Here is a 141,929-nt window from a genome sequence, read left to right on the forward strand (position 1 = left end):
ATCTTGGTTTAATTAAAACCATCTGGACGTGCTCCCAGTCCAAACACCGGCGGACCCCACAGTCCTGTTTCACAGCACTGGAAGAAGTGTACACGATAAATGACCACATACAAAGAGAGAATAACTCAACGTAATGAGGGAACTTAGCAATAATAATAACTAGCACACGGTGTCAAAATGCTAAGAAATAGGTGCATTCTACAAATAGGCAAAGAAAATTAGCAAAATAAAGGAGATAATTCAATCGAAAAAGCCACCTTCAAAAAAATAACGACAATACTCAAATCTAGACCTCCAAATGTGCCCTTGACTTTCATAAACACATCTTCTTAAAGTGTCACTGTTTTCATTTGCTTAAGTAACGCTTTTCCCTCAGCTGGACCCAGAGTAATGGCGTTGTTTACACGACAATATGAAACACTGTAGTAGGCTCATAAACGGATATTACAAATTCAACAAAACATCACACAAAGGATAAATCAAAATGTTGATCATTTGGCCTCGTAATCTCACTCTCATCGATGTCGCCGGTCCATTCAGACTACTCGACTGTACAACAAACAGAATTTCAATTTCAGTCTTACTGTACCGTATGTGTGAGTCTCCACGTGTCACGTAACCACAAAGTGTGTGGTTTTGTTGAGCCACAGAGGCATGAGGAGTAATGCCAAAGTGAAGACAGTTAGTTGTTCTGTTTGTGTTGTTTTATCTTTCTGAATTAAATCAATCGTAGGACGTACCTCGGCCAAACAGACCATAATGCCAACCTGAACCGGTTTGCAATGGTGAAACGATGGCGACTCTCCCCCCATATTAAGACGTTGAGAGGTCATCACAAAGAGAAGTAGGCCTAATCATGTCGTCTCAGTGATGGGTAAGGGCACACACTTAGAGAAAGCAGCAGCAGCCTGAGTGTCTGAGCATTCTGACCCACATGACCAGACTACCATAGTGCATCGTGGCAGCACCCCCCCCCCTCAACTCTCCGGGACGGTCCACACATCTAAACCTTCCTCGGCCATTAGTCAGTCACTCCACACACACAACCTCAGACACACACACACACACACACAGAGACACATAATACACCCTGAACGAGCATAGAGCTCTGCCTGTACTCCAATTAAACTCCCATTAAAGTTTGGGCTGAAAGGGGGACGGACCGGAGGAAGCAGAGAAGGGCATTTATTGATGGCGCCCTCACTTCTCATTCCTACATTAAGCTGATTTTAAAAGCAATTAATACACATGGTCAAGGAAGAGTAATGGAGCGCCCTCTATTCTTAACCTGCCAGACATTCCCCAGTCATAGACCTGACCAGCCGAACCCTGAGTTGCATTATAAATGACAAGATAAATCTTAATGGATTGAGGATAATCAGCTCACCATGTAGGCTGACACATACACACACAAGTTACACACACACACACACACACACACACACACACACACACACACACACACACACACACACACACACAAGGGAAATGAAGTGCTTTGAATACGCCTGCATTGATTATTTTACATTATTAGCCCACCTCTCTTTGGGTCTCCAATGCTTTTAGCCAAAGCTTTAACACATTTACAGAGACTTATTGACTATAATTACAAACGAGTCTCGGTAATGGACACATCAATTATGAGTCGCACATGTCTTTGACCAGGCGGTGCACAGGGAATCCCAATCCGCGGTCCATTAGCATCTCCGGCAGCTCAGTCTTTGCCTTCTCCTTTCCTCCAATGCATGGCTTAAGCTCACACCACTGCGTGAACCACGCCTCTCCTCTGATACCCGGCCTGGCCCTGATACCCAATATATAGGCTCGACTACAGTCTCTCAAAACCTGATGTCCAACACATGTAATGATTGACAACGCCCGGCCAATTCTAAGTGGTATACACTGTATAATAACACCTAGAAATATTAGTGATGCAGCTATCAATGACTTTAAAATAACCTTTAAACCTTAAACCTTTTTTTTTTAAATTATGTATCACAAAAAAAAAAAACGCAGTGAAGGTTTTCAAATAAATGTTTTGGGAGACGACGTACCTGTGTGTGTGCGGATGTGAGCCAGGAAGGCCATGGAGTTGCTGCTCTTGCACACCTTGCCGCAGTGCTTGCACACGCTGCCCTGGTTCTCCTCGCGCTCGCGGTTGATCTGCTCCGTGTCCTCCAGGACGTACTTGTTGACCTCGCGCAACAGCTCCTCGTGCTTCTCCTTGATGTGCACGAAGAGCTCCTGCTCCGTCTCGAACGGGTCCGTGCACTTCACGCACTTGAAGGTGGCGCCGCCCTCCGGAAGCTCCTCGATGCTGGCCTGCTCGTTGCGCAGGTGGGCGGCGCTGGTCAGGTGCTGGTGCAGGTTGCTCTCCGTGTAGAAGGACTTGCCGCACAGCATGCAGTGGAAGTGCTTCTCCTTGGACGGGTGCTTCATGGAGATGTGCACATTGAGGCCGCTCATGCCGTCCGCCACGAAGCCACAGTCCTCGCAGCGGATGCGGGGGTTGGGAGTTAACCCCTTGGACAGACCTGAAGACCCTACAGGTTTGGTTCTTTTGATCTTCTGAAAACTGCCCGCCCCGGCCAGGCCACTTACAGCCAGGCCAGAGTGGCCCTCAACAGAGTGAGCCATGCGTTCTTCATGCAAAGCCAGCTCGGCTTCAGTCAAGGACTTGAGAGGTATGATGCAAGCGTCGAACGGCAGCGCCCTGGTGAGCTGTTTCTCTGGGGAAGAGATGTCAGGTTTCTCATCAGCCATCTCAACGTCGTCGTCTGAACAGAATAGCTCTGGTTCCGCCTCGGGTTCGGCCCCTTCCTTCTGGCCTTCCTCAGGCGGTGTTATGGTGATTTCTGCTGGTGCTTCCTGAGGCTCCATCGTACCTGGAGCTTCGTTGCTGGTTTGTTCTGAGCCACCACCGGACGCCTCACCAGCCACCTGGATCTCTGTGTTTTCCTCAACAACAGTGCCACTAACTTCCACTATTGTGGCTGCATGCTCATTGCTCCAAACGTCAGAAGTCTGTGTGGGGTTAGTGGTAATATGCTCTGTGTCTGTGGGCTGGTCTGTAGCTGTGTCTGTGGGCGGGTCTGTAGCTGTGGGCTGGTCTGTAGCTGTGTCTGTGGGCTGGTCTGTGGGCTGGTCTGTAGCTGTGCCTGTGGGCTGGTCTGTAGCTGTGTCTGTGGGCTGGTCTGTAGCTGTGTCTGTGGGCTGGTCTGTAGCTGTGGGCTGGTCTGTAGCTGTGTCTGTGGGTTGGTCTGTAGCTGTGTCTGTGGGTTGCTCTGTAGCTGTGTCTGTGGGTTGCTCTGTATCAGTGATAGGGGGCTGGTCTGTGTCTGTGTTGTTGGGCTGCTCTGTCTCTGTGGGTTGGTCTGTATCTGTGTAAGTGGGTTGTTCTGTATCGATGATAGGGGGCTGGTCTGTGTCTGTGTTGTTGGGCTGCTCTGTCTCTGTGGGTTGGTCTGTATCTGTGTCTGTGGGTTGGTCTGTGTCTATAATGTTAGGCTGGTCTGTAGTTGTGCCTGTGGGCTGGTCTATGTCTGTGTCAGGGGGCACTGAGGGGGAGGGATCCTCAGAGTGAGCATTGTTGTCAGCATCAGGGTCAGCTCTGTTCCCCAGCTCCATGGCCTCCTCCTCCGGCTGTGCCAGGTCTTCCACCACAAAGCTCTCCAGGTTCTCTAGGTAGACCTCACTCTTCTGCTTATGCTTGTCCGTGGCGGCGTGGCGAGACATCTCTCGACGCGTGACCGCGTAGTAGCTGCACGCCAGGCACACAAACTCAAAGTCCCGGGTGTGTCTCCTCTTCACGTGGAGGTCGAGGGAGGGAATCGAATGAGCTACGAAGCTGCAATGGCTGCAGGAGTTGACCAAGTCGTACTTGCTCTTTTTCGGGCTGCTCACTTGTGCTTTGACGCCGTCTTGTGACAGCTCCCCTGTTTTGTCCGTGGCCCCCTCCTCTCCTATGGACCCTGCTCTGACTGGACTATTCTGATGTATAGCCTCACCCTCGCTGGCCTGAGAGCCTGACTCCTTACTCACGACCTGCACTGATGTATCCAGGTCCACTTGGCCATCGCTGCTAGCATCCTCCACGCGTTTAAGGTGCTTCTTTGTGACACAGTGTCGGTCCATGTCGCCTTTCGTCACACAGTTGTAAGAACAAAGCCTGCAGGTGAAGCTGTACTGTCGGCTGTGCTTACGACGAATATGCACGTTTAGATTGGTACTATTGGAGGCGAGAAGGCCACAGTATTCACATGTAGTTGTAGCGGGCCCCTTTGGCCTGCCTCTCCTCCTCTTGGGGGGGCTTTTCTCGTCCATGTGCTCTTCCATGTTCTCCAACACGACTTTCGCAGCCTCAACAGCTTCCTCATTAACATCAGGGTGCAGCTCTCCATCGTGTCCGGTGACCCCTACTGCCACGTCATCTGTCAGCATGTCGTCACCGATCGAATCTCTGCTCACCTTCTCAACGCACTCCTCAAAGGAGGACCCTGTGTTTTTCTCCTCAGCCACACGCTGGTGGCTCTCCGAGGACACGTGCGTGTCCATCCACTCGGAGGTAGCGGTGTAGTAGTGGCAGACGTTACAGAGGAAGCGATGCTTGCCATGGTGCTTTAGCCGAGCGTGGCTCTCCAGCAAAGCAGAGTTGCTGACCCTGAATTCACAACTCCCGCACTGCAGCTGGAACCTGGCACCGAGCGCACGCTTGGACGCCCGGGTCTGAGTCGTCGTGGAGGCAAAGATTTGAGCCTGTTCGGCTGTCTTCTTGTCCATGGGTGACGCGAGGCCAGAGGATTCCCTGCTTTCCGCGACTCGTTTGTTGTGCTTGTTACTAAGGCAGTGCTTTTCGTAGTCGCACTTTGCCACACAGGCGTACAAGCAGAACTCACAGAAGTAATTCATCTCCTTGGTGTGGCGTCTCTTGATGTGTGTATCTAGGCTTGGCTTGTCCCTAAACTCATGACCACAGTAGCTGCAAGCATGTATAGTCTTGGGCTTGGGGCCCCGTTTACCTACCATCTTCTTACCGGGGGTCTTTTCTTGCTCCTCTTCTGCAGCTATTGTAGTCACCTTCATATCAAAAGTATCTCTCCCTGTCCCTTGTTTCTCAGCAATTTCCTCTTGGGCTATTATTGTAGTCACCTCCCCCTCAGAAACCCCTGGGTCTGTGCCCTGGCTCTGACTCTCTGTGGCATCCTGCTGTCCTTCACTGCTGCTCACTTTCTCCTCAGTGTCTCCACCTGTCTTGTAATTCGAAGTCGGTGCTGTTGGTCCGGTTGTGGAGCCATCTATTTCAACAAGTACCTCAGCTGAGCTCACACCTCTGGTCTTTCCTCGACCGGTGTGCTTCCTCTTGGAGTGAATCTTCAAGGCAGTTGGAGTTTTGGCCACAAAGCCACAGATGGGACAGGCACAGCCGTAACCTGTCTCCGGGGTAATGTTCACCTCAACCCGAGGGGGCTGGTCTGACTCCTTCCCATCAGCCACCTTACCGCCGGTGTCCTCCTCAATCTCTCCCGTGCTGTCATCTGTGACATCATCAGGCCTGGGTCTCTTTGCTAGGGGAGGAATTCCTCCACTTTCCATTTCCTCTGTGGAGACACGTCCTGTGTCCCCATGATGAGGCACCGTGTCCTCATTAATCTCCTTCCCTGACCTTAATTCTCTGTCCATGTTAGACAATTCCTGATGCCTTTACATGAGAAGAGGAAATTGGACTCTGTTCCAGCAATCAATTAAGTTATGATCCTGTTCCTGTAAAGTAAAATTTAAGATGGGCAATACTCATATAATTGACTGTGAAATTAGCTGAACAAAATAAATATAACATAAACAATACTGTGTTTCATATAACACAACTGTGTTTCAAATTGTATAGCTGGAGTAGGCTACTCAGAGATCATTCTGCGTGTTCAAAAACCAAGTCGGCCAAATGTAGGTATCGGTCGCCATCTAGTGATTTTAGAATCAAACTGTTCAATGATAAGGTGGTTGACGTTGCATGCATATGATGTTACATTTGATTAAAAAATATATATTTTTAAAACAGGGAAAGGCAGTGGTCAGTAGCATAAATTGAAGTAGGTTACAATTAATTAGGCCTAGATTCTATTTACCTCTCCCCTTTAAATCTATTTAACTTCAAAGACACCTAATTTATAAACATTATACAATAGACTTAGTACAGCTGATGGTTGACACAGATGAGTCTCCTAAGAACTTAGCCGGCTTAGATATTTCACTCTCCCTTCTTGTGACCTGTCTACTGTAGTCTACATTTAGGCACCATCTGTCTGGATGGGGTGCCAATTTTGGTCAAAATCTCATTACTATGCAATATCTTTTTCAACCTTATGCCAAAAATATAATCCCCACTGTGACATTACATGAACTCATTTTGTTCCCCATCGAATTTTATGACTACTCTCCTCAAACATTTAGATAATATGTCAAATGAATTATATGCGTAGTCAAGTTTGCTTTAAAAGCAGGCAATGATGTATTTATTTTTAAATCTAAATTAACTAAACCTCACCTGAACCTCTTCCCACCTGCTCCAGTAACCAGTCTAGCCACCCTCTCACATGCCTTGCCAGGACATGTCTTCAAAGTATTGATTTATTTCAAGATAGTGTCCAAATTGATGAGAGATTACACGGTAATAACAAAAATATAAACGCAACATGCAACAATTTCAAAGATTTTACTGAGTTACAGTTCATATCAGCAAATTAGGCCCTAATCTATGGATATCACATGACTGGGCGGGGGGCCTGCCATGGTTGGGCATAGGCCCACCCTCTTGGGAGCCAGGCCCAGCAAATCAGAATTCGTTTTTCCCACAAAAGAGCTATATTACAGACATAAATACTCCTCTGCACCCACCCCTCCCACAGGTGAAGAAGCCGGATGTGGAGGTCCTGGGCTGGCGTGGTTACACGTGGTCTGCGATTGGGAATCCGGTTGGACATGCTACCAAATTCTCTAAAACTACATTGGAGGTGGCTTATGGTAGAGATTAACATGTAATTATCTGGCAACAGCTATGGTGGACATTCCTGCAGTCAGCATGCCAATTGCACACTCCCTTAAAACTTGAGACATCTGTGGCATTGTGTTGTGACAAAACTGCTCATTTTAGTGGCCTTTTATTGTCCCGCACAAGGTGCACCTGTGTAATGAGCATGCTGTTTAATCAGCTTATGATGTGCCACACCTGTCAGATGGATGGATTATCTTGACTAAGGATGAAATGCTCACTAACAGGGATGTAAACACATGTGTGCAGATTTTTGAGAAATAAGCTTTTTGTGTGTATAGAACATTTCTGGTATCTCTTATGTCAGCTCATGAAACCAGCACTTAACATGTTGCGTTTATGTTTTTGTTCAGTGTAATTTAAAGACTTGGAAGAAAGTCAGGTGGTTACTGGATTGAGAAAATACAGTGTGTGACTAAAGTAAAATAATTAGGGAGTACAATTATCTGACGAAGTGTGCTAATCACTTGACAATCGGATACATTTCACATATAATTGCACGAATTCAAACTTTATTTTCCTGCTTAAGACTCGTTTTTCAGTCCGTCTCCACGTTGCCCTGGACTGAGCGGAGTGTTAAACAGAGCTAGGCTCTTGCAACTGGGAGTGGAGGCTTTCTTACCTAGTAACTCCTTAGCTAACTAGCTTAGCTTTAGCTCGCGTTAGCCAGTTACAGCCACGAGGGTCTAACTAGCTTGCTAGCATGGTTGGTCCGGTGGTTATGAATGTACGAGATATTTAAGGTCAATGTTCTGCATATAAATTGGCAGCAAAATTACTAACGTCATCTAATTTGACGACACTGTTGGTCGGCTATCACACTGCCACTGGCTAGTTGCTACCAGAGTGCTGCCAAAAGTAGCTAAAGTAACCGTAGGTACGGCGCGCTGCAAAACTTCTCAATGTATGGGTCTTCCTTCCAAACGTATTTCTTATCATTTGAGAACAAGGGTGTCAAGTAATGTTCGACTGTTGGGAAATTAGCGTCAAGGTCGGTTTGGATGTAGCTATTTCATTCCAACTGGTTCATGTTTGTGTCAACCATCATTCCGATACCAATATGTTCAAAATATTCATGAAAATACACAAGAGACAGACATTTGAGTTACGTGAAGCCAGTCCTATCAGTTAAGAGTATTTTCACTGTCGTCCAATGAGTGCGGCATAGAGGTGGGACTTGTTTGCTCTTATGCCCTAAAAACGACGGCAGCACAGAGGCCCAAAAAGGAAGCTAATGTCGACCTTTGAAATACATGTGTTTATAAGCTAAACAGTTGCTGTACATAAATTGTAAATGTCCATAATGCTTTAGGAATTATAGACCCGTATTTAAGTAATCAATATGATGGTAGTTTTAACAGCTTACCTACAATTTCCCCAGTATTCTCAATGTCCGCGCTTTTCCCCCTTGGTCACAAGTGGCGTACCGTAGCACGTACCATACGTCACTCTAGCAAGCTAATGCGGTGTTCAGGACAACTCGGAAAGTTCCGATTTAGATGGATGATGGACAGTTCAAATTGAAATTTCATCCGTCGTTATATCTTCTCCCGTTTTGGTGGCTTCAATTTTATGTTACTTCGTAACAATAACTTCGTAGGAATCTCATAAATGTTATCTGCTGTTCATAGACAATAATTCTTAGCGTGGTCGTTAATATATAAACAATTTCCCCCCGCATAGGTATTTCATTTGGAACAATATGGATATTTTGTATAGAAACACGTCTTTATTTTTTAAGAAATGGTTTACTAATCATATCCTGCTGGTGAGTCAACTTTGTAATGCAGGAGGATTGTTACTCAATTATGATGAATTTTTATCTCGTTACAGTATCCCCGTTACACCTAGAGAGTTTGCCATGGTTTTTTGATGCTATTCCATCTGGAACTCTCATGTTGTTTAGAGGTGTAAACCAGACCTTCTTGAACTACCCTTGCTTAATCCAGTTGACTCTCCAATAGGAATAATGTGTTTATCCTTGCTCCCTCAGAACAACAGATCTATACGTGCTTTATTTCAAAGGGATATTGTATCCATTCCTTGTGTCACAACTTACTGGAATACATTTGTCAATAATATCTGTTGGGAAAAAGTATGGTTATTACCAAACAAATACCTGCTTATTAACAAGGTCAAAGAGGTCTCTTTCAGAATGATCAATAAGTATTATCCTGAAAATCATTACCTGAAGAAACTCAAAAAGACATCAATATTAACTGTACTTTTTGTGTTGAGCATCCAGAAAGAGTTTTGCAATTATTTTGGCATTGTCTACATGTAAAATAAATTATGGCAAGATATTCATAGTTTTATAATTGTTAATATTCTTGATGACTTTTGTTTTTTTTATGGGATAATGTGCTGCTCGGTTTCCTTAACTATAATAAGGATTTTTTAAAAACAATTTTACCTCATGAATCTAATTGTGCTACATATTTTTTTAAACACTTCCTTTTTTTCTATAAGGAATTCGAGCAGTACATTGAGACCATTCTACGTTCTTCTAATAAGAAAGCTGTTAAAACAATCAATACGTGTGTATATTTTAACCTTTGTATAATCTGTAATTTGTTGTACCCCCTAGCCTAGCATATGTTATCATTGTCTGTTTGTATACGTCTTGTATGTATACTGGTTTTTCTGAGATTTAAAAAAAATTTTTTTAAAGCATGATGGATTTGTGTTTAATGCCGCGTTCGATGCTAGTCGGAACTATGAAACTCAGAATGTCCGATTTGCTGATTCGTTGAACGCAGCACGAATATAACTACAACCGGTTAGCAAGTCGGACATTTCAGAGTTTCCTAGTTCCGACTAGCACATGAACGCGCCATTATGGTGGGGACATCCGAAGTATCACAGATAGCACTGACCAAGACTCAAAACAACTGGGAACCCGAAAATCTGCCCCCCAAGACATGATAGCCTGGGTAAAATATGGAGGTTGATTACCAGGCTTTCACTTGTAGACCTACATTCTTACACATCATTAGAGATGGAAGAAATGAGATGGCAGAAAGGAAACTTGCCTACTTTTTAGACAATTGAGATGCTCAACAACAGGCATCAAATGAGCACACCTGTGAGCAAAGGCTCAGTTCCAGCAAGGCGAGGGAGGCAGAATCATAATCTAATAGTGTGTAGATTTGGGATGCAAGGTGATTTGTAGATCAGTGTTCTGCACAGTCTGACTGCGATGTAGTTGATCTCAAACATGCACTGCTTACTTACATGCACTGATATTTGTTTTTGCACTGTCCCTGTATTCCACTGCTCTATTTCAATGGAAATTGTATACAGCCCACAAGTGGGAGCATCACTCCAGACAGACACACAATGTGTCAGTTAACATTGGTCAGTGATTAATCACAGTAGCCATGTCACATCCCTGTTCGTTGGTGAAGTTTGAAAATGGATTAATGCATGTGCCTTAATTGATACGGTAGTCTATCAGGTCAGGAGATGATAAATGATACCCATGCATTGAGTACACTGTTTACTTTCCCAGTCATTTTGCTTAATTCATCACAGTCAAAATTATATGACATGGATGGTTAGAAACGCAGCCCCCGTCTCCAATTTTTCATTAGGTTCATTAGTCATTTGTACCTAGCTGTCTACTGAGAGAGGAAGGGCTGACTATGTTGGACACTTGCTGAAACTCTGCCCGATTTCCTTACAGGATGCCTCGTCATCATCAATAAATAGATTTCACGCAACAAACCAACATTTGCTCTTTGGTCATTTGATTAGTTATTATATAATTGCAAGTAGAAATGCAAATGGTTATTGATTTTTAACTGCGACGGCTTGATGTACATTTTGATGTAAACCCATTGCAAGGTAATCGTTTAAAAAAAACACTGCATGAAAGCCTGACCAAGCTTCTCCTAGAAGAACACTAGAGGGTGCTAAAATGCTGTTCCCATAGTTAGTAATACTGGTAATAACACATAACCAATAATACCTGCATTTACAGTGCCTTGCAAAAGTATTCATCCCCCTTTGCATTTTTCCTATTTTTTTGTATTACAAACTGCAATTTAAATGTATTTTTATTTGGATTTCATGTAATGGATATACACAAAATAGTCCAAACTGGTGAAGTGAAATCAGGGTTGGGTTATAAAAAAATATAAAAACTTTGAACATCCCACAGAGCACCATTAAATCCATTATTAAAAAATGAAAAGAATATGGCACCACAACAAACTTGCCAAGAGAGGGCCACCCACCAAAACTCACAGACCAGGCAAGGAGGAGATTAATCAAAGAGGCAACAAAGAGATCAAAGATAACCCTGAAGGAGCAGCAAAAGCTCCATAGTGGAGGTTGGAGTATCAGTCCATAGGACCACTTTAAGCCGTACACTCCACAGAGCTGGGCTTTCAAATCAAATCAAAGTTTATTTGTCACGTCTGACAAATACAACATGTATAGACCTTACAGTGAAATGCTTACTTACAGGCTCTAACCAATAGTGAGGAGAAGAAGAAAAATGTGTATGTGTAGGTAAGTAAAGAAATAAAACAACAGTAAAAAGACATTTGAAAATAAGAGTAGCAAGGCTATATACAGACACTGGTTAGTCGGGCTTATTGAGGTAGAATGTACATGTAGGTATGGTTAAAGTGACTATGCATATATGATGAACAGAGAGTAGCAGTAGCGTAAAAAGAGGGCTTTACGGAAGAGTGGATAGAAAAAAGCCATTGCTTAAAGAACAAAATAATCAAACACGTTTGGTGTTCGCCAAAAGTGTCACGACTTCCTCCGAAGTTGGTCCCTCTCCTTGTTTCGGGCGGCATTCAGCGGTCGACATCACTGGTTTTCTAGTCGCCACCGATCCATTTTTCATTCTCCATTTGTTTTGTCTTTTGGTTTCCATTCACATAATTATATGTTCCTTATTTAACCCACTGGTTCCCCCATGGATTTGTGCGTGTTTGTTCGTTGTAAATTGGTCTGTATTTGTGAGCTTGATTATTTTCCTTCTTGGAATATTTGTTGTTTTGTGTAAAGTTACGTGAATTACACATCTCTGTGTCCTGCGCCTGACTCCGCCTTACATGCTACACTGCTTACAAAAAGGCATGTGGGAGACTCCTCGAACATATGGAAGAATGTACTCTGGTCAAATGAGACTAAAATTGAGCTTTTTGGCCATCAAGGATAATGCCATGTCTGGCGCAAACCCAACACCTCCCCACAGTGAGGCATGGTGGTGGCAGCGTCATGCTGTGGGGATGTTTTTCATCGGCAGGGACTGGGAAACTGGTCGGAATTGAAGGAATGATGGACGACGCTAAATACAGGGAAATTCTTGAGGGAAACCTGTTTCAGTCTTCCAGAGATTTGAGACTGGGACGGAGGTTCACCTTCCAGCAGGACAATGCCCCAAGCATACTGCTAAAGAAACACTCGAGTGGTTTTAAGGGGAAACATTTCAATGTCTTGGAATGGCCTAGTCAAAGCCCAGACCTCAATCCATTTGAGAATCTGTGGTATGACTTAAAGATTGCTGTACACCAGCGGAACCCGTCCAACTTGAAGGAGCTAGAGCAGTTTTGCTTTGAAGAATGGGCAAAAATCCCAGTGGCTAGATGTGCCAAGCTTATAGAGACATACCTCAAGAGACTTGCAGCTGTAATTGCTGCCAAAGGTGACTCTACAAAGTATTGACTTTGGGGGGGTTGAATAGTTATGCATGCTCAATTTTTCTGTTTTATTTTTGTCTTATCTCTTGTTTGTTTCACAATAAAACATATTTTGCATCTTCAAAGTGGTTAGGCATGTTGTGTAAATCAAATGGTACAAACCCTCCAAGAATCCATTTTAATTCTTGAATGAGATGGTTATATTTTACAGGATTTGTCCCTCCAACGTAGACTTTGAAACAATAGGTTGCTTACTGTATAATAAAACATCTATTACAGATTGGCATATTACTAATAATCCATAAAGTTATTTGAATCCATGAATCCTAACCTTATTTTCCATAAGGACGCTCTGTGTAAAACATAACAACATATGTCATGCAATGCAGTGAAAATCCATTTTAATTGTGACTAAGTCATAAACTATCAAATGCTTTCTGAGTTCCTTGTTACTACTGTCTTGCCCTAGACACGACTATTGTAGAATACCTGTAGGTTATCACAGTTCAGCAACCTGGAGACAACAAAGAGGAAGGCCTCTCCTTGGCCTTGAACTCTGCTTTTATGGTAGTATTTTTGAATTGGAGACAATAAAACGAGAAATATAGGTGGCTTCTGGGTGCTGACACCAAGTGACACAAAATCCACTTCAGTCTGAAAAGTATAGATAATTGGGCTGATGAAATGTGCTTTTCACAAGGGTCACTCAACTTGGAATTCAACTTCAGAAAGAGTTTTAGAATACAGATCATATTCAAATAGAGTTGGAGAAATAAAATGGTGGCAACATATGTCTCCACAACTGCAGCAAACTCGTGAGGAATTGAAACAAATACGTGTATTTTCCCATAAAACTGAATTTAATAGGGAAATAAGAAAAAGCAAAAAAGAGTAAGTCATCCAATCAGTAAAGCAATGAACATCACATCATTTAGGCAAGTGTCATGATATACGAATAAACATACTGACATTTTTTATTTTACTTTAGTTTATTTAGTAAATCTTTTCTTAACTATATTTTCTCAAAACTGTATTGTTAGTTAAAAGGGCTTGTAAGTAAGCATTTCACAGTAAGGTCTACACCTGTTGTATTCGGCGCAGATGACAAATCAAATGTGATTTGATTTGATATTGGCTTACTGTAAGTGATACTGTACACGTTTGAGGGAGCTCCAAGTCCATGGACAAGATCCTTCAGATAACTAGAGAACGTGCCGTTTTGGGAGCTCGACATGCTGTCACGAGGCGGCGATGTCACCGACCGGGTCTGGTGCCCATATGAATGTTGACTCATGTGAACCTTTGTGACATGCACAGTAGATCAAGGCCAATAAGAGTGTGCCCGTCACACACAGAGTCAGAGAGGATGGTATATCCCACTCTAGAGTTCAATGACCCTGGTAGCAGAGAGGAGAGATGTTGCTGGTTAATATCTATCATTGTGCTTAATAAGTGATATTGTTCAGGGGGAAATGAATATGACAAAGAAATATACCACGATAATTACAGTTGTATAGTAAGTTCATGACAATAATTTGATTCTTGGTTGAACTGTGCAATTAACATCCTCACTAGAAAATGTTCCAGTAGTGATTGCTGTTACTATCAACTGTTTCTGTTTTTCCAACACAGTATAAACAGTATAAGAAGCTGAAAGTAGAGGCATTAGACATTGGCTGGGGTGTATTAAAAGCCATGTGAAAGCAATAAAGGATGTCAACAACTTGTTGCAAGGACATTCCTCAGGTGACAGCGATGTGTCACACGTCTCAGAGCAAATGTAGCACCTTCGGGGTCTTGTTCTCCAAAAAGACCAAAGAATGCAGCCCTTACGACATTCTACCAGTGTTTGATTTTTACTATCTCTGCGGTGATAAGCGTCTGTCCTCCGTGCCAGTCTCAGGCTGCTCCTCGCCGCAATAAAAAAACAAGTCTTATCAAAGGCATTTACAACTGCCAGCATGCCTCAGGAGTTACAATGCCTGGATGCCTGGCCTGGGAAGTGGAGACCTGCATGTCTGACTATTTCCCTGTAGAGAATGTATCTGACAAAATATCCCCATGTTTTTGTTAAACTAGCTAGTTAGGCCCATGAGCATACAGATACATTCCAAAAGCCCTAGAAGACACCACAATACCAATCTCACACCTCCCTGTGCAGACTGTAACAGGTTGTTGCCAGAGAAATGTTGTCTATCTTAAATTCAGTTTGCTTTTTAGCCAATTTGTCTCATCATCCTTACTCAATAAGGACTATGTCTGAAATTATGAATTTCAAGTTAGATGCACACCAATTATGCACACCATTATGCACACCACTTCACCAATGTATTTCTGCAACCACATCTTGCATCAACCACATCTTGCATCAACCACATATTGCATCAACCACATCTTGCATCAACCACATCTTGCATCAACCACATCTTGCATCAACCACATCTTGCATCAACCACATCTTGCATCAACCACATCTTGCATCAACCACATCTTGCATCAATCACATCTTGCATCAATCACATCTTGCATCAACCACATCTTGCATCAACCACATCTTGCATCAACCACATCTTGCATCAACCACATCTTGCATCAACCACATCTTGCATCAACCACATCTTGCATCAACCACATCTTGCATCAACCACATCTTGCATCAACCACATCTTGCATCAACCACATCTTGCATCAACCACATATTGCATCAACCACATCTTGCATCAACCACATCTTGCATCAACCACATCTTGCATCAACCACATATTGCATCAACCACATATTGCATCAACCACATATTGCATCAACCACATATTGCATCAACCACATCTTGCATCAACCACATCTTGCATCAACCACATCTTGCATCAACCACATCTTGCATCAACCACATATTCCATCAACCACATATTGCATCAACCACATATTGCATCAACCACATCTTGCATCAACCACATCTTGCATCAACCACATATTGCGTGAGCGCTGGCCTCCTGCGGAGAGGTTGAGGTGTTTGGCCTAGTGCGAGTGGTGGAACCAGGGTGGATCCTCTTTGGTAAGGTGGATCCTCTTTCCACACCCTCCTCTAAAATCCTCCCAGCCACGTCCAAGGGCCAAATCCCCTCCCCTTCTGAAATTCAGGTCTAGGTATACCCCCACAAAATCGTGATTCGTCCAGATATTCATTGATGCAAAAACCAGCACACCGGTAGAATAGTTCTTCATAACCTTCATATCCCACGTCACATGTTGATGTTTTTTCGTCTGTTTGGGTAGACTACTCAAAATACACCAATGGGCCCCGTCTCAGGTCAGAATTATGTGACTAAAAGTGGAAGTCATGCAAGCATTCAGGTGACTGGCGATACCATCGGCGGCCTGCACCTGCAATCTCTTTATTGCAGTCGCTCAGCTCATGACCTTGACCTTGACTACTTTCAGCAGGAAATCTATAATTTAGACATTTTGATAGCTATGAAACACTATTTGATAGTTGAAACAGTGTATCAGAAATATTTTGATAAAATATTATAAAAAGTCTAAAAGATATTGAAGTGTTGTGGTAACCAGGGTCCCCCTACTACGCCTCCTTACCCAAACACATGCAGTGCATTCGGAAAGTATTCAAACCCCTTGACTTTCTTTTTTTTTACATTACAGCCTTATTCTAAAATGGATTAAATTGTTGACCTACACACAATACTCCATAATGACAAAGCGAAAACAGTTTTTTAAAAATGTTTGCTTATTTATTAAAAATTAAAAACAGAAATACCTTATTTACATAAGTATTCAGACCCTTTGGTATGAGACTCGAAATTGAGCTCTTGTGCATCCTGTTTTCGTTTATCATACTTGTTTCTACAACTTGATTGGAGTCTACCTGTGGTAAATTCAATTGATTGGACATGATTTAGAAAGGAACACACCTGTCTATATAAGGTCCCACAGTTGACAGTGCATGTCTGAGCAAAAACCAAGCCTGGTTGTCAAAGGAATTGTCCATAGAGCTCTGAGACAGGATTGTGTCAAGGCACAGATCTGGGGAAGGGTACCAAGAAATGTCTGCCACATTGAAGGTCACAACAACACAATGTCCTCCATCATTCTTACATGGAAGAAGTTTGGAACCACCAAGACTCTTCCTAGAGTTGGCCGCCCAGCAAAACTGAGCAATCGGGGGAGAAAGGCCTTGGTCAGGGAGGTGACCAAGAACCCAGCCGTCTAAGGCGGTCTAAAGCGCTGCGTCATGTCGGGAGGAAACCTGGCACCATCCTTACGGTGAATCATGGTGGTGGCAGCATCATGCCGTGGAGATGTTTTTCAGCGGCAGGGACTGGGAGACTAGTCAGGAACGAGGGAAAGAGGGAAATTACAGAGAGATCCTTGATGAAAACCTGCTCCAAAGCGCTCAAGACCTGAGACTGGGACGAAGGTTCACCTTCCAATTGGACAACAACCCTAAGCACACAGCCAAGACAACACAGGAGGGCTTCGGGACAAGTCTCTGAATGTACTTGAGTGGCCCAGCCAAAGCCCGGACTTGAACCCGATCGAACATCTCTGGAGAGACCTGAAAATAGCTGTGCAGCGATGCTCTCCATCCAACCTGACAGAGCTTGAGAGGATCTGCAGACAAGAATGGGAAAAACTGTCATGCAGGTGAATGAGGACCCAAAAGCGACTTGGCGAAAACAGAGTCTTTAATCCAGTAAAGCAAATCTACAATCATAAGACATAATTCCACTCGTAATGACGAGAACAGACTGGAGACTCGATCAAGAACTGCAGGTTGCCTCGGGAAGGCACTTGAACGTAGCAGACTCAGACACCTGCTCACCACGCAGCATCTGAGGGAAACACGACACGACAGGGCGATACACAGACACAGCACGGTGAACAATAGACAAGGATCCGACAGGGCAGAAACGGAAAACAAGGGGAGAAATAGGGACTCTAATCAGGGAAAAGGATAGGGAACAGGTGTGGGAAGACTAAATGATTGATTAGGGGAATAGGAACAGCTGGGAGCAGGAACGGAACGATAGAGAGAAGAGAGAGAGGAAGAGCGAGAGAAAAAGGGGAATGAACCTAAAAAGACCAGCAGGGGGAAAACGAACAGAGGGAAAAGCAAAATGACAAGACAATCTAAGACAAAACATGACAGTACCCCCCCACTCACCGAGCGCCTCCTGGCGCACTCGAGGAGGAATCCTGGCGGCAACGGAGGAAATCATCAATAAGTGAACGGTCCAGCACGTCCCGAGACGGAACCCAACTCCTCTCCTCAGGACCGTAACCCTCCCAATCCACTAAGTATTGGTGACCCCGTCCCCGAGAACGCATGTCCATGATCCTACGTACCTTGTAAATAGGTGCGCTCTCGACAAGGACGGGAGGGGGAGGGAAGACGAACGGGGGTGCGAAGAAAGGGCTTGACACAGGAGACATGGAAGACAGGATGGACGCGACGAAGATGTCGCGGAAGAAGCAGTCGCACAGCGACAGGATTGACGACCTGGGAGACACGGAACGGACCAATGAACCGCGGAGTCAACTTACGAGAAGCTGTCGTAAGAGGAAGGTTGCGAGTGGAAAGCCACACTCTCTGGCCGCAACAATACCTAGGACTCTTAATCCTACGTTTATTGGCGGCTCTCACAGTCTGTGCCCTGTAACGGCAAAGTGCAGACCTCACCCTCCTCCAGGTGCGCTCACAACGTTGGACAAACGCTTGAGCGGAGGGAACGCTGGACTCGGCAAGCTGGGATGAGAACAGAGGAGGCTGGTAACCCAGACTACTCTGAAACGGAGATAACCCGGTAGCAGACGAAGGAAGCGAGTTGTGAGCGTATTCTGCCCAGGGGAGCTGTTCTGCCCAAGACGCAGGGTTTCTGAAAGAAAGGCTGCGTAGTATGCGACCAATCGTCTGATTGGCCCTCTCTGCTTGACCGTTAGACTGGGGATGAAACCCGGAAGAGAGACTGACGGACGCACCAATCAAACGACAGAACTCCCTCCAAAACTGTGACGTGAATTGCGGGCCTCTGTCTGAAACGGCGTCTAACGGGAGGCCATGAATTCTGAACACATTCTCGATGATGATTTGTGCCGTCTCCTTAGCGGAAGGAAGTTTAGCGAGGGGAATGAAATGTGCCGCCTTAGAGAACCTATCGACAACCGTAAGAATCACAGTCTTCCCCGCAGACAAAGGCAGACCGGTAATGAAGTCTAGGGCGATGTGAGACCATGGTCGAGAAGGAATGGGGAGCGGTCTGAGACGACCGGCAGGAGGAGAGTTACCCGACTTAGTCTGCGCGCAGTCCGAACAAGCAGCCACGAAACGGCGCGTGTCACGCTCCTGAGTCGGCCACCAAAAGCGCTGGCGAATAGACGCAAGAGTGCCTCGAACACCGGGATGACCAGCTAACTTGGCAGAGTGAGCCCACTGAAGAACAGCCAGACGAGTGGAAACAGGAACGAAAAGGAGGTTACTAGGACAAGCGCGCGGCGACGCAGTGTGCGTGAGTGCTTGCTTAACCTGTCTTTCAATTCCCCAGACTGTCAACCCGACAACACGCCCATAAGGAAGAATCCCCTCGGGATCAGTAGAAGCCACAGAAGAACTAAACAGACGGGATAAGGCATCAGGCTTGGTGTTTTTGCTACCCGGACGGTAAGAAATCACAAACTCGAAACGAGCGAAAAACAACGCCCAACGAGCTTGACGGGCATTAAGTCGTTTGGCAGAACGGATGTACTCAAGGTTCTTATGGTCTGTCCAAACGACAAAAGGAACGGTCGCCCCCTCCAACCACTGTCGCCATTCGCCTAGGGCTAAGCGGATGGCGAGCAGTTCGCGGTTACCCACATCATAGTTGCGTTCAGATGGCGACAGGCGATGAGAAAAATAAGCGCAAGGATGAACCTTATCGTCAGACTGGAAGCGCTGGGATAGAATGGCTCCCACGCCTACCTCTGAAGCGTCAACCTCGACAATGAATTGTCTAGTAACGTCAGGAGTAACGAGGATAGGAGCGGACGTAAAACGTTCTTTTAGAAGATCAAAAGCTCCCTGGGCGGAACCGGACCACTTAAAACACGTCTTGACAGAAGTAAGAGCTGTGAGAGGGGCAGCAACTTGACCGAAATTACGAATGAAACGCCGATAGAAATTAGCGAAACCTAGAAAGCGCTGCAACTCGACACGTGACCTTGGAACGGGCCAATCACTGACAGCTTGGACCTTAGCGGAATCCATCTGAATGCCTTCAGCGGAAATAACGGAACCGAGAAAAGTAACGGAGGAGACATGAAAAGAGCACTTCTCAGCCTTCACGTAGAGACAATTCTCTAAAAGGCGCTGTAGAACACGTCGAACGTGCTGAACATGAATCTCGAGTGACGGTGAAAAAATCAGGATATCGTCAAGATAGACAAAAACAAAGATGTTCAGCATGTCTCTCAGAACATCATTAACTAATGCCTGAAAAACAGCTGGCGCATTGGCGAGACCAAACGGCAGAACCCGGTACTCAAAATGCCCTAACGGAGTGTTAAACGCCGTTTTCCACTCGTCCCCCTCTCTGATGCGCACGAGATGATAAGCGTTACGAAGGTCCAACTTAGTAAAGCACCTGGCTCCCTGCAGAATCTCGAAGGCTGATGACATAAGGGGAAGCGGATAACGATTCTTAACCGTTATGTCATTCAGCCCTCGATAATCCACGCAGGGGCGCAGAGTACCATCCTTTTTCTTAACAAAAAAAAACCCCGCCCCGGCCGGAGAGGAAGAAGGCACTATGGTACCGGCGTCAAGAGACACAGATAAATAATCCTCGAGAGCCTTACGTTCGGGAGCCGACAGAGAGTATAGTCTACCCCAAGGAGGAGTGGTCCCCGGAAGGAGATCAATACTACAATCATACGACCGGTGAGGAGGAAGGGAGTTGGCTCGGGACCGACTGAAGACCGTGCGCAGATCATGATATTCCTCCGGCACTCCTGTCAAATCGCCAGGTTCCTCCTGAGAAGTGGGGACAGAAGAAATGGGAGGGATGGCAGACATTAAACACTTCACATGACAAGAAACGTTCCAGGATAGGATAGAATTACTAGACCAATTAATAGAAGGATTATGACATACTAGCCAGGGATGACCCAAAACAACAGGTGTAAAAGGTGAACGAAAAATCAAAAAAGAAATAGTCTCACTGTGGTTACCAGATACTGTGAGAGTTAAAGGTAGTGTCTCAAATCTGATACTGGGAAGATGACTACCATCTAAGGCAAACATGGGCGTAGGCTTGTCTAACTGTCTGAAAGGAATGTCATGTTTCCGAGCCCATGCTTCGTCCATGAAACAACCCTCAGCCCCAGAGTCAATCAAGGCACTGCATGTAGCACCCGAACCGGTCCAGCGTAGATGGACCGACATAGTAGTACAGGATCTAGATGAAGAGACCTGAGTAGTAGCGCTCACCAGTAGCCCTCCGCTTACTGATGAGCTCTGGCCTTTTACTGGACATGAATTGACAAAATGTCCATCAAATCCGCAATAGAGGCACAGGCGGTTGGTGATCCTCCGTTCCCTCTCCTTAGTCGAGATGCGAATACCTCCCAGCTGCATGGGCTCAGTCTCTGAGCCAGAGGAGGGAGATGGTTGCGATGCGGAGCAGGGAAACACCGTTGACGCGAGCTCTCTTCCACGAGCTTGGTGACGAAGATCTACCCGTCGTTCTATGCGGATGGCGAGAGCAATCAAAGAGTCCACACTGGAAGGAACCTCCCGAGAGAGAATCTCATCTTTGACCACTGCGTGGAGTCCCTCCAGAAAACGAGCGAGCAGCGCCGGCTCGTTCCAGTCACTAGAGGCAGCAAGAGTGCGAAACTCTATAGAGTAATCCGTTATGGATCGATCACCTTGGCATAGGGAAGCCAGGGCCCTAGAAGCCTCCCTACCAAAAACTGAACGGTCAAAAACCCGAATCATCTCCTCTTTAAAGTTCTGGTAATTGTTTGAACAATCAGCCCTTGCCTCCCAGATAGCTGTGCCCCACTCTCGAGCCCGGCCAGTAAGGAGTGAAATGACGTAAGCAACCCGAGCTCTCTCTCTAGAGTATGTGTTGGGTTGGAGAGAGAACACAATATCACACTGGGTGAGAAAGGAGCGGCACTCCGTGGGCTGCCCGGAGTAGCAAGGTGGGTTATTAACCCTAGGTTCCGGGGCTCGGCAGGCCAGGAAGTAACAGGTGGCACGAGACGAAGACTCTGGAACTGTCCAGAGAGGTCGGAAACCTGAGCGGCCAGGTTCTCCACGGCATGGCGAGCAGCAGACAATTCCTGCTCGTGTCTGCCGAGCATGGCTCCTTGGATCTCGACGGCAGTGTTACGAGCGTCTGTAGTCGCTGGGTCCATTCTTTGGTCGGATCCTTCTGTCATGCAGGTGAATGAGGACCCAAAAGCGACTTGGCGAAAACAGAGTCTTTAATCCAGTAAAGCAAATCTACAATCATAAGACATAATTCCACTCGTAATGACGAGAACAGACTGGAGACTCGATCAAGAACTGCAGGTTGCCTCGGGAAGGCACTTGAACGTAGCAGACTCAGACACCTGCTCACCACGCAGCATCTGAGGGAAACACGACACGACAGGGCGATACACAGACACAGCACGGTGAACAATAGACAAGGATCCGACAGGGCAGAAACGGAAAACAAGGGGAGAAATAGGGACTCTAATCAGGGAAAAGGATAGGGAACAGGTGTGGGAAGACTAAATGATTGATTAGGGGAATAGGAACAGCTGGGAGCAGGAACGGAACGATAGAGAGAAGAGAGAGAGGAAGAGAGAGAGAAAAAGGGGAACGAACCTAAAAAGACCAGCAGGGGGAAAACGAACAGAGGGAAAAGCAAAATGACAAGACAATCTAAGACAAAACATGACAAAAACTCCCCAAATACAGGAGTGCCAAGCTTGTAGCGTCATACCCAAAAAGACTTGTGGCTGTAATCACTACGAAAGATGTTTCAACAAAGTGCTGAGTAAAGTGTCTGAATACTTATGTAAATGTGATATTTCAGTTAGACTTTTTTAGTACATATGCAAATATTTTTTTTTCATCAGTTTTTGCTTTGTCATTGTGGGGTATTGTGTGTAGATTGAGGAGCAAAAATACAATTGAATCACTTTTAGAACGAGGCTGTAACGTAACAAAATGTAGAAAAATTCAAGGGGTCTGAATACTTTCCAAACGCACAGTATGACACATGCTCACATCCTGTTAATTTATCAGACTAATAAAGTAATCAGCTTATCTGGTTCAAACCTCTGTACTAGGCACTGCAAAGATAACAAATCACATCCAGCAATATTTCACGTTTGTGTTTTTTCACTATCTAATCAATGGCATAGGGTTGTTCAATGACAGACATGTTTAAAATCTATCAATTGATTATTTAAGTTCAGAGAGGCAAATAATCATATATTATTCAAATATATTTACATACTTTAAATGGTTGAGTTGGTTGAAACCAGAGATGGAATCTTGATCTTGTGGTTTTGGGATCACACAATGCCACATACGGTGGTAAATGTGGTCTTGGTCTTGGTCACTGAGTCTGGGTCCCAGCATCAATGTTCAGGTCTAGGTCGTGACCTCAGCTCATGGTCCCAGATCATAGTTAGTCTCTCAACTCGTGTGGTCAAGATATCTCTTGTCAGAGTTATGTGACTAAAAGTAGTGACACAACACAAAAGTGTCAGGGCACCTTGCTTTTTGTGGAAACCGGATGGGACTCCTTCAGATTGGTCTTACTCTTGGTCTCGTTCTGGATCTTGTTTATTCCACATTTGAACTGGTTTTGGGCTTGTCAGGCTCTCGATACACTTGGTCTGGATTTCAGTCTCAAGAGTTTGGATCTTGGTGTGGGTCTCAAAAGGTTGTGTATTGGTTTGGTCGGGGTCTGCTATTAGTTTGGGTCTGCTGGCCAGATTTTCCCAGAAAACACATTATTGGTGAGACAGGCTTCTGAGTCAGTGTGGAATATACGGTGGGGACACATGACTGGGATCAGAGTTTAGGGCAGAATGGCTGTAGCTTCCAAATCCACACTAAATTCCACTCTGTTTCACTATTATTCCGTCTGTCATTCCTGGCATTGTATAAAACAAATTTGTAAGCTTTTGTTCAATGTAAGATGTAATGTAACGTCCTTTTTAGTCAAGAAATCCATTCGGTTATGCAGGCCAACTGTTTTTGGTATATTTAGCCCTATGTAAGTCTGAACTAAACTAAAGGTTGGGTACATCTCTCAAGGACTCAGCTGACAGGTCAGTGCTCCCTTACCTGCTTATATTGGCCCGTGTCCAACTTAGGTGTGAGCTGGTTTTGAGCAGAAAGCTATATACAGTGTGCTTGAGTACTCCCACAGTCCTTGGTAGCTTGGTACAGCCTGGGGTAATGACAGTCTCACAGATTAGGTTTACCCCGCCCAATATGGATATGCTCTATCCTTTGGTTTTCAATAAGAATACCTTATCTGCTCTTTAGGGGACGCCGTCAGTCGAGTTGTCTGCTCTTTAGGGGCTCTTTGTTTTTTTCGCCGAGGGAGTATTGACAGGTCAAGGTGCACAAGTTTAGCTCAGTGGGTTGGCCTTATAAGTAGAAGCATGGTGTAAGGCATCCGCACAACCACACACCACCTCAACAAGAGCCTGTCTTGGTAGGACAAGAGCATTTGAATGTATTTCAGCTTTTCATTTTGTTTTTGAGAGTTTGTTCTGTATCTCATCAAAATGGATAACGTATGTCAATGTACAGATTACCATGTTAGGCAGTCAAATGCTATCCTTTACAACATCCTCAATCGAGAAAATGACAAGTCAAGCCACAACAACCCGAACTACAACTTGATGCCTCATAGATGCAGCTGTGAGATGCGACGGACAGTGTGCTTGAAAAGTCCAGCAGACATTTGCCAAGAGGCGTCGGGAGTGCTGGTGAAAACAATTCACTTTATGAAGAACTTACCTGCTTTCAACCAACTCCCGACAAGCGATCAACTATCGCTCCTCCAAAGTGGCTGGGCGCCACTCTTTATTTTGGGTCTGGCCCAGGAAGGCATGAACTTTGAGGTCGTCGACACCCCTGCCGATAGCATGCTGAAAAGAATCCTCTTGAATTCTCAAGAGAGCTCAGGGACGGAAAGAGAGCAGCCCACCTTGGCCGGTGTGAACAAACTCAAGGCATGCCTCAGAAAGTTCTGGAGTCTGGATTTGAGTCCAAAGGAGTACGCATACCTCAAGGGCACCATGATATTTAACCCAGGTGAGGTTTGCCTTGAAGCTTCATTACTTCAACCAGTCAATGGAAGTGTTTGTTCAGCAGGGATTTTACCTCACCACAGCTGCTTGATGATCTAATAAACCTCCCTACATACAGAATTCAAGCATGAAATAAGACTTGTTAAGGCTGAACACACGCAACAAGAAATAAAATACTTTCAATGACTCCAGCTGACCACTAGGTTTACAAAAATCAATTGCAATGTCATATATAACGGAACAGTACTGCACTGTACCACTGTGTATAAAACGTAGCTTGTCCACTCATGATACATTTCTGTCCTCCTCAACAGATGTGAAAGACCTGATGGCAGCTCTATTCGTGGAGGACTTACAGCAGGAGGCCCAGCATGCTCTGAGGGAGGTGGTCCAACCGCTCCACCCCGCGGACCGAAGCCGCTTCGCTCGTATCCTGCTCGCGGCCTCCATGCTCAAGACCATCACACCCAACCTCATCACCGAGCTCTTCTTCCGTCCTGTCATTGGCCAAGCAGATCTACTGGACTTCCTGGTCGATATGCTCTTCTGCAGGTAGCTACTGTAAGGCTGATATACAGAGACCTGATATAATTTCCCGCTGGGACAATAAAGTTGAAGCTTAAGCTTGAGGGGTTTGGGCTCCCACTGTGAGGGATATTGAGCCCCCGGGACTGAGTTGGGGGTGTCTGGTCATGTGGTGAAGAGATTGACAAATAAGAGCTCGTTATAAGGGGAAACCAAATAAATGTGTATTCTTTATTCCCAGTAATAAATGTCTGACCAAATAGGAAAATGTTTTTTTTTTCTCTGGAAAATATGAGAACCGTTTGCTATTGTTTACATCCAACTATGAATTAGCAACATTTACTGTATATTAGCAACATTTTTGGTAGAAAATTGAAGTCACAATGGTTGGTAGTTATAACAGACATTTTACTGGTTATATCAGACTACAATACGGTCTACAATACACATTCCTTACAATAATGTATATTTTGCAGAATACCATTTAGATACATTGTTTGTTTTGTGTATGTTTGCATGAATAATGTAATAATTTTTATAAATATATTTTTATTACAATTATTGGGTTATGTCTTTACAATTTGGAATATGGTTAGCGAGACAAGAATACAAACACCATTAGCCAAGCCACAGTAGATTAAACGACTCCTGTTCAAGAGGTCTATATTACAGCTGGCATTGCCATTCAAGGAGCTCTTCAAGCTCAATTTAAACATATCTCTTCTAAAGTAACTACTAATAAGCAGGTCACTGGAATAATATGTGCAGACTTCGAAGCCCACATTCGTCCCCCTAATCATTGGGTTAGAGGGAATCTGTGTTGGGAATTGGGAATGAGTGGTGTGGAGCATCAGTGATGTTTTCATACCTAGACAAGGCTATCACAGTAGTGTGAGAGTGCTCCGCAAGTCTCCATCTTCCTGCTCCAGTTCCTGTCGATTCATATTGTGTTTGACCCCAAGCTACAGCAAGCTTTATCTGTATTACCTCACTGGTACAGAGGGCACTTTGGAAGGTGGTTTACCAGCTGGGTGCCCTGTTCCGTCATCTTGCTGCCTCTCTCCTCTGACGAGTGGCTCAACGCAGCAACGACAGACAGCCTCAACGGAACCGCATAGTGACTGTCTCAACAGTCAATAACAGTCACTCTCCTTATCATACCAATCCGATATGAGGAGGAATAATATTTTCAGCCTAACGAAGCCAAGGTCGGGCTTGAACGAAAAATGTCACGGTGTTCTGTATATCTTAAATAAAGAATACAATCTCAACATGTGTCGAGCGTCACACCGTCTAACATTAGGTTGTAATTTAGTTTTCCTAGACTGGACATTTGAACAACTTTTCACAAAAAAAGATATATAAGTGAAAATATTACAAGTACAGTGTTACCGAAAAAATAAGTTTCTTACTGCTCTTTGAATACACAGTACAGAGTGTTTATTTACGCTGCAATAAAGACAGATCTATCAGATCTCAAAGATATATTACACATCATTTTATTCCTTTGTATTCATAAATGACTATGGACATTTTTACAGAGCAATTCACAAATAGCAAAACCCTATGTCGAAACCAAGAAAAAGGCTTTGGAGCCGAGGGTTGTGTCTCCAGAAAACATCTCAAATATATGTATAATAAATGCATGTTCAAATCTTCCAAACATCATTTAATGTAGCTAACAGTAAAAGTAACAACATCAGTAAAGGACTTAACACAATCAATACATTGACAGTAGAGAATACGGCATCTTTAAGAGAGAACTGAGAGTGAGGAGGAGCAGGACATCAGCCCAAGACCTGGTGCTCTGTCGCCTCCATGCCTGAAAAAAAACTCTGCTTTTTGGAGGTCCCTCATTTTGGTGTAAACACCGACTATGACAACCATTAAGGGCAGTGCCACACAGAGCCCTATGCAACCGATTGACATCACAGAGAGAGGACTTTGGTCTGAGAATGTTGGGGTGAAGTCAAGGAAGGTTCGGGAGAGGCTTTAGATCTGCGCTGGTGTCGATGAAGAGATCAAAAGGACAGAGAGATCAACCAGACCACCCCCATATTCTGTAGCATAATGTTGACCGGTGTAGCGTCCAGCATCCTCAGCTTTGATATTACGAACAACCAGAGCACATCCAAGCCCCACACTCAGCATCTCTACTCTTTCTGTATTCTCAACACTGATCTTCCAATATGAGTCTACTTCAATAACGCTCTGAGATCCAGCTCTGTGGAACAGCCACTTAGTTGAGGAACGATCACCTTTAGGATGCAAAGTGACACATTGCAGGCTGACTTTACCTCCCACACTGGAGAGGAAGGGAGCGATATTGGGTGCTCCACTATATCCAAAGCCCCTCAGTAGCTCCTTCGGAAATACAGTACGTGACGTTTATCTCCGCCCATGACCTTTCTGTGCACTTTGAGTGTAGTTGTACCACAAGTCTCTCTCTACAGCCCCCTGATGTCTTCTAATTAGAGGTTGGTACATGAACTTACTCTTTTGCTTTGACCAATGTGAACTAAACTGACTAAACACAAACCACATAAATGCATTGTGCTCTATGGACTTATCACAGCTGTAATTCCAGCAGCTCTTGGAAGGTGGGCAGTGGCATATTTCAAACCTTACTTATTTGAGTCTGATGTTCATGCCATCCATTGTGTGGATCCTGCTCAATGCGTTTTGAGGATTTAGGCTTGCAGATTTTTCCTAATGCAAGAGAGGGATCTATTAAACAAATGATATGGACTCAAGGCAACTTTTGACTATTAAAACCTGAGCACGACAAGATTGAGGTACTACAAGGTTTTCCACAATATACACTGAACACATAAATGCAACATGCAACAATTTCAAAGAGTTACAGTTCTTTTTAGGAAATCAGTCAATTGAAATAATTTAATTAAGCCCTAATGTATGGGTCCTTCTGTAGCTCAGTTGGTAGAGCATGGCGCTTGTAACGCCAGGGTAGTGGGTTCGTTCCCCAGGACCACCCATACGTAGAATGTATGCACACATGACTGTAAGTCGCTTTGGATAAAAGCGTCTGCTAAATGGCATATATTATTATATATTATTATGGATTTCACATGACTGGGAATACAGATATACATCTGTTGGTCACAGATACCTTAAAAAAGAAGTTCACAACATTGACATCAGCAAACCCCTTGCCCACACGATGCTATACACACTGTCTGCCATCTGCCAGGTACAGTTCAAACCGGGATTCATCCAGGAAGAGCACAACTCTCCAGCGTGCCATTGAAAGGTGAGCATTTTCCCACTGAAGTCGGTTACGAAGCCAAACTGTAGTCAGGTCAAAACCCTGGTGAGGACGACGAACGAGCTTCCCTGAGAAGGTTTTTGACCGTTTGTGCAGAAATTCTTCAGCTGTGCAAAGACACAATTTCATCAGGTGTCCGGGTGGCTGGTCTCAGACCATGTGGAGGTCCTGGACTGGCGTGGTTACATGTGGTCTGTGGTTGTGAAGTCTGTTGGACTTACTGCCAGATTCTATAAAATGACGTTTGGTAGATAAATTAGCATTAGTTTCTCTGGCAACAGCTCTGGTGGACCTTCCTGCAGTCAGCATGCCAATTGCACGCTCCCTCAAAACTTGAGACATCTGTGACATCATGTTGTCTGACAAAACGGCACATTTTAGGGTGGCCTTTTATTGTCCCCAGCACAAGGTGCACCTGTGTAATGATCATGCAGTTTAATCAGCTTCTTGATATGCCACACCTGTCAGGTGGATGGATTATCTTGGCAAAGGAGAAATGCTCACTAACAGGGATGTAAACAAATTTCTGCACACAATTTGAGATAAGCTTTTTGTCCGTATGGAACATTTCTAGGATCTTTTATTTCAGCTCATGAAACATGGGCCCAACACTTTACATGTTGCGTTTATATTTTTGTTCAGTGTAATTTTACACACTGAGGTCCAAATCCTATGATACAAAAGCAAATATTTCATTGACATCAATGTATGATTTTATACAGAGTTAAGTTCATGTAGCTTCCTGAGCCCTAGGCGTAAAATCACTCCAGGCTTTCATTGGGGTTCAAGTCTAGGGGCTGAGATGGCTATTGCCAAATGTTGATTTTGTGGTCAATTCATCTTTGTGGATTTTGATATGTGCTTGGGGTTATTTTCTTGCTGGGAGATCCACTTGCTGCCAAGTTCCAGCCTCCTGCAGAGGCAGAGGCAACCAGATATTAGCAGAAATGTCCTGGTACTAAGTAAAGTTCATGATGCCGTTGACCATAAAAGGGCCCCAGGAGCAGTGGAAACAAAATAGCAACAAAAAAACATTGAAGATCCACCGCCATATTTTACAGTAGTTATGGGGTCATTTTCTGCATATGCATCTTTCCCTCAATGCCAAATCCACTACTGGTGTGCGTGGCCACGGAGCTCTATTTTCATGTCATCTGAGCATAGCACAGGTTCCAATCCAAGTGGCAATGTCGTTTAGCAAACTCCAGGCGTTAACATTTATTGTTTAACCTGAAAATATAGCTCTTTGGCCACACACACCAGCAATGGGTTTGGCGTCATAAGAAAGGACGTCATGCAGCCTGCTTAGCGAGTACCACTTCCTCCTGATTCGGCTCATACCGAAGCTCGAACCCAGGACCTCTAACAAAGACCTCACCTCCAGCCTCACTTCTTTTATTTATTTAGATGTGAAGCATTTTCTAGTCACATGTAATTGCAACAGTGCAGGTCAAAAATAAGTGAATGAAACAATAATAATATAGACACTAAGTATACAGTACCAAACATTAGGAACCTTCCTAATATTGAGTTATGTCAGATATTACCTAACTGCCATTTGTACTTATTATGGATCTCCATTCAACGAATGATGCACACTTACATCAGCAGAACACTGCTTCTGTGGAATTATGTCGTTTATTCAACATGAACCTGTTAATACATATGAAAGTTATCAAAACACTTAGTTTAGAATATGTCGACATATATTCAGCAATTGCATTCTTCTCATATTACTCTGTATGCTATTGACCTATCCAAAGCCTCCTCCAGTGTCTCACCATACATCTGCCTGTGTTTTGTTGGTGATTGCGTGAGGAGAAACAGCTGCGGGCAAGGTTCTGACAGATAGGTGTGTCTTGGTGTAGCAAGGGCAGACCCAAGAAACACCCATATCCAACCACACACCCATATCCAAACACACACTCGAGAAACACCCATATCCAACCACACAACCAAGAAACACCCATATCCAACCACACAACCAAGAAACACCCATATCCAACCACACATCATAACCAACTCGCGTTTGGCTTCAGTCACGTCCGCCACCATTTCTTGAGGAGCAAGCCAAAAAACAAGGCCGGATTCAGCAGGTGCATTACCCCTTTAAGCTGGAGCAGGGCAACAATGTTCAGTTATTGTGGTATGCTGCTCCCTCCTGTGGTGGTCATTTAAACTGACACCAGGACAAGCAGGATTCGGATGTAACCTTCATTAGGTTAATGTTTCTAACACAATTAAATTCTTCCAAACATAATCAGGCAGCCATGAGTCAAGATGATAAACTCAATGACACAAATCTGTTATCCACGGACAACTTGGGAATTTTGTATGCTTATTGAAATGTGTCAACGTCCAAGAAAAGATACATTCTCTGTGCCAATCGGTTTAGAGAAGGTATGTATACGGTCATGTGACCTTGCATGAGGTGTTAGTTGTGAAATAACTATAATTTCATGACACCTCACACAGGTAGAACTGGAATGCAGAGGGGGGCAGAGCCAGGGAAAACAGGAACTAAACCCCACAGAGCTTTGCGACTGATTCATTCTCAAAAGCAGGTTCATTTTCCTGATAATGCTCCCCTCTGCGATGAACTACTCAGGACAGACGGCAGGATTCTATATCCTTTTGTCAAAACCAGTCAAACGAGTTCCTCCTTTTTCTCTGAGGGCGGAAATAGGCTGACAACACACTGACCGGGAGGGGGGGGGGGGGGGGGAATAGGCTGACAACACACTGACCGGGAGGGGGGGGGGGGGGAAATAGGCTAACAACACACTGACCGGGAGGGGGGAATAGGCTGACAACACACTGACCGGGAGGGAGGGGGGAAATAGGCTGACAACACACTGACCGGGAGGGGGGGGGGGGGCTGACAACACACTGACCGGGAGGGGGGAGGGAATAGGCTGACAACACACTGACCGGAGGGGGGAGAAGGATGACAACAGTAATTTGAGAGACGGGGAGAAATACAGAGGTACTGATAAGGTAGCCCGACAACGTTGCACAGGCATGTTGCTGTGACAGGGTGAGCAGGCAAAACAAGTGTGCAGGAGTAGTTAGTGCTGAAATAATAAGTTAACACATTACATGGGATGGAATGATTGAAAGCGTGACAATAAACAACCAGTACAGGCCTCTTCCAAACGTAAAGCCTACACTAGCTCTTTTTGCCCCTTCTCCTGCATAGCTGACCATTAACAGAAATCTGATCAAATGACAGAGAGAGACTAGCCCAACAGCAAAAACACAAAATCCCAAGTCTTCCTCAATAATAGACATATGTGCATAAACATGAGCAGCACAGAGCAATTTTCAAGACTCAATGGCCCGAATCCAATACTTGACTTGAGTTAAACACAGGTGTCAATGGAGCTCGATCTCAAGTTTGGATGCAATCCAATGTACATCCCGAAACAATAAGCATACTGTATTATATTTAAATTAATATAGTTATATATTAGATAAACAGTTTAATTAAACAGTAGCAAGTTGGCATAAACAGGCAAGAGGATTCATTCCTTTTATTATTTTTATAAAAATGTACCTATAGCTTGACTTTTTTTTTGTTTTTGTTTAAAAAGTGACCAAATGCCCCATTTACATTTTCAAAGGAGATGTTTACACAAACCACGAAGCAACATTAACTTAGAAAAAAAAAAGACGTTTTGTACAAAGTAACTCCTTTGACACCGAAAGTAAAGTATGAAGCGAAACCTGCTACTGGGTCCAAATGGTAGGGTGTCAATTTGCCCTAACGCACTGTCACATGCACACTTAAACAGGGACGGTTATGCATCAGGATCAGTCACTTTACTGAGAACGGAGTTAAAATGGCATGGGGTGATTTTAGTGTCTCTGCTTGGAGTGGTAAGGCAACAACATAAGTGGCATAAAAACTTACCACATAGCATGCAAATACAAAAAAGTCCATAGTTTTCCAGTTAAAAAAAAATATTTTTAAAAATCCCCTTGTTTTTCAGATGTTCAGATATGTGCCAATTGTGCACCCGTAGAGTGGTGCCACCATCTCTCCCTTCCCCATTGCAAGCAGGCCTCACTCAAGGTTCCATGGTTTGGAAGGACATGCTGATTCCACACCAGAGTGAAGAGATGGCTTCAATAGTCCCACACGTAAGATCCTCTCTGTCTCTATAGATGGCCTTCTACTACAGTTCCAGGGAAGCATGACAGTGTTGGAGGAACAATAGGCTGATCAACAAACATTTCCCACCATCACACAACAGCCGGCCCCACTTCGGTTGAGGCCCGTGAGAATGTTGTGCCCTGGACGTTGTGTTGACCTTGTCATGACGTTCAGAGGACGTGCAGCAATGGGGCCCCTGACGAGTCAGTCTCTGTGTCATGCTGGTAGTGAGAGTAGGCTGCAGCTGAGCTGGAGGAGTCATCTAGGAGGGCAAGATTAGAGAGAAACATTTACCAGCAAGCATTGGAACGGACAGAGACTACAAGGTATAGCAATAGTTGAAGTTACCACTTTAAATGGTTTCTGAACCACACGATACCTTACGGGACCGGTTTCCTGGACACTGATTAAGCCTAGTCCTGGATCTAAAAGCTACATATTCTCCATTGAGCATTTTTATTTCCAGGACGAGCCATAAAATCTGTGTCCAGCAAACTGGCCCTTCATCAAATAGAAATAGAAAATGACATTCTGACAGATGATATCCTGGCACACTCCCAAGATGCATATGGTGTGAAAACACCACAATGTCCCTCCATTCAAAAGGTGCTGTAACAAGACTCCCGCCCCTCACCTTCTATTCTCACTACCGTATAACAAAAAAAGCTGTAATCAGGGTTACTCCCCAAATTCCATAATAAACCGTTGACCATTATGTGGCAGGCATTTAATGTCACCTGATACGCTGCCTGAGGGGACGACATACACTACCTTCCCTGAGCAAATGGGGGAACTGAGATTGGATGCAAGGGGTGTATAAGGTGGCAGAGAGGGGGAGGTGGTATAATAGCCAGGAGAAAACAGCACATGGAAAAAGGAGGAATGCGAAGGCTTTTATTCTCCAGGAGTCACATCAAAGCACGGTATGCCACTGGTGATCAGAGAGGTTAGAAAACGCCTGCCGCTGCACTGGGCACTAAGTTGGCCATAGACTTACCGGAAACAGTCAACCCAGAGGTTAGGCCTACTTCCTCTGCTGCCTGCCGCATAGAACCCAGGGTTAGGTTCATTAGGGCACGCAGCTAGAAACGTTTTAAAACCTTTTGCAATGGAAAATGAGCGTTTGTAACAAGTCGAGCTAGGCCTTCCCTGTTCCAGTCAGTTCTCTTCCGTTTGGCACCTAAATGAACACTGCCCAGAACAAGTAAAGATAACCATTCCATGAACCCCAACAAGGAAACAATGTGTTATTGTTCTGAAAACATGTATTGGATCAGATATGGGAGATTATTTCCAGTTTAGAACAATTACATTGAAATGCTACAGAACCCACCACACTGTAAATAGATGCTGGCTCAGATTCGAGATATACAGTGCATTCGGAAAGTACTCAGACCCCTTGAATTTTTCCACTTTGTTACATTACAGCCTTATTCAAAAACTGATGAAATTGTTTTTTTCCTCCCCTCAAATCTACACACAATACTCCATAATGACAAAACAAACAGGTTTTTAGAAATGTTTGCTAATACATAAAGAGAAATATCACATTTACAATAAGTATTCAGACCCTTTACTCAGTACTGTGTTGATGCATCTTTGGTAGCAATTACAGCCTCAAGTCTTTTAGGGTATGACACTGCAAGATTGGGAGAAAATCTCAAAATACAAATGTGCCATTCTTCTCTGCAGATCCTCTCAAGCTCTGTCAGGTTGGATGGGGAGCGTAGCTGCACAGCTATTTTCAGGTCACTCCAGAGATGTTCGATCGGGTTCAAGTCTGGACTCTGGCTGAACCACTCAAGGACATTGAGACTTGTCCCGAAGCCACTCCTGCGTTGTCTTTGGCTGTGTGCTTAGGGTTGTTGTCCTGTTGGAAGGTGAACCGTTTCCCCAGTTCCTGAGTCCTCTGGAGCAGGTTTTCATTAAGGATCTCTCTGTACTTTGCTCCCTTCATCTTTCCCTCGATCCTGACTAGTCTCCCAGTCCCTGCGCTGAAAAACATACCCACAGCATGATGCTGCCACCACCATGCTTCACCGTATGGGACTCTTGGCATTCAGGCCAAAGAGTTCATTCTTGGTTTCATCAGACCAGAGAATCTTGTTTCTCATGGTCAGTCCTTTAGGTGCCTTTTGGCAAACGCCAAAAAGGGCTGTCATGTGCCTTTTACTGAGGACTGGCCACTCTACCATAAAAGGCCTGATAGGTGGAGTATTGAAGAGATGGTTGTCCCTCTGGAGCTCTGTCAGAGTGACCATCGTCTTTCTGGTCACCTTCCTGACCATGGCCCTTCTCCCGATTACTCAGTTTAGCCGGGCGGCAAGCTCTAGGGAGAGTCCTTCCAACTCATGCAGTGGTTTTTGCTCTCACATTTCAACTGTGGGACCTTATATAGAGGTGTGTGCCTTTCCAAATCATATCCACAGGTGGACTACAATCAAGTTGTAGAAACATCTCAGGAATGATCCATGGAAACAGGATGCACCTCAGCTCAATTTAGAGTCAAATAGCAAACGGTCGGAATACTTGTGTCAATAAGGTATCTGTTTTTTTGTTTTAATAAATTTCTAAAAACACGTTTCTGCTTTGTCATTATGGGGTATTGTGTGTAGATTGATGAGGAAAAACATTGTATTTATTCCATAATTGATTAAGGCTGTAACGTAACAAAATGTGGAAAAAGGGAAGGGGTCTGAATACTTTCCGAATGCACTGTATCTTATACAGTACACCATCTATGGTATAGGGAAGTACAGGGTCTTGATATAGTAGTAATCTAAGTACTGTAAAATAAGTGGCAAACAATGTTACCGTACGAGCAGGTTTGGCCTAGACTACGGCACGTTTTCTAAAAGCATCTCAGAGGAGTGCTGATCTAGAATCAGGTACCCCATGTCCTAGAAATCGCATTCATTATGATGTAAAGAAATACTAAACTGACCCTATATCAGCCCTCTTACTGTGAGACTTTGAGAATTCATATTCAGAAGTACTTACTTATTCCACTGTAGTGCCTCATCTTCCTGGCTAGTTCGTCCGACCGTGTCAGCTCCGACACTTTCACCTCAGGCTCCACTGTGGTAAAAATACAATGTAGAGTTACACAAACATAGATGTATATGAATGAATAGAAAACGGAGACTCAATGATACCGAAGAGATGAGACAACAAACGCTAGCGCACCAAAAGCATTTCAGCAGAGTCATCTATGGAGACTATGATTATAGTTTTGGTTTGCAACAAACATGTGAAGTAAGAATAGGGGAAAAGTGGGTGGTTAAATGGGAAAGTAATTCGTTGTTGTAATTCAAAGACTTCATTATCGGATTTTCTGACTTAAATTGAAAGACAAAACTTTATCACCCTTATTCTCTCAAGACTCTCAATACCTGAAATGCACTAGTTATTTTGAATGTATAGATGAATGTGGTAACCCTCTTACTCTCACTGCTGTTAAAGGTGTACGTCATGGTTTCATTGCCACTGTCAGGAAGGAGGGTCCCTCGGTCGTTCCTCCCGTTTGCTCGCGGCTGCTGGTGCACTGGCTCCTGGGCCTGGGAATTGGAGTTTTTGTTCTTCTTGCCTTTGCGCGTGCTGATGCGGATGACGCCGTGCACCAGCCTGCACTCTGCCTCCCGCTGCTCCAGGTTGTAGTCCTGAGCAATGTTGCAGATCAGCTCGCTGATCTCATTGGTCTTCCTTGAGAACGACGAGTCCGACGTGCACTTGGCCAGTTGGTCGATCTGGTGCAGCGCGTAGAGCTCTAGAAGTTTCTTAGTGATGAGCGAGTCAATGTCCGTGCCGCTGTCGCTCAGGTCGTCCAGATCCAGGTCCTCCCGGGAGTAGATGGTGCTGGTGTTGCTGACGGGACGCTGGCTGTCGCCCTTGCCGCCAGGACGCGTCCGCTTGGGGCCCGACGACGTGGGATAGACCACCGTCTGGCCCCCGATGCGGACATCCTTGTAGCGGAAGCTGTCACTGGGAGGCAGCTTGGAGGACTGCTTGGCTGGCTTCATGCTGGGCTCCAGAGGGATGCCGCAGGTGGGTTTGGACACGGCCACGCCGTTGGGGGGGTGGGGCTGCTCAGAGTCAGCCTTGCCGGGGTGGTCTGTGGAGCTCTCGTTGTTGACAGGCAGACAGAGATCCCGGCTGCCACAGAAGCCACAGGTGAGGACACAGCAGAGGAGAGCCTTGCAGCCACTCCAGCCCATAGAGGCACAGGAGCCACATGCATTTGTGCTCTGGGGTGAGTCCGCTGAGCCAGGGATGAACCCCAGTGTCACTGACCCCCGCCCGCTGACGCGTCGTGTTGGGGGGGTTCCCCTGCGGCCTTGCTGGCCCTCAGAGTGACGGGTGTGGTCACCATTATACTGTTCCCGTGTATTGTGGTCGACATGGGGGTCCTTGTAGGGCTCTTGGCTGGCAGTACTGTCTCTAGAGATGGTGCGGCCCTGCTTGTAGCCGTCAGCCCTGGTTCTGTGTCCCCTGTGCTGTTTGTCGTGGCGGGACTTCTGAGGAGCCCCTGTGCTGTGGCCAGGCATGGCTCAAAGCACCCGGGACCTTTCAATATGATGGGAACAATGAAATATAAACACTTTACAGTCATATCTGGGGCAGCAGGGTAGCCTAGTGGTTAGTGTTGGACTAGTAACCGGAAGGTCTCAAGTCCAAACCCCCGAGCTGACAAGGTACAAATCTGTCGTTCTGCCCCTGAACAAGGCAGTTAACCCACGGTTCCTAGGCTGTCATTGAAAATAAGAATGTGTTCTTAACTGACTTGGAGAGTTAAATAAATATCTAAACACAGTAATTATTATGCTTACTAATCATCTCTTTTGCCAGTCACATGAATCATTTCCTGTTGCAACAAGTAGACTATTGACGCCAAACATTGAACTAATACTGTATTTTGAGATACAGCCCATAGTTAGTTGTTGTAGGCTACTTTGCTGATACATGCTTTAATCGTGCAATTGGAGAGCAATGCCATAGGAAAAAGTCCAATTCTGATATATTTCAAGTCAATCTACATCGCGTATCAATTCGGCTTGTGGAATTGTCACAACGGCTTTGTTTTGGATATATTTTCCGTGCGTGCACTCGGTCTGTTTTGATCGCGTAGGCTAACCAGGTATGCTACCGTTGTAGGTTAATTAATAAAGAAATTGGAAAGTTTGTTAAATATGACTTTTCAAAAAACAAACACCTCATCTATAAAGGTCACTATGTCGGGCTAGAGTTAAGCTTGTTCGAAATTAGAGATAAGCTTCTTCGTACGGTAAACATTTGAAAAGTCAACTTACCGCATAAATCGCTTGGGTTACTTTTGGCAACTCTTGACGCCGATAAAATTACGGAAGTCCGTAAGGAAAACGTTCTTCCTTTGAGTCGAGTTTGTGTGTGTCGGTTTCTCAACTCTCCACCTGTGTTTTCTTCACAACAAAGGCAGCCGATTCCAAGACATATAACAACCTACCAACCCTAAGCTTCTTTTGGTAAATTCCACAGTGTTCTGTTCCTTCGTCTGCCCGTGTAGGTTATTACCTGCGGCTACAGGTAAATCCAAATTCTACAACACCCACCCAGAGGGAAGACATGACGATCTGAAATGTTCAAAATAAAAGTCCCCCGCGTAATAGTAGAACATGTCAATAAACTAATAATTTCCTTCACATGAACAATATAAATATTTAAGTGACATTTGCAACACGCCAAATACCCCCAATGCAAATCACTGTATATGGAATATTATTGGCGTGTAAAACAAACTATTCTAGGTACCACAGTAAAAAAAAATATTGTAGAGAATACTCTGTAGGGTCTGTGGAATGTAGGCTATATATGCTGTCTTTTCATGGCGCTCTGAATAATAGAGTGTTGCTGGCCTTTTACTCCACCCATTCCATTGCCCACAATAAGAATCACTCCGCCCTCAAACTCAACTCTGGACCTGGAAGCTAGCTCCACCGTTTGTTTTCATTGTCAGGGACCGATTTAGACCTGGCACATCGGGTGGGAGCAATTAGTTATCAAGTAGAACAGAAAACCAGAGCAAAATCTATTTCTAGGTGTCGCAATAAAAAAAATATTGTAGGGAATACTCAGTAGGGTCTGTAGAATCCATATATGGTGTAATTTCATGGGGCTCTGAATAATACGGGGTGTTGCTGGACTTTTATTACGGCCAATACATTGGCCACAATGCAAATCACTGTATATGCATTACATAAGGGCTCATAGAGAAAAAAGTATAATTTGTGCTGATGTAAAAGTGGAGTGGGGAGTACTCAGTAGAGTCTGTGCAATCTATATGTTGGATCATTTCATGGTGTACTGAATAATATTCCGTTTTGATCTACTTTTACTGTGGGCAAACATTTTAAAATGGGTTGCCTGAACACTATACGGCACAAATGTGGCACTGTACTGGAAAAACGATGATTTGTGCCGATGTTTCATTTTTAAGTTTTTCTTTCAGTAATTGTAGTGACTTGATTTTAGTAGAATCCCAAAAGTTATTTGTGCGTTGTTCAGATGTTATGTTCCTCAACACACGCAGCCAAACAATGGAGGTTGGCATTGGCTGTTAATTCCTTGTACACCTTATATGCGGCAGTATTATGAAATTACAATGCAAGTTTCTCCCTCTATGGAGCTATAAAAAAATATAATATATATATATATATATATATATGTCTGAAAATGTATGATGTTGAAAATGTACTACACAGTAAGGATTCTACTCTTTAATCTTTCCTGCAAATAGGTCTACCCATGAGAACGTTTTGAAATACCTACCACTTCACTCCGAAAGGACCCTCTCCCATTCTTCACGGGTCAATGTAACATACCATTATTTGGAGTGGTATGCCTGAATTTGTAGTGGTATGCCTGAATTTGGAGTGGTATGCCTGAATTTGGAGTGGTATGCCTGAATTTGGAGTGGTATGCCTGAATCAAAAAATTTGCCTCATCTGAAAAAACACATTTCAGTGTATCCTCTTATTTCGACGTCAACCTCTCCAGTTACATGCTGCTCATGTAATTACATTTTGTCATAGAGCTTCATATTTCCTCATCTGATAAACCTTTACCACAACTTTCTGGGTGGGTTGCACCAATATGGATTAACTCTTAAACTGGGTTAAATCAAGGTTGATCTATTCATCTTGTTGCACCAAATGTTAAAGCTAGTTTTAAATGAATCCTAGTTAAGTTAAATCCTAATCTAATCTAAGTTTAGTTTTCACTTTAAACCTATATATATTCTAAGCCTGTTGCTCAATGAATTAAAAATAATATATCAACTTAGATTGGAGATTAATTCTAAACAGCTACTTGAGGTGTTTAACCTGCTAAAATGGCAGCATATCTACGGTGGAAAGTTACTCAGAGAATAATTAGAGACAGGTTTAATCCTGTTGAGTTTTATGACAATTAACTCATTATTAGTAGGCTATTTACATGCCCATTTGTACACCAATTGAATTGGAGTTCATGATATGCTCAGACTTGGTACGAATGATGATTTTATGCAACATGCTGTAACGGGCCTGATAACGGTAAGATTGTAGTGAAGTAGCATTAACATTAGTTTTAACATGCATTATACACAGTAAATTTGAAAGTGTTAAATCAACACTTTAAGTGTTAAATTTAACACTGTCAGCGAATACATATGGCCCCACTCTACACAGAGTACAAAGTACACTGATCAAAGTGTTACATTTCTAGTGTTGATTTAACACTGAGGAGTGCAAAAAGTTAACACTCTATACTGGCCGGTGTTGATAAACATTTAACACTAAGAGGTAATCAACACTTTGAGTGTTATAGTGACACTCGCTAGTGTTGATCTACGATGACTCCTATTAGAGTAAAAATGTGTTCATGTATTTACTCTTCCCCTAAGTAAATGGAAATTACATTTTGTAAAACACTTGGAATTTCACAATAAACTCAAGCAAAGCTGTTTCAACATTCAAATATGTTTATTATGACCAAACCATAAGTCTCAGCCCTGGCTAAACTGTCATAAAGTGACAGTAGAATGTAGTCAAAAGAATCCCCTGCTCCATTTGACATGAGAAAATCAATAGGTTTGTTGGAAAATGCTGACGTTTACATTAAAAACAAATATGTTTCTCACAACCTAACCATAAGTATCAGCTCTGGTTTAAACTGTTATCAAGTGACAGTAGGGGGCAATGTAGTCAAAACAAAATCCCTTGCTCCATATGACATGACATGATGTCATTTACATGAAATACCACGCATGGTGGACTTTGCTTCAAAACAACTTTAAATGCGTGCAAATGATCATCAAAACATAACGTTTCAAGAGCTGACCCAACCAAAAAAAACATTTTCCTCTTTCTGAACAATTAGCCTTCATTTTGTCAAATACTGGCATTTCAATGACTACTTCACCATATCTGACCATATATGTACCATTGTGCTTTACCCATTTAACTGACAAAACATTTGTGTGCACTGAGACATTCAACTTGGCAGCAATCTCATGGCTTTCTTTCAGGTCATTGAGCCTTAACACCTTTCCCAGACCTATAGGTAGGTAGTCTATCCTGACTGAAAGTTTCCCAATTATATGCCATATCATTTTGGTGTTTCTTGGCTTAGCTCATAATCACATTCTCAAAACTCTTCGGTTGCTTTTTAAAGAAATGATGTTTAGCCTCGTAAGCGCATACTGAAGAATGGGCCCAATATTCCTTATACAACGAGGATAATGTATCATGAAGTGGTGTTTCGGTAACAGATTTCTATCCGGAAACAAACACTTGAAAAGCCTATGATGTCCAGCATTTAAGTGCTTCAGATAGATTGTCATGCCCTCTGTTAGTATAGGAGAAAACACAATATTTACCATTTGTAGTAGTAACAGAAGCAGCTGCCAGTATTTATCATCTTTCTGTACCAGATCACCAAATATCAATGGCAAATTACAGAGCAGACAGACACCAAGACTGAATAGCCTTTAGACCCAATTCATTGCTCCCATCATCCAATTTGAGTGCAGGTGGATGATTCCTCCTCTCTGTGTAGCCATAGTTAAACGAACGAACTCTACCTTACACATCTTTAGCAGTCACGAAGTTGACTTGTATATACTGTAACACAAGTTTTGACCTCAAATGGTGCACCTCCTTCTAAAATATAATGCATTATATCGACATAAAAAATTGTCTGTAATATTGAAGTACTTTAATTTTAGATCCGTAAATCTAAGATGAACGGTTTTAAACTATGATCAGTGACATGTTGCACCAATATAAGAGGTATTTCGTGAGTTGAAACGGAGTAGCTGGACGATTTGACAAATGAGGCCACACAGTTGCTGTTCCTTGATCAAATATTAACAATGTAAGGTTAGAACCTCTCCAACTCCATCGTGAAATGTTCTCATGGGTTGGCTGATTTGAAATCAAATCTGTTATTTGCCAGAACTAGACAGAAACCTCATTCGTTAGCTAACGTTAGCTACTGTAGCAAGCTAGTTTAAAAACCAAACTAGACAGTGTAACATTCGTCGTTGGGAGAAAGAGAGGAGGACCAATGCTCAGCGTGGTAAGTGTTCATAGCTTTTAATGACGTACTAGAACACTGAACAAAACAATAAATAACAAACCAACAGTCCCGTAAGGACAAAGACAAAAACACTAAACAGGAAATAACTATCCACAACTCAAAAGTGAAACCAGGCTACCTAAGTATGGTTCTCAATCAGGGACAACAAATGGCATCTGCCTCTAATTGAGAACCATACTAGGCCAAACACAGAAATCCCAAATCATAGAAAAAAGAACATAGACAACCCACCCAACTCACGCCCTGACCATACTAAAACAAAGACATAACAAAAGAACTAAGGTCAGAACGTGACAGATAGCATAAAATATTATTTATTATTGTCATTACTTAACGTTATTTATTCATTTATTTTTGTCCGTTAGCCACCTGATCATGGCCCTTAAAAAAAAAAACGTCACCGTTTCTCAAATCGGATGAAAGCGTGCTGGGAAAAAAAGAAAGGGAAAGCCAAAAAGGATGCAATAGACCGGAACCGGAGGGGGGCCTCCGTCCAAGTGAATTGATCCTATCACCCATAAGATATCCGAGACTCATCCCCAGCAGTTTGCCCCTCTTCATAACCCCTATGATAACGATGGACAACTCGACCCAACAATATTTATTTAGTAAGCATAACTAACTGGTAAAGATCAATGGCTATAATAATGCACGTTAAAACTAACGTTAATGCAACTTCACTACAATGTTACTGTTATCAGGCCCGTTACAGCATGTTGCATAACATCATCACTCGTATCAAGGCTGGGCATATCATAAACCCCAATTTATTTGTTGTACAAAATGGGCACGTAAATAGCCTACTAATATTGAGTTAATTATCATTAAACTCAACAGGATTCAACCTGTCTCTAATTGTTCTCTGAGGAACTCTGTCGTTTTGGTCTCTCCACAGTAGATATGCTGCCATTTGGTGCAACAAGATTAATAGATAAACCTTGATTTAACCCAGTTTAAGAGTTGGTTGGTGCAACCCACCATTAATCATAGATTTACTGATCCAGATTTAAAATGAATTGGTGCAAACACATCTCTGATTAATTATAAACCGAGATTTACAAAACCTAGATTAGATCTAATCCTAGATTCGTTTAAATCGTGATGGTGCAACCCACCCTCTGTCTCTAAGTGGTACTATTCATTCCCAATATCTTGCGTGTCTGAGATTTGATTGAGCTGCACCACTGACACTTCCTCATACGAACTCTTGGCTACATCCGGATGAAAATCCGAAGCAAGTTCTTTATCCTCAAAAGTCTGAACACTTTGCTTATTTAGTTGGCAGCCTGAGCAGTTGACATTCCCTCATTTAAACGCTCCACTGGCAATATGTTTTGAACCTGAGCCTCGTTTACATTCTCTGTTTGTACTATTTTGTTCAATCTCACCTTGTTGTCACTAGCAACAGAATGTATAAATGTGTCACAGTTATACAGGTATGACAGCCCATCAGTGTTGCAGTCTTTGAAGCAGTTGGCTTCTTAACAAATCCCCTGCTAATAATCCATATTTGGCACTACCATTAGTGCAAGGCAAGAGGACATGAAAGTTGTGTATGGAATGGCAATTCATTTCACGCTAGGGTAAGCAACAAAAAAAGTGTTACGGGTTTTGTTTTTCCAACGGATATTCACAACACAAAAAAGTCCATTCATTTAGTATTTTGGAATTAATTTCACATGCAGGACTCAATGTAGGCATTACAAGAAAGACAGAGTAATAACCAGCATGCTATTTGACACAGCCCCCTGAAAACGGAACATATTTGGTTAGTAGAACCCCAACTGAGTATTTTCCACCCAAGTTTATTTGAGACAGTGGTCTAGCAATGACTAAAATATGAAATCACATACATATGGTTTTGGGCCACATATTTGGCTGACGGCGACAACATAACATGCTAAAATGGTAGCTGTCCGTGGTGCTGATATGTGTCTCACTGTTCAAATGTCAACATAAAGCCTCCTATGACCTGGCTTTTTGTTCAAACTCACCTGTTTTGTATTTTAGGGACTGTAGTGAGTAGACTGGACCCTGGTTTTATGGACACACAATCAATCATTGTACAGTGCTATATTTGTACTGTACAGTGTCCAGGCAAACCACTTTAAGCTGTTTGACCACAGTAAAAGTCCAGCAACACTCCATATTATTCAGAGCCCCATGAAATTACACCCTATAGATTCTATTGACTCTGCTGAGTATTCCCTACAGTACTTTTACTGTGGCACCTAGAATAGTTTTTGCTCTATAAGCCAATATGTATTCCATACACAGTGATTCGCATTGTGGTCAATGGAATGGGTAGAGGAAAAGTCCAGCAACACTTTCATATTATTCAGTGCCCCATGAAATTACTTCATATATATTTTCTACAGAGCCTACTGATTATTTCTTACAGTACTTTTACTGCGGAATCTAGAATAGTTTTTGCTCTAAAAGCCAATATGTATTCCATATACAGTGATTCACATTGTGGCCAATGGAATGGGTGGAGCAAAAGTCCAGCAACACTCTGTATTTTTCAGAGCCTCATGAAATAACACCATATATAGATTCTGACCTAGGGGAATAACAAGGCTAACAGAAATCCTTGAACAAGAGCAGACTGCAGGTGGCTTCAGGTAGCGCAGGCCGTAGTTGACACACCTGCTCACACGCAGCATCTGATGAAAGGCAGACCCTACTGAGTACTCCTGACCCCACTTTTACATAAGGCACAAATAATTGTTTTTCCTGTACAGTACTATATATGTACCATATAGTTTCCAGGCACCCCATTTTAAGCTGACCACAGTTCAAACTCATCTGATTTGTATTCTAGGGACTCTGGTTAGTAAGTAGACTGGACCAATCAATAGTTTGTTCTGTACAGTGCCATTTGTTTTTTCAATACAAAAAAAATACAGTTACTTTTCTTAAACAACATTGCATTCTTCAACAATAGTACCAGTAAATAAACTAGAATCCTACTATCAAAATAATTATATATTTTTAAAAAATGTAATTGTTGATTTTTTTTTACAAATAGGCTATTATTATGTTCTTGATATTGATTTACTTAAGCTCCAACCATTTCTCAATGTGCTCCACCTTATAGTTTCTTTATCTTATATAAAGTAGTAATTATCTTTAGTTTTCCCCCGTGTAATTATAATTTTAACATTATGCAAAAAGCTGCAAATAAATATTGATTTCGTATCATACACATAGCGTTTTACCATGGACTTGTATTTTGAAGGCAACATTTGATAACCGGAGGTCTAAATGCTAAATGCCATGATGCCAATCACAGAGTTTCTAAATCCAGAGGAACAACATCGCGATACTTCCGGGAACGCCCCAGAAACAGACCAAACAGACCAGGCCGGGGTTTGGGGTTTATAAAGTCAATGAGAGAAGTGGAACATTCTTCTTAGTTGTCAATTTTCTTGAAATGTAATGGCACAAACTATATTCGAGCCAACGTCTGTAGTAGTTGGGCATGTTATTACTCCAACCTCGTGAAAGTGGAAAACTAAGACGTTGTCATTTTTGGCAAAAACGACTTTATATCAAAGGAGTGTCTTTGATTTGACGGCCTGCACATGCGCAGTTTGATGCCAGACGACCGTTAGACCTGATGATGTGTATCGACACTACCGGTCAAACGTTTTAGAACACCGAATCATTCAAGGGTTTTTCTTTATTTTGACTGTTTTTTACATTGTAAAATAATAGTGAAGACATCAAAAATCAAGGCAACGGTAAGAATCTCTGGTTTAACTATCTAAGTGTAGTAATGAATAAATTGGCAAATTTCTTAAAAAATGTACAATTCTGTGAACTGTCTTGTGCAAGTTATAAATGAACACAATACCTGTTAGCAAAGGTGTCAGTTAGACTTGCAGGAGCTAGCAGGGATTTGTAGTTTTGCATGATGTGTACTTTGATGCTGATTAGAATTTTAGAGTCTGAGAGTAAAGAAAGCTGAAAATATTGATATGTCACCTTGTCCAAGAGAGACTTGCATGGTTATCAAAATATCATGCCAGGGTAAGCCTACACGAAACACACCCTCATTGTAAGCCTTTCTAAATTATTATGTTCTTGTGGTCAAATTGCAGTCTCAATCAAATCTTATTTGTCACATGCATCGAACACAATAGTGAAATGCTTACTTACAGGACCTTAACCAACAATGCAGTTTTAAGAAAAATAAGTGTTAAGTAAAAAAATAGATAAGTAAAGTGACTATGCATAGATAATAAACAGAGAGTAGCAGCAGCGTAAAATATGGGGGTGGGGGCAATGCAAATAGGCTGGGTAGCCATTTGATTAGCTGTTCAGGAGTCTTGTGGCATGAGGATAGAAGCTGTTAAGAAGCCTTTTGGACGTAGACTTGGAGCTCCGGTACTGCTTGCCGTGTGGTAGTTATAAACATATTTGTAATTATATTACAAATCCCTGACCTACAATATTATGTTTTTTCTAAGTAGTGAGAACAGTAGGGAGCAGGCAATGTAGCAAAGTAATCTTTACATGTTCTACTTTTCTTAAATGTATACTGAACAAAAATATAAATGCAACATATAACAATCTCAAAGATTTGAATAAATTCATTAGGACCTAATCTTTGGATTTCACATGGCTGGGCAGGGGCGCAGCCATGGTTGGGCCTGGGAGGGCATAGGTCCATACACTGGGGAGCCAGGCCCAGCCAATCATAATGAGTTTTTCCCCACGAAAGGGCTTTATTACAGACAAAAAATACTCATCAGCACCCCCCTCCGCACTAACAGGAATGTAAACAAATGTGTGTACAACATTTTAGATAAATAAGCTTTTTGTGTGTATGGAACATTTCTGGGATCTTTTATTTCAGCTCATGAAACATGGGACCAACACTTTACATGTTGTGTTTATATTTTTGATCAGTATAGTTTTGTAATGGACTAAAACAAGCAGACAACAAGAACATTTCGTTTGAAAGAGGTCAAGTTTTTGCTGTGAACCAATGGGGTAACCTAGGTGACCACAGGTTGTTTCCCCCACAGGCGGGAAGGGTCACGATGTTCTATCTAATACCGACTGAGTCTATCCCAGCTGCACTTGGATAGGGAGAAACTCATCAAAAAACACAAGAACAGATAAACTCTTCTCCTTCCTGCCATTGACCACGCAATGAATTGTAGGTGCATCGACCACTCCATGAATCTAATTCCATAGAGCAAAGTCAAATTCTTCCGCTACTCCATAAATGGCAGGTGCCCTGCTTCGAAGATCAAAGCACGACACATCATATTCATCAGTTCCAGTGAGATCCAACAGACGTTTCAACTGAGCAATAGATACACATCAAAACAAGCCCACTTCTCATGATTTTACTTTACCCCATTGCTTTCTTCACCAGTTTTGATATTTTTTATATTTGAGTCATTTAGCAGACACTCTTATCCAAAGCAACTTACAGTAGTGGGTGGGTACGTTTTTGTCATTTTACCCCACACTCGTCCCCCATGGGAATCTAACCAACAATCCTGGCGTTGCAAGGGCCATGCTCTACCAACTGTGCCGCACGGGATTACTAAATTGGGGTCCACACGGATCCACTAAGTTGGGGATATCTTGTTAACCCCCAAAACACATTCCTACTAGATACGATGGGGTATCTGAAGCACTAGACACATTTACCAAAACAACTTTCCTCCCCTTTCCATTCTTTTGTACAAAAGTCCACTCATCCTTTTTTCCACGCCCTCATATTCAAGCTCCTCATCCGTTTCCGCTATTTCGCAGTGTGTCGGCCACCAGGCGGATATCTATTCATATGACATGTTTATCATCCAGTAGTCGGCGCAATTTGCGAAGTATCTGACCAGAGATCTACTGATATGTGTAGCATCAGAGATATGGAACGCCCAGTGTCACTTGAAATAAATACATTTCAGTCAAGAAATAATTAAACGTGGAAATTAAATAGAGAAATTGAAAATGCAACACAAAAATAAATAAATAGCCTCAATTGGAAAATAAATTCTGAAATGGAAAATAAAATACACAAATAAATAAATACATAAATTGAGGATTATACATGGCGTATGAACAGAGGCCTAAAATACACATCTTTCAGCCTCCTATTGATTTCTCCAACTTTCCTCATCCAGACAGGTCTGCTCGATCCTGCTCTCTCCCCACTCCCAAGCTCAGTTAGTCGGGTAAGAGGTTCTCCAAACATGGGTCCATACCTGGGTGTATTAGCATCTCTGATGGTATGGTGAGATCTTTGTCCGGTGGTGGACTGTGTCATTGTCCAGTGTTCAAAGATATTTCTCAGAACTAGCTGCGTGTCTATGTTGATGGGAGGGGTGCTGGCCCATTGCTTCAGGATCAAGGGAGGCATCAGGGTTTTAAACTGCCTAAACATCTGTAAAGCAAAAACACCCACCCAGATAACAATACTAACAAACTTCATTTCGGAGTCAAACTTCAAAGTAATATGTCTATAACGAAGTACAAATTGAAAAAGCAACCTTCCCTCGGGCGATTTGTGATGTTAATTTCGTTTGATTGGACTCTTGGAATTGGGTTGTTGTGTCACTGCAATACAGTGTCACAGAAGGGTACATGCCATCCCTTTGTTAGATATGACAATAGAATTAGTGGCCTAATTATATGGTCATTTTTAACAGAGACATAGTATAGACTCATGCCAGTAGAGGGCACCCTCATACATTTGACTGAGTTAACCCAAACGGGTTGGATTCCTGAAGAGTCCATTTTTTTAACCCTGGCCTAAATCCACTTTAGGAGCTAGTCACACAATAATAGCCATGCCTCAGCCTAAAAGTGGCAGAACTTCTGTATATTTTTCACTTGACTGCATTAAATAACTGATGTGAGTGGAGCTTGCTGGTGTAAAACAGCTGCCTGGCAAATGTAGCTGGTGTGGTGAGATGATCTTATTCCTTGACAAAAGGGTGAAAAGAAACTGTTTAAACACATTCAATGTCTATATCATAGATTTCTGTTTCCAATTCAAATAAGGGTGCAATGCACCTCCAGTAGCTGAAAAAGCATAGAGCAAAACATGGGCTCATCAGTCACGTAAAACCATTGAAACGCTTCCAGGTCATGTTTGCTTTGAGTTTACGAACCTTTTATCTCCTCTCCTTTATTGTGCAGACTTTCTGTAGGTTATGACCCTCTCTTCCAACAAATAATGAGTGAGCCGGGAGGAATGGGCTGCCTCTTCTACTCCAAGTGCATGTAATTAGAGGACTGGCTTTGACCTTACTCAGTGCACGGTTAATCTCAACCCATTTACTGTCTTCAGTAGAGTGCATGTAGACCCTGCTGGGATTATTGATGATAGCCAGCGTTTCCAGGTGTTTTAGAAATCCTGCCAGTGTGGAACCACGTCCTCCTTACACCGCCATCATTTTGACTGCAACCGAGGCTGTCACTAGTGTATCAGTGCAATACGTCACTTGCCTTGGGATGACTGAGCAGATGTCCATTTAGCTGAAGATACCACTTAATAAATTACACATTTAAAAGGTGGACATGACATCCTTGAAAACATGATCATACTTTACAGGTGTGTAAGCAAGCAATCAATCTGTAAAACGATTTGCACTTTACATTACTGCAACCACGCATCAGACATCATTGCGTGCTATGTCATATAATAAGATCACTAAAATATGCTTACTGAATAGATAAACTCACACACAACAGAGCCAGTAGCATTGAGGTGGAGATGAATATATACTGTCAGTGTTGCTTTGGTCAATAGCGATCATTAGTTATGAAAGTCCCTGCAACTAAACTCACACGCAGGATAGAGAGATGCGCCGATACCTGCAGAGCCAGCAGGTGCAACTCTGACTAGCATCCTTCATCTTGTCCCACTTTCCCCCTACAGACACACTTAATCATCTCCCTTTCCCCATCTGCGCTAAGCAGGAGAGTCACACTAGCCCTGCACATTGTAACAGAATGGGGCAATGTAGCAGTGGTCATTCCAACAGCTCCCTGTAGAGTTGTAAAATTCCTTTAAGACTAAATGGAAACTTACTACAAATGTGATTTGGATAACATCTTGAAAACATGTTTTTATTCAGCACCACAAAGGGGTTTTTACAATTGTTTCATTTCAATGATCTTTACATAACACTGGTAAGTTATGCACGTGAGTTTATACACCACACTAGATCCTGCTTCATCACTTCAATACCACATCACTTCTGCACTCTGGAAATATGTGCCCATTCTTTCTGTCTTGCCCTGTCACGTCTGGTTACAAAGTCAGTTAAGGACGAAGATATGAATTAGTGCAGTGTACAATCATTCAATCTTCCCAAAAGAGTAGACATTCAAGGTTAGTTTTGCAGTCAAGACCCTTCAGATAGGCTATATTGCTTTGGTTCCATCTAGATATGTCAATAAGACCCACAAAGTACGGTGCCTTGCGAAAGTATTCGGCCCCCTTGAACTTTGCGGCCTTTTGCCACATTTCAGGCTTCAAACATAAAGATATAAAACTGTATTTTTTTGTGAAGAATCAAGAACAAGTGGGACACAATCATGAAGTTGAACGACATTTATTGGATATTTCAAACCTTTTTAACAAATCAAAAACTGAAAAATTGGGCGTGCAAAATTATTCAGCCCCTTTACTTTCAGTGCAGCAAACTCTCTCCAGAAGTTCAGTGAGGAACTCTGAATGATCCAATGTTGACCTAAATGACTAATGATGATAAATATACAATCCACCTGTGTGTAATCAAGTCTCCGTATAAATGCACCTGCACTGTGATAGTCTCAGAGGTCCGTTAAAAGCGCAGAGAGCATCATGAAGAACAAGGAACACACCAGGCAGGTCCGAGATACTGTTGTGAAGAAGTTTAAAGCCGGATTTGGATACAAAAAGATTTCCCAAGCTTTAAACATCCCAAGGAGCACTGTGCACGCGATAATATTGAAATGGAAGGAGTATCAGACCACTGCAAATCTACCAAGACCTGGCCGTCCCTCTAAACTTTCAGCTCATACAAGGAGAAGACTGATCAGAGATGCAGCCAAGAGGCCCATGATCACTCTGGATGAACTGCAGAGATCTACAGCTGAGGTGGGAGACTCTGTCCATAGGACAACAATCAGTCGTATATTGCACAAATCTGGCCTTTATGGAAGAGTAGCAAGAAGAAAGCCATTTCTTAAAGATATCCATAAAAAGTGTCGTTTAAAGTTTGCCACAAGCCACCTGGGAGACACACCAAACATGTGGAAGAAGGTGCTCTGGTCAGATGAAACCAAAATTGAACTTTTTGGCAACACAGCTCATCACCCTGGCAGCATCATGGTTTGGGCCTGCTTTTCTTCAGCAGGGACAGGGAATATGGTTAAAATTGATGGGAAGATGGATGGAGCCAAATACAGGACCATTCTGGAAGAAAACCTGATGGAGTCTGCAAAAGACCTGAGACTGGGACGGAGATTTGTCTTCCAACAAGACAATGATCCAAAACATAAAGCAAAATCTATAATGGAATGGTTCAAAAATAAACATATCCAGGTGTTAGAAAGTCCAGACCTGAATCCAATCGAGAATCTGTGGAAAGAACTGAAAACTGCTGTTAACAAATGCTCTCCATCCAACCTCACTGAGCTCGAGCTGTTTTGCAAGGAGGAATGGGAAAAAATGTCAGTCTCTCGATGTGCAAAACTGATAGAGACATACCCCAAGCGACTTACAGCTGTAATCGCAGCAAAAGGTGGCGCGACAAAGTATTAACTTAAGGGGGCTGAATAATTTTGCACGCCCAATTTTTCAGTTTTTGATTTGTTAAAAAAGTTTGAAATATCCAATAAATGTCGTTTCACTTCATGATTGTGTCCCACTTGTTGTTGATTCTTCACAAAAGAATACAGTTTTATATCTTTATGTTTGAAGCCTGAAATGTGGCAAAAGGTTGCAAAGTTCAAGGGGGCCGAATACTTTCGCAAGGCACTGTATAATATAATACATACATACAATAATACATACAACACCAAAGACGGATAGCAACTTGGTTAAATCTATGCAAGTTAGTAAAAATGTGGCCACAGCAAGAGAGGCATCAAGGATATGCAGGTACCACGAGCCCGGCTGTTCACACTTAAAATAGTCTCTCCATTAAATAGTGTAATTACATCACTTATGTAAGGATAAACTGTAGAACTGTTATACATTGTTATTCTTACATAGGTTATGTAATTATTTTCAACATATTGTACAGAAATGTATGATACAGGTAAGTCCCTCACACATGTGTGCATGGTTGGGCAGAAACTGATGATATGTAATCTGATTACAAAAGAAAAAAAATGTACTTTTAATCAGTTATGTTACCAGCCCAAAATATCAGATTACAGATGCTTTTGAAAAACTAGAAGATTACTTTCAAATTCATAAAGGATGTCTGCTGTTTTCTCAATGACATTTAATTCAGCATTGATAAAATAACAGGTTTAAATTAGTTCCACCAGAGCAAGTCTGACCACAAGTCAGAGACCACTATGATGACACACCAAATGTGTGTGTATGGATAATTTTGATCTACTTCCAATAAGGGGAAAGTAAACCAATTTACATTACTGAGTTTGGCTAATTCAAAAGTTACGTTACTGATTACCATTTTGGACAGGTAACTAGTAACTGTAACATATTACATTGAGAAAGTAACCTACCCAAACCTGAATGCAAGTCCACTCCAGTCCAGTTCCATTCCAGGGAATGAGGAATCACAAATCCACCGAGATGGAGCCTGGTTTGAGCTGTGTGTCTGAGGGGATCTGTACTAAACAGGTGTCAGTGGGTAGCTGTGATAAGCGGTTATCTGAGTGAGCCTGTCCAAAACTACCGTTTGTCGGTGGCTTCTCTTCGACTCTGACGTCTTTTGAGAGGTATTCCCGGCGTGGGTCAGTGTCGATCTCATAGCGGTGGTGATACCCCTCCAACACTTCATGGCAGGCATCTCGTGTCTCCACCACCCACTTTTTAATACCTTGCCGGTTGAGGTAGAGCACAAAGAGGAAGACCATGCCCACAAAGCCCAGCACCAGACCCAGGAGGACGTAGGAGGTCTGCAGGGAGAGGTCGCCCACCTCGTCTCTGATTCCGACCAGAGGTGGTGAAGTAGCATGGCATCCGACAACTTGGACCCCGAGCGCCCGCAGGGGCCTGTCCTGAAACTCCCAGGGTGAGGCGCAGGTCAGAGCTTCTGCATCCCCCACCTGAGCCTGGGAATTCTTAAGCCACACAGCAAAGTCTTGGATCTCACATGTGCAGACATAGGGGTTGTGGCTCAGCAGGATGCGGGGGGCTTGCCCCAGCCTTTCCAGCTCCCCCAGAGCATCACCTTGGAACGCCCTGAAAGAGTTGCGGGTCAAGTCAAGCAGCTCCAGGCGGCGCAGGCCAAAGAAGGTGCCGTTGTTGACCGATGCTAGGGAGTTGTTACCAAGGAAGAGGTGCTGCAGGCTTGGGAGGTGGGAGAACATCCCTGGGGGTAGGAAGACCAGGCGGTTCCCGGAGAGGTCTAGGCTGAGCAACCCTCCTAGGCCTCCCCAGCGCAGTGCGGTGGTGAGATCTGTCAGTGAGGTGTAGTTATAGAGGGAGCGGCTAAGGTTGAGCTCCTTTAGAGGACTCCCTGGGATGTTGAGGGCTTCAGGGTGGATGAGAGTCAGATGGTTGCAGCTCATGTCCAGGGAGCGCAGGTAGGAAAGGGTAGAGAAGCTGTGGGATGCAACCTCTGTGATCCTGGGAAGACAGATGGACCATGTTTACAGTCCCCAAACCGCATATTGGACTCAGAATTCATGTTTGCTGAATTATTGTCATGCTAAAATAGGGTATCTAAACATTTCATAAGTTGGTGTGATGGCATTCAGGAGAACATGAAATAATAATTGTATTGTTTTCCTGCTATTTCTCCCCAATTCTGTGAATTCCAATTGGTAGTTATAGTCTTGTCCCATTGCTGAAACTCCCGTATGGACTAGGGAGAGGCAAAGGTCAAGAGCCATGCATGCTCCAAAACACAACCCTGCCAAGCCGCACTGCTTCTTGACACACTGCTTGCTTAACCAGGAAGCCAGCCGCACCAATGTGTCCGAGGAAACATTGTACAACTGGCAACCAGGGTCAGCTTGCAGACGCCCGGACCCCCACAAGGAGTCACTAGAGCGCGTTGGGACAAGGACATCCCGGCCGGCCAAACCCTCCCCTAACCCGGACAACACTGGGCCAATTGTGTGACACCTCATGGATCTCCCGGGCACGGCTGGCTGTGACACAGCCAGAGATTGGACCCTGGTCTGTAGTGAAACATCAGAACACAATTCTCTTTGATGAGACTATCTACTCACCTATTGTTGCTCAAAATGATGGTGGTGACATTTTTCAGTTCATGAAATGTCTCTGATCCAATTCTGAATATATTGTGTCCTGTGATGATCACATTCCTTGTGTATCCTGGAATATCTCGTGGTATGGAGCGAAGGTCCTTGGAAACGCATTTCACTGTGCGCGTGCCAGCAAAGCATTGGCAGCCTGATGGGCACTCCAAGCACTGGTGGGGCGCACAGAGTAGCGCACCAAAAAGTACAAGGATTACCAAATGATGCATAACTCAACAGAAACGTTATAAACTGATAAATACCAGAATATGCAGAAGGAGCAGTTAACGGTGAGTCATATTACGCCGTGTCACGCACATCAAGGAGAAAAAAAACCTCAAGACTTCGGCATAACGGTATAATGAGGTGTTAGCCTTTCTTTAGATGGTGCCAAATGATAGCCCGATGGTTTGTGTCTGCATTGAGTGAGAAGGATGTTTCGTCTGCTGAGTAACAGGACCGGCAAGTTGTTAGCTTGACTTGAAATACCGGCGCAGAATCAAGGAGAGGAACAGTGAACGTTTTTTAAAGGCACAGACACGAAACATATTATACCACACGGAAGAGTCTCTGTGGTGTCTTTGTGTGATATGATTTAACAGTATATAAACAATGAACAAGTAGGCTATGCATATTATGTACATGTATTTATATTTGTTCCAATAAATAACAACACTAAACAGAGGGTAGTGCCCAGGACCCAGTACATATAATAATTTCGCCGGTGCTTATATTTGTCCAGTTACACACAAGTGTGTAATGGGAAATGTTTTTTGCGTGGCCAACTCCCCTGAGGCACCCGCAGGGTTCCAGTATTGTGGTTCCGGTATTCGAACCCAACGTTCTAAACTCGAGGCGACGTGACGCCCTCTGTCGGGCCGAGCTCCCTGTCACCCAGGACCTCAACAACAGGCAGTTAATGACTCCAGCCATCCAATTCATAGACTGTTCTCTCTGCTACCATACGGCAAGCGGTGCCGATGTACCAAGTCTGGAACCAACAGGACCCTGAACAGTTTCTACCAGCAAGCCCTAAGACTGTTAAATATTTGAGTTAAATAAATAACTACCCAGACTATCTGCATTGACCCATTTTTTACACTAACATTTTTGACTCATCACATACGCTGTTGCAACTGTTTATTATCTATCCTATTGCCTAGTCACTTTATCCCTAGTTATATGTACATATCTACCTCAATTACCTCGTACCCCTGCAGATCGACTCTGTACTGCTACCCCATAGCAAGGTTAGCGTTACTCTGTATTTATTATTACTTTTCTATATTTTCTGTCTCTCTGCATTAATGGGAAGCATTTCGCTGTTAGTCTACACCTGTTGTTTACGAAGCATGACAAATACAATTTGATTTGACTTTACTAGCCTATGGTATAGCTTATTGCCCATCATTTCTGTAATTCTATCGAATGAGTGGTCATGCATATGGACTACTTTAGAGTATATTAACATTTCCAAGCATGTTGCTTCAGAGAACTTACTGCATGAAAAACGAACACTGTCTGATAAAATATAGTAAACAATTACAAAGTAAAATTATGTTGAGCTGGTATAAGCTGGGGGCATTTAAGAGTGACGGGTGGCCCACACTGGTTAAATGGGGGTTAGGAGTCAGCAAGAGAGACCAATTTGAATTTATGACCATAGACAATTTAGACATTTAAATTATCGTCATTTAGCAGATGCTATATCAGTTCTATATACAGTGCCTTGCGAAAGTATTCGGCCCCCTTGAACTTTGCGACCTTTTGCCACATTTCAGGCTTCAAACATAAAGATATAAAACTGTATTTTTTTGTGAAGAATCAACAACAAGTGGGACACAATCATTAAGTGGAACGACATTTATTGGATATTTCAAACTTGTTTAACAAATCAAACACTGAAAGATTGGGCGTGCAAAATTATTCAGCCCCTTTACTTTCAGTGCAGTAAACTCTCTCCAGAAGTTCAGTGAGGATCTCTGAATGATCCAATGTTGACCTAAATAACTAATGATGATAAATACAATCCACCTGTGTGTAATCAAGTCTCCGTATAAATGCACCTGCACTGTGATAGTCTCAGAGGTCCGTTAAAAGCGCAGAGAGCATCATGAAGAACAGGGAACACACCAGGCAGGTCCGAGATACTGTTGTGAAGAAGTTTAAAGCCGGATTTGGATACAAAAAGATTTCCCAAGCTTGAAACATCCCAAGGAGCACTGTGCAAGCGATAATATTGAAATGGAAGGAGTATCAGACCACTGCAAATCTACCAAGACCTGGCCGTCCCTCTAAACTTTCAGCTCACACAAGGAGAAGACTGATCAGAGATGCATTCAAGAGGCCCATGATCACTCTGGATGAACTGCAGAGATCTACAGCTGAGGTGGGAGACTCTGTCCATAGGACAACAATCAGTCGTATATTGCACAAATCTGGCCTTTATGGAAGAGTGGCAAGAAGAAATCCATTTCTTAAAGATATCCATAAAAAGTGTCGTTTAAAGTTTGCCACAAGCCACCTGGGAGACACACCAAACATGTGGAAGAAGGTGCTCTGGTCAGATGAAACCAAAATTGAACTTTTTGGCAACACTGCTCATCACCCTGGCAGCATCATGGTTTGGGCCTGCTTTTCTTCAGCAGGGACAGGGAAGATGGTTAAAATTGATGGGAAGATGGATGGAGCCAAATACAGGACCATTCTGGAAGAAAACCTGATGGAGTCTGCAAAAGACCTGAGACTGGGACGGAGATTTGTCTTCCAACAAGACAATGATCCAAAACATAAAGCAAAATCTACAATGGAATGGTTAAAAAATAAACATATCCAGGTGTTAGAATGTCCAGACCTGAATCCAATCGAGAATCTGTGGAAAGAACTGAAAACTGCTGTTCACAAATGCTCTCCATCCAACCTCACTGAGCTCGAGCTGTTTTGCAAGGAGGAATGGGAAAAAATTTCATTCTCTCGATGTGCAAAACTGATAGAGACATACCCCAAGCGACTTACAGCTGTAATCGCAGCAAAAGGTGGCGCTACAAAGTATTAACTTAAGGGGGCTGAATAATTTTGCACGCCCAATTTTTCAGTTTTTTATTTGTTAAAAAAGTTTGAAATATCCAATAAATGTCGTTCCACTTCATGATTGTGTCCCACTTGTTGTTGATTCTTCACAAAAAAATACAGTTTTATATCTTTATGTTTGAAGCCTGAAATGTGGCAAAAGGTCGCAAAGTTCAAGGGGGCCGAATACTTTCGCAAGGCACTGTATATAGTTATGACTATCCCAAGCCAAACATTCATTTATATGACATTCCTTTCTGAATCTAGTAAAATGTACATCAAAACAAGCCAGAACAGCTGGACATAACTGCCCTCGTGAGAGTGTGAATGTTAGCACTGCACAAAGAAGTGTCCCATCAAAACGTTTATTCTTCTTCTTTCACTTTTTATGATTACAACAGAGCAGGAAAATCCCTTGTATTATCTCTCCCCTCCGTTTCCCACTTCGTGTCCCTTGTGTGGTCAGTGCAGGTTGAGCGTTAGGATGAAGGTGACGAGGGCTCCAGTCAACATAAGGAAGGGCAGCCAGGTCTTGAGGAAAGACACACAGCTGTGGAAGGACAGAGGGAGAGAGAGAGAGAGAACAGTGAGAGTAGTAATGACAGTCATTAAATCCTCACATTTTGGCTGTTGGTCAAAAACACAATACATTTGTCGTCTATACTGCCCTACAAGGGCAAAACTCAGTAACTACACTTTTTTTTGGTCAAAATTGTGTTAAGACTGAAATCATGCGTTGTAGTATCTGTTTTGTCTTGTGACATAATCAACTGTTTCAATTATGTTCCATTTCAGAGAAAGTTTGAGTTTGAAATTTGCAGTTACTACAAACTCCAAGTACAAAACAAGGAAAACCGCAGTAACTGAAGTTACTGCACTTTGGCTTTGTTCCACCATACAAAGACCAGTAACTACGCAACAGTGAAACTGAGAAAAATTGCTTTAAAGTTGATTTGCTTTTCCAGACAAATATGTTGTAGGTAGATGATAAGTGATAATGTACTGATGTATCATCTTATTCTGAATTGTTTATGCATATCAACCATGACCACTGATTTGACCTAAGTCAAATATTTTCTTTAGATATAAACATTCTATGTGATGAAACAGTCCTTACCTTATGGCAAAAAAATTTTGAGGATTGCCTTTGGCTATTGTAGGGCAGTATATAGAGACAGGTAAGGAAGTGCAGTCGGTTAAATTTCCCAGAAGCCAGGGTAATTTACACAGGCCACTGAGGGCAGACCAAGTCTCTAATCTCCCAGAGGTTTACCCCACTCCCTTCACCTCACTCTTTCCCCGTTCTCCACCCTAATACCCCCCCCCCTTCCCCTCCTCCTGATCCAGCAGTGGGAGCCCCGGCAGAGAGTTGATGTGGTGATGAGGGGGCCACATCTGGCAATGATGAATTACACGGCGCCCCACTGTTTAAGGACGTGGTGCCCTCGGACGATAATGTGGAGGCTGCACAAAGCAGTGACACTAGCTCCCTATGTGGGTCGGGGGAGAATAATGAGGGGGTTTCTCAACAGCATATGTTTCCCCGTGTCTGGAGCTCCTCTCCCTCCTGCAGAGCGTTGCCTGCTGGCAGGTGCATGCTTGCTTGTTCAGACTCTGTGCTGTTGCTGCTTTGCATAGTTTGCTTCTGCCCATTTCATCAGCATGTCTGATTCTACTTCCACACCAGTTAGTCAAATGATCCAGAGGGAACGCACATACACATAGAGTGATTGGTCAGTCAGAATGATGCTTTGTGAGTGGCAAGTATTGTTGTACAGAAGGTTCAGTGTTCACGCCTAGGTTAGGACAGGAATGAGCATACTCTGTTACATACAGTAGAGTACCTCTTCATTGCATGATTGCATGGTATCTCACCTGACATGCTTGCCGTGGATAAGGGACCGCAGGCATAGGTTGACCATGTTCCAGGACGTTCTGTTGTCGTAGCGCATGAGGTTAAGGGCCAGGGCCACGTGGGAGTGGCAGTTATCACAGCAGAGGTTGTGCTACAAGAGACAGAGGAAGAAGTCTAGTCAGGTCTAACTCTAGGCGTTTTTTGTCAATATCGCTACAATGGGCCTTTACAATCATTGTACAAAACATGTACATATAAATACCTTTGCCCCTTACAATAGGCCTTTATTGGAGATGTTCAATAGGCCTTTATTGGAGATGTTCAATAGGCCTTTATTGGAGATGTTCAATAGGCCTTTACTGGAGATGTTCAATAGGTTTTTACTGGAGATGTTCAATAGGCCTTTATTGGAGATGTTCAATAGGCCTTTACTGGAGATGTTCAATAGGCCTTTACTTGAGATGTTCAATAGGCCTTTACTGGAGATGTTCAATAGGCCTTTACTTGAGATGTTCAATAGGCCTTTACTGGAGATGTTCAATAGGCCTTTACTGGAGATGTTCAATAGGCCTTTACTTGAGATGTTCAATAGGCCTTTACTGGAGATGTTCAATAGGCCTTTACTGGAGATGTTCAATAGGCCTTTACTGGAGATGTTCAATAGGCCTTTACTGGAGATGTTCAATAGGCCTTTATTGGAGATGTTCAATAGGCCTTTACTGGAGATGTTCAATAGGCCTTTACTTGAGATGTTCAATAGGCCTTTACTGGAGATGTTCAATAGGCCTTTATTGGAGATGTTCAATAGGCCTTTATTGGAGATGTTCAATAGGCCTTTATTGGAGATGTTCAATAGGCCTTTACTGGAGATGTTCAATAGGCCTTTATTGGAGATGTTCAATAGGCCTTTATTGGAGATGTTCAATAGGCCTTTACTGGAGATGTTCAATAGGCCTTTACTGGAGATGTTCAATAGGCCTTTACTTGACATGCTCAATAGGCCTTTACTGGAGATGTTCAATAGAACCTAGGAAGGAAATATAATTCCACTACTAGACCTGTCTGTCTGTCTTATTATGACACTGTCAATGTTCATACCGGCCTGCATTTGTATGCGTCGTGCACTGCCTTGTCCCAGGCAGCTGAGCCAGTGCCACACACCTTATCAACATCAAGCTTCCAGTACCTGTTAAGAGACAAGCAATGCTGCAGATGCCTTACTACCTAACTGCAATGCCTGCATGTCAATTTTGAGCACAATATGCCAGGCCTAGCTCCAAGCATTGAACGAACAAAGCCAACTTACTTTGTTGGTCTTCCAAAGGCCATATTATCTTCCTGAAAGGAAAGATGGGACATTTTAAGGAACTATCGAAACAGATGGTCCGATAATAACATTAGGCTTATGCACATAAAGCTGTAGGCCTACTGTCATAATGCATGATCTGCATATACTCACAGACACTAAGTAAGATCCAGCGAAGTCTCTTATCACGCCTGCAGAAGTACAGATCCCCATGTGACCAATGAAGGGGAGCAACCACCTGAACAAAACAGAGGTACGGCACTGTATTGGGGAGTCCTGGGAATAAAGAGTGCGTGTATATTATAGGGCATCTAACGGTATGGGCATTTTAACACCAGCCCACATAGTATTTGGAAATTCACTAGCTATAATGCAAGCTAGTGATATAAATATCCAAAAGATGTGATCGCCTACATGACCATTGATGTTTATCAACATGACCACGTAAATAGTATCTCCATTTCAGATGGTGAGAGCAAAAGAAAACAACCGGAAAAGTGGCTACTCACGACAGTATTGGAATAGGTGTCCAAACGACGCAATAAGGATAACGGCTGTTTTTCCGGTCTATTTTTTCGAAACCCCCGTGATAATTAATCATTATATAGTGGGTTCGATCCCCGGGGACCACCCATACGTAGAATGTATGCACACATGACTGTAAGTCGCTTTGGATAAAAGCGTCTGCTAAATGGCATATATTATATTATTATTATTATTATTATTTCGTCCGCCTCTTGCGCCATCAGTAATTGTAACACTGTGCCGTAGCCTGTCGCTTCTCAACTGACATCACGAAAATGCGTAGGCGCGTATGGCGGCCGCTTTCGACGGCCTGCAAAGCAGTCATGCAACAAATCTCACAAAGCCAGCCTGGATATTAATTAAATGCCCAATACAGACATTTTTATATCAATATCAAATCATTTCTTGGTAACAGTTAAGTATCTTAGATTTCAATTAAAATGGGAAAATAGCTTTTTTTTTTGCAAAAAACTACTTCTCAAAGGTCCAATGTGGTGGTCCTGAGCTGGCACGGTTACACGTGGTCTGCGGATGTGAGACCAGTTCCAGAATCCAGACACATTTTATAAAATGACGTTGGAGGCTGTTTAATATTGCGAAATTAAGATTAAATTCCATGGCAACAGCTCTGGTGGATATTCCTGAAGTCTGCATGCCAATTGCATGCACCTTTGAAAATTTAGACACCTGTGGCATTGTGTTGTGTGACAGAACTGCACATTTTAGAGTGGCATTTTATTGTCCCCAGCACAAGGTGCACCTTGTCATACTTGAGTAAAAGGAAATATTCCTTAATAGAAAATTACAAAAGTCACAGAGTACAATACTACTTGAGTAAAAGTCTAAAAGTATTTGGTTTCAAATATACTTAGGTATTTAAAGTCAATGGAATTTCTAAAATGTTTTTATTAATAAAAAGTACAAGAATAAACCCTTTCAATTTCCTTATATTAAGCAAACCAAATGGAACAATGTTATTTTTTTATTGACACATAGCCACGGGCACACTCCAACACTCAAGACATAATTTACATATGAAGCATTTGTGTTTAGTGAGGCCGCCAGATCGGAGGCAGTCGGGATGACCAGGGATGTTCACTTGATAAGTGAATTGGACCATTTTCCTGTCAAAATTAAAATTGTTTTTTTTGGGAGTCAGGGAAAATGTTTGTGGAGTAAAAAGTACATTATTTTCTTTAGGAATGTAGTGTAGTAAAAATTGGCTAAATAGTCAAGTACAGGTACCCCAAACTACTTAATTAGTACTTTAAAGTATTTTTACTGAAGTACTTTACACGACTGCTGAGTGGATAGTTGTGGACCTGTGTGTAGCCTATATTTCTGCCCCTGGAACAGTGTGCAGGTGGAAAACAGTAATACAATCCAAATCGTCATTACCCTGGTTAAATACAGGTCGGAGGTGAAACACAAACTCAAGACAAGTGGTTCAACAATATTAGACCTCTTTTATTTTTCTCTTGCAGCAAACTTTGTCATTGGATTTTTCCAAAAGAAAACAAACAGATAAAAAAAATGTCTTAAATGATTTTTTTAACAAAGAAATTATACATGGAAGCCTAGTGTTAGAGGATTCCATCCTTAGGTTTTCTTTGAATCCACGTCATCAGTGAGCTGGAGGTTTGCTGGTCGGCCAGAGGACCGCGAGGCTCATTGTCCAAATTTGCCCTTTACAATGTTACCTTTAGACAAAATCTCATATAACCTCATAAGCAAAATTCCAACTGCATCATAGGACTCATGCTGGCTCCAAAGCTACAGGAAGGGAGAAATCCCTATCCCATTCTTCCCCCAAAACTTTCTGGGAAAGCTGAAAGTGCTCGTGTAGGGATCCTGAACCCCAAAAGACACCAAATGAATAGCGTCTATGAAATTGCCTCTATGCCATGCATGAATGATATTAGGACTGGTGGTATTGCCCTAGGATAGTGAAATACCATTCTTTCTTCTTCACTTTCCCTCTCTCTGTTCAGAGCATCAGTCCAACATAGGTTAACTTTCTCATAATTCCCAGGTTTTCTAGAAATACTGATTGAAAGATTCCCGATTTTGTGCTTATTCCATCCGAATCCCGGTTATCTACCGACCGGGATATCTCGAAAAACTGGGAAACTTGTGGAAATGACCAGAATTTTGCAACCTTTAGTACAACAAAGTTCGACAGATTTTCTGACCAATCAACACCTGACTTATCAATTAAATCAAACCCCTAAACGTAACCCCACAACCATCCTTTAGAATTATCCGTCTCTATATTGTTATCAACAAATGACAGAGGAGCAAATGTCTATGTGTTGGAGAAAATGTGAGGAGCTACTGCTTCAGTCTGACAGCTTTGTCTTAACCTACATAATAAAAGTAAAAGGGAAACATTTTGCATACCTGTCAATAAAATAGGCATATAGAGCCACAAGAACTTCTCAACAACAGACAAAGCAAAATGCAACATGGATCCTTGGCCATTTTTTACTCTCAAAACTTAGAACAAATGCAGAGAAATGATTTTTTTTTGTCAGACCGAGTTTAAAAGAAACAAGGAGCACAATCCTATCAACACATTTAATTTGAGTTGGAGAAACACTTCAAGACTGGGTAACACTTAAAGTCAAGACTTCTTGTGCCCTCTTCCTGTTGACCAATATTCCAACAACTTAAAAAAAGGATTGTAAAATCAAAAACTTTATGTAGAGACTTTCAGAGCTGGAGAGGGGCTGAGTGTGACCTCTTATACTCCAATTGAAAAGCCCACTAGAGATGAAACAAAGCAACTTCCTGTGGTCTCAAATCTCATCCTCCAATGAGGACACAGACTATCGGGGCCTCGCTTTGACCTCTAACCTCTGAGCCGTCTGTAGGCTACACTACCAGAGGCCGGGGGCTTCTGCTTGTAGTGTTTCCCTGCAACGCACTCCTCCTTGAAGAGGGTTTAGAAGTGGTTGACACCTAGCTCATAGTGAGAGATTGGGGAGTGATGGAGTGCTCTCCTCTTTACCGTATAGGCCCAATACCCCTAGCCTTGGAGCAACGGAGGAAGAGGCCGAGGTGATGTCGTTGGTGTTCTTAAAAAAAAGGTGAAAGGTCGTCGTCGTCACCCCTGTGGAATCCCCTCGCCAAACTGGTTTCCTCCAATCCTGCCTCGGGATGTGAAAGAGGAGGGCAGTGCATAGTGCAGAGCTGTGACATGACATTCACTCAATGTTGCTTTCGTTTTAGAGGGGTGAATGAAACATTGACAAACAGAATATCTATGGTGCTTTTTCCCCCTCCTCACAGACACACACACAGACAGCCTCAGGGTTTGGGAGGGGGTGGGGGAGGAGTGCCTTGCGTCCTGCTCCCTCCATACTGTATGTGGTGTTGGGCCCGCTAATCTAGCTGGGCCGGCACTGCACCTGGCCGTCTGAGCTGTCCTCATCGTCCGAGCCCTCTGGCCCGCGGCCGCTGAGGCCCGTGATGCGGTAACCCATGTTGAGCAGCATGACCTCCAGGGGGTCGGCATTCATACGCCGCTGGTTGGCTGCAGCGGCGCCCTCCATGTCCTCCACCACGCGCCCGTTCCCACTCTCACTTTCCGCCTGGATGACAGAGGGAAAAGGATGGAGAGAAAGAAAGGTGAGAAAAGGGTTCACTTCTGGTGTATTGTAAAGTCAGCCTTTTATTTTTTATTTTATTATTATTTTTTTTTTTTACATCAGACTACTACAAAAGGAGGCCATAGGAAATGACAGATCATACTGCAGCCTCAATTGTGACAATCCAATAACCAGATGTACTATTGGGTTTTTGCGTAAATCTTGATAGTTTTGAATGCATTGGCAGGAGAAATTTCTTTTGCAACAAATACAATCAATCGAAGAATCAATCATGTTGGTGATTGAATGGATCGCTTCTTAAATGCATCTATTCTATGCATAGTGTCCTTGGTCCTGTTTCTCACTGTATATAGCCTACCATTCCACACAAAAGAAGTTTGCTCATTGGGGAAATTAAGTTTTGAATTTAATAGAATTTAATAATGTTGATAATGACCTCCGGCCTGGGGTTCCAGAGCCGCACCACAGGGTCGATGCCGCTGGTAGCCAGGAAGCAGTAACTGGGGTGAGGCTGCAGGCAGTTGACTATGGACTCGTCCCCCTGGAGGATCCGCACCAGGTTAGCAGTCTCCTTCTCCCAGATGAAAAAGGAGCCGTCGTCGGAGCCGCTCACAATGTACTGGCCTTTACTGTGGGTGGGGGGGGGATTATATATACACACACTAAACAAAAATACAAACACAACAATCTCAAACATTTTACTGAGTTACAGTTCATATAAGGAAAATCAGTCAATTTAAATACATTCACATGACTGGGAATACAGATATGCATCTGTTTGTCACAGATACCTTTAAAAAAAAAGTAGGGGTGTGGATCAGAAAACCAGTCAGTATCTGGTGTGACCACCATTTGCCTCATGCAACGTGACACATCTTCTTCGTATGGAGTTGATCAGGCTGATTGATTGTGGCCTGTGGAATATCGTCGCACTAGTCTTCAATGATTGTGCGAAGTTGCTGGATATAGGCGGGAACTGGAACAATCTGTCATACACGTCGATCCAGAGCATCCCAAACGTGCTCAACGGGTGACATGTCTGGTGAGTATGCAGGCCATGAAGAACTGGGACATTTTCAGCTTCCAGGAATTGTGTCCAGATCCTTGCAACATGTGGCCGTGCATTATCATGCTGAAACATGAGGTGATGCCAGCGAATGAATGGCACAATGGGCCTCAAGACCTGTGCATTCAAACTGCCATAGATAAAATGCAATTGTATTCATCATCCATAGCTTAAGCCTGCCCATACCATAACCCCACCTCCACTATGGGGCACTCTGTTCACAACGTTGACGTCAGCAAACCGCTTGCCCACATTACTCCATACACATGGTCTGTGGCTGGGAGGTCAGTTGGACGTACTGCCAAATTCTCAAAAACGAGAGAGCCGTCTTATGGTAGAGAAATTAACATTTCATTATCTGGCAACAGCTCTGGTAGACATTCCTGCAGTCAGCATGCCACTTGCATGCTCCATGCACATTTTAATATCCCCAGCACAAGGTGCACTTGTGTAATGATCATGTGGTTTAATCAGCTTCTTGATATGCCACACCTGTCAGATGGATGGAATTTCTTTGCAATGGAGAAATGCTCACTCAGGGATGTAAATACATTGTGCAATTTCTGGTTGTGGAGAAATATGTACGTATGAAACATTTCTGGGATCTTTAATTCAGCTCATGAAACAGGACCAAAACTTAACATGTTGCTTTTATATTTTTCAAAAGGGAGAGAGAGTCAACTACTAAACCTTGTCATTGTTTGATACTGCACACAGGACTTCATAATGCATTCATAATCAAAAAGTTCATAAGCAGTACATGAGCATGATTTCATTCTTATGTCAACTACCACAATTTGATACCTTATGAACTGCTCATGAACATGTTATGAAGTTCTTCAGGAGGCACCAACGTTTCTAAAGAACAGCATCATGTTTTCTTTAAAAGGTTAAAAAAATGCTGTACATTTCTATACAGTGCATATGAAAAGTATTCAGACACCTTCCCTTTTTCCATATTTTGTTACATTACAGCCTTATTCTAAATAAATAAAAAATGTCATCCTCAATCTACACACAATACCCCATAAAGACAAAGCATAATACCTTATTTACATATGTATTCAGACCCTTTGCTATGAGACTTGAAATTTAGCTCAGGTGCATCCTGTTTCCATTGATCATCCTTGAGATGCTTCTACAACTTGATTGGAGTCCACCTGTGATAAATTCTATTGGTTGGACATGATTTGGAAAGGCACACACATTTTGGGCAATATGCAGAGGTGGAATCTTTCCATTTGGAATATATAGGATTTAACGGAAATATATGCAAATGAATATTAATACCATTTTTAAATGTAGATGTTTATCTGCATTGGATATATTTACTATATCATATGGAGACAGACACATAAACCTTTCACCTTATCATAAGTAGACAATTGCAAATGATTAAATCCTTCCAATAGAAAAATAATAAAATTGTTAAATTTAACTTTAATTAAATAAGTTGACTCTTCAAATGGGATGATTTCATGGAACAAATTATATTGAATGATCCATCACATCTCCCAAAACCATTTAACATACATCTGTAAAATGACAGTCTAGAAACTAAAGCTTTGGTTGCCTTCCTCTCAGGCTTCCATGTCTTCTCCCTGGACCTACTCAATGTCCACGTCTTGAACATCAGTCTTTGAGGCCTCATCTTCACTGTCACTTTCTAACCTTGTTGAGGATGGCTCGTTGTCAGGCTCAAAAAGTCTCAAATTTTCCCAGATTGCCACCAATTTTTCAACCCTTGTATTGGCCAGCCTGTGGCGTGCTTTGGTGTGTGTGTTCCCAAACAAGGACAAGTTGCACTCTGAGGCGACTGATGTTTGTGGGATTTGGAGGATGATGGAGGCAACAGGGGAACGAGCCTCAGATCCACAAAGTCCCTTCCACGAGGTGGCTGATGAGATATTGGCACGACTGCCATATTACATCTCCATCCCAAAGCCCTTGCATGGAAGTGTACTTCGCCAGACTGCCAAGAACTTTGCCCTCATGCAGGCCAAGGTGGCGAGACACGGTAGTGAGGACACCATAGGCCTTGTAGATCTCTGCACCAGACAGGATGCTCTTGCCAGCATACTTGGTGTCCAACATGTACGCTGCGGCGCGTATGGGCTTCAGGCAGAAGTCTTTACGCTTTCTGATGCATTTCAGAACTGAAGTTTCTTCTGCTTGGAGCAACAGTGAAGTGGACAGAGCAGTACGGATTTCTTCTCTTAAATATGCAAGCAGAGTCTGAACATCAAACAGGATGGCATTGTCTCCCTCAATCTGTGCAATGGCTACTGCTATAAGTTTCAGGCTGCTTACCACTCTCTCCCAAAATACATCATCCAGGAGGATCCTCTTGATGGGGCTGTCTATATCGGCAGACTGTGATAGGGACATTTCTTGGAGAGACCTATTCCCCTCAAGGAGACTGTCAAACATGACACCACCACCCCAGCGGGTGTTGCTGGGCAGCTTCAATGTGGTGCTCTTATTCTTCTCACTTTGCTTGGTGAGGTAGATTGCTGCTATAACTTGATGACCCTTCACATACCTAACCATTACCTTGGATCTCTTGTAGAGTGTATCCATTGTTTCCAGTGCCATGATATCCTTGAGGAGAAGATTCAATGCATGAGCAACTCAGCCAATGGGTGTGATGTGAGGGTAGGACTCCTCCACTTTAGACCAAGCAGCCTTCATGTTCGCAGCATTGTCGGTCACCAGTGCAAATACCTTCTGTGGTCCAAGGTCATTGATGACTGCCTTCAGCTCATCTGTAATGTAGAGACCGGTGTTTCTCTTGTGCCTTGTGTCTGTGTTCTTGTAGAATACTGGTTGAGAGGTTGAGATGATGTAGTTAATTATTCCCTGCCCACGAACATTCAACCACCAATCAGAGATGTTTGCAATAAAGTCTGCTTTCTCTATGATGTGCTTGACCTTCACTTGAACTCTGTTGAACTCTGCATCCAGCAAATTAGTAGAGAGGACATGTAGATAAAGCATTGGAGGGGTGTATGCTGGGCAAAGAACATTCAGAAATTTCTTCCAATACCTGTGAGCATCAGAGGTGAACAAGTTGCATACACAGCTCAAGCAAGACATTCATAAACATTTCTCTGACTACGTTCCTCCATTGAGTTAAAAAAACTTTGATTCCTGTTGCTATCGATAAGGTGTCTGATTCACAATTTTCACCTTGAATAGAAGTAGAGGGACTTTTGTCAGAGGTTGCTTGTTGTGAGCGCTGAGGGAACATTATGCACTTGGCAAGATGATTCTGCATCTTTGTTGCATCTTTCACATATGATTTGGCACAGTATTGGCAAATGTACACAGCTTTTCCTTCTACATTAGCTGCAGTGTAATGTCTCCACACATCACACAGTGACCCCTGGCATTTTCCTGTAAAGATTAGAAAACAATGAGTAAAAAACAAACAAATACAATTCCATGTACAGATAAATAGATAAGCAGTTAGATTAAACAACTCCTTTAAGATAAATATTTTAAAATTAAACATATGGAAACAGGTGAATTAACACTCCTCTGTTAGCAGGATCAAGCAAGCTAAAACCCACATGGTAGCAAAAACGAACTAGCAGAAATTGTTAACAAGTTAGAAATTATTTTAAAATACACTGTTGTAGGCTACTATTTACTAGTTAACAAAAAATCATATAGGTCATAAAATATATTCACCCCACCCAGTATTGTAATCAAAACTTACCAGAAAGCATGTAGTCTTTGGCTCAGACAGTGTAGTAGTGTGGGCTCAATAGCATCTCATTAGTGTGCAAGATCTTGAGAATCAGCTGTACATGTGATGGAAGAATGCACTGTGCATACAGAGGGTTGCAATTCCATTGAATTGTGGATAGTTTCACCAAAATATGCCACAATACCTAGAATTGCCTTATGTGTATCCCACAAAAAAAGGTTCACTGTTGTTATAAGCTAACGTTTTTGATTAATTTAAGCAAAATTCCCCAAATTCACGGGCTTAACTTCCCAGGGAATAATTCCGTAGATTTACCAGAAAGTTTCTGACCCTTCACAACCGGAGATACACCTGTCTATAAGGCCCCGACGTTGACAGTGCATGTCAGAGCAAAACCCAAGCCATGAGGTTAAAGGAATTGTCCGTAGAGATCCGATACAGGATTGTGTCCTGGCACAGATCTGGGGAAGGTTACCAAAAAATGTCTACAGCATTGAATGTCTCCAAGAACACAGTGGCCTCCATCATTCTTAATTGGAAGAAGTTTGGAACCACCAAGATTCTTCCTAGAGCTGTCCGCCTGGCCAGATTGAGCAATCGGGGGAGAAGGGCCTTGGTCAGGGAGGTGACCAAAAACCCGATGGTCACTCTGACAGAGCTCCAGAGTTTCTGTGTGGAGATGGGAGAACCTTCCAGAAGGACAACCACCTCCGCAAGACTCCACCAATCAGGCCTTTATGGTAGAGTGGCCAGACGGAAGCAACTCTTCAGTAAAAGGCACATGACAGCCTGCTTGCCAAAAGGCATCTAAACAAGATTCTCTGGTTTGATGAAAACAAGATTGAACTCTTTGGCCTGAATGTCAAGTCTGGAGGAAACCTGGCACCATCCGTACAGCGAAGCATGGTGGTGGAAGCATCAGGGACTGGGAGACTAGTCAGGATCAATGGAAAGATGAACGGAGCAAACTACAGAGAGATCCTTGATGAAAACCTGCTCCTGAGCACTCATGACCTCAGACTGGGGGCGAAGGTTCACTTTCCAACAGGACAACGACTCTAAGCACACAGCCAAGACAACACAGGAGTGGCTTCGGAACAAGTCTCTGAAAGTCCTTGTGTGGCCCAGCCAGAGCTCGGACTTGAACCCGATCGAACATCTCTGGAGACCTGAAAATAGCTGTGCAGCTACACTCACCATCCAACTTGACAGATCTTGAGGATCTGCAGAGAATGGGAGAAACTGCCCAAATATAGGGTTGCCAAGATTGTAGCATCACACCAAAGAAGACTTGAGGCTGTAATCGCTGCTTCAACAAAGTAGAGTGAAGGGTCTGAATACTTATGTAAATGAGTTGTTGTTTTTTACATTTGCAAAGATGTCTAAACCTGTTTTTGATTGGTCATAATGGGGTATTGTGTGTAGATTGATGATGCATTTATTTATTTAAAAAAAAAAACTTTTTTAGAGTAAAGCTGTAACGTAACAAAATGTGTCTGCGCATGCTCTGAGGACGAGACGGCATCCCCAGCCGCGTCCTCAGAGCATGCGCAGACCAGCTGGCTGGTGTGTTTACGGACATATTCAATCATTTCTTATCCCAGTCTGCTGTTCCCACATGCTTCAAGAGGGCCACCATTGTTCCTGTTCCCAAGAAAGCTAAGGTAACTGAGCTAAACGACTACAGCCCCGTAGCACTCACTTCTGTCATCATGAAGTGCTTTGAGAGACTAGTCAAGGACCATATCACCTCCACCCTACCTGACACCCTAGACCCACTCCAATTTGCTTACCGCCCCAATAGGTCCACAGACGACGCAATCTCAACCACACTGCCCTAACCCATCTGGACAAGAGAAATACCTATGTGAGAATGCTGTTCATCGACTACAGCTCAGCATTTAACGCCACAGTACCCTGCAAACTAGTCATCAAGCTCGAGACCCTGGGTCTCGACCCCGCCCTGTGCAACTGGGTACTGGACTTCCAGACAGGCCACCCCCAGGTGGTGAGGGTAGGTAACAATATCTGAGCCCTCTCCTGTACTCCCTGTTCACCCACGACTGCGGGGCCATGCACACCTCCAACTCAATCATCAAGTTCGGACGACACTACAGTGGTAGGCTAGACAACGACGAGACGGCCTACAGGGGGAGGTGAGGGCCCTCACACTCAACGTCAACTAAACAAAGGAGATGATTGTGTACTTCAGGAAACAGCAGAGGGAGCACCCCCCTATCCACATCGACGGGACAGTAGTGGAGAGGGTAGTATGTTTTAAGTTCCTCGGCGTACACATCACGGACAAACTGGATTGGTCCACCCACAGACAGCATTGTGAAGAAGGCACAGCAGCAAAGAAGAAATTCGGCTTCTCACCAAAAGCACTCACGACCTTCTACAGACGCACAATCGAGAGCATCCTGTCGGGCTGTATCACCGCCTGTTCACCCCGCTATCATCCAGAAGGCGAGGTCAGTACAGGTGCATCAAAGCTGGGACCGAGGGACTGAAAAACAGCTTCTATCTCAAGGCCATCAGACTGTTAAACAGCCACCACTAACATTGAGTGGCTGCTACCAACATACCGACTCAACTCCAGCTCACTTTAATAATGGAAAAATGTATCACTAACCACTTTAAACAATGCCACTTAATATAATGTTTACATACCCTACATTACTCATCTCATATGTATATACTGTACTCTATATCATCTTGCCATCTTTGTAATACATGTATCAGTAGCCACTTTAAACTCTGCCACTTCATGTTTACATACACTACATTACTCATCTCATATGTACAGTGGGGCAAAAAAGTATTTAGTCAGCCACCAATTGTGAAAGTTCTCCCACTTTAAAAGATGAGAGGCCTTTAATTTTCATCATAGGTACACTTCAACTATAACAGACAAAATGAGAAAAAAACATCACATTGTACGATTTTTTTTTTATTTATGAATTTATTTGCAAATTATGGTGGAAAATAAGTATTTGGTCAATAACAAAAGTTTCTCTCAATACTTTGTTATATACCCTTTGTTGGCAATGACAGAGGTCAAACGTTTTCTGTAAGTCTTCACAAGGTTCACACACTGTCGCTGGTATTTTGGCCCATTCCTCCATACAGATCTCCTCTAGAGCAGTGATGTTTTGGGGCTGTTTGCTGGGCAACACAGACTTTCAACTCCCTCCAAAGATGTTCTATGGGGTTGAGATCTGGAGACTGGCTAGGCCACTCCAGGACCTTGAAATGCTTCTTACGAAGCCACTCCTTTGTTGCCCGGGCGGTGTGTTTGGGATCATTGTCATGCTGAAAGACCCAGCCACGTTTCACCTTCAATGCCCTTGCTGATGGAAGGAGGTTTTCACTCAAAATCTCACAATACATGGCCCCATTCATTCTTTCATTTACACGGATCAGTCGTCCTGGTCCCTTTGCAGAAAAACAGCCCCAAAGCATGATGTTTCCACCCCCATGCTTCACAGTAGGTATGGTGTTCTTTGGATGCAACTCAGCATTCTTTGTCCTCCAAACACGACGAGTTGGGTTTTACCAAAACGTTCTATTTTGGTTTCATATGACCATATGACATTCTCCCAATCTTCTTCTGGATCATCCAAATGCTCTCTAGCAAATTTCAGACGGGCCTGGACATGTACTGGCTTAAGCAGGGGGACACGTCTGGCACTGCAGGATTTGAGTCCCTGGCGGCGTAGTGTGTTACTGACGGTAGGCTTTGTTACTTTGGTCCCAGCTCTCTGCAGGTCATTTACTAGGTCCCCCCCGTGTGGTTCTGGGATTTTTGCTCACTGTTCTTGTGATCATTTTGACCCCATGGGGTGAGATCTTGCGTGGAGCCCCAGATCGAGGGAGATTATCGGTGGTCTTATATGTCTTCCATTTCCTAATAATTGCCCCCACAGTTGATTTCTTCAAACCAAGATGCTTACCTAGTGCAGATTCAGTCTTCCCAGCCTGGTGCAGGTCTACAATTTTGTTTCTGGTGTCCTTTGACAGCTCTTTGGTCTTGGCCACAGTGGAGTTTGGAGTGTGACTGTTTGAGGCTGTGGACAGGTGTATTTTATACTGATAACAACTTCAAACAGGTGCCATTAATACAGGTAACGAGTGGAAGACAGAGAAGCCTCTTAAAGAAGAAGTTACAGGTCTGTGAGAGCCAGAAATCTTGCTTGTTTGTAGGTGACCAAATACTTATTTCCACCATAATTTGCAAATAAATTCATTAAAAATCCTACAATGTGATTTTCTGGATTTTCTCTCATTTTGTCTGTCATAGTTGAAGTGTACCTATGATGAAAATTACAGGCCTCTCATCTTTTTAAGTGGGAGAACTTGCACAATTGGTGGCTGACTAAATACTTTTTTTGCCCCACTGTATATACTGTACTCGATACCATCTACTGCATCTAGCCTATGCCGTTCTGTACCATCACTCATTCATATATCTTTATGTACATATTCTTTATCCCTTTACACTTGTGTATAAGGTAGTAGTTGTGGTATTGTTAAGTTAGATTAAACGTTGGTTATTACTGCATTGTCGGGACTAGAAGCACTGCATTGTCGGAACTAGAAGCACAAGCATTTCGCTACGCTCGCATTAACATCTGCTTACCGTGTGTATGTGACAAATACAATTTGATTTAAAGTAAAGGGGTCTGAATACTTTCCGAATGCACTGTATCCTCCCAAAAATGTAATGGGAAACATAACCAACGTTTTAGAACGCAGCGTCTTCTTCAGGGTTGACTATACATTAGCCAGCACCTCTACAAAAAAAAATGTGCGCCGTCAGCTCATGCTTTTCTTTAGGTCAACAACTAATATTAACATAGTGTTTTTAGAATGTATAAGTTATCCGTGTCTAAAATGCTCCACTGACCTGCCAAAGAAGTTGGCCTCCTTGATGTCTGTGGTGGTGTTACAATGACCACAGTAGCGGTGTTTGTAGTCGTAGCTGCGCTCTCTCAAGACGACCTCATCTTCCGGGATGGACTCCTTCCTGCTGAACGTGTGGAAGCGGATTGAGCTGTTGCCCTTTTTGTCCTCAGCTACAAACAGACACGACATGGAAATAAACAAAGAAAATAACCATACTCTAATTAACACTGTATTCATTTGCACAATTGCCCTTGTGGAATACAGAAGGTATTTTGAATTGAATCGACATCATATAAAAACACATATTGTAAGTCAATGTGGAAAGGTGATGGGAAAAGTCAGAGGTCAGCCAAAATCACACTTTATTTGTGGGGGGGAAACAGACGATTAACCAACCCAGCATCACCATTAACCCCTTCTCACCAGAGTCCATCTTGGAGAAGAGGGCGGCCTTGATATCCTTATCTAGGGCGTCACAGGCGCAGCTGTGGGCTTGCTCGGGGAACTTGCCCTTGAAGTCATCCAAGCACTCCAGAGCTTCGGCCACATACTTCAGCTCAAAGAGACAGCGTGCCAGCCGGAAGTGGGCCTTCAGGTGCCCAGGGTTGAGGGACAGGGCTTTCAGACAATCCCTCAGCGCATCATAGTGGTCACCGTCCCTGGGGGAGAGAGAGAACACATCACACACAACAGTAAATACCACACAGTCACAGTCACACACACACCAGCATAGTGGTAAACCGCTTTAAACGTGATGAAACAAGGACGTTATACCTGAACTCAAACGTTTTTTTTTGTTCCGTTGCAAAACATTTTGCTACAGTATGCCCTACTGAACATGACCATGTTCTGTAATAGGAGAAACACAGAAGGAGAGTAAACAAGCCTAACGGGTTAGCTCGGGCTCTAGGTTGAAAAAGCCGCCTTACCACTTGCGCTTCATGTAGGCGGCGGCGCGGTTCCCGTACAGCATGGCGTTGTGGCTGGCCTCGTGGATGCCCAGACTGTAGAACTGGATGGCCTGCGTCCACTGCTGCCGCGCAAACGCGTCGTTGGCCTGCTGCTTTATCCGCTCCAAGTGAAGAGGCAGCTCGCCAGAACTAGGGAAGAAAGATGAGGACGAGATGAGAACGTGATAAGAGAGAAACTAGGGATGTCACCGCCCCATACCGTAGTGTTTCTATAAATACACTGGGGCTAGGCTGGTGCGAAATGTAACATGCGGGTGAAAATGAACGATTAAAATCAAACATGAGAAAAAAGGTTACCCAGAGAAAACTTTGCTTTCTGCGAATCGAAGTCGGCTGGCTGGCAAGTGAATTCCATTTGACACACCGTTGGTTGTCTTTCCATTCTGAACCTCTGTTGGGATATCAAGATTTTAGAAATCCCCATACAGTTCTGGGCATTGCAAAGTTGTACTGCGGCACAGTAAAGAACATTTGCCGCAAAGTGGATGTAACTGCACTGACAGGAACATTTGTCAAAAATGCATTTCATTACATGGGTTATTGTCAAGTGATTGATAATGACCTTGGTGGTTGATGTCACCCTGCGAGAGAGTAATTTGTCACATAGACAATGTACCTTGATGTAGATTGCTGCCGCAAGGCATTTTGAAGAATTCACTTTTTAATGCCCAGATCTGCATATAAACTATGGGCAGACTTTCAGCGAGCAACTACCCCCCTCCATTGGTCATAAATAATACATTCTGTATATGTCATTTTAATGGCCAAATACTGTAGTAAGCTTTGGGCTATTTACATAGTCATACCTGTTAATTGGCACTTTTTGGGAAGCAGATAGGTGTACGGCTTCTGTTTGAACGTCAAGTCAAATAGATACACCTGCAGGCAAGAGAAAACACATTCCCGGCAAAGTTACCCTTTTGAACCAACCACTGGTAAACATCGACTTTAATGATTTGCATAAAGTAGTATGCTTGTTGCAATTCAAACCTGACAATCTGAGAAAGAGATGGTGAGCTGACCTGGAGGTTTAACTCCTAGGACGTTTCCTCTTCTAGGAAGCAGCCTTACCTGTTCTCCTCCCATGTTAACTAGCAGCTCGGTGCCGTCGGGGCTGAAGGTGACGTAGGTGGCCACTAGGACCCTCAGGCGGTTATTGTAGTCAGGGAGCTTCACTGGCAGGTGCCCTGAGGTAACAGATCAAGGAGAAGAAGTTGGGTGAGAGGCATAAAGAATCGCCTTACCTGTCCCACTAGTTTAGTTCCATATACTGAAAATGACTGCGTTATTACATTTACATTTACATTTAAGTCATTTAGCAGACGCTCTTATCCAGAGCGACTTACAAATTGGTGCATTCACCTTATGACATCCAGTGGAACAGCCACTTTACAATAGTGCATCTACATATTTTAAGGGGGGGGGTGAGAAGGATTACTTTATCCTATCCTAGGTATTCCTTAAAGAGGTGGGGTTTCAGGTGTCTCCGGAAGGTGGTGATTGACTCCGCTGTCCTGGCGTCGTGAGGGAGTTTGTTCCACCATTGGGGAGCCAGAGCAGCGAACAGTTTTGACTGGGCTGAGCGGGAACTGTACTTCCTCAGTGGTAGGGAGGCGAGCAGGCCAGAGGTGGATGAACGCAGTGCCCTTATTTGGGTGTAGGGCCTGATCAGAGCCTGGAGGTACTGAGGTGCCGTTCCCCTCACAGCTCCGTAGGCAAGCACCATGGTCTTGTAGCGGATGCGAGCTTCAACTGGAAGCCAGTGGAGAGAGCGGAGGAGCGGGGTGACGTGAGAGAACTTGGGAAGGTTGAACACCAGACGGGCTGCGGCGTTCTGGATGAGTTGTAGGGGTTTAATGGCACAGGCAGGGAGCCCAGCCAACAGCGAGTTGCAGTAATCCAGACGGGAGATGACAAGTGCCTGGATAAGGACCTGTGCCGCTTCCTGTGTGAGGCAGGGTCGTACTCTGCGGATGTTGTAGAGCATGAACCTACAGGAACGGGCCACCGCCTTGATGTTAGTTGAGAACGACAGGGTGTTGTCCAGGATCACGCCAAGGTTCTTAGCGCTCTGGGAGGAGGACACAATGGAGTTGTCAACCGTGATGGCGAGATCATGGAACGGGCAGTCCTTCCCCGGGAGGAAGAGCAGCTCCGTCTTGCCGAAATTTTAACGAAATTTTAACGAAGTTATAACCCATACATTGTCCATGTGTGTTTTCACTGTTTATAATACATTGTAGATACTGTATGGGGGGGGGTTATTAATACATTTTGTGCAATAAGCCAAACCATACGATCACTACACACACCTGCGACATAATACTGCCCCGCTCCGTCTGGGATGGGCTTCTGCCTGTCGCAGAATGTGTGCACGCCTGCCGATGTGCTCTGACTCGCAGACTTCCTGTGAATGGGAGTGGAGGAGAGAAACATAAATTATTACCAAATCATGCTCCATCTGTGTATATAAGAAGTCTCAAAGCTGAGAAAATAACATTGGTATAACTGATGATAGCCCAGAGTAGTAGGGAGACATATTAGACGTTCTATCCAATAGTCATGCATATTCCTTTACGTGATATGAAATTAAAACCGATTCAATTAAACTCAAATTTGACAGTAAAGGCAGCGAGAGCTAAATCCTAACTTCAGACTTGAGATGACTTGGACTTTCAGGTCAATGGAAACATGAGTCACATGCATCGATCTCAAGTTAGGATTCGAGCCCGACTACTACACACCTGTGGTTGTGGATCATGCGCATGTCGTAGAGGCGTACAAAGGGCCCGTTGGCCCCCACTGCTAGGTAGTTATTATTTTGCGGGTTGACAGCCAAACACTTGGCCTCCACCAGCTGACCACAGTATTCCGTCAGGTCGATGAGCACTTCTGAACGCTTACTGCTCTCCCTCAGGTCATATTGCCTAAAATAGTAGTAAAAGAAAGCACATCATGAGGACATCAATCCTCTCCAGAGTCAGAACGTAGCTCTTTAAAATATTGTTTGTTTGGAATTCTAATCAAATACTAGACTTTTGCAAGGTTTAATTGCAAGGTTTAATTAAAACTGCAATTTGTGTCCAAAGCCAGCTTGCTCAAAAAGAAACGACTAACTACTATACTATCTGTACGTGGGAGCGATATTTTGAAGTTGTAGACTACTGGTTAGGTTAGTCAAAAAAACAAAAACACAAGCCATGATTGCAACATTGGCCTGTTGAGTCATAAGCAGCGGGGGCAGTCAGGCAGTGACGTACTATAGAGAGAGTAAGATACTAAAGCCCCCCCCACTGCCTCTGTCTGAGCTGACCCCCTTATGGGAACCATTGCCTGTAGCCAACCCACGCATCTGCAGTAAGTCCCCAATGACCACTGCGCACCTGAGCTTTGAAGGGTAGTTAAAGGGTATTCTCTGGAGATACATTAACCTCCAAGACAGTGTGTGATGGAAGTGCTGCTGGAGGCATGTGGCCACAGACACCCAGAGAAGAGGTGCCTGGGAGAGCCAAGGAACTGGCAGGGAACAGCTTGAGGTAAGAAAGGGGCCCGTGGCATAACACTTCCATTCCAACCTTACTGTTTCATGTCATCTTTTCACCTTCGATATTATACTACAAGCCAGTAGATATAACATGATGCATCTGACAATGTATCTGACACAGTGTCACCTTAACCAATGAACATCTTTGGATGTGACAAGGATGCTCCAATGGTTAGCTAGCTACTGGGGCTCTGACCTGATGATGCCGTCCTCCGCAGCACTCCAGAAGGTGTTAGGCCACATGGGGGCCGTAGCAATGCGCTTGACGCGGTTGGTGTGGTCGGAGAACATGTGGATGGTCTCCTTGACCGACACGTCGTGCACGTGAACCTTGGTGTCCGCTGCACCCGTCACGAGGATACGGTCACCTGAGTGAGGGAGAAACTGCAAGAGGGCACGGGGGGAAAAGGAGAGGATAAAATAAGAAGGAAGCTTCATTTCTACACAAATTGATTTTCCCATCAAGCAGTTTCTGTTTTTACCTTCACAGAGAAGATGTTTGCTGCATGCCCTGTGTGCATAGTGGTTAGCTTCTTGTGTTTGAAGGGGTCCCAGATGATGCAATGTTGGTCATCTGAGCCCGATGCCAGCAGACTGCATAGAACAAGAGTAAAGATTACAGATAGGCCAACATAAATGTAGGAGTGTTAAATATGCTCATTTAAATAGAACCCTGGTTTCAGCTCAGGACTTACTCTCCCTGTTCGTTCCATTCCAGGCAGTTCACACACCCAGTGTGGCCCTGTTGGCACAACAGATACAGGCTGTCAGATTGGCAAAGGAATTAATGTTGTTATGTGTGCAGTAACATACACACACACACACACACACACACACACACACACACACACACACACACACACACACATACACATACACATACACATACACATACACACACATACACACACATACACACACACACACACACACACACACACACACACACACACACACACACACACACACACACACACACACACACATCACCTGCAACTCTGCCTCCAGTCCAAGTCTACTGATGAAGGGGTCTGTGACATGATACTGCCTTTGGAAGCCCAATGCTCTCTTGTCCTGTAAACATTAAGGCAAAACATCACCCATCTCTCCCCAAAATCCCCTGTCTCACTCTGTCCAACATAATTAAAGCATTTTGGTGAATACTAGTGTTCATTATTGAATAGATTGCAATTCAGAGTTGTTGATTTTGCTCATGTATCCTGAAAAGAAAATATGAAAATGTTAAATTCTGTGGGAATTAGTTAGGGCAGTTTGTTTATTTCATAAAAATGGGCTTAAAACAGACTCACCCTGATCTGCCTGTGCAGGATATCTCTGGTGATGTTCACAGCAGACATGGCCTCACAGCAAGTCATAGAGCACGGACCAGAGGTGCAGGGTCCGAGGGTCAAAGGTCAGATGGCATCTGCACAGTCTCTAAGGAATGAGAGTAATTTACACCTAAATTGATGAGGGGTTCCCAAGTGTTTGAGGTTTAAATACTGAAACATAACTGTTAGCTAACTAGAACAAAAACGAGTTATATCTCAACTAGCCAAGCGGTGGTCTTCAGACAGCTATGTACACAAAATTCCTTCCTAAAACTAGCCATTGCGACTGGTGATGTTTACATTAGCCAATTAACGGTAGCTAGCTGGATTAGCTGCTGGGAAGCTAGCTACCAATAGCCAATAACAACAAGCCGTATACGCACAGTGACAGCAGTCTAGGTTAGCCTACCCAAAAGTATAGACACAGCTCCGACATCTTAACTATATATTTCTAGCATTCCCTAAAAAAAACGTTGTACCTGTGTCGTCTGGGCTTCAATTTGAAATCGTTTAAAAAAATTGCCCAAAATGTCCAGATTACGATAGAGCTAGCTATCCAGCCAGTTACTGTCTGAGCTACAATAGCTAGCTAGCTGAGCTAACATGAGATTATTTAGTCAAGGAACAGGGAATTCTCTATGCTCTAGTTCTCTATCTACAGCACTTTAGCTACTCCTTACCAATGAAAGACAAACTGTAAAAAGAGCGCTTCATATGACATATTTTTGGAAAGAATTTACAAGTGTTGACTGTCAAATGCTTACTTACATGGGTTTATCAACTGACTGAACCCTCCCACTACCCTTACGTAAAATAGCTGACGCGAACTAGCCTTTGGATATGATTTTTAGGGAAAAAATTACGAAAATTACACCGCTCTGTGAATTGTACTGCTGTTTTTCTTCGTCGCACGACTGTACTGTTGAGTGACAGGTCAATTCCACAAATGAAAAAGTTTTTAAAATCCTTTGCATATTTTTTTTTTCTCAAGTGGTGGAAAGTATTTTTTGTAAACACTTTAAAGTATTACTTAAGTATTTTTTGGGGGGGAGGGGGATATCTGTACTTTACTATTTATATATTTTCTTAACATCTTTTACTTCACTACATCCATAAAGACAATTATGTACTTTTTACTCCATACATTTTCCCTGTGAAGCAAAAGTACTTGTTACATTTTGAATGCTTAGCAGGACAGAAAAACATCCCTGGTTATCCCTACTGCCTCTGATCTGATGGACTGGCTAAACACAAATGCTTCATTTGTAAATTATGTCTAAGTGTCTGTAAATTTAAAAAAATCATGAACATTGTACATCTGGTTTGCTTAATATAATGAATTTGACATTATTTATACTTTTACTTTTGATACTTTAGTATATTTTAGCAATTACATTTACTTGTGATACTTTAGTATATTTAAAACCAAATACTTTGACTTTTACTCAAGTAGTATTTACTGTGTGACTTTTACTTTGGACTTTTCCTCAAGTATGAAGATTGGATACTTTATCCAGGTCTGTATTTTCTACTTATTAACCTAATGCAACATGAGATCAGCAATGACATTCAGCACTGTTTTCCTGGTGAGATGTATGAAGGAGTGTGGCCTGTGGGACAAAATAATGAATTAATAATAAATTAATCTGGAAATAATAGATATATCCTGATACATATGTAAATCAGGATATATAAATGTATCAAGACAATTGTGAAGTCACAACAAAGCCTATCCCCCCTCAGGAAACTGAAAAGATTTGGCATGGGTCCTCAGATCCTCAAAAGATTCTACAGCTGCATCATCGAGAGCATCCTGACGGGTTGCATCACTGCCTGGTACGGCAACTGCTCGGCCTCCGACCGCAAGGCACTACAGAGGATAGTGCGTACGGCCCAGTACATCACTGGGGCTAAGCTGCCATCCAGGACCTCTACAACAGGCAGTGTCAGAGGAAGGCCCTAAAAATTGTCAACGACCCCAGCTACCCCAGTCATAGAATGTTCTCTCTACTACCGCATGGCAAGTGGTACCTGAGCACCAAGTCTAGGACCAAAAGGCTTCTCAACAGTTTTTACCCCCAAGCCATAAGACTCCCGAACAAGTAATCAAATGGCTACCCACACTATTTGCATTGTTTTCGAGTATTGACTTTTTGAAATAGAGAAGCAGAGAACTCAGCTTCGCGGAAGTCACAGGTGAACCTTGCTGCTGTGCAATTAAAATGACAACCAAAGAGCTTCTATTTATTACAGCTGGTGGTCTGTCTTGGTCAGGCAAAGTGTTCAGTTCACAAGCTGGAGGCAGGCATTTAAGGGTAAGCACCCATTCTATAGATGTTCAACTTCTTTCTTAAGATAAATTCTGAATGTGTGATTTAACCCTTGGCAAAGCCTGGCACAGAGGCTTCTTCTACACACTGAAGAAGGCATAGCAGCCAAAACACGTACGCATGTGCTTTTAATTATCCTTGTGGACATGACAAGATCATAAAGGCATTAACTTACCTCAAAAATGAGGAGTGACATGGTATTTCTTCAAATATGAACATGTTATCACGAGTCATCCAAAGACTACCTTCAAAATGTTTTGTACACCTGTTTTCACCCAGGCAGCACCTGCCGCCTCTAATTCTATGATCGATTTGTTGTGCCATAAACTGAAACTTGGAACTAAGTGTGCTTTTCTTCTTATTCTGTGTATGTCAGGAAGTCAATGCCATGGTTCTGGAGATTGTGTGGAGACTATTGTCACCAGTGCAGTGGAGCCTGTGTATTCTATCCCTTCTGCTTCCCATAGTATCAATGATATGTGTGATCCGTTCAAAAAGGTAATACTTCTTCCTGTATTATGGCCCTTTATGAGCATTTGTTTTAGGTATTGCTGACATCCTGTCTGCATTCTTCCATTAGTAGAAAGACATCCAGGTTGTCATTGGCTGAAATGGGACCGATCTCTGGTGAAAGGGTCAGTGTACAAAATACCTGGGAATGTCCCATTCACCTTACCAATTCATTTACATTACCATTAACTGTTGTTTGTGGATGTCCTGCTCCAGAAAATAGTCAATAAATAAAAACTTAATGTAAAGCTGGAATTCAAATGTATGGAATAATCGAACTGAACTGAAACCAATGGCTCCCTCTGCTGATACTTATATGATTGCTCATTGCAGCCCCCAGATTCAACTGAGGCCAAGACCTCAGAACTAAGGAAGAACGTCATTGGACCAGCATCCTCAAAAAGAAAGTCAACCCAGTCCCAAAGAGAGCACAGAGGTCAGAGTCAGTTGTTCATCACACTTGGAGTTGGACATGTTTCCCCACATCACACTCAGCTCACTGTTTATTTTTCTCTCTATGCAGGGTCTATCCCAGGGCAGGACACCCCAAGGCCGGTGAAGAAGGCTTTGAGGCAGTTGCCTCCCTTACCTGAGCTGGAGAATAGCAGTGTCCGACGACACAGCAGCTACTACACTGGGTCCGTAGTGTATGACGTTGTCGCCACAGAGGTTTGTAATCCATGGCCCACTACAGACAACAAGGCTTCTCAACAACAGACAGCAGACGGCAGCAACCACCTGGAGGAGGTAGATGAAAAGGGGGAAGTTCCGTTCCCTGTCTATGCCAAAGTCAACAAAACCAAAGTTTGCTTGAACTCGTCAAGACGTTCACCACTGTATGCCAAAGTGAACAAGACTAGCTCCCGGACTGTGAAATCTTAACTACTGTTCTGCAGTGACTGATAAGTCAACACTGTGACCGACATGTCCCCCAAATGCTAAATAGTCTACTATGCTTTATGCCAAACGTTTATTTGAGATAATTGCTTAACTCGTTTTGTTCTTTCTGAAATGTTTATATGCGTATGTGTTTCTTATGTTGTTTCTCAGGCCCGCAATGCTACAAAGGCACAGGAATGACTTATGTTGTCATTTACTTGGGTCTCAAGACAATAAATTAAGTTTGTTTGCTCTATGTTCATTAATTCTACTGCACCATCTACCAATTCTATCATAGTCAGATCTAGACAAATGGAACGTTTCCCTTCTGTTTTTAAATAGCAGCTTGTAGTGTTGTTTGAGTCAAAACAGAGACGGTTAGCTAGCTAAACTCTAGAACAGCAGCTGACAGAGGAGAACTTATTCTCGACCCGAAATTACACATGTGCTTATCTCGGCACACTCGATGAGTTCATTTTCAGGTATGGTAGAAAAAGGGTCCATGCTATTCTTCCACCCTATTGAAGTTAACATTTTAAAATGGTTAAGATAAGGGGTAGGGTTTAGTGTATGCACGTCCCAAGGATCCTGGGTATTACTGACCGTGTTCGTTATGTAACGTTAACGTTATTTAGCTAGCCAATAGACCAATATCTAACTGGCATAAACTATATCTAGGTAGATAGAAAGCGAGATCTGTGTGGCGAACTTAATCAGAGCGAGAATCAGCTGTTTTCCAGTCATTTGGACTAACGTCAACTGGAATATGGGATCTTCAGCTGATGTTGACACTGTTTCTGATACAACTGTATAGCATCCCCCTTGGCTCTTAAATTCAGTTTAGACTCTCACACCCCTCCATTAAACCACTCAAGCCCCCGTTATGTAATTTCGAGGTGCGTGTCCTTGCCAGCACAGTTGATCTGTGTCTGCCCAGAAATACTCACTGAAATTCCTGATGTTGCTGTGGCCCTACTTTGTAGCCTATTGAGCAATTGCGGTGATATATAACACGGGGGAGGGAAGGGGCTTGTGTTTTGTTCCTTCCTATACTTTTCTCTCACTGTTCTGCACATCACATTGCTCTAGGGCTAGAACCGTTGTCCACTCAAGGAGCAGGTTCAGCAGGACACAACGTTTTGAAACGACCAGATATAAATATGTTATGTAGAACAAACATGCATCTCCAACATGTAGAACAAGGAGTCATGTTGGTTCTATTTATGGCATTTCTATCTGCAACTGAATGTGGCCCAGAATTTCACACAGATACTCATATTATCACGCTCTTTTCTTGACAGGTGAAATGACCACCTCACAGAGATACCTGGAGTCTAAGCTGACAGGTAAAGCTTCCCAGTCTAAACAGTTTGCGCCTATATTATGACATTTTGGTCTTTGGCAGTTTTTATTTCCGGCTGTTCGTGCACACTACATTCTTTTCTTGAGGCAAGTTGAAGCTGGGTAGCAAAAGTCTACGCCCCTTCGTTGGTGATTGGTCAACAGTACTACTCCAAGTAGGAGTGTTTGTCATTCAACCAGAGTCTACTAGTTTTCATGCAAATACTGCATAACTAAGATGTCCTCGGCAAAAACGTCAAAATTAATGACAGTTTTCTTGATTTACCTTAGATTAATAGAGGTTATACTGAGGAAGGGTTTCTGGCAATGTTACTACGGTGGCTCAAGTGGGACAAACAACAATACGTTTTTATTTTATTTTTAAGCAGAGGTCTTTAGGGAGTATGAGAAGACACTGTCGCTTCGCCTAACCAAGTTCTTCTTGGAGCAAACAGAACCTATGTAGCTGTGCGGGCTCCTTTAGCCTCATCAAAATGAAGGGGGGCGCTATTAGTGTCACCTTGTTGGTTGGTTGTGCTTTTCACACATCACGTATGCATGCATTTCAGCTGGGTTTCCTGACATGGAGTGGCAGACGCCAGCTGTGTCTGGGAAGTTCCAGAGCCACCCCATCTGACAGCACAGAAGGTGAGAACGTCCCGTCCCCCCCCTGCTCTGACTTCCTGACGTGGACTACCACAACACCCATGCTTATTATGCAACATGTCGTATAGCTCAGTTCAGAAACACCACCCCACACAGCCGTACACACTGTTCTCTATGTTCACGGTGGTGAGTAATGTTAGTTAAACTGCCGATGGCTGACTAACTCACATGTTAAATGTGTTATAAAAGTTAGCTTTTTGTTCAGATCGGCCTCAGTGAATATCAATTTGAAATGCCTTAGTTCCAGAGATGCCAGACATTCAGAGATTTGGAAAACAATTACCAGGTGTATGAAGTGATTATCATGTTTATTGGCCTAATCGCAATGCTGTCGTCAGATAAGCCCAAAATCTCAAGGTATGTGTGACACGCCGGACTTATATTTAAGTCATTCAGCAGACGCTCTTACCCACGTTACTGGTCCAACACTCTTAACCGCTAGGGTACCTGACCCCTTCCTACCATATCAATTTCAGAGCAGTCAATGTGAAGACTGTTAAATTTGGAACAAGGGGTCGGAGGTCAGCATCCTCTATGTTGTTGTTCATAGCCTATTTATAGGCAGGGTGATGTGCTCATGATCCGTGGATGCTCAGGAGATTTACAGGGGTAGATTACATTCCTTTACCAGGTGGCTCTGCCAACCTAATTGGGGGTTAGGGAGGTGGAATGCTAGGACTGGATGGTTAAATGGAAACTCTGAACCCTTGCCCCCTTCTTCTTTGCTGAGTGATACATTTAATGCTTACAGATTAGCTGCATCCAATGGGGTTTATATTAGAACATAATTTGGGAAGTACTAGGACTGGAGATGTATGTACTGTCCGTATGCCTGAGTGAAGGTGAGACTGGAGTGCTTTATTGGTATGTCTGTGTGTTTGCCTGTGGTAAGCCTATTTGTGAGTCTATAGTTTTTTTTTCTTCTAATAATTGGCGTGAGTCCATTAAACATTTACATTTACATTTAAGTCATTTAGCAGACGCTCTTATCCAGAGCGACTTACAAATTGGTGCATTCACCTTATGTAATAACGCCATGCCATCTGCATTCACAATTGAACACCAAAAGGAGAATTGCATTTAACGAGACGCGTCTATTTGGGCCCAACTGTCAAGCAAGCTAGTGCCGCTTATACACCCGTGCTGTAACTAATAAGTGCTTAGCAACATGAGTCTTGACTCCTTCAACTCCCTTACTCCAGTCTAAACCATCAAAGGAAAGCGCCAGTGTAGTGTCAGAGTTCAAAGGTCACTCTGACAGGTCATCCTTCATAGGCACTGATGCGTTGTTTTTGGGGCCCTGGACGAAGTTGTTTGGTCTTTGAATGCACCTTATTGTATCCTACTTTCCAATTGTGTATTTCAGTGTGTGATACATTTATGTTTTGGTCACAGTTATTCCGGTACTGCTGGGGTAGCATATATTTGCCGAATTAGGTTTTGAGTGAGCTTATAAACCATTACCTGCTGGAGAGTTAACTCTCAACTTCAATTCCGCATCGGCTTAGTTTGTTCTCCCTCTGTTTGGACTTGTCCTTGCCAGACACTCGTGAATCAGTCGAGCCTCGAGGGCACCTGAACATTTTTAATTTGAAGAATGTTTTCCCTGGAAGAGCCTCTGTCTTTGCCAGTTCCTTCCTGTTGTGTGTTCACTAATTTGTTATTTCCCCCTGCCTTTTCTAAGCATGGCTCTGTCCAAAATGAGACACGTCATTTTGGGGGGAGTTTTTTTTATCCTCCCTCTCATTGTTTTTAGTCTCGCATTTGGGGTGTACGCATGTGACGTGCGTGGGACGATGGGAGAGGGCTAGGTGCTCTGACCTCTTTCTCCCCTCTCTCTCCAGATGAAATCTCGCGTCTTGTGACGGCCGGCCGCCCAACAACCTGCCCGCTCGACCCTATCCCCTCCTCTCTTCTCCAGACCATTTCCGGAGACCTTCTCCCTTACCTCACCTCGCTCATCAACTTATCCCTGACCGCTGGCTACGTCCCTTCCGTCTTCAAGAGAGCGAGAGTTGCACCCCTTCTGAAAAAACCTACACTCGATCCCTCCGATGTCAACAACTACAGACCAGTATCCCTTCTTTCTTTTCTCTCCAAAACTCTTGAACGTGCCGTCCTTGGTCAGCTCTCCCGCTATCTCTCTCAGAATGACCTTCTTGATCCAAATCAGTCAGGTTTCAAGACTAGTCATTCAACTGAGACTGCTCTTCTCTGTATCACGGAGGCGCTCCGCACCGCTAAAGCTAACTCTCTCTCCTCTGCTCTCATCCTTCTAGACCTATCGGCTGCCTTCGATACTGTGAACCATCAGATCCTCCTCTCCACCCTCTCCGAGTTGGGCATCTCCGGCGCGGCCCACGCTTGGATTGCGTCCTACCTGACAGGTCGCTCCTACCAGGTGGCGTGGCGAGAATCTGTCTCCTCACCACGCGCTCTCACCACTGGTGTCCCCCAGGGCTCTGTTCTAGGCCCTCTCCTATTCTCGCTATACACCAAGTCACTTGGCTCTGTCATAACCTCACATGGTCTCTCCTATCATTGCTATGCAGACGACACACAATTAATCTTCTCCTTTCCCCCTTCTGATGACCAGGTGGCGAATCGCATCTCTGCATGTCTGGCAGACATATCAGTGTGGATGACGGATCACCACCTCAAGCTGAACTTCGGCAAGACGGAGCTGCTCTTCCTCCCGGGGAAGGACTGCCCGTTCCATGATCTCGCCATCACGGTTGACAACTCCATTGTGTCCTCCTCCCAGAGCGCTAAGAACCTTGGCGTGATCCTGGACAACAAACTGTCGTTCTCAACTAATATCAAGGCGGTGGCCCGTTCCTGTAGGTTCATGCTCTACAACATCCGCAGAGTACGACCCTGCCTCACACAGGAAGCGGCGCAGGTCCTAATCCAGGCACTTGTCATCTCCCGTCTGGATTACTGCAACTCGCTGTTGGCTGGGCTCCCTGCCTGTGCCATTAAACCCCTACAACTCATCCAGAACGCCGCAGCCCGTCTAGTGTTCAACCTTCCCAAGTTCTCTCACGTCACCCCGCTCCTCCGCTCTCTCCACTGGCTTCCAGTTGAAGCTCGCATCCGCTACAAGACCATGGTGCTTGCCTACGGAGCTGTGAGGGGAACGGCACCTCAGTACCTCCAGGCTCTGATCAGGCCCTACACCCAAATAAGGGCACTGCGTTCATCCACCTCTGGCCTGCTCGCCTCCCTACCACTGAGGAAGTACAGTTCCCGCTCAGCTCAGTCAAAACTGTTCGCTGCTCTGGCTCCCCAATGGTGGAACAAACTCCCTCACGACGCCAGGACAGCGGAGTCAATCACCACCTTCCGGAGACACCTGAAACCCCACCTCTTTAAGGAATACCTAGGATAGGATAAAGTAATCCTTCTCACCACCCCCCTTAAAATATTTAGATGCACTATTGTAAAGTGGTTGTTCCACTGGATGTCATAAGGTGAATGCACCAATTTGTAAGTCGCTCTGGATAAGAGCGTCTGCTAAATGACTTAAATGTAATGTAAATGTAAATGTAAATAAGCAGCCAGCACAGATCACTCTGTAACCTGAGAGTGGGGCTATAAATACCCCTAACCTTTCCTGCCTGTGTCTGTTTGTGTGTGGCGGTTGCTCCGAGCTCTGTACAGGGCAGCCTGGCTTGGTTATTCTCTAGGACAATACTCCCTGCTGTACAAGGCCTTCCTGCCCGCGACACTACATTTACATTACATTTAAGTCATTTAGCAGACGCTAGGACCTTCGAGCCTCTAGAAAAAAATGCATTGGAAGGAATTCGGCAACCGTATATAACATCTTGCTGCTGCAGCTCACCCCTTCTGCTGGGCTGTTAAAAAATGTCACGTCTAATAACGTTTCTCCCAGTGCCAGGTGAGCAGTGCTCTGTCAGTTTCTCTTTAAATAGCTGTAATGAAGTAGGGCTTGTGTATGGGGTCTGCTGTTAGCTTTCACACAGGCCTAGTTGTTGTTGTTTTCGAACTAGTTTCCAGTGCTTTAAATGCAGAGGTTTCTTAATTTGAAAACTGATGTGCCTAACGGTTTCCATTTCAAAATATAGACATTATGACACAATCAAAATGAGTTTCTTTGGTGTGTCGTCTAATGATCTGAGGTTAGGCTATTTGCCTGTCTGTTCTCGCACGTGGTAAGGAGACCGCAATGGGTTTCTTGGTTCGTGAATGAATGGTCTTTTCTGTCTGCAATGAATTCAAGCAAACACGACTGTCTTAGGATTTATTTGAATTACACTTCCCTTTAAAAACAAAAAGCATTGGAAAGGACCAGGGACGACCTCTAAGATGCATGTTCTAGTAACGACCTGTTACTTTTAAGTTGGGTTGCTTAAGGTCTACTTACCAGGTCAGTCAGTACTAGTGGTGTCAACTGGGCCACACATTGACCCCAGTCACAGTGTGTAGTATGATTCACATCACCATCTGAAAATAGTGTGGCTGGTGTTGGGTACGTACACCATACCAACTCCCTGTAAAGGAATATTAAGCCAGAGATTGTTTGGAGAAAGGAAGAGTTGTACTGTTTTTCAAGGCCATTCACTGAATTCAATGCTACCTGAGTGACAGTTTTTGTTCACCACTTCCCAGTGAAAGCAAAGTACCTTTTATTGTTACTAAATGAATGCTGCTTCAAATTCGGACCCAACTCTAACAGTTCCTTTCTCTTACCCCACCCAGATTTCTGCAGTTCCAGCAACAGTCACTCGTTCCAGCCCATCTACAGTCAGATTCCCATCCCCACTGCCCATGTCATGCCTTCCACGGCCGGACCACCGGCCTCCAATCCCCAGCCCCGTTCCCAAGAAGATTCCCAGGCTTCTGCCGAGGCACACCTGCCCTCCTCGGGCTCCCGAACCTCCGGTGGAACCTCCAACTCGAAGTCGTCCTCCCTCTCCAAATCAGCCTCTCCGTCCAACCTGGACATGGCACAAGGCGGCGCGGGGCGAGCCGACCCCACCGGGCCCAAGCCGGACTGCCTGAGCCCGCTGCCGCAGCCTGGTGAACGGACTAGACCACTCTCTGTTCCCCTCGGGGGACCACTCTTGCTTGGATGAGGGCCAGAGGTTCAACATGCCCGCCATGGAGCCCACAATGAACCAATCTGCTCTGCTGGCGGGCTACTGCCCCGACGTCCGACTCAGGCTCCAGATGACCAGCCTGGGGGAGACTCCCGAGGGAAGCAGGGAGGCCTACAGGGGTGCCATGGAGCACTCTTACAAGGCTCTCCCCGAGACATGGCCTGGGGTCCCCGGAGCTCCAGACCCTTACAGCCAGAGGAGCAGCCAGCCAGGTGGAACTGGGGCTGTGTCAGCAGGTGTGTACCCAAGCTCTCTGTATCTGCAGACCCAGGCTCTGCTGAGGGAGGCGAAGGCCTATGAACCCATGCTGCAGGAGAGATGCAGCAAGCTGCCCAGCTGGCAACAGCAGCACAAGCAGCAGCTGGAGAGTCTCCGCATGCAAGTGGAGCAGATGCAGGTGAGCTGAGCAGTTGGACCAAAAAGCGTCTTAAGTTTTATTTTGGTTTCTTCTGACCATATGACATTCTCCCAATCTTCTTCTGGATCATCCAAATGCTCTCTAGCAAACTTCAGACGGGCCTGGACATGTACTGGCTTAAGCAGGGGGACACGTCTGGCACTGCAGGATTTGAGTCCCTGGCTGCGTAGTGTGTTACTGATGGTAGGCTTTGTTACTTTGGTCCCAGCTCTCTGCAGGTCATTTACTAGGTCCCCCCCGTGTGGTTCTGGGATTTTTGCTCACCGTTCTTGTGATCATTTTGACCCCACGGGGTGAAATCTTGCGTGGAGCCCCAGATCGAGGGAGATTATCAGTGGTCTTGTATGTCTTCCATTTCCTAATAATTGCTCCCACAGTTGATTTCTTCAAACCAAGCTGCTTACCTAGTGCAGATTCAGTCTTCCCAGCCTGGTGCAGGTCTACAATTTTGTGTCTGGTGTCCTTTGACATCTCTTTGGTCTTGGCCACAGTGGAGTTTGGAGTGTGACTGTTTGTGGTTGTGGACAGGTGTCTTTTTTAAACTGATAACAAATTCAAACAGGTGCCATTAATACAGGTAATGAGTGGAGGACAGAGGAGCCGCTTAAAGAAGTAGTTACAGGTCTGTGAGAGCCAGAAATCTTGCTTGTTTGTAGGTGACTTATTTTCCACCATAATTTGCAAATAAATTCATAAAACATCCTACAATGTGATTTTCTGGATTTATTTTCTCATTGTGTCTGTCATAGTTGAATTGTACCTATGATGACAATTACAGGCCTCTCTCATCTTTTTAAGTGGGAGAACTTGCACAATTGGTGGCTGACTAAATACTTTTTTGCCCCACTGTACCTTAATCTCACTCAATACACCTGCGTCCTACCTCGTCAAAATGACTGGGTGCTTCTACAGTCACGTCCCAGGTTGTCTTTTTATTGCTAACTGGCATTCACTGTCTCAGGAATCACATTAATAAGATGTATAAATCTTCTGATATTCGTTGTGTGTGTTTTTAGCTGTCGGAGGTGGAGCAGCGGGCGTTCCAGCTGCAGGGCCGGGTCAGAGAGCTGGAGGTGTGTCTGGAGGAGGCTCGCTCACACACCCGGGAGAAGGACATCCAGCTGGAGGAGAAGAGACGCAGGGAGAGGGAGCTGCTCACCACTGTCACCAGGTACACAGCTATACACTCATTCTGACATGATCACATACCAGGTGTTGCCAAAAGTTGAGTATGACACACACATTCATTTTCACAAAGTCTGCTGCCTCAGTTTGTATGATGGCAATTTGCATATACTCCAAAATGTTATGAAAAGTTATCAGATGAATTGCAGTTAATTGCAAAGTCCCTTTTTGTCATGCAAATTAACTGAATCCCCAAACAACATTTCCACTGCATTTCAGCCCTGCCACAAAAGGACCAGCTGACATGTCAGTGATTCTCTCGTTAACGTATGTGTGAGTGTTGACGAGGACAAGGCTGGAGATCACTCTGTCATGCTGATTGAGTTCGAATAACAGACTGGAAGCTTCAAAAGGAGGGTGGTGCTTGGAATCAGTGTTCTTCCTCTGTCAACCATGGTTACCTGCAAGGAAACAAGTGCTTTGCACAAAAAGGGCTTCACAGGGAAGGATATTGCTGCCAGTAAGATTGCACCTAAATCAACCATTTATCGAATCATCAAGAACTTCAAGGAGAGCGGTTCAATTGTTGTGAAGAAGGCTTCAGGGTGCCCAAGAAAGTCCAGCAAGCTCCAGGACCGTCTCCTAAAGTTGATTCAGCTGCGGGATCGGGGCACCACCAGTACAGAGCTTTCTCAGGAATGGCAGCAGGCAGGTGTGAGTGCATCTGCACGCCCAGTGAGGTGAAGACTTTTGGAGGATGGCCTGGTGTCAAGAAGGGCAGCAAAGAAGCCACTTCTCTCCAGGAAAAATATCAGGGACAGACCGATATTCTGCAAAAGGTACAGGGATTGGACTGCTGAGGACTGGGGGTAAAGTCCTTTTCTCTGATGAATCCCCTTTCCGACTGTTTGGGGCATCCGGAAAAAAGCTTGTCCGGAGAAGACAAGGTGAACGCTACATCAGTCCTGTGTCGTGCCAACAGTAAAGCATCCTGAGACCATTCATGTGTGGGGTTGCTTCTCAGCCAAGGGAGTGGGCTCACTCACAATTTTGCCTAAGAAAACAGCCATGAATAAAGAATGGTACCAACACATCCTCTGAGAGGAACTTCTCCCATCCAGGAACAGTTTGGTGACGAACAATGCCTTTTCCAGCATGATGGAGCACCTTGCCATAAGGAAAATGTGATAACTAAGTGGCTCGGGGAACAAAACATCAATATTTTGGGCCCATGGCCATGAAACTCCCCAGACGTTAATCCCATTGAGAACTTGTGGTCAATCCTCAAGAGGTGGGTGGACAAACAAAACCCCACAAATTCTAACAAACTCCAAGTGTTTATTATGCAAGAACGGGCTGCCATCAGTCAGGATGTGGCATAGAAGTTAATTGACAGCATGCCAGGGCAGATTGCAGAGGTCTTGAAAAAGAAGGGTCAACACTGCAAATATTGACTTTGCATCAACTTCATGTAATTATCAATAAAAGCCTTTGACACTTATGAAATGCTTGTAATTATACTTCAGTATTCCATAGTAACATCTGATAAAAATATCTAAAGACACTGAAGCAGCACACTTTGGAAATTAATATTTGTGTCATTCTCAAAACGTTTGGCCACGACTGTACACACATACTCATTTTAACATCAATGCATACTCATATAACCTACATTGTTTGTATAATGACATGTTTTTGGTCATTAGTTTTGTGTGTGTCAGTTTACAAGAGCGGGTGCAGGAGGGCCTGGAGGACGGGGCAAGGTTACCCTCCCTGGATGTGGAGATATACCGAGGGGAGAACAGCAGCCTGAGAGAGGAACAGCAGAGACTTAAAAAGGCCAGTCTTTTCATCTTGTTCCTTCTTTCTTGGCCTACTTCAGCTTTTACATTTGACATTTCACCGGTACATTACATTCTGAAATGTTGTGCTGCTTTTTGTGGTTGTCGTCTAGTGCTGGTTCTAAAACGTTCCATTCTCTCTTTCTCCAGGTCACAGAGAAGCAGCTGAGGATGACGACGAAACGGGGCACCCAGATCGTAGTACGTGATACGAATTGAATCTGTTTACACCTTGGATGATATCTCTATTAGTAACCTATATGGTCTTACAAGCCATGCCTAACCCATATCCAACCTGGTGTGTGTGTGTGTGTGTGTGTGTAGACCCTGGAGGAGCAGGTGTCTCAGGAGGAGAGCAGCTCCCATGCTCTGAGAGAGGAGGTTTGTTCTAAAGAGCAGGGTTTGCTCCAGCTCCGCACAGCCATGGAGGAGGTGAGATGGTAGGACAGGACTACACCACTACTGGAAATAATGCTCTGTTCCATGTTCTGAGTGGAATTGTCTTGAGAACCTCCAGAGCTCATGTTCTGTCCTAATGCATAAAATGATGAACTGGAAAACAGGTTAAATAAATAAAATAAATAATAAATAATATGCCATTTAGCAGACGCTTTTATCCAAAGCGACTTACAGTCATGTGTGCATACATTCTATGTATGGGTGGTCCCGGGAATCGAACCCACTACCCTGGCGTTACAAGCGCCATGCTCTACCAACTGAGCTACAGAAGGACCACACAAGTATTGAAATTGAACCTTTGGAGTGCTGTAACTGTCCATTTTAGTTTTCCTGTTTTCCATTTTATTTTATAAAATGGACAGCACCCAACTATCTCCAGCACCCAACTATTTTAGGTGTAGGAAGAACTTTGAGTTGAATATTTTGCCTATTTCTGTCATTCCTAACGGTGTTTTCTGCGTATTCCCAGCTGTCGGCCCAGAACCAGGAACTAACGGAGCAGAACCTGACCCTCGGTGAGCGTCTGGAGGACTCGGAGAAGGTGAACCTGGACCGGACGTCGTCCTCGCTGCGGCCGGCCGGGGCCCGCCTCACCCAGCGTCTCCACGTTGAGATAGCCTCATGCCTCTGCGACCTCTGCAACGTCCTGACCCAGCAGTCACAGGGCCGAGACCCCAACCTCTCGCTGCTGCTTGGCGTTTCCTGTGAGTGTTGACCACCGCGCCGCGACAGGTTTAGTAGCATTTAAAGAAGAACGTAAAAGGCTGCCGCTATTTTTCACTTAAACCTGAAACGCTTCTAATCAGTTGTAGCTTGAGCGATGGTAAAAGTAAAAGATGAATGTTTGATCAATGTAAGTGTTGCAGCCACAGAATACTTCCAGCTATATACAGTGCCTTGCGAAAGTATTCGGCCCCTTGAACTTTGCGACCTTTTGCCACATTTCAGGCTTCAAACATAAAGATATAACAACAAGTGAAGAATCAACAACAAGTGGGACACAATCATGAAGTGGAACGACATTTATTGGATATTTCAAACTTTTTTAACAAATCAAAAACTGAAAAATTGGGCATGCAAAATTATTCAGCCCCCTTAAGTTAATACATTTACATTTAAGTCATTTAGCAGACGCTCTTATCCAGAGCGACTTACAAATTGGTGCATTCACCTTATGACATCCAGTGGAACAGCCACTTTACAATAGTGCATCTAAATCTTTTAAGGGGGGGGGTGAGAAGGATTACTTAATCCTATCCTAGGTATTCCTTAAAGAGGTGGGGTTTCAGGTGTCTCCGGAAGGTGGTGATTGACTCCGCTGTCCTGGCGTCGTGAGGGAGTTTGTTCCACCATTGGGGGGCCAGAGCAGCGAACAGTTTTGACTGGGCTGAGCGGGAACTGTACTTCCTCAGTGGTAGGGAGGCGAGCAGGCCAGAGGTGGATGAATGCAGTGCCCTTGTTTGGGTGTAGGGCCTGATCAGAGCCTGGAGGTACTGAGGTGCCGTTCTCCTCACAGCTCCGTAGGCAAGCACCATGGTCTTGTAGCGGATGCGAGCTTCAACTGGAAGCCAGTGGAGAGAGCGGAGGAGCGGGGTGACGTGAGAGTACTTGGGAAGGTGGAACACCAGACGGGCTGCGGCGTTCTGGATGAGTTGTAGGGGTTTAATGGCACAGGCAGGGAGCCCAGCCAACAGCGAGTTGCAGTAATCCAGACGGGAGATGACAAGTGCCTGGATTAGGACCTGCGCCGCTTCCTGTGTGAGGCAGGGTCGTACTCTGCAGATGTTGTAGAGCACATATGTCAGAGTCAAGGCCCGCGGGCCACATCCGGCCCGCGAGAAGGTTTTTTACGGCCCCTGGGATGATCTTGATTTGTTATTAGAACCGGCCCGCAGACCGCAGCAAGCCGACAGCCCGCAGATCTTTTACACGCACCAATACTACATTTCCCACAATGCAACGGTGACGCACCGAGCAGTAGGCTGCTTGATTTCAATATTTATTGGCACAGCAGTTGTCAGCATCACAGTAAAATTAACTTCAGATACCCATCAAAAATGGCAAAACGGAAGGTGGACACTGAGAACCGGGGGTTTCAAACAAGGTGGGAGTCGGAGTATTTGTTCACGGAGGTAGCTGGAAAACCTGTGTGTCTTCTGTGTGGAGAAAGTGTGGCGGTACTGAAAGAGTATAATCTGAGACGACATTATGAAACGAAACACGCGGACAAAAACAAGAATATGGACATGGAACAAAGGCTACAAAAGGCAGAGGAATTAAAACGAGGCCTCAAATCTCGACAGGCTCTGTTCAAAAAAGCCAAATCACAAGGCCAGGCTGCTGTCAAGGCCAGTTTTATTTTGGCAGAAGAGATCGCTAAATCAGCCCGGCCATTTACGGAGGGGGATTTCATCAAAAACTGCATGATTAAAGTTTGTGACGAAGTTTGCCCAGAAAAAAGGCAACTCTTTAAATGTGAGTCTGAGCAGAAACACCATTGCCGAGAGAGTAGACCAGTTGTCCATCAATCTAAAAGAGCAGCTTGTGAAAAAGGGAAAAGATTTCATTGCATATTCCTTGGCTGTGGATGAGAGCACCGACATTTCTGACATTGCCCAGTTGTCAATTTTCATCCGCGGAGTGGACTCCAGCCTAAGCGTGACAGAGGAGTTTTTGGCTTTACGTCCTATGCATGGCACAACTACGGGGCATGATTTGTATGAAGAGGTGTCAAGATGTGTAAATGAGATGGAGCTGCCTTGGGAAAAACTCGTGGGTTTGACAACCGACGGAGCACCTGCGATGTGTGGACACAGGAGCGGACTGGTGGCGAAGATACGGGAAAAGATGCAAGAGGAAAACGCGACAGGTGAGCTGACAGCTTATCATTGTATCATACACCAGGAAGCGTTGTGCGGTAAAGCCTTGAAAATGGAGCATGTAATGAGCATCATCACGCGCACAGTTAACTTTATCAGAGCCAAAGGTTTGAATCACCGCCAGTTCAAGGCATTTCTGACGGAGTTAGAAACGGAGCATGGTGATTTGCCTTATCACACAGAGGTGCGATGGCTAAGCCAGGGAAAGGTGCTTCAAAGATGTTTCGAGCTTCGTGAGGAGATTTGTCTGTTCTTGGACAGCAAAGGGAAAGACACAACACAACTCCGAGACGAAATGTTTCTGTGTGAAATGGCTTTTCTGTGTGACATTACGAGTCATCTGAATGCAATGAACTTGCAGCTGCAGGGTCGGGATCGTGTCATCTCTGATATGTACAGTACAGTGAAGGCATTTAAAACCAAACTGACTCTGTGGGAGACGCAGATGCGGAAAGAAAATTTGAGCCACTTTCCCAGCTGCCAGACCATGAAAGAGAAGCTCTCTACCAGTGCGTTCCCGAGCGCACAGTTGGCTGATAAAATAGGTATGCTTGCCGCTGACTTTCGACGCCGATTTGCTGACTTTGAAGCACAAAAAAGCAGGTTGGAACTGCTCGGTAACCCATTTGCTGTCGACGTGGAAAGCTCACCACCAAACCTCCAAATGGAGTTGATTGACCTCCAATGCAATGATGCACTGAGGGCAAAATATGCGGCAGTGGGTGCTGCGGAGTTCGCCCGTTTCCTCCCCGACACAATGCCCCAGCTGCGCATCCAGGCTGCTCAAACGTTGTCTATGTTTGGCAGCACATACCTGTGTGAACAACTGTTTTCTTTGATGAACTTGAACAAAACATCACACAGAAGTCGACTTACTGCTGAACACCTCCACTCAATTCTGAGGATTTCCTCAGCTCAGAGCCTTACCCCGAACATTGATGAACTTGTGGAAAAGATGGGACACCACCAAGTATCACCCTCAAACTCAAACAAGTGAACATTACTGTGCAATCACATATTTAGAGTTTTTACTCAGTTCAAGTTTAAAAGTTAAAGTTTAATATTTGTTTTCACTGCATGTTACTTCTCCTTAAACAAAGTGTTGTTTTTGATTAATAGATTTTTGCACTTTATTTTATTGTATTTCAATCCAATTATATTTTAAAAATATATCAGTTGAGTGGATGATAGAAAATTGCTATTATTGTTTTTTTCTTTGAAGTAAATTTAGCCCACTTTTGCTAAAATAGAAAATATAGGCTACTGATGGTGCCTTGAATACCGGTTTCTTTCATTTAATGTTCATGTTATGGGGATTTTTATATAAAGGAAATTTGTCTTTTGTGTCTGTTGAAAATTAAAGATTACTGACAGAGCCATAAGAAAATATTGCTTTATTTATCTGATCATATTGGAATATATTTGTTAGGTTTTCAGTAGGTTCAATTAGGTTCACTAGACTATATGCGTCATTTAAAAAATTTTCAATGAACATTCGAACAGTCCGGCCCTCGGCTTGTAGCTAAATTTTTTATTTGGCCCTCCGTCCATTTGACTTTGACACCCCTGTTGTAGAGCATGAACCTACAGGAACGGGCCACCGCCTTGATGTTAGTTGAGAACGACAGGGTGTTGTCCAGGATCACGCCAAGGTTCTTAGCGCTCTGGGAGTAGGACACAATGGAGTTGTCAACCGTGATGGCGAGATCATGGAACGGGCAGTCCTTCCCCGGGAGGAAGAGCAGCTCCGTCTTGCCGAGGTTCAGCTTGAGGTGGTGATCCGTCATCCACACTGATATGTCTGCCAGACATGCAGAGATGCGATTCGCCACCTGGTCATCATTTGTAGCGCCACCTTTTGCTGCGATTACAGCTGTAAGTCGCTTGGGGTATGTCTCTATCAGTTTTGCACATCGAGAGACTGATTTTTTTTCCCATTCCTCCTTGCAAAACAGCTCGAGCTCAGTGAGGTTGGATGGAGAGCATTTGTGAACAGCAGTTTTCAGTTCTTTCCACAGATTCTCGATTGGTCCTGTATTTGGCTCCATCAATCTTCCCATCAATTTTAACCATCTTCCCTGTCCCTGCTGAAGAAAAGCAGGCCCAAACCATGATGCTGCCACCACCATGTTTGACAGTGGGGATGGTATGTTCAGGGTGATGAGCTGTGTTGCTTTTATGCCAAACATAACATTTTGCATTGTTGCCAAAAAGTTCAATTTTGGTTTCATCTGACCAGAGCACCTTCTTCCACATGTTTGGTGTGTCTCCCAGGTGGCTTGTGGCAAACTTTAAACGACACTTTTTATGGATATCTTTAATAAATTGATTTCTTCTTGCCACTCTTCCATAAAGGCCAGATTTGTGCAATATACGACTGATTGTTGTCCTATGGACAGAGTCTCCCACCTCAGCTGTAGATCTCTGCAGTTCATCCAGAGTGATCATGGGCCTCTTGGCTGCATCTCTGATCAGTCTTCTCCTTGCATGAGCTGAAAGTTTAGAGGGATGGCCAGGTCTTGGTAGATTTGCAGTGGTCTGATACTCTTTCCATTTCAATATTATTGCTTGCACAGTGCTCCTCTGGATGTTTTAAGCTTGGGAAATCTTTTTGTATCCACATCCGGCTTTAAACTTCTTCACAACAGTATCTCGGACCTGCCTGGTGTGTTCCTTGTTCTTCATGATGCTCTCTGCGCTTTTAACGGACCTCTGAGACTATCACAGTGCAGGTGCATTTATACGGAGACTTGATTACACACAGGTGGATTGTATTTATCATCATTAGTCATTTAGGTCAACATTGGATCATTCAGAGATCCTCACTGAACTTCTGGAGAGAGTTTGAGAAACTGAAAGTAAAGGGGCTGAATAATTTTGCACGCCCAATTTTTCAGTTTTTGATTTGTTAAAAAAGTTTGAAATATCCAATAAATGTCGTTCCACTTCATGATTGTGTCCCACTTGTTGTTGATTCTTCACAAAAAAATACAGTTTTATATCTTTATGTTTGAAGCTTGAAATGTGGCAAAAGGTCGCAAAGTTCAAGGGGGCCGAATACTTTCGCATGGCACTGTACATGTGTAACGTGGTTTTTCAAGTGTTGTAATACGTTGTCGTCATACTTCCAGGTCCTGTCACCTAATCCTGAAACTGTTTGGTGATTTAAGGTGTGTGTGTGTGTGTGTGTGTGTGTTGTGTGTGTGTGTGTGTGTGTGTGTTATATATTATACACTTATATTTGTGTTTTTTAGGATGAATTTACATCTGCCAGATGCCTTATGTTTTTGTGCTGAAAACCATTTGCGCCGCATTTTTGCCAATTGAAGACCGTTCAAAAACGAACAGGCTACATTCTGAGAGAAAAAATACTTCACTTTCATAGTGTGTAGTAACTGTTCTTTTTCTTCCCCGCCCATGGCAGAGCAGGAAGAGGACTGGCTGAGTCCTGAGGTCCTCCAGAGGATGTTGACTGAAGCCCAGCGGCTGCGTCGTGATGTGGAGGAGCTCCGCACCACCTTCTCAGACCGCTACGCCCAGGACATGGGAGAGAACTGCATTACCCAGTAGCCCCAGCTGCTAGCTTCTCTAAAAAAGACTGAACCATCAGCCTAATGGGGTAAGGCTTCCATATTGGCCTTGCTTCTTCTACTCTCTTCATTGTGTATGAACTGGAATCTCATGTTGGCCCTTTGGGGAAGGAATCCTTGATCGGGATCATGCATTTCAGTCAAAGGGCTTACGGTGGAAGAACTGTTCTCAAACCAGTGTGTTTTTTTGTTTTTATAAATGTTTTACTGATACGTTTGTCTTTATTGTCAAAGATGCCCTCTGCACTTTTTATGACACACATAGATGGGGTTGTGTTATTTGTTTTTCAATAAATAACACTTATTATATAAATCTTCCCTCTGGGGAAATAATGTTGGATGTGGTTGACAATCAACTGAAAATATTTAATTGTGTTTTTTGAGTGATTCAACAGGGAATGTTACTAACCCACCATTATTTAAAATGGTACATTTGTAGCATTGAAGTCTGGCGTGTGGGTGGCTGTTAACAGTGGTAGGGCTAATACTGAAAAGACATTATGTCAGCAGTATAACTGAGCTATTGTTCAGAGACATCTGTCCCGTCTGTACAATAGCACAGTTTTTTTTAAATCATGTTTGCAGATATCTCTCTCTGGTAGTGGGCTTGCTTTGATGATCGATCTGTAGATCAAAACTGTTAAGGTCCTGCACTTTTGCTGTCGTCACCAATAAAATTGGCTAGTGGCTTTCTTTCTCAAAACTTGACTTATTTTAGTGTTTCAAGCCAACAGAGCAACTCAATACATTCCTGAAACATTTCTTTGTGGGTTGTCCTCTAAGAAGAAGATATCTCCGTCACAGCTAGGTTTTGGGGATAACGGTCCGTGGCAATGAGGACTGAAGCCATTTTACACACTCCTTAACACTATTTGTGGTACTGGTTTGTTGGTAAGGGTCTGTCTTACAGAGCAACATACTGTAATTTAACAGGTGAGTCCCTGTGCCTACTTTGTCCTGATACACTGTGTTCACTTTGGTGCCCATATCTGTACTAGCAAAATGTCTCTGCCATCCGTGTTGATAGTATTATTTTATTTCCATCTAATAGCAAGAAATAGGTTCTAAGTTGATAACTTAACTAATGGATGCCAGTATTTTGCCATGAAAAATAAAAATGTGCAACGTGACTAAATAACTTTCATCTAGTTTGTTTCAGTGTTCGAAGAGCAAAAAAAAACAGTGGTTTGATTTATTGATGGAACGTCACGTCAAATGCTTTCCTTCAGTTGACGAACATCATGGCACTAAGTTGGGACATTTGGATGTCTAACATTGTCTAGATGAGACTAATGTGAGTTCTCATTTGAGCTTTAACAAAGTTAGACAAACTTGCCTTATGTCAAATATTTTTCAAAAATGTAAATGTTTATATTGAATATATTTTTTACCCTTAATTTTATTTACACATTTTAGAAATAAAGTTTGTTTTCAATAAGTTGGCTTTGATCTTGTAATTTTCTTTGATTTAAAATCCTTACATTTTAAAGGTAGAGTCAGCGTTATGACGTAAATGCATAGTGGGCCAATTTTCCGCAACAACTTAGATCATTGGTGCGCCAGGCTAAAACGTCTCTGCTGTTTTGGTCCCTAAGAGTTTGAAGCAAACCCATGCCCATGTACAAATACTGTGTGTGTGAGAGCGAGTCTTTGCATCTTGCTCAAGCAATGTTATTTCGCTAACTCTACTTTTCTATTTTTTCAAGCGGTCATGGTACAAGGAGAATTATCTACATCAATAATTATGCAAGTGTCCCTATGGAAATTAGGATTTTCCCATGTCATGATGATCCTGAAAAGAATTGTTCTGTAAGTGTTGGCACCCCCTAGTGTCACATCCCTATCAGATCTGAATATAAATGTTTATGAAAGTAAATACAGTATTTTATAACCATGAGGAAAGTGACAGGGCGATTTGTTGCTCTGTCATTGACGAGGGCCTGGCCTAGTCCTAAGCAGCAGAGCAGCATTGGGAGTGAGCCCACAGGAGAGGAGTGTCTGAGAGTCCTCACTGTACCAGCGCTGTGGGAACGCACTGATGATATCATACGCTGTGGCATCTGTCCATCTGAAATTGTGAGGGAGAGAGAGTTGATAGTGATGGAATAGGACAGGACAGGGCTTTCATAACATGTCAAACAGACTGTGATGCGACTTTGTTCTGCCACGCAGAATCTTTGTCACTGATTATTTGGACAAATCGCGATTCCCATTTAGAGGAGTGGATACTTCGCTAGCCTCGTTAGTACATTTTTCAAGCACATCTCCCCCGAGAATTTAATCAAGCATCTGACGCAATTATGCCAGGTGTGTGTGTGTGTGTGTGTGTGTGTGTGTGTGTGTGTGTGTGTGTGTGTGTGTGTATATATATATTTTTTTTTAATGTAGGGGGTGGATCAGTTTTAATATTGCAAATAAATTGATCGAAGCCACAATATCATTGTCTGCATTTTCTTAAATAAATACAGTATCAGTCAAAAGTTGACGCCTACTCATTCAAGGGTTTTTCTTTATTTTTTTTCACTGTAGAATAATAGTGAAGTCATCTAAACTATGAAATAACACATGGAATCATGTCGTAACCAAAAAAGTGTTAAACATCAAAATATATTTTAAATTCTTTAAAGTACCCTTTGCTTTGATAGCTTTGCACACACTTGGCATTCTCTCAACCAGTTTCAACTGAAATACTTTTCCAACAGTCTTCAAGGAGTTCCCACATATGCTGAGCACTTGTTGTTGGCTGCTTATCCTTCACTCTGCTGTCCAACTCATCCCAAACCATCTCAATTGGGTTGAGGTCGGGTGATTGTGGAGACCAGGTCATCTGATGCATCACTCTCCTTGGTCACATATCCATTCACACAGCCTGGAGGTATGTTGGGCCAATGTCCTGTTGAAAAACAAGTCCACCAAGCGCGAACCAGATGGGATGGTGTATTCTTGCAGAATGCTGTGGTAGCCATTATGGTTAAGTGTGCCTTGAATTCTAAATAAATCAGACTTTTATGTATACCCCCCCCCCCTTGTCACAACACAATTGATTGGCTCAAATACATTATGAGGGAAAGAAATTCAATAAATTAACTTTCAACGAGGCACACCTGTTAATTTAAATGCATTCCAGGTGACGACCTCATGGTTTAGAGAATGCCAAGAGTGCAAATCTGTCAAGGCAGTGTGGCTACTTTGAAAGAACCTAAAATATATTTTGATTTGTTTTAACACTTTTTTTGGTTGCTACATTTTTCCATGTGTGTTATTTCATAGTTTTGATGTCTTCACTATTATTCTACAATGTAGAAAATAGTAAAAATAAAGAAAAACCCTTGAATGAGTGTCAACTTTTGACTGGTACTGTATATGTTATCCTTTTATTTATACATAAATATATATATATATACTACCCTTAAAGTTTGGGGTCAGTTAGAATTGTTCTTGTTTTTGAAAGAAAATCCCATTTTTTTGTCCATTTAAAATAACATCAAATTGATTAGAAATACAGTGTAGACATGAATGTTGTAAATGACTTTTGTAGCTGGAAACGGCTGATTTGTTTTAATGGAATATCTATATAGGCATATGGAGGCCCATTATCAGCAACCATCACTCCTGTATCAGCATTTGTGGGTTCGATTACAGGCTCAAAATGGCCAGAAACAAATAACTTTCTTCTGAAACTTGTCAGTCTATTCTCGAAATTGAGCTCCGGTGCATCCTGTTTCCATTGATCATCCTTGATGTTTCTACAACTTGTTTGGAGTCCACCTGTGGTAAATTCATTTGGTTGGACATGGTTTGGAAAGGCACACACCTGTCTATAGAAGGTCCCAAAAACCAAGCCATGAGGTCTAAGGAATTGTCCGTAGAGCTCCGAGACCGGATTGTGTCGAGGCACAGATCTGGGGAAGGGTACCAAAACATTTCTGCAGCATTGAAGGTCCCCAAGAACACAGAGGCCTCCATCATTCTTAAATTGAACAAGTTTGGAACCACCAAGACTCTCCCTAGAGCCTGCCGCCCAGGCCGAACTGAGCAATTGGGGAGAAGGGCGTTGGTCAGGGAGGTGACTTAGAACCCAATGGTCAGTCTGACAGAGCTCAAGAATTCCTCTGTGGAGATGGGAGAACCTTCCAGAAGGAAAACCATCTCTGCAGCACTCCACCAATCAGGCCTTTATGGTAGAGTGGCCAGACTGAAGCCACTCCTCAGTAAAAGGCACACGACAGCACACTTGGAGTTTGTAAAAGGCACCTAAAGACTCTCAAGACTACGAAAAACAAGATTCTCTGGTCTGATGAAACCAAGATTCAACTCTTTGGCCTGAATGCCAAGCATCACTTCGAGGATACATGGCACCATCTCTACGGTGAAGCATGGTGGTGGCAGCATCATGCTGTGGGGATGTTTATCAGCGGCAGGGACTGGGAGAATAGTCAGGATCGAGGCAAAGATGTATGGGGCAAAGTGCAGAGATATCCTTGATGAAAACCTGCTCCAGAGACCTCAGGACCTCAGACTGGGGCAAAGGTTCACATTCCAACAGGACAATGACCCTAAGCCCTCAGCCAAGACAACACAGGAGTGGCTTCGGGACAAGTCTCTGAATGTCCTTGAGTGGTCCTGCCAGAGCCCGGACTTGAACACGATCGAACATCTCGAGACCTAAAAATAGCTGTGCAGCAACGGCCCCCATTCAACCTGACAGAGCTTGAGAGGATCTGCAGAGAAGAATGGGAGAAACTCCCCAAATACAGGTGGGCCAAGCTTGTAGCGTCATACCCAAGAAGACTCATGGCTGTAATCGCTGCCAAAGATGCTTCAACAAAGTACTAAGGGTCTGAATACTTATGTAAATGTGATAATCTAATTTTTATTTTATTTTAATTCAACTGGGTTTTTTATCCCATTTTTGCTTTTTCATTATGGGGTATTGTGTACAGATTGAGGGACAACAAAATCAATCCATTTTAGAATAAGGCTGTAACCTAACAAAATGTGGGAAAACTCAAGGGGCATGAATACTTTCCAAAGGCACTGTACATACTATATACTTTTTACAGACACAGTATATTTTCCTTAAGTTATTGTTTGTTTTTAGTACCATCCTTTAGCTCCCCTCAACCCCTCTCATTATCTCTGAAGACCATCCAGTTTTGATTTCTATTTGCCATACAGTAACAGTCAAAAGTTTGGACACCTACTCATTTCAAGGGTTCTTTATTTTTACTATTTTTTCTACATTGTAGAATAGTGAAGACAACAAAACTATGAAATAACACACATGGAATCATGTAGTAACCAAAATAGTGTTAAACAAATCCAAATATATTCTTCAAATAGCCACCCTTTGCCATGATGACAGCTTTGCACACTCTTGGCATTCTCTAAAGCAGCTTCATGAGGTAGTCACCTGGAATGCATTTCAGTTAGCAGGTGTGGAATTCCTTTCCTTCTTAATGCGTTTGAGCCAATCAGTTGTGACGAGGTAGGGGGGTGCACAGAAGATAGCCCTATTTGGTAAAAGACCAAGTCCATATTATGGCAAGAACAGGTCAAATAAGCAAAGAGAAATGACATTCCATCATTCCTTTAAGACATGACAATCAGTCAAAAGAGAACATTAAGAAATTTGAACATTTCTTCAAGTGCAGTCGCAAAAACCATCAAGCGCTATGATGAAACTGGCTGTCATGAGGACCGCCACGGGATGTCACGATCGTCGTAAGAAGCGGACCAAAGCGCAGCGTGGTGTGAATGCATCATTTAATAGATGACGAAAAACACGAAGTAAACTGTACAAAAACAATAAACGACTGTGACGCTATCATAAGACCTGTGCTGACACAAGCAACTAACATAGACAATCATCCACAATGACAAAACAGGCTACCTAAATATGGTTCCCAATCAGAGACAACAACTAACACCTGCCTCTGATTGAGAACCATATCAGGCCAAACACAGAAACAGACAAACTAGACATCCAACATAGAATGCCCACCCAGCTCACATCCTGACCAACACTAAAACAAGGAATACACAAAAGAACTATGGTCAGAACGTGACACAGGAAAGGAAGACCCAGAGTTACCTCTGCTCCAGAGGATAAGTTCATTAGAGTTACCAGCCTCAGAAATGGCAGCCTAAATAAATGCATCACAGAGTTCAAGTAACAGACACATCTCAACATCAACTGTTCAGGTGAGACTGTGTGAATCAGGCCTTCATGGTCAAATTACTACAAAGAAACCACTCCTAAAGGACACCAATAAGAAGAAGAGACTTGCTTGACATTAGACTGGTGGAAACCTGTCCTTTGGTCTGGACCCCAAATTGGAGATTTTTGGTTCCAACCACCGTGCCTTTGTGAGATGCTGTGTGGGTGAATGGATGATCTCTGCATGTGTATTTCCCACCGTAAAGCTTGGAGGAGGAGATGTTAATGATGTGGGGGTGCTTTACTGGTGATACTGTCTGTGATTTATTTAGAATTCAAGGCACACTTAACCAGCATGGCTACCACAGCATTCTGCAGTGATACGCCATCCCATCTGGTTTGGATCTATGATCTGTTTTTCAACAGGACAATGACCCAACACACCTCCAGGCTGTGAAAGGATTATTTTACCAAGAAGGAGAGTGATGGAGTGCTGCATCAAATGACCTGGCCTCCACAATCACCCGACCTCAAACAAATTGAGATGGTTTGGGATGAGTCGGACTGCAGAGTGAAGGAAAAGCAGTCAACAAGTGCTCAGCATATGTGGGAACTCCTTCAAGATGGTTGGAAAATTATTCTAGGTGAAGCTGGTTGAGATTGCCAGGAGTGTGCAAAGCTGTCATCAAGGCAAAGGGTGGCTACTTGGAAGAATCTCCAATATATAAAAATATTTTGATTTGTTCAACACTTTTTTTTTGGTTACTACATGATTCCATGTGTGTTATTTCATAGTTTCAATGTATTCATTATTATTCTACAATGTAGAAATTAGTTTTAAAAAATTAAGAAAACACTGGAATGAGGAGGTGTTCTAAAACTTTTGACCGGTAGTGTAGACAGGTGTGTGCCTTTCCCAATCATGTCCAATCAAGTTCTAGAAACATCTCAAGGGTGATCAATGGAAACAGGATGCACCTCAACTCAATTTCGATTATTATAGCGAAGAGTCTGTGAATACTTACATAAATAAGGTATGTTTTTTATTTTTAATACATTTTCAAAAACCTATTTTCACTTTGTCATTATGGTGTGTAGATTGTAGAGGATTTATTTATTTATTATTCCATGTGGAAAAAGTCAAGGGGTCTGAATACTTTCTGAAGGCACTGTACATAACATTCTATTGTTGCAAGAATTTTGTATAATTTAAATTGAAAAACTTGTAAGTTTTGAATCTGGTGTTATTTTGTGTATCAGTTCATAAACCATGTGCCATGGAATCGGTACATCGAAAATCTCTTCGTCATTATTTTGCGATCTGTAAGGCACAGCTGTCAATTTATGGGTCCTTAAATTAAACTGGTATAATTTTTTTATTTATCACAATTTTCTTTAACCTATTTTCGTCTTTAATGCAGGGTCGACATACAAGTTCCTTACTTTCTCCCCATTCCATTTGCCTCTTCCATTTTTGCGGAATGCAAGATTTTAGTTCTGGGCGTCCGAGATTAACATGACCCAAAAGTCACTGTGACTGAGATGAAGTACTGTGAACGTGATGGACTTCCTGGGCAAAATACTCTGCACAGCATTTCGTGGCTCCCAACCCACCTGTGCTTGTCCAGATACTGGCGCAGATGACCTATGGTCTCTGAGAAACGCATCTTCATGATGTAGGTGTGCTCGCCATCCTCTGACTTCACCCTCAGTGTGGTGACATCACGGACCGAGTTATGGGGATCAGTCTCATGCAACTCCAACCTGAGTTAGAGTAGAGAGAACAGGTTCATAATCCACATTAGCAAATGTGTGTCCCTCTTCCAGGGTCTCCTCTGTCACAAGGTCCCGCAAGGCCCCCTAGTGGTGGAAGTGAAGGTATTGTGAATACTTCTAGACACCTGCATACCTCTCTTTCATAGCCTGTAGCTCTGGTGTGTCTATGAGGGTCACAGCATGGCTGTTTGAAGCATCAGAAGAGCCCTGAAAACAAGACACAGGCATTTACTAGCATATAGTATACGCGTGTCCATCATCTACAGGTATATGCTGAATCATGCAACAGATCTCAGTCTCACCTGTAGACTGGCTTTCACGGAGTCCCTGATGTCAATCACTCTACCAGCCTTCACCACCACCTTGGGCAGCCTGTTCAGGAATTGGTCCATTGTCAGTTTTCTGCCTGTGGGTAAGTCAATGTTCAAGTCAGAGCAAAAGAGGCTTGGGGTGAATCTCAAGTGATATACATATAGTTAAAGCAACTTCAAATATTAAATTCAACTATTTCATTGATTCCTTGTGTCCTCTCCTCGCCTCCCCAAAGAAGATCCAAGGTTTCTCCCCATCTCATGCATGTTCAGGAGGAGGCGAGGAGAGAGGACTCGAGGAATCCCAAAAAATACAATTGAGATTCCACCCCTGCAGTTGGTTCAACTAGAGTGTAAAGTGTAGCATTTGTTTTTGGGAACAAATTGAAGCGATACAGAGGGGACCGACCGGGTATCTGGGAGACGGTACAGTAGGCGTGTTCTAAGCTGTCTGTTGATTTCTCTCCCTCTGTGCATCCAACCACAGCCTGCCCCTTCCCAGGGAACTCTGCCCACGGTCGCCTCTCTTGGAACTCCTCCTCTCGCCTGTCGTGAACCTGTGTACACCGAAAGAGGAGAGGACGTCCCACTACTCACCACAAAACAAACAGGAAATACATTGTCCATGTAGTCCGTTTTCCTACCCTAAGCACATTTTAAAAAATTCACGCATGCACACAAAGCACGCACGCACGCACGCACGCGCACACACACACACACACACACACACACACACACACACACACACACACACACACACACACACACACACACACACACACACACACACACACACACACACACACACACACACACACACACACACACACACACACACACACACACACACACACCTGAAAGGGCACCCCATCTGCAAACCTGTCCTGTAGCTCAGAAGGGAAGTATCCGTCCATCAGGTCTTGCATGCACTGCTGCAAAGTCATGAGCGGCAAGGTGTCAAGACACATTGGACTGAGATACGAACTGAGCTTTCTGTACTTATTCTGTCTGCTACAATCTGAGAGTCGAAACATTGAAATCAAAGAATCTTCTGTGAAAATGTATCAAAAATCATGCCTGGTTCAAATATCTAGTCTGTTTCATTACTTGATGTGTGTTATACTCTCTCGTAATAACCTTAACAGTAGCTGATTTGGTTCTGGGTGCTGAGGTTATGTACTGACTAGCCAGTTGGAGTATAGCGAGTATTCCCTATATAGTCTCTGTCTGTACCTGTGTGCTGGCTTCCTGGTAAGAGCGGAAGGGCCCATTGAACATGAAGATGCCATTGCTGTAGAGCCGTAGTGGAATGAGGTGCTGCTGGGCCAGCTGTGCCCCTCTGGACGTGACCCTGACGTAGGACTCTCCCTCCCCAGCCAGGATGTTCAACTGCTGGATGTTCTGGAGCACCAGGTCAAAGTTTATCTGGAAGTTCCTCCTGGCCACAGAGGTCTCTGCAAAGGACAGGCCACCATAATAAGTGAATGCATAATTAAGATTTTCTGTTTGAAAATCATCCAGGCATCACATGAGCACAGCTCGTGAAACTTTAACTGGTGCATTGAAACAATGGCAGCTCCTTTGTACTGTTGGAAATTACCATTTGAAGATGTGATTCGATTAGGTTTTTACTTGGCTGCCTGTTAAGGAGGGTGTACTGTTACAGCATGTTCAGATAGAAATTATCACGTAGAAAGAATATGACTGCCTGTCAGATAGAATAGGGAATCTTAGCAGCTCTATTAATTATATTTCTATCTGCAGCATAAGGCTCAACACTTAATAACTCCCTGGTTCCTTTACCTGGTTGCCACACCCCTCTCTCGGAGCTCTGGGTCTGCTCAGCTTCCTCTACTTCCTGTTGACTGGCTGTGTCACGCTCCTCTCGGCTCCCCACCCAGATCATACCGTAGTCGTTCAGAAACCGCTGAGTGGGGAAAAACCCACTGTGAGTTTAAAGAAAAGTTTGCCGTGACATCAGTTAAAGAGGTGAACTAAACAATTTAGAACAGACTTAGAGATGACTGTGGTCCATCTATGTCTGTGCAATGTACCAAACTGTTCGCTGAGGACCAAAAAAAACATTGCTCTGTTGTATTACCATGGCGATGATGATCTTACCTCCATCTCCGATACCTGGCCCTGAAGCCTGTGGCATGTTTTTATGAGATCATCCTCTCTGCTCCTATCACTGTTTTTCTCTAAAAATCACAGAAACAGAATGGTTTTGGTTAACCAAACATAACTTGTTCCATACTCTTAATATCTTTTATTTTCACATAACAGAGATGAGGGCGGTGACGGAAGTAGAGAACACTGTATAGGCCTACATGGGGCTGTATTTCTATAAATACATGAATACTAGGCCTACATGGGGCTGTATTTCTAAAAATACATGACTACTAGGCCTACATGGGGCTGTATTTCTATAAATACATGAATACTAGGCCTACATGGGGCTGTATTTCTATAAATGCATGAATACTAGGCCTACATGGGGCTGTATTTCTATAAATACATTAATACTTGGCCTACATGGGGCTGTATTTCTATAAATACATGAATACTAGGCCTACATGGGGCTGTATTTCTAAAAATACATGACTACTAGGCCTACATGGGGCTGTATTCCTATAAATACATGAATACTAGGCCTACATGGGGCTGTATTTCTATAAATGCATGAATACTAGGCCTACATGGGGCTGTATTTCTATAAATACATTAATACTTGGCCTACATGGGGCTGTATTTCTATAAATACATGAATACTAGGCCTACATGGGGCTGTATTTCTATAAATACATGAATACTAGGCCTACATGGGGCTGTATTCCTATAAATACATGAATACTAGGCCTACATGGGGCTGTATTCCTATAAATACATGAATACTTGGCCTACATGGGGCTGTATTCCTATAAATACATGAATACTAGGCCTACATGGGGCTGTATTCCTATTAATACATGAATACTAGGCCTACATGGGGCTGTATTCCTATAAATACATGAATACTAGGCCTACATGGGGCTGTATTTCAATTAATACATGAATACTAGGCCTACATGGGGCTGTATTCCTATAAATACATGAATACTAGGCCTACATGGGGCTGTATTCCTATAAATACATGAATAATTGGCCTACATGGGGCTGTATTCCTATAAATACATGAATACTAGGCCTACATGGGGCTGTATTCCTATAAATACATGAATACTTGGCCTACATGGGGCTGTATTCCTATAAATACATGACTACTAGGCCTACATGGGGCTGTATTCCTATAAATACATGCATACTAGGCCTACATGGGGCTGTATTCCTATAAATACATGAATACTAGGCCTACATGGGGCTGTATTCCTATTAATATATGAATACTAGGCCTACATGGGGCTGTATTCCTATAAAACATGAATACTAGGCCTACATGGGGCTGTATTCCTATTAATACATGAATACTAGGCCTACATAGGGCTGTATTCCTATTAATACATGAATACTAGGCCTACATGGGGCTGTATTCCTATAAATACATGAATACTAGGCCTACATGGGGCTGTATTTCAATTAATACATGAATGCTAGGCCTACATGGGGCTGTATTTCAATTAATACATGAATGCTAGGCCTACATGAGGCTGTATTCCTATAAATACATGAATACTAGGCCTACATGGGGCTGTATTCCTATTAATATATGAATACTAGGCCTACATGGGGCTGTATTCCTATAAATACATGAATACTAGGCCTACATGAGGCTGTATTCCTATAAATACATTAATACTAGGCCTACATGGGGCTGTATTCCTATTAATATATGAATACTAGGCCTACATGGGGCTGTATTCCTATAAATACATGACTACTAGGCCTACATGGGGCTGTATTCCTATAAATACATGCATACTAGGCCTACATGGGGCTGTATTCCTATAAATACATGAATACTAGGCCTACATGGGGCTGTATTCCTATTAATATATGAATACTAGGCCTACATGGGGCTGTATTCCTATAAAACATGAATACTAGGCCTACATGGGGCTGTATTCCTATTAATACATGAATACTAGGCCTACATAGGGCTGTATTCCTATTAATACATGAATACTAGGCCTACATGGGGCTGTATTCCTATAAATACATGAATACTAGGCCTACATGGGGCTGTATTTCAATTAATACATGAATGCTAGGCCTACATGGGGCTGTATTTCAATTAATACATGAATGCTAGGCCTACATGAGGCTGTATTTCTATAAATACATTAATACTAGGCCTACATGGGGCTGTATTCCTATTAATATATGAATACTAGGCCTACATGGGGCTGTATTCCTATAAATACATGAATACTAGGCCTACGTGGGGCTGTATTCCTATAAATACATGAATACTAGGCCTACATGTGTTGTGACTGGAACTCTGTGGTTCCAGAACTGTATGATATATATGATAGGCTGAAATAACTACCTGTTGACTTCTGAAGAAGCTTAATTTTCTCCTCCAGAGCTGTAATTATTTTCTCCTTCAAATAGAAAATAACAAAATAAGCATTGATATGTTGTCAAGTCAAGAGCTTGGTCTGTACATATATCAATATTTGTGCATGTACTTCATGCATAGAATACTAGCCGGATGTGTATAGACTACTGCTGTTTTTAGTATCCGTTTTCAGAGTTGGGGAAGCTACTCTGAAAATATAGTTTACCAAGCTACCAATTACTTCAAACTGGAAGAAGTTGAGCAACAGTAAAGCTACCCTTAAGATAAATATAGTTTGTTTAACTGAAGCTACTTTGAAAAAGTAGTTCACTACATCAAAACTGCCTTGTAAAAAAGTATTATATCTAAGTCTGAAAAGTCATATAAATGTACTGGGTTGAAAAATATATACAGTGCATTCGGAAAGTATTCAGACCCCATGACTTTTTCCACATTTTGTTACGTTACAGCCTTATTATAAAATTTATTAAATTGCTTTTTCCCCCCTCAATCTACACACAATACCCAATAAAGACAAAGCAAACTTGTAGCAAATGTATTAAAAACATGTAACTGAAATATCACATTTACATAAGTATTCAGACCCTTTACTCAGTACTTTGTTGAAGCACATTTGGCAGCGATTGCAGCCTTGAGTCTTCTTGCGTATGACGCTACAAACTTGGCATACCTGTTTTTGGAGAGTTTCTCCCATTCTTCTCTGTAGATCCTCTCAAGCTCTGTCAGGTTGGATGGGGAAGGTTGCTGCACAGCTATTTTCAGGTTTCTCCAGAGATGTTCGATTGGGTTCAAGTTTGGGCTCTGGCTGGGCCACTCAAGGACATTCAGAGACTTGTCCCGAAGCCACTCCTGCGATGTCTTGGCTGTGTGCTTAGGGTTTTTGTCCTGTTAGAAGGTGAACCATTGACCCAGTCTGATGTCCTGAGCCCTCACAGTCCTGAGTGCCCACAGCATGATGCTGCCACCATCATGCTTCACCGTAGGAATGGTGCCAGGTTTCCTCCATACGTGACGCTTGGAATTCAGGCCAAAGAGTTCCATCTTGGATTCATCAGACCAGAGAACCTTGTTTCTCATGGTCTGAGAGTCCTTTAGGTGCCTTTTGGCAAACTTCAAACGGCTGTCATGTGCCTTTGACTGAGGAGTGGCTTCCGTCTGGCCACTCTACTATAAAGGCCTGATTGGTGGAGTGTTGCAGAGATAGTTGTCCTTCTGGAAGGTTCTTCCATCTCCATGGAGGAAATCTGGAGCTCTGTCAGAGTTCTCATCGGGTTCTTGGTCACCTCCCTGACCAACGCCCTTCTCCCCAGATTGCTCAGTTTGGCCAGGCCAGAGGTGGACTCCACTCAAGTTGTAGAAACATTTCAAGGATGATCAATGGAAACAGGATGCACCTGACCTCAACTCATAGCAAAGGGTTTGAATACTTATGCAAACATTTTTTTTTTAACGTTTTTGCTTTGTCATTATGTAGAGTGATGAGAAAAAACAACAACAATTTAATCAATTTTAGAATAAGGCTGTAAAGTAACAAAATGTGGAAAAAGTCAAGGGCTCTGAATACTTTCTGAATGCACTAGAATTGCAGTAGTTAGCTACACTGTTACATGGGTGGCTTCCATTGTTAGAGTGGCGGCAGGTAGCCTAGTCGTTAGAGCGTTGGGCCAGTAACAACTTTGGAAAATATGATGCTGTTTGAGTAGGTCTCTTATTACCTCATCATACAAACTATAATAGGTATCTTGCCAATCAAAATATGAGAAGCCTCTTATAGCACACACGTATAGTATAAGTATAACTATAGTATAAGTCTATTGTCATGCAAACTACAAGGAACAAAGGTCCAACACAGAATACTGATGCAACATTCACACATTTGGCAGATTTCTTGTTTTTGTTTTTGTTTAGAAAACCTTTATTGCCACCATTTAGCTACTGTTCAGACATACTGATACTTGTGTATGTATGTATGATACTTGTGTGACAGGCATCCTGTACGTGCAACTTCATCAGCATTCGGTGGTTGAGCTTTCCTTTAAAATGCATGCTTCTGATTGGTTGTTGCGGAGGATCACAGAGGTTGATGTGGTTGAGGTCGATTTCAGATCTAACCAAAACGCTGTCTCGCTGGAGGTGTTCACAGAAGCGTTGTTACCGTTTTTTTTTTTTTTTCATTGGTTGCACTGGAAGTCGCTCTGGATAAGTGTGTGCTAAATACCTCAAATGTAATGTACAATGTAATTTCTTTGTCTGAACGTGTGTGGTACTTGGCTCACCTTGTGGTCAATGTCCAGGGCTTGGGTCTTCACCTTGGTCTCCAGCAGGGTCAGCCTCTGCATCATAGAGGACATCAGCTCAAAATCACTAGGGGGTGCACCTGTAGGGTTCAGTCAGAGTTCACTAGATCAGGAAGCGTAATACCTGTATAATAAAGGCTACTGCATGACACTCGGCAGACGTTTTTCCCCCCAAAGTGTCTTAAGGTACAATGACGCATACATTTCTTACTGATTCTGAGAACACTCTGTTTCAATGTTACTGTACATTATCAGAAACCCAAACGGGCTTTTTGGAAACCCACATTTGTGACCACAGTGCTGTATTAGGAAAATCAGACACATTATGTTGTGGTCAATGCACACCACATACTGATCTAACAACCATGCATGAGATTTCCAGTGTTGTCGAAATGTGACGTGACGTTGGTAGTGAATATTTCAGCACAGGGCGAGTTGTAAGGACATCAAACAAACATACAACGACTGTTGCTTTTCCTTTGTTTGTCTTTTGATTTGGAAGGACAGGCACTATCAGTGGCTTGAGCCTGAGGCGCAGGGTGATTCAAAGCAGATACATCATTCAGCAGAGTAGCTTCGTATTCTAAAGGAAAGAAAAGACAAGAACACAACCAGAATGACCCCAGGTTTTTTAAAGAGCTGTATTCAGAGGCAGTATATGTTTCAAATCATTGGATATCTCATAGTTAGACTAAGGCATGGTTCCCCAACTGACGGCCCGCGTGGGTGATTTTATTTGACCATTCAAGTTTTATGAGCAAAAAAGAATACTAAACTGATATTTATTTTGAAATGTTTTGTTGTTAGTCGTAAAAGACTGTAAAAACACCAGCAAATCAGCTCCAAGTTATTTTGATTTTGGAAATCTGTTCCAAAGTATTCCCATGCACAATAGAGAGATACAGTATGTGATCGTATACCAACCTAAGCGAGGTTTGAAATTATGATGATTTAGTAAAATATTATATCTTCTTGTGGTCAATTTGCAGTCTACAAATGATTTGTAATTATGTTCTGCCTCCTGGCCAACTGCTCAAGAAAAATATCGTCTTTGAAAGACCTTAATCCCATACCTGAAAATGGATTCTCCTTGAAAGGCACTCTTCTCCTATTTGAGAAAAATGAGCAATCATCAGTAATGTAAATGAACATGGAAATCCATCTAATTTCAATACTTATTGTCTAGGAAAAGATCCACTTTGGTTTCTCTTGAACATACCCTTGCTGGTTCATGGGCCCGGGAAGAGGCACTCGTCGGTTTTTCCTCAACATTGAAAGTGGTGAGCTCATCTCCTTACGTTCATAAAACACTTGGGGTCGATAGGATGCACAAATGGCTAGCAGACTAGTGTAGAGTTAATTTTGTGATTCAACAAACCCTAACCCTAACAAAAAAACTATATTTATGAGCACCTTGTACTGAACAAGACTGGTTACTCGCATCAATGCCTCTGTCTCGTCGTTTAATATTCAAACACCTGGTTGACATTGACATGGTTGACATGCAAGCACATAGCAGCTAAAAACGCAAAATAAATGTCCTGAAAGTGTACACTTGGTTCAGTTAATAGGCTTAATAAACGAAATAAACTTTTATTTGTCATGCTAGGAATGTATGAATTACTTACAAGTGAATGACTCTAGATTCTGTAGGTTGGAATATTGTGCTTGCTCTTCTTTTACATCTAGAGGATTGTTTGGAGTTCGTTGCCATTGGTAACGTGGATCGTGACATTTCATTGGCTCGTTGCTGGTTCCAGAATTAAATACACCCTCCTTCACACCGTGAAGAACCAGCCAAAGTGATACATTGTTATTCAAAGTATGACATTGTGATCATCCATCGACAAAACATTGATATAAATGGAATGATGTACCCAAACACTTGTCTACTTTTGTTTCAAAAGTGGTCACACACCTAGCCCTACATCAGAACACATACCATGCATGCTATACAAACATAACAATACAATGCATTAAATAGGCTATTGGCATATATGGAGAGAAAAAATGAAGAATACAAATATACCCACTACATTTACATTTACATTTAAGTCATTTAGCAGACGCTCTTATCCAGAGCGACTTACTAGTGCCAAATATCAAAACAATTACTTGTAGGCCTTATTAAAGTTCATTTACACTGCTCATGACTGTAAAACAGATCTCTGTACTTGTGCCCATGCAGTCATGGTGCACACACCCCTTTCAGACCCTTCCTCTTCTAGTTGAAATAAACACAGATACACTTTTGCTGTTCAAAGACTCAACCTTCTTCAACATTAACGAAGCTCTGGTCTGTGCTGTCTTCATCCTGCTGGTGCTGTCTGTGTTCACAGAGGCCAAGGTGAGGCATCCTTCAACCACAGAGGCCAAGGTGAGGCATCCTTCAACCACAGAGGCCACGGTGAGGGATCCTTCAACCACAGAGGACAAGGTGAGGCATCCTTCAACCACAGAGGCCACGGTGAGGCATCCTTCAACCACAGAGGCCAAGGTGAGGCATCCTTCAACCACAGAGGTCAAGGTGAGGCATCCTTCAACCACAGAGATCAAGGTAAGAACCAAAATATCACTATTAGTAAAGTATTAAGTAGAGATTAGCCATATGGATTGTAGAGTTCAGCAATGTAGAGGTCAGAAGTTGTATACATATCATCAATAGCACTTACCTGTGATGATTCGTTTCCAGGTATTGTGTTAACGTTTAAGCAACAGCCTAAATATTTGTGAAACAAATTGATTGAGCTAATGTGTCTATAGGCCTACCTGCATTAAGGGTTGTTCTTGAAATGCAGTGTCATTTGAGCGTTGCCTTTTGGAAAAAAATTACTTCATTTATTTATTTATTTTTTATTTAAAAAATGTATTGGGTACATCTTCCCATTCTAATTGAACTAATATGGTAGCTTAATGCCTTTTAATAATGTTTTACTATTATGATAACATCGTTTCACCAGCAGGAGTAGTTACACCAATGATGGTAACTCCAATGACAACATTTTGGTAATTGAGGATTTTCTTAAATGGAGGAAACAGGTGCTCGAATCTAAGGCCATGAACCCTTTTAAAAACAATTTACTAAACTGTTTTTGTGTCATAATTTTGTAATTTCCCTACCTTTAAAAAGTGTAACACAAATTACACTCTTTAGACACACCAAATGATCAATGGAATCCTCAAATGTATGAGACACTAAAAGGGTGTGATTAACTTATAATGGTTTTTAATATAGACCTTCCCAGTGCAATGGTTTGCAACTGGAGGGAATGGAAGGTCCTTGTATATCTTTGTAATGAGTGATTTTCAAGGTTGTTACACCAATAGGATAAAACTTAGGGACACATATTATATTTGTAAAAATAATAGTTATTTTAATAGCCTGTTGAGCTATACAATATGTGTAATACTTTTGTTGACTTTATAGAATTCAAAAATAATACATAGATTGATAGCTTTAAATCCCCCCAAAACATGTCACTACAGTTGTACTGGGTCACTACTGATACAAGCCAATTTGCTTGGCCTAAGTACTTTAAACAATGCCTAAACATAACGTTTTGCAGTATAAAGCACTTGCAGTATGTTTTATGACTGATAAACAGTTAATGTATGATGGGTAACTATTTGTAATTGTGAAGTGTTTTTCGTGGATGTAAATGCCACCGCAATTCAAGAACAACCCATAAAGGGTTCTTCGGCTGTCCAAGAGAACCCTTTTTGGTTCTAGGTAGAATCACCAAAGGGTTCTTCAAAGGTTATACGATGGTTAGTTGGGTAAGTTGGGTTCTACATCTGATCTTCATAGAGCCAAAAAAGGGTTATCATACAGGGACAGCAGAGGAAGCTTTTGTGGTTCTAGGTAGCCCCTTTTGTCATGTATTGTCATATATTGTCATGTCCTGTCCCTGTGCTTTCTCTTCTATTCGTTTCCCCCTGCTGGTCTTATTAGGTTTCTTTCCCTCTCTCTTTTCCCTGGGCAGAATACGCTCACAACTCGCTTCCTTCGTCTGCGACCGGGCTATCTCCTTTTCAGAGTAGCCTTGGGTACCAGCCCCCTCTGTTCTCGTCCCAGCTCGCCGAGTCCAGCGTTCCCTCCGCTCAGGCTTTTGTCCAACGTTGTGAGCGCACCTGGAGGAGGGTCAGGTCTGCACTTTGCCGTTATAGGGCGCAGACTGTGAGAGCCGCCAATAAGCATAGGACTAAGAGTCCTAGGTATTGTCGCGGTCAGAGAGTATGACTTTCCACTCGTAACCTTCCCCTTACGACAGCTTCTCGCAAGTTGACCCCGCGGTTCATTGGTCCATTCCGTATTTCTCAGGTCGTTAATCCTGTCGCAGTGCGACTTCTTCTTCCGCGACATCTTCGTCGTGTCCACCCAGTCTTCCATGTCTCCTGTGTCAAGCCTTTTCTTCGCGCCCCCGTTCGTCTCCCCCCCCCCGTCCTTGTCGAGGGCGCACCTATCTACAGGGTCCGGAAGATTATGGACATGCATTCTCGGGGACGTGGTCACCAGTACTTAGTGGATTGGGAGGGGTACGGTCCTGAGGAGAGGAGTTGGGTTCCATCTCGGGACGTGCTGGACCGTTCGTTGATCGATGATTTCCTCCGTTGCCGCCAGGGTTCCTCCTCGAGTGCGCCAGGAGGCACTCGGTGAGTGGGGGGGTACTGTCATGTATTGTCATATATTGTCATGTCCTGTCCCTGTGCTTTCTCTTCTATTCGTTTCCCCCTGCTGGTCTTATTAGGTTTCTTTCCCTCTCTCTTTCCCTCTCTCTCTCTATCGTTCTGTTCCTGCTCCCAGCTGTTCCTCATTCTCCTAACGACCTCGTTTACTCTTTCACACCTGTCCCCTATTTTGCCCTCTGATTAAGTCTCTATTTCTCTCTTCGTTTCTGCTTCTGTCCTTGTCGGATCCTTGTTTGCTGTGCTGTGTTCTTGTTCCATCCTGTCGTGTTTTTGCCTTCATCAGATGCTGCGTGTGAGCAGGTGTCTCTGTCAGCTACGGCCTGCGCCTACCCGAAGCGACCTGCAGTCTGTGGCCGCTTCTCCTGTTATTCCCCTCTACAGACTAGAGGATTTCTGTTATTCCCCGTTTGGACATTTCCTGTTAAGGATTCAGGATTTGTTATTTTCTGTTTGGACTTGAATAAACTCTGTTTCTGTTAAGTCGCTTTTGGGTCCTCACTCACCTGCATAACACCTTTTCTAAGAGTGTAGAAATGCAGTTCCTTCTCTTGCTCTCTCTCTCCCCTCTATCTTCTCTGTAGGCAATCGGGGGCAAGCACCCTCACTCTTCGGTTTTTGCTGTAGTTGGGGCTGATGGTTGCACCTGCCTTACTTCAAACTCTGTTGTAACACTTGGTATGCTCTCATTGCACAGGACTCTGCAGAACTTCTACAACAACAGTGGCAACAACATAAGAATAACTTCTATAACTTCTATGATTGGCCCAGCGTTGTCCGGATTAGGGGAGGGTTTGGCTGGGGGGGCTTTACTTGGCTCATCGCGCTCTAGCGACTCCTTGTACCGGTCCGGTCGCTTGCAGTCGTCAGTTGAACAGTGTTTCCTCCTACACATTCTTCATTCTTTCCTCCGACACATTCTTAAGCAGCCGGGTGTTAAGGAGCTCGGTTTGGTGGGTCATGTTTCGGAGGACGCATGACTTGACCTTCGCCTCTCCCGAACCCGTTGGGGAGTTGCAGCGATGAGACAAGATCGTAATTGGATATGATGTAAAGTAAGTCAAATATAACAAATCACATAATAAGTTATATGGACTGACTCTGTGTGAAATAATAGGGGTTGACATGATTTTTGAATGACTAACCCTTCCTCTGTCCCCCATACATACAAACATCTATAAGGTCCCTCAGTCAAGTATTGAATTTCAAGCACATATTCAGCTAAAAGGCCCAGAGGGCTTTTCGAAAGCCTCATAAAGAAGAGCAGTGATTGGTAGATGGGTAACAATAACAAATCAGACATGAAATATATCTTTAAGCATGGTCCAGTTAATAATTATGCTGTGGATGATGTATTAAACTACTTAGGCACATCAAAGATGCAGTCTTCCTCTTGAACTGAGCTGCAGGACAGGAAATAAAATGCTCAGGGACGTCACTATGAGGCCGTTGGTGATTTTAAAACAGCTACAGAGTTCAATGGCTGTGATTGTAAAAAAAAACGAGGATGGATCAACAGCGTTGTAGCAACCTAATTTACAGAGTGAAAAGAATAATACAAATATACAGAACAAAAATATTCCAAAACATGCATATGTACGCAGCAAGGCACTAAAGTAATACTGGGGAAAAAATACACTGCAAAGGAATAAACATTTTGGCCTAAATGCAAAGCCTTATGTTTGAGGCAAATCCAACACAACACATTACTCCGTAACTCCCTCCTTATTTTCAAGCATGGTGGTGGCTGCATCATGGGATGTGTATGCTTGACATCGACAAAGACTGCAGAGTTTTTCAGGATGAAAATAAATGTGATGGAGCTAAACACAGGCAAACTCCTAGAGAAAAACCTGCTTCAGTCTGCTTTACACCAGACTGGGAAAGGAATTCACCTTTCAACAGGACATTAACCAACAACACAAAGCCAAATCTACACTGGAGTTGCTTACCAAGAAGACCGTGAATGTTCCTGAGTGGCCATGTTACAGTTTTGACTTAAATCTGCTTGGCAAGACTTGAAAATTGCTGTATAGCTATAATCTCCGACACCTTGACAAAGCTTGAAGAATTTTGAAAAGAATAATGGGCAAATGCGGCACAAAAAGGTATACAAAGCTCTTATGAGACTTACCCAGGAAGACTCACAGCTGTAATCACTGCCAAAGGTGTTTCTCAAATGTATTGACTAAGGGGGTATATACTTATCTAACCAAGGTATAGTAGTGTTTTATTTTTCTTCCACTTTGACATTATAGAGTATTTCATGTAGATAGTTGCCAAAGAGGAGAATTAGTATAAATCTTTTTGAATCCTACTTCGTAACACAATAAAATCTGGTCCTTCTGTAGCTCAGTTGGTAGAGCATGGCGCTTGTAACGCCAGGGTAGTGGGTTCGATCCCCGGGACCACCCATACGTAAAATGTATGCACACATGACTGTAAGTTGCTTTGGATTAAAGCGTCTGCTAAATGGCATATATTATTATTATATGAAGAAATCCAAGAGGGGGGGGGACTTTTATAGGCACTGTACACAGACTAGACATATACATAATGTTTACTATGGATGTTATTACAACTAATTATAACAAATGGTGCATATTGGCGTAATGGTTGAGCACCTATTTGTTATTGAATTAAATTGCTATTTAAATGTTTTAGCTCACAAACGGAATTATTGAAGACCAAGTCCTATTCTCATACACTGAATATAAATAATTATTCAGTTATAACACCAAATTAAATCTTATCAAATCAGTCACTATAGGGGAAAAGTGAACGATGGTCGAAATGAGGGAGCACATGTAATAAAAATGAAACGCTGCCTTGGTATTTGGATTTTTGTGAATTAAGTTCCTCTCCATTCCACCTGGTGTCACTGTAATCCAGAGCAATGTCAGTAACCGTCCGGGAGACCAGAGAAGAAGTTAATAAAGCGCCTGTGCTTGTTTGAGATCTACTACATTGCAGTCAGACTGCGCAGGATCACTGATCTACATAGATCACCTCCCGGGAAAAACAACTGCTCATAATGTGGTGAAGATTAGCGAATTTGCGCAGATCCTTGCTCAAATGTATCCCCTCAAACACGCTCACACGGGCTATCCACCATTGTTGTCATCAGCGATGAGACACGTCTATGGAAACGATTGACTGGACAGAGAAAGGACAACAAACTAGTGAAACACGGTAGAAACACTTCAACGTGAATGTTGCATGACCCACAAGCCTAGTGAAACATTGTAGACATACTCATCTGGAACAGTTGTTGGTGCTTGTAGAATAAGGGTTTCAGATGGGGGAAGTGAGAAAGCTCCAGAAGAAACTGAGACAGATTGAGAATCTGGAGATCAACATTTCTCAATCTCTCACTCCAGAAGAAAGAGTTAAGGTACAGAACACGACTTTCACTTCTCGTCTTCAGCCATGGTTTTAATATCAGTCGTGTCATGAGCGCACCGGTGCTTATTCCACAATCCTGAATAGATTTCCCTTGGTACTAATACTCCCGGATATGACTGTACTCGCTCCCAAGAGAGATCTTGATGTAGCACCTTAATCCCCCAATACAATCTTGCAGGTTACATTTGATATTATTACAGTCTCGGTCGTGAGTTCAATTGAGGCCAACCTAGCGGGAGCACACCCAAGACTGAACAGCTGATCATTAAATCATTTCACCCATGTGAGATATAGAATAGGCTCGCTAGATCACAATCTTTAGAAATCTAGTGGTAAACCACTTGCGTTCTCATTGGGTTTTGGCCGAGTTTTAGATCGACCTCATCTACACTGGCACTAATTGAATACGTCAAATGTAAGCATAACAATGATACCCTTCTCTTGTGTCGAGATGTATCATGCCTTTCTAAACTTGATCTGGTGTCATTGGGGGTTTTGGCAATCTGAATCAACTTGTAAACTGTAGGGGGGGGTTGCGTTTATAATCCTTGGATTGCTGATGCTGTGAGAGGATTTGAACCCACCGGTCGGCCATATTGGCACTCCCTAAGCAGGAGACCTCCATAGGAATGAATGGAATTCTACAGTATTTCAATTAATTGTTTCTAGGACAAAATTACATGTATTTAAAAAATATATATTGTAGTGGGGACAGTAACATTACTGCTCGCCAAAAAAATAATACTTTGTAGATCTTTATTTTTTTTTAAATGATGTTTACCTCACATAATATAATTTGAAAGTATACATTAAGGTGCCTGTAATATAATAATTGTGTCAAAAATGAACATTAATAAATACATTTCTGTAGCTTCTGAAATATTATTTTACATTTCAGGAGGAGTGCCAAGATTGCTGGGCGGTGGCTTCAGTACAGTGCCCCCTGCCAGTCATTCAGGGTTTATACGAATCATTGAGGGGGAACACATATCAATAGTTTACAGTGGTTGTTTTGTCTCCTTTCCTTCATCTGCTCTGATCTGGAAACATAGGATCGGTGACAGTACTATAATGGACGGATGTCTACTCACCTGTCTTTTATCAGTCCATCTCTTCTCAGATCAGTACAGATGAAGGAGGAGCGACGTTGGACTATTGAGACATACCCAGGGAGATTTCTACGGTCATGCATGTTATTATTAACCTAAATTATGGGCTCAAACAAATCTAAGCCCCCCCCCCCCCCTCTCCATCTTCAGATCTCCAGGAAGGCGGAGCTCCGCACCAGATTGGCTGAACTTCTGCTGCAGCTTTCTGGCCCCCAGCAAACTCCGGGGATTGTGGGAGGAGGAAACCATGAGAAGATGAAAAGACAAGTGTAAGGAAAGAGAGAGAGAGAGAGGGAGGGGGAGCTAGAGGGAGATAGGGGAGATTAACATCCCTGTTCACAAGCTGTAACATTCACTTTGATGCTTTGATCTGGCTTGAGTCTAGCCGACATAGGTCAAAGTCAGTCCGTCATTCTTTCAAGGCATCCTAATGTATTGGAGTAGTAGAGGGGATAGAACGTCGTGTAGCCATCACTTAGGGATTCCTTCCACAGAGTTACGACTGGGCACACTCTCCCAGGGCTTTGGAATATCAAGGGAATACCAGGGGAAATGTCATTATCACTAAGTAGTATAAAGACACGATAATGAAAATGATAGTGATAATCTGTTAATCAAAGACACAGCGACAACATCAATCTGTTTTTCCACGTCATGGCGACAACTGTATATTTATGCACTTTGAGATTATACTTGTACTGAAGTGCTATAGAAATCTAATAAAGGATTATCATTATTTGTAAACTTGCTTGTGTGTCTATGGCTTAGCCTATGCACTGTTCTGTATGTCTGTGCACATAATGTTTTCCTGAATGTGACTGCACTGTCAATTCACTCTTGGTGTTTGGTGTGTTTTTTGTGTGTTTTTTTTTTTGCTCGGGCACAGTGAAGCCACCTCTGAGGCTCTTCCATCACACAGCCCCTCTGCTACCAAGATCCCCAAGGGAGAAGCAGAGCCGACAGGCCGACAGAAAGACAGGCAGTCAGAAGGAGACGGTAACAAGGGGAGAGACAGGAAGAAAGGAGGAGACAGGAGGACGGAGAGAGACAGGAGCAGGGGAAGAGCAGTCAGAGCCCTGTCTAGCTGTGACCGACACAAGCCCCAAGGAAAACCAGGAAGGTGGGGTTATCTTTAAACTAGGGTTTGTTAGATTATGTAGACACATTCTCATACTCATTGGTATCTCACGAATGTACTGTGATTGAAGGAAAGAGCATATGGAAACGGCTCGGTAGGCTCCCAGAAATTATATCACAAATAGTTAACGTTTCGATCTGTCCTTCCCACATGGGTTGTGTTCATTAGGGTCCACTGTTGGCACACTAGCAAAACCGAACGACAAACCAAAACTACCATTTCATGAGTTCATATCGTACCTACCTGTTTCAGACGGTTTTCTTCAGCTTCGTGCCTACTGAACACAAGCCTGATCTGTTTGTACTGTTTGTTTCCTAGAAACAGAATTAGTTCCATGCTCTAGAGCTGACAAATACGTGTACAGTAGTTATTGATCAACTAAGGTTAGAGAAGTGTTGAGTCAACCATGGCTATTATAGTCTCTCCCAATGTCCCTGATCAGGCCGGAGGCCCGGGCCTGTATTCACCAAGTGTCTCAGAATAGGGGCGCTGATCTAGTATTAGTTTAGCCTTTTAGGTCATACTGAATAAGATTGTATAGACAGATTCTAGATCTGCACCTACTCTGAGACGCTTTGTGGATACTTGCCCTGGTCCCTCCCTGTCTTGTTCTTTATGATCTTAAAGGCAAAACCGATCCTAGATCAGTTTTGACTTCATTCCCTCATAATGCCATCCCCTTTATGCGCGATGTAACGATGAATAAGGTCGAGCAACCTGTCGGTTCCAAGTGGAATAGCATCTTTGTTCTTTTTTTCCCGTTTGAAATGTCAGCGTTCTCCGTGCACTGTAATTTACAAATTGATAAGAGCTGTTGGTAAGATCCAGGTAAAGTAAGCCGCTTAAGGGGGTTGTAAATATTAATGTTTCAGATCTATTTGAACTGATGATCGCTGGAGACAAATGTGAAACCAGTCATATGGCAGCAAACTAAAGCATATCGACATGTCAAATTTCCCACAGTGACATTTATAAAATGAAGGCCTTATAACTTTGCTGGAATAACCTTTGGAGACCTAAGCTATAGGCTTCTGTAGCAATCCGCAAATGAGAGTATAGCACCAAACCTAGAGTTGATTTCTGGTTTTCTAGAGTGTTTGAATTATATCTACTTTTTTCCCCCTGTGTGTTTTACAATTTGTATCATGTTAAATATTAGCCACTATCGGTAGCCACTGTCAGTTATACCCACACATATTTTTAACGGTCACTTTAGTGTTTGTTTCCTTACATTTTGCATCATTCTATTACACAGTTAGTTTACCTTTCTTTCCTCTGTCACGTTTGTGTGGTTGCTCCTGAGGATCGCTAGTAATTGTGGATCATATTGGGCTAACGTATTACAAGTTGTGCAGTCATTTGGGACATGTATCCTATTGGAATCATTATGGACTGCAGACCATACATACAGTACATGCAGCAGTTTAAACTTGGAGACTGGCGCACGGTTCACAACGACTGGACTGTTCTCATCACAGTGCCAGCAGCATTACCACCCTGCATACCACTGTTGGCTTGCTTCTGAATCTGAGCAGGGTTGGTCCTGGTCAGTCCCTGGATGGGAGACCAGATGCTGCTGGAAATTGTGTTGGAGGGCCAATGGGAGGCACTCTTTCCTCTGGTGTAAAAAATATATCCCAATGCCACAAGGCAGTGATTGGGGACCGTCTTTCGGATGGGACGTTAAACGGGTGTCCTGACTCTCTTGAGGTCATTAAAGATCCCAAGGCACTTATCGTAAGAGTATGTAAGAGTGTCCTGGATAAATTCCCAATCTGTCCCTCAAACCATCACGGTCACCTAATCCTCCCCAGTTTACAATTGGCTCTTTCATACCTCTCCTCTCCCCTGTAACTATTCCCCAGGTCGTTGCTGTAAATGAGAACGTATTCTCAGTCAACTTACCTGGTAAAATAACAGAAAACATTTAGAAAATCAGGGTTATTAGGGTTGATTTATAGGACTACTTTTCAACCCTTATTGTACACTTTTCTCACCTTTCAATATTTCATGGATTGATTAATTGAATATGGCAACTTTCAGGAGGAATCAAACCACTGTATTCTTGATTCACCAATATATTTTCTTGCGTAAAGGCTCTCCAAACCTGTTTTTTTTCTTTTATTCATAAATGCTTTCCGAACCTAAAAAGCTCAGTTGGTAGAGCATGGCGCTTGTAACGCCAGGGTAGTGGGTTCGATTCCCGGGACCACCCATACGTAGAATGTATGCACACATGACTGTAAGTCGCTTTGGATAAAAGCGTCTGCTAAATGGCATATATTTATTTATTTTTATTTAAAAAGATCAAGAGTATTTTTAAATCGACCAATTGGTGCTGAGAAGGAGACAAATATTTGTTTAATTACATAGTTTTCTTTCGTTGATCCCTAATTTTCAGGAACAGTTCTCTCAATATATTCTTGTGAGTCTGTCAAACTAAATTCTAATTGAAGGTCCATCAAATTTAAAGGGATGGCTTTATATAAATGTACTGAAACCCCTATTGAATGAAAACTCCAGGGGACGTCTGTCGGCCATCAAGTGGAAGGGTTTTCAGCGGTTGATTTTAATGTATTCAGCGCATGCAATGGAACCACGCCTGCAAAGCCTGTTACGCACCTGTACAAAGCCCGTTACGCACCTGTACAAAGCCCGTTACGCACCTGTACAAAGCCCGTTACGCACCTGTACAAAGCCCGTTACGCACCTGTACAAAGCCCGTTACGCACCTGCACAAAGCCCGTTACGCACCTGCACAAAGCCCGTTACGCACCTGCACAAAGCCCGTTACGCACCTGCACAAAGCCCGCTACGCACCTGCACAAAGCCCGCTACGCACCTGCATAAAGCCCGTTACGCACCTGCACAAAGCCCGTTACGCACCTGCACAAAGCCCGTTACGCACCTGCACAAAGCCCGTTACGCACCTGCACAAAGCCCGTTACGCACCTGCACAAAGCCCGTTACGCACCTGCACAAAGCCCGTTACGCACCTGCACAAAGCCCGTTACGCACACACATCTGAATACCAACTACTGAGAAGTGCATAAGAAAGGCGTACAAGTCTGAATCTGTCCCTTTGTAAAGAAGTTCACGCAAGACTTGGGTTCATGGTGATTATGATGGGTCCCTTTTTTTCAGATGCCGAGTTTACATCTCTCAAAGCATCATGGGAGAAAGCCAAGTTTCGCTTGAGGTCGCTGGAGGGTCACAGTGACATCGTCACCTGTGTGGTTGCTGTTGACAACCTGGTGATCTCCGGCAGGTAAGTGAGTCATTCTCCGATTTAATAATAGATCGCATAACTGTGAATAATTCAATTAATTTCTTTCTTTCTCCCTCCTCCTCTCTCTGTAACTCTTAATATGCTAACTTTCTCCTCCTACACTGAGAGCCATTCTCGCCTGAACAGAGTTTTATTGATCTACTTCAAGCTTGTCTGCTCTCACTCTCTGTCTCTCGCTGTCTCTCTCTGTCTCTCACAGTCATTTCATCTCTCTCCGTTGTTCTCTCCATCTCTCTCTGTATTTCTCTCTCTCAGTCGAGACACAACAGTAAAGGTGTGGCACGTTCCTACGGCAACCGAGCAGCGGAATCTGGGAGGTCACACTGGTGGAGTCACCTGTCTATCTGCCCCTCCGCCTGAATACTGTAGGAGACTCGGTAGGGAATGGACGGACACACACACACACCTACAGTATGTCTTACTATACTAATCCTAACCCTAACTCCTAACCCTAACTCCTAACCCTAACCCCTAAGCCTAAAATAGCCTGTATACAAGTGAGGACCGGTTTACTATTCGTGTGAGGACTGCTGGTACTCACAAATATAGTAAAACATGTACACACACACACACACACACACACACACACACACACACACACACACACACACACACACACACACTTATATTTCAGGCAGTGTAATTATAGTTTTAGTTCATCAGGTCAAATCCACAGAGAGAACTAGCAGCAGTAGACACTCTGGGTTACTCTCATTCTGACTGAAGGAGGGATCGTGCCACTACTTGAACTTCTCTGCCCTTTCTGTCTCTCCACCCACGCTCCCCCTCTCCGTATCTCTATCTCACGCTCTCCAGGTTTTTTTCTCTGATTCCATGAGCTACTTTGGCATAAGTCAGGCTTACATTATCAAGACAAGAACTCGGGATCATATTAAATCAATAACAACATGGACGATAATTATATGCATACTGACTATGAACTGTACAATGACAACAAATAAAATGATTATAATTCCCTCCCCCATATATTCTCTCCATCTCTTTCTTCTGTCCAACGCCCCCTTGTCTCTTCCTCTCCCCCCCCCTCTCTCTCTCTACTGTCAATCTCTCTCTCTCTCTCTCTCTCTCTCTCTCTCTCTAGCCTGGGAACTGTCTCTGGGAGACAAGGAGAGGTTCATCCTGAGTGGTTCAGCGGACTGTTGTGTGAGGATCTGGGCTTTAAGCACTGGTTAGTTCACTTCGTACATACACAGTCTGAGCCCTACAGCTTTGTCTGGGTGAGTGCCCTGTGTGCGTCTGTGTGTGTGTGTGTGCCTACGTAATTCCCTGTGCGTGTTGTGGACAATGAAATCAGTGTTCCCCTCTCTCCATCCAGGCCAGTGTGTAAAGTCCATCTACACCTTTAACGCGGTGACTGCTCTCTGCTTTGTGCCTGAAGGCGATGGCTACATCATCACAGGATCAGGTTTGAGTGGATGCAGTTACTGTGTGTGAGCGGGGGGGGGTGTATGTATATGTTTTTGTGTCTGTGACTGTCTATGACAGACTCAGTGGATCAGGGTTAGGCAACCCTGAGGGTGTCGCAGGTACTGAAGGATTTTGTTCCAACTAGCTAATTGATCAGTTCAGTGATTGCCTAAATTCAACACACCTGGTCTTCCATGTCGGTTAAATAAAAAACATGGAAGTGCCTGCAGCACTCCAGGACCAGGGTTGCCTAACACTGCAGTTGACAGTAAGTGTCGTCAGACTGACAGAGGCAGACAAGTGAGGAGACTCAAGCTCACAGGTATTTATGCAAGACATCAGTAATGTCTGCCAGCAACTGTCAGGCCTACTTAACCTCTCTCTCTCTCTCTCTCTCTCTCTCTCTCTCTCTCTCTCTCTCTCTCTCTCTCTCTTGCTCTTTTACCATCCCTCCCCTCTCTCTTTTCCCATACTCTCACCCTCCCTCCATCTCTCACTCCATCTCACTCTCTCTCTCCCTTCACCCCCTCTCTCTCTATCAACCTCTCTCCCTCACTCACTCTTTACCCTCTTCCTCTCTCTGTCTGCAGATGGGGGTAAAGTCCAGGCCTGGAGCTGGCAAACCATGGACAACTGTCAATCAATCAACGCCCATGAGGAGGCTGTGACCTCCCTACAGGTGGCTGCCATAATCAAGAGCCAATAGTGTCACATTCTAGGCCTTTAACCTTTAAGCTATAGTGCTTCTGTAACTATGGTTGTGTTCAAACGGAAGAAAATGGACTGAAACTGGTCCAATAACAAATGCTAATTTTAGTTTTCTGCCCTAATGAACAAAAACTTGTGTTTTCATCAAGGCCTTGCTGAAATGAAAGCAAATATTTCCGTACCGTTGACAGATGTGTGTGCTTTAGCCAACTGAGGTGTTGTCACGCCAAACATTGGTTGAGGCAAAAACAAAAATGGCAGTCCGAAGGACCAAATATCTTGTTCTCCTTATATGCTACACACTTGTAGGCAGTGTGGAAATAAATACAAAATAAATTAAGATATATATATATATATATATATATATATATATATAGATAGATTCCAAAGAGGTCCAAAAGAGTATTCAGTGCTCTTTTCCTCGTTACTTTCAAAAATAAATACATTATATTTGTGAGGATAGAGGATCAGAAATGGACTACAGTGGCTTGTGAAAGTAAGCCACTCAATCCAATTGAGACTATTTTGTGTATGTCCATTACATGAAATCCAAATTCAACTTAAATTACAGGTTGTAACGCAACAAAATAGGAAAAACGCCAAGGGGAATGAATACTTTTGCAAGGCACTGTATATAGGTTCCTTGGGAGTGTAAGCTGTTTTAATACATAGTTTAAATGTCCAATGCAGCTGGTTTATCTCAATATCAAATAATTTCTTGGTAACAATTAAGTACCTTACTGTGATTGTTTTCAATTAGCAAAGAGCCAATTCTGTCTGGGAGTGGTCTGAGTGGGGAGGGGAAAACTGAAAACTAGCTGTTATTGGTAGAGAGGTTTGGAACTGTCTTTCTTATTGGTCTATTAACTAATTTGATACCAGACATGCCAAAACGCTGTCCCGCCAAAACAGGCTGACATTTTCGGCAGCCTTTTCAAAAAGCTCTTACACTAAAAGGGCATTATCATCATTTTGGCAATGTCACAGTATTGTTCCAACATCATATTGTGGAAATATAAATAAAACACAAGAAAATCACGTTTTTGACTGCCCTGGGCCTTTAAGACTTACATTTATGGAGTGTTATATGCTCAACACATTTAAGCCAAAGCAGTGAAAGCACCATCCCCACCTTTGTTCATAAATTATGCGAAACCATGTGAAACCACGCAGGCATGCACGCACAGACACACACATGCACTCACACACTCACACACACCGTATCCATGCATTGTATTCAGCCACCGCATTCAGTCTCCATGACAACTGTCCCCTATCTATCCTCCACAGTCCCAGGGTCCCCTGGTGTTCAGCAGCTCAGCAGAGGGTGGGGTGTCTGTGTGGGAGGGGCTCTGCACCAACCGCGACCCCCTGCAGCTGTTACATCATTGGGACGCAACGGTAACGGGCTGCGGGACTCAGGAAGGTCGTCTGACCCTCAGTCCCCGTGGTGACAGGCTCTTCGTTGCCTACGGCAGAGCCAACCTTAGGATTCTCAACTGGAGGACAGGTGCGAAGCGGTGTGCGTGTGTGTGCATGCACACACTATATAGGAGAGGCAGCTTAATATGGTACAGTGCTAGACCTTACAGATCTGTGTACTATCTGATGTTTACTGTTCCTCTGTCCAATCACCACAGGCACCGTGTCCAGGCTAACCAATCACAGCAGCATCGCTGGAGTAACAGATTGTGTGCATCAGACGGGGGGACTCCTCATTGGCTCATGCTATGATTTGGCGAATGGGGAAAGCACCTTGAACTGTGAGTAAAGCTAACACAACTGGTTCTTCCCTGATTATTATGTTACAATTGCCAACCTATAGAGCCACGCTGTTCATAGAATGCATTGTTCCCTAAATCTATTTTGGTTTTCATCAACTTTTTCGATCTACTTTTCTCCTTCTTTCCTTCTCTCTCTCTCTCTCTCCCCTTTTCTCCTTTCCGTCTCTCCCAGTGTTCTCTCTACCTCAGTGCAGGTACCTGGCCTCGCTGACCTGGGCGGATGCTCCGAGAATCCTTTGCTTTGCGGCGTGGCTCACGGGCAGTGGGGGTCACCGCTGGGTCACCGGGGGTCGCGCCCTTACGGTGTGGGAGCAGCTCCCCAGCTCCGGGAAGCAGAGGTGGGCTCAACACCTTTCTGTCAGTACTCGTCTAGGTCAATGAATACTGATCTGATGTTTTAATGGTTTGCAGTTTAATAGAACTCTGAAATTCTTTATGGGTGCACCTGACAAAAAGTTCACTATTACTCATGTGCCCCTCACCTCAATTCTTTATGTACTTTACACCAAACAAATATCAGTTGAATAATATTTATTTGTCGTTTTTGTAAAAGAGAGGGGTATCCCTTCTTTGTTGTGTGTTTTTTTGTTTGTTTAACATATAGGACAGTGTAGAATAACGGGGAAGAGAGAAGAGAGTTTCTTCCGAAGTAGCGATAGAACTGGGATTTGATCCCGTGCTTGTGGGCTACTGACATATGAGTACCACAGTGGAAATAACCTTCTGGCTAGAACAGCCTGACACCTTTTCATTATCAAATAAACTACATTTCATATTTGTGCTGAGGGGGTTATGCTAATCACTAGATAACCCCAGGCAACAGTATAACAAGAATAATGGGGTGTCGGTGTCTAATTGAGCAATAACGCACGAGGGGGTGTGGTATATGGCCAATATACCACGGCTAAGGGCTCTTCTTACGCACGACACAACGCGGAGTGCCTGGATACATCTCTTAGTCGTGGTATATTGGCCATATACAGTGTGGCAAAAAAGTATTTAGTCAGCCACCAATTGTGCAAGTTCTCCCACTTAAAAAGATGAGAGAGGCCTGTAATTTTCATCATAGGTACACTTCAACTATGACAGACAAAATGAGAAAAACATTACTTATTTTTTTGCAAATTTATTTGCAAATTATGGTGGAAAATAAGTATTTGGTCACCTACAAACAAGCAAGATTTCTAGCTCTCACAGACCTGTAACTTCTTATTTAAAAGGCTCCTCTGTCCTCCACTCGTTACCTGTATTAATGGCACATGTTTGAACTTGTTATCAGTATAAAATACACCTGTCCACAACCTCAAACAGTCACACTCCAAACTCCACTATGGCCAAGACCAAAGAGCTTTCAAAGGATACCAGAAACAAAATTGTAGACCTGCACCAGGCTGGGAAGACTGAATAGGTAAGCAGCTTGGTTTGAAGAAATCAACTGTGGGAGCAATTATTAGGAAATTGTAGACATACAACACCACTGATAATCTCCCTCGATCTGGGCCTCCACGCAAGATCTCACCCCGTGGGGTCAAAATGATCACAAGAACGGTGAGCAAAAATCCCAGTACCACACGGGGGGACCTAGTGAATGACCTGCAGAGAGCTGGGACCAAAGTAACAAAGCCTACCATCAGTAACACACTACGCCGCCAGGGACTCAAATCCAGCAGTGCCAGACGTGTCCCCCTGCATAAGCCAGTACATGTCCAGGCCCGTCTGACGTTTGCTAGAGAGCATTTGGATGATCCAAAAGAAGATTGGGAGAATGTCATATGGTCATATGAAACCAAAATATAACTTTTTGGTAAAAACTCAACTCGTCGTGTTTGGAGGACAAAGAATGCTGAGTTGCATCCAAAGAACACCATACCTACTGTGAAGCATGGGGGTGGAAACATCATGCTTTGGGGCTGTTTTTCTGCAAAGGGACCAGGACGACTGATCCGTGTAAAGGAAAGAATGAATGGGGCCATGTATCATGAGATTTTGAGTGAAAACCTCCTTCCATCAGCAAGGGCATTGAAGATGAAACGTGGCTGGGTCTTTCAGCATGACAATGATCCCAAACACACCGCCCGGGCAACGAAGGAGTGGCTTCGTAAGAAGCATTTCAAGGTCCTGGAGTGGCCTAGCCAGTCTCCAGATCTCAACCCCATAGAAAATCTTTGGAGGGAGTTGAAAGTCCGTGTTTCCCAGCAACAGCCCCAAAACATCACTGCTCTAGAGGAGATCTGCATGGAGGAATGGGCCAAAATGCCAGCAACAGTGTGTGAAAACCTTGTGAAGACTTACAGAAAACGTTTGACCTCTGTCATTGCCAACAAAGGGTATATAACAAAGTATTGAGAGAAACTTTTGTTATTGACCAAATACTTATTTTCCACCATAATTTGCAAATAAATTCATTAAAAATCCTACAATGTGATTTTTGGGATTTTCTTTTCTCATTTTGTCTGTCATAGTTGAAGTGTACCTATGATGAAAATTACAGGCCTCTCTCATCTTTTTAAGTGGGAGAAATTGCACAATTGGTGGCTTACTAAATACTTTTTTGCCCCACTGTACCACAAACCCCAGAAGTGCCTTATTGCTATTATAAACTGGTTACCAACATAATTAGAACAGTAAAAATAAATGTTTTTTAATACCAGTGGTACACTGATATACCACGGCTGTCAGCCAATCAGCATTCAGGGCTCGAACCACCCAGTTTCTAATGGTGATGTTGTCACAGGGGCGATGTCACAACGAAGCGAGACAACCGATTGGACGCCTCCCTGGTAGAATCAGAGGGAGATTCCGAGGACGAGGAGGACAGTGATGGTGAGGAAGGGGGTGACAGCGGTCTGAAACACACACACACACACACACACAAGTAATATACATAGATCAGGAAAAACTCAAAGCAACACGTCTCAAAGGGTTTCTACTGCAAGAAGCCATTGGTTCAAAGTGTCTCCTTTAGCTTCAGCTGTAGACAAATCTATATAAAACACACCCAAAAAAGTAGCTGTAAGATTATAGCTAATTAACTTCACGACTGATCGCTTTGATAAAGATATGGGCTCGATTCAATCCGTAGCGCTGAAGACCTGCGCTACAGAGGGGTAGAAATGTAAAAGCGATGCATTCACGGCAAACGCTGCATATGTCGGGCTCAATCGCAAGTGACCTACAGCGAAGATCTTCAGCGCTACAGATTGAATCGAGCCCTGAAGATTGAACATGTCAACTTTTTAAAAGAGCATGAACTGGAAAAGGATGTAACGCGTTTAACTATGACTCCCCACGTTACTGTAGATTACGATGATGACAAAGAAGAGGACTACACATCCCAAGATGCACCAGAGTCGGGCTCAACGTCGTGGCTTCGCTGTGTTCTCCAGTGAGAGCAAGTTTTGCGCCGCCACCAAGCCCAAGACGCTGCTCCCCGCAGCCTGAAGCGCAACGAAGGCGAGAGGGAGGGAGTGCGAGCGAGAGAGATCATTTTCTATGTAAATGTTGTCTTTTCATGTATGCAATAAAGCTGTCATACTGTGACCTTCCTGCCTCCAAATATTTCTCCTTCATATTGTGTATCCCTGTGGTGGCACCTCGTTTATTATGAACACTAGTTATTCTGTTTATCACCCCACTCAACCTGTCCTTGTGTAAATTAATGTATATTGATTTTCCTCCACCTCTCTGTCTCGCCACTCTCTGGCTAGTATCAGTGTTTTCTGAACATAACAGAATACTTTTTTCCTCTGCCCCCAAAATGTGAATATTAACGTAATTTTCTGTATCTTCATTATTTCCGTCCTCAAGTACATTTCTTTTTTTTGCTGTCCTTTTAATTGAGCGAGTTAAAAGCATAATTAGCATTTCAATCTTTCCTACAGTCTCCCTCCGTCCTCCTCCTCGCTCTCTCTCTCTCTCTCTCTCTCTCTCTCTGACTCTACATGTCTCTGTCGCTAAGGCAACCAATGCCTTTTCCTACTCGCTCTCTATATCTCCCCTTTCTCACTGTCTCCCTCATTCCCTCTCTCTTCAGCCAGAGGTAGGCATGTTAACTGATATCTGTCTGAGTGAATGTTGTGTGCGTGCTTGTGTGACAGTGAGTTTGTCTGCTGGTGGGTGTGTGTGAGAGAGAGAGATAGAGTGTGTGTTCCTGTCTGGTTGACTTGAGTGACAGTGGTAGTAGATATGAAGCTAAAAGTACCACATGGGATATTAGCCCCATGAATGCGTATGATGAATGTTTTGTGCACAGCCGTGTGCTTCCATGTCTGATGTGCGAACTGTATAAACATGTGGCAAAATGAAGTGCTCATTTTGGACAGCCAGGAGTGCCACTGCCCAGGAGAGAGAGAGAGAGAGGGGTGTGTGTGTATTCCTGTACTGCCGTCTATGAGTGTCTGTTTACATTTTCAATATCAGTCCGTGTCAGAAGAGAAGTGAACCCTCCCTCTCTTTCTCTCTCTCTCTTTCGCTCTTCCTCTCTTTTCTTTTTCTTCTTTCCTCCCAGAGAGAGAGATGATCGGAGGAGTTGGGGCTCAGTGAACAGAACGAAGCGATGGAGAGATGGTAAGATGGAGAGAGTGAGCGGATGTTTAGACGGACACAGAGTCAGACCCTCTGGTTGTATGCATGTTGCATGAGGAGTCCAGTTAGACAGTGGACAATGCATTTGTAGTGTTAATCGTGCTCTATTTCTCTTTCTGCCTCCCTTTTTTATCTCTCCCACCTCTTTCTGCCTCTCTTTATTGCTCCCTCTGTCTTCTCTTCTTTTCTCCTTCTTTCCTTTCTTCTCTCTCTCTTTCTCTCTCAGCTCCATCTCTCCTGTCAAACGACTGACCACCCACCGCTGCCTTTTCTTTCTCCTGGTTGCCGCGGTGACGCGACCCTCAACCTGTAACCGTGACGACGAGGGCGAGGGGCAGGTGGAGGCCTTCTCAGCCCAGCTGTCCATCACAGGACAGGTCACACCCACCCCTATTTGGTCCGTGGACTGGGGCCCCACACTAGCCCTGGAGGACGAGACGCATCACTTCCTGTCCAGCCAGGAAGCGGACCTGTACCACCATGGCCACGAAGTCCCCACGACAACCGCTGAGGCCTGGCTGCATCATCAGAGTGCACCGGGCAGCGTTTTGCCGCAGGAGCCCCTGGATCTGCTGGAGGCCCCGGACGCAGAGGGAGTGGAGGATGGAGGAAGTGAGGCGGAGGAGAGAGAGCCTGAGGAAGGTGGGCACCATAGAAATCAGTAAAGATTAAAGAAAGAAAGGATTTGTGTTGGTGGGCATGAGAATAGAGTGTTTTGGAACAAAGACATCAGAAGAACTCTGAGGGCATCAGGGAGTAACTTCAATTCCCACTGGGCTGGCTTTGTGTGGATGGATGGCTGCGTCTTGGTGGTGGAGAATGCTTAATAGAGTTTTCTGAACTCACAAAAGCACACCAAAAGGAAATGGGTGACATCACACACCAAGCAATGGAATGGATGACTTCATCGGCTCATTCTCCTTTGAGTTTCTTTACTGACAGTATGGGAATTCTCGAAAAGCAGAGTTGTGTTTTTTTCTTACATCATTGCAGTTGACCTGGGTTATATTCATAAGGCACCAAACGGAAGAGAAATGACTGAAACAGGGATGGTCTACCTGGACTTGTCCAATAAGAAACGCACATTTTTGATTTTGGTTGCAAAACATTTCAAAGCGTTTTCCGTTACATGCTCTAATGCACATGACACTGGTTTTCTTCTATTGTGCTGATTTCCAACCATGTGAACGGTAACTCCTCTGTGTGTGTGTGTGTGTGTGTGTGTGTGTGTGTGTGTGTGTGTGTGTGTGTGTGTGTGTGTGTGTGTGTGTGTGTGTGTGTGTGTGTGTGTGTGTGTGTGTGTGTGTGTGTGTGTGTGTGTGTGTGTGTGTGTGTGTGTGTGTGCGTGTGTGTGTGTGCGTGTGTTCTCCAGTGGACCCTCAGTTTTACGTCACAGTGACCATCTCCTCTCTGCTCATCCTGACTGCTGTCATCATAACAGCCAAACTCAGGTAAGAATCCCCTCCCCTCTCTTTTTCTTTCTACCCCTTCTCTGAAACATAGTTGTTATGTACATCAGGGACCTTCAACAGTGAACATGGGAATGGGAAAAACTCGGATCTACTGTAGATAGCGGATGAAAATACCTTCCCAATGTTTAAAGGCTTTCAGAGGTTGAAGGTGGTGCAATTCCAACCACTTCGGGTTGACGCTGTGTTCTCTTTTGTTTTCATATCATCTTTGATGTACCATTCACCTATTAAATCAGCTTGGGTTTGCGTTGTGCATACTCTAACGTGAAATTAAAACTCTGACCTCTGGAATGTGGAGGTGGGCTCGTGCTGTTCGCTTCTGTTGTTAGATAATGGAGGTCTCTTCTTCCCACCTGCTCTCTCACTCTTTCACTCCTCCTATTCTCCCATTTGTCTCTCCATCCCTTTCTCTGTCTTGCCCTCTTTATGTCTCTTTCCCCTACTTTATTTTCCTTACCTTCTGTCACTCTTCATTTCTCTCTCTCCTTCCTGTCTCCACTCCCTCTTTTCAACCCCCCCCCCCCCCCCACCTCTCTCTCTCTCTTTTCAACCCCCCCCCCCCCCCACATACCTCTCTCTCTCTCTTTCTCAACCCCGTTCCTCATCCTTTACTTTCATTTAGCTTCATCACCTTTCAGTAATACTGGGTTCTGGTTGATCCTTGATCGTCACACAGTATTCTTATCTTCTTCCCCAGTCTCCTATTACTCCCAGCACTGCCCGGGCCAGCTCCAGATCCTCAGATAATCCCTCTGCTCACTGTGTGCCGATACACGATAAGCCCCATCTCTCTCTGTCGCTCCCTCCCTCTCCCTCTCTCATTTTTTTCTTCTTTCTCTCTCCCGCTATCTCTCTCTCTCTGTCTCCGCTGTAGGCTGGTTGAAAGTGTGTGTGCTGGAAACAAGTGTTGTTGCGGTGCTTAATTGGAGAAAGAGTATCTCTCTCTCTCTCTCTCTGTCTTGTGTAAGTGTGGGCTTTTGTTGCAGTTTCAGTATGACTGTGAATGAACATATTGGGTAAATTGTGGTGAGGAATGGAGGGAAGGTTACAGTGGGAATGGAATAGGTGTTTGACGGAGAAAAGTAGGGGATTGAATAGAGACGAGACCGTATAGAATTGAATAGAATTCTGTTGATTGTGATAATGGAGAAGCAATCGATGTTGGAGAACGTT

The 141,929-nt window shown here is 43.5% G+C and overlaps 10 protein-coding genes across 23 annotated transcripts in view; 4 read left to right on the top strand and 6 right to left on the bottom strand.

Moving 5' to 3' along the window:
- LOC124017661 (zinc finger protein 407-like) overlaps positions 1–8,518 on the bottom strand; it is a 12,921-nt gene extending 4,403 nt beyond the window's left edge. The window contains exons 1-2 of the mRNA XM_046332920.1: positions 8,412–8,518; positions 2,055–5,760 (exon numbers count right to left, since the gene is read on the bottom strand). Of these exons, the coding sequence (XP_046188876.1) occupies positions 2,055–5,679 (3,625 nt within the window). The 5' untranslated portion in view covers positions 5,680–5,760; positions 8,412–8,518. The remainder of the gene's footprint in view (positions 1–2,054; positions 5,761–8,411) is intronic.
- Positions 8,519–24,187: 15,669 nt separating this feature from the next.
- LOC124017668 (nuclear receptor subfamily 0 group B member 2-like) lies at positions 24,188–27,039 on the top strand. The gene is made up of 2 exons (XM_046332933.1): positions 24,188–25,033; positions 25,344–27,039. The coding sequence occupies exons 1-2, from the start codon at positions 24,502–24,504 to the stop codon at positions 25,583–25,585; spliced, it is 774 nt and encodes a 257-aa protein (XP_046188889.1). The 5' UTR covers positions 24,188–24,501; the 3' UTR covers positions 25,586–27,039.
- Positions 27,040–33,109: 6,070 nt separating this feature from the next.
- LOC124017673 (keratinocyte differentiation factor 1-like) lies at positions 33,110–38,861 on the bottom strand. Its single transcript, XM_046332943.1, has 4 exons — positions 38,303–38,861; positions 36,442–37,559; positions 35,997–36,074; positions 33,110–33,258 (listed from the first exon to the last, which is right to left on the bottom strand). The coding sequence occupies exons 2-4, from the start codon at positions 37,538–37,540 to the stop codon at positions 33,167–33,169; spliced, it is 1,269 nt and encodes a 422-aa protein (XP_046188899.1). The 5' UTR covers positions 37,541–37,559; positions 38,303–38,861; the 3' UTR covers positions 33,110–33,166.
- Positions 38,862–53,015: 14,154 nt separating this feature from the next.
- On the bottom strand, positions 53,016–55,467 carry LOC124017660 (trophoblast glycoprotein-like). The gene is made up of 2 exons (XM_046332919.1): positions 54,999–55,467; positions 53,016–54,390 (listed from the first exon to the last, which is right to left on the bottom strand). Exons 1-2 carry the CDS (start codon positions 55,256–55,258, stop codon positions 53,376–53,378), a joined length of 1,275 nt encoding a protein of 424 aa, XP_046188875.1. The 5' UTR covers positions 55,259–55,467; the 3' UTR covers positions 53,016–53,375.
- A 2,724-nt stretch (positions 55,468–58,191) lies between these two features.
- LOC124017663 (transmembrane protein 222-like) lies at positions 58,192–62,303 on the bottom strand. 4 transcript variants are annotated; one of them, XM_046332923.1, is made up of 6 exons: positions 61,768–62,303; positions 61,412–61,496; positions 61,259–61,290; positions 61,114–61,138; positions 59,973–60,103; positions 58,192–58,647 (listed from the first exon to the last, which is right to left on the bottom strand). In XM_046332923.1, the coding sequence occupies exons 1-6, from the start codon at positions 61,857–61,859 to the stop codon at positions 58,560–58,562; spliced, it is 453 nt and encodes a 150-aa protein (XP_046188879.1). In that variant the 5' UTR covers positions 61,860–62,303; the 3' UTR covers positions 58,192–58,559. The 4 variants fall into 4 exon arrangements, with proteins under 4 accessions (XP_046188879.1, XP_046188878.1, XP_046188880.1 ...); XM_046332922.1 differs by having other exon boundaries at positions 61,051–61,138; XM_046332924.1 differs by having other exon boundaries at positions 61,051–61,138; positions 61,412–61,534; positions 61,768–62,302.
- Positions 62,304–63,229: 926 nt separating this feature from the next.
- Positions 63,230–84,468, bottom strand: LOC124017665 (WD and tetratricopeptide repeats protein 1-like). Of its 5 annotated transcripts, none has more exons than XM_046332928.1 (16): positions 84,356–84,468; positions 80,906–81,032; positions 80,586–80,669; positions 80,291–80,337; positions 80,078–80,189; positions 79,792–79,979; positions 78,796–78,978; positions 78,364–78,458; positions 77,123–77,238; positions 76,858–76,930; positions 76,349–76,442; positions 76,010–76,180; positions 75,504–75,739; positions 75,082–75,250; positions 65,831–66,023; positions 63,230–65,376 (listed from the first exon to the last, which is right to left on the bottom strand). In XM_046332928.1, the coding sequence occupies exons 2-16, from the start codon at positions 80,969–80,971 to the stop codon at positions 65,173–65,175; spliced, it is 2,031 nt and encodes a 676-aa protein (XP_046188884.1). In that variant the 5' UTR covers positions 80,972–81,032; positions 84,356–84,468; the 3' UTR covers positions 63,230–65,172. The 5 variants fall into 5 exon arrangements, with proteins under 5 accessions (XP_046188884.1, XP_046188881.1, XP_046188882.1 ...); XM_046332925.1 differs by lacking the exon at positions 84,356–84,468 and adding an exon at positions 81,695–81,829; XM_046332926.1 differs by lacking the exon at positions 84,356–84,468 and adding an exon at positions 81,607–81,709.
- A 1,472-nt stretch (positions 84,469–85,940) lies between these two features.
- LOC124017670 (centrosomal protein of 85 kDa-like) lies at positions 85,941–102,779 on the top strand. Of its 4 annotated transcripts, XM_046332938.1 has the most exons (9): positions 85,941–85,991; positions 86,556–86,634; positions 91,378–92,175; positions 93,213–93,367; positions 95,028–95,160; positions 95,313–95,363; positions 95,487–95,594; positions 96,091–96,325; positions 101,925–102,779. In XM_046332938.1, coding segments are annotated over exons 3-9 (1,089 nt in total). In that variant the 5' UTR covers positions 85,941–85,991; positions 86,556–86,634; positions 91,378–91,770; the 3' UTR covers positions 101,927–102,779. The 4 variants fall into 4 exon arrangements, with proteins under 4 accessions (XP_046188894.1, XP_046188895.1, XP_046188896.1 ...); XM_046332939.1 differs by lacking the exon at positions 85,941–85,991 and having other exon boundaries at positions 86,200–86,634; positions 101,930–102,779; XM_046332940.1 differs by lacking the exon at positions 85,941–85,991 and having other exon boundaries at positions 86,200–86,634; positions 95,043–95,160.
- ubxn11 (UBX domain protein 11) lies at positions 102,016–121,082 on the bottom strand. 3 transcript variants are annotated; one of them, XM_046332934.1, is made up of 15 exons: positions 119,425–121,082; positions 118,373–118,929; positions 118,227–118,261; positions 117,614–117,736; positions 117,133–117,233; positions 114,824–114,878; positions 112,459–112,538; positions 112,141–112,264; positions 111,571–111,791; positions 111,192–111,269; positions 110,747–110,894; positions 110,329–110,432; positions 110,160–110,233; positions 109,865–110,014; positions 102,016–104,158 (listed from the first exon to the last, which is right to left on the bottom strand). In XM_046332934.1, the coding sequence occupies exons 2-15, from the start codon at positions 118,441–118,443 to the stop codon at positions 104,017–104,019; spliced, it is 1,506 nt and encodes a 501-aa protein (XP_046188890.1). In that variant the 5' UTR covers positions 118,444–118,929; positions 119,425–121,082; the 3' UTR covers positions 102,016–104,016. The 3 variants fall into 3 exon arrangements, with proteins under 3 accessions (XP_046188890.1, XP_046188891.1, XP_046188892.1); XM_046332935.1 differs by having other exon boundaries at positions 118,373–118,446; positions 118,782–121,082; XM_046332936.1 differs by having other exon boundaries at positions 111,192–111,266; positions 118,373–121,082.
- Positions 121,083–124,810: 3,728 nt separating this feature from the next.
- si:ch211-154o6.3 (uncharacterized protein LOC563854 homolog) lies at positions 124,811–138,240 on the top strand. Its single transcript, XM_046332931.1, has 13 exons — positions 124,811–125,233; positions 126,504–126,622; positions 127,240–127,478; positions 130,636–130,759; positions 131,036–131,157; positions 131,883–131,969; positions 132,117–132,206; positions 132,799–132,887; positions 134,207–134,426; positions 134,557–134,679; positions 134,873–135,038; positions 137,435–137,523; positions 138,001–138,240. Exons 1-13 carry the CDS (start codon positions 125,138–125,140, stop codon positions 138,087–138,089), a joined length of 1,653 nt encoding a protein of 550 aa, XP_046188887.1. The 5' UTR covers positions 124,811–125,137; the 3' UTR covers positions 138,090–138,240.
- Positions 138,111–141,929, top strand: part of LOC124017672 (PILR alpha-associated neural protein-like) — a 4,990-nt gene continuing 1,171 nt past the window's right edge. The window contains exons 1-4 of one of the 2 annotated variants that reach the window (XM_046332942.1): positions 138,111–138,194; positions 139,208–139,266; positions 139,511–139,926; positions 140,657–140,735. In XM_046332942.1, the coding sequence (XP_046188898.1) occupies positions 139,256–139,266; positions 139,511–139,926; positions 140,657–140,735 (506 nt within the window). In that variant the 5' untranslated portion in view covers positions 138,111–138,194; positions 139,208–139,255. Of the gene's footprint in view, positions 138,195–138,374; positions 138,740–139,207; positions 139,267–139,510; positions 139,927–140,656; positions 140,736–141,929 lie in introns of those variants that run through there. The other variant, XM_046332941.1, reaches the window with a different exon arrangement.

This window comes from Oncorhynchus gorbuscha, unplaced genomic scaffold (assembly GCF_021184085.1).
Source record: "Oncorhynchus gorbuscha isolate QuinsamMale2020 ecotype Even-year unplaced genomic scaffold, OgorEven_v1.0 Un_scaffold_3:::fragment_4:::debris, whole genome shotgun sequence".
Lineage (NCBI taxonomy): Eukaryota > Metazoa > Chordata > Actinopteri > Salmoniformes > Salmonidae > Oncorhynchus > Oncorhynchus gorbuscha.

Excerpts from the sequence above, each read along its gene's own strand:
- LOC124017673 (XM_046332943.1), bottom strand. The coding sequence starts at position 37,540 with ATGCCTGGCCACAGCACAGGGGCTCCTCAGAAGTCCCGCCACGACAAA. Across the intron at positions 36,075-36,441 it reads CACCTTTAACAGCAGTGAGA|TGGAGCCTGAGGTGAAAGTG; the intron begins GTAAGAGGGTTA and ends TTTTTACCACAG. Across the intron at positions 33,259-35,996 it reads GAGGCACTACAGTGGAATAA|ATGACTCCTCCAGCTCAGCT; the intron begins GTAAGTACTTCT and ends TTGCCCTCCTAG.
- si:ch211-154o6.3 (XM_046332931.1), top strand. The coding sequence starts at position 125,138 with ATGGGGGAAGTGAGAAAGCTCCAGAAGAAACTGAGACAGATTGAGAAT. Across the intron at positions 130,760-131,035 it reads AACCTGGTGATCTCCGGCAG|TCGAGACACAACAGTAAAGG; the intron begins GTAAGTGAGTCA and ends TCTCTCTCTCAG. Across the intron at positions 134,680-134,872 it reads TGGGGAAAGCACCTTGAACT|TGTTCTCTCTACCTCAGTGC; the intron begins GTGAGTAAAGCT and ends CGTCTCTCCCAG.
- LOC124017668 (XM_046332933.1), top strand. The coding sequence starts at position 24,502 with ATGGATAACGTATGTCAATGTACAGATTACCATGTTAGGCAGTCAAAT. Across the intron at positions 25,034-25,343 it reads CACCATGATATTTAACCCAG|ATGTGAAAGACCTGATGGCA; the intron begins GTGAGGTTTGCC and ends CCTCCTCAACAG.
- LOC124017665 (XM_046332928.1), bottom strand. The coding sequence starts at position 80,971 with ATGACTTGCTGTGAGGCCATGTCTGCTGTGAACATCACCAGAGATATC. Across the intron at positions 77,239-78,363 it reads GGGGCAGTATTATGTCGCAG|GGCACCTGCCAGTGAAGCTC; the intron begins GTGTGTGTAGTG and ends CTGTTACCTCAG. Across the intron at positions 75,740-76,009 it reads GCCTACATGAAGCGCAAGTG|GGACGGTGACCACTATGATG; the intron begins GTAAGGCGGCTT and ends TCTCTCCCCCAG.
- LOC124017660 (XM_046332919.1), bottom strand. The coding sequence starts at position 55,258 with ATGCATCATTTGGTAATCCTTGTACTTTTTGGTGCGCTACTCTGTGCG. Across the intron at positions 54,391-54,998 it reads ATCATTTTGAGCAACAATAG|GATCACAGAGGTTGCATCCC; the intron begins GTGAGTAGATAG and ends CTGTCTTCCCAG.
- ubxn11 (XM_046332934.1), bottom strand. The coding sequence starts at position 118,443 with ATGAGCTCACCACTTTCAATGTTGAGGAAAAACCGACGAGTGCCTCTT. Across the intron at positions 117,737-118,226 it reads CAAGGAGAATCCATTTTCAG|AATACGAAGCTACTCTGCTG; the intron begins GTATGGGATTAA and ends TCTTTCCTTTAG. Across the intron at positions 117,234-117,613 it reads AAGGAAAAGCAACAGTCGTT|GTGCACCCCCTAGTGATTTT; the intron begins GTATGTTTGTTT and ends TGAACCCTACAG.
- LOC124017663 (XM_046332921.1), bottom strand. The coding sequence starts at position 60,943 with ATGTCAAGTAAAGGCCTATTGAACATCTCCAGTAAAGGCCTATTGAAC.
- LOC124017670 (XM_046332938.1), top strand. The coding sequence starts at position 91,771 with ATGCCCGCCATGGAGCCCACAATGAACCAATCTGCTCTGCTGGCGGGC. Across the intron at positions 95,161-95,312 it reads AACAGCAGAGACTTAAAAAG|GTCACAGAGAAGCAGCTGAG; the intron begins GCCAGTCTTTTC and ends CTCTTTCTCCAG. Across the intron at positions 95,364-95,486 it reads AACGGGGCACCCAGATCGTA|ACCCTGGAGGAGCAGGTGTC; the intron begins GTACGTGATACG and ends GTGTGTGTGTAG.